Source organism: Poecile atricapillus, chromosome 1 (genome assembly GCF_030490865.1).
Source record: "Poecile atricapillus isolate bPoeAtr1 chromosome 1, bPoeAtr1.hap1, whole genome shotgun sequence".
Taxonomy (NCBI): Eukaryota; Metazoa; Chordata; class Aves; order Passeriformes; family Paridae; genus Poecile; species Poecile atricapillus.
In genome coordinates, this window is record NC_081249.1 from 115,379,385 (window position 1) to 115,494,665 (window position 115,281).

The 115,281-nt window shown below is 48.1% G+C and overlaps 3 protein-coding genes and 1 long non-coding RNA gene across 7 annotated transcripts; 1 reads left to right on the forward strand and 3 right to left on the reverse strand.

Annotated features, from left to right (window-relative positions):
- Positions 1 to 11,223: 11,223 nt before the first annotated feature.
- HUNK (hormonally up-regulated Neu-associated kinase) lies at positions 11,224 to 56,066 on the reverse strand. Of its 2 annotated transcripts, none has more exons than XM_058862868.1 (10): positions 55,684 to 56,066; positions 41,508 to 41,800; positions 33,890 to 33,945; positions 29,352 to 29,487; positions 28,998 to 29,125; positions 25,564 to 25,699; positions 22,031 to 22,199; positions 21,417 to 21,500; positions 16,441 to 16,621; positions 11,224 to 14,309 (listed from the first exon to the last, which is right to left on the reverse strand). In XM_058862868.1, exons 1-10 carry the CDS (start codon positions 55,930 to 55,932, stop codon positions 13,666 to 13,668), a joined length of 2,076 nt encoding a protein of 691 aa, XP_058718851.1. In that variant the 5' UTR covers positions 55,933 to 56,066; the 3' UTR covers positions 11,224 to 13,665. The 2 variants fall into 2 exon arrangements, with proteins under 2 accessions (XP_058718851.1, XP_058718860.1); XM_058862877.1 differs by having other exon boundaries at positions 16,441 to 16,504; positions 55,684 to 56,065.
- An 11,369-nt stretch (positions 56,067 to 67,435) lies between these two features.
- SCAF4 (SR-related CTD associated factor 4) lies at positions 67,436 to 106,002 on the forward strand. Of its 3 annotated transcripts, none has more exons than XM_058846595.1 (21): positions 67,436 to 67,492; positions 76,759 to 76,842; positions 77,422 to 77,466; positions 77,939 to 78,100; positions 80,263 to 80,398; positions 82,670 to 82,809; positions 83,314 to 83,490; positions 83,707 to 83,807; positions 90,658 to 90,705; positions 91,804 to 91,912; positions 92,248 to 92,415; positions 93,026 to 93,111; positions 93,851 to 94,035; positions 94,963 to 95,063; positions 96,000 to 96,113; positions 96,805 to 96,961; positions 97,768 to 97,922; positions 98,669 to 98,831; positions 98,937 to 99,017; positions 99,100 to 99,288; positions 104,834 to 106,002. In XM_058846595.1, exons 2-21 carry the CDS (start codon positions 76,771 to 76,773, stop codon positions 105,673 to 105,675), a joined length of 3,231 nt encoding a protein of 1,076 aa, XP_058702578.1. In that variant the 5' UTR covers positions 67,436 to 67,492; positions 76,759 to 76,770; the 3' UTR covers positions 105,676 to 106,002. The 3 variants fall into 3 exon arrangements, with proteins under 3 accessions (XP_058702578.1, XP_058701760.1, XP_058703394.1); XM_058845777.1 differs by lacking the exon at positions 67,436 to 67,492 and adding an exon at positions 68,241 to 68,415; XM_058847411.1 differs by lacking the exons at positions 67,436 to 67,492; positions 90,658 to 90,705 and adding an exon at positions 68,241 to 68,415.
- On the reverse strand, positions 70,761 to 91,923 carry LOC131584421 (uncharacterized). Its single transcript, XR_009278776.1, has 4 exons — positions 91,784 to 91,923; positions 79,443 to 79,626; positions 72,334 to 72,458; positions 70,761 to 71,989 (listed from the first exon to the last, which is right to left on the reverse strand). It is a non-coding gene; the product is annotated as an uncharacterized LOC131584421 (long non-coding RNA).
- A 2,015-nt stretch (positions 106,003 to 108,017) lies between the features above and the next one.
- SOD1 (superoxide dismutase 1) lies at positions 108,018 to 111,151 on the reverse strand. The gene is made up of 5 exons (XM_058848701.1): positions 111,026 to 111,151; positions 110,500 to 110,593; positions 110,034 to 110,103; positions 108,598 to 108,712; positions 108,018 to 108,295 (listed from the first exon to the last, which is right to left on the reverse strand). Exons 1-5 carry the CDS (start codon positions 111,098 to 111,100, stop codon positions 108,185 to 108,187), a joined length of 465 nt encoding a protein of 154 aa, XP_058704684.1. The 5' UTR covers positions 111,101 to 111,151; the 3' UTR covers positions 108,018 to 108,184.
- Positions 111,152 to 115,281: the final 4,130 nt, after the last annotated feature.

Genomic DNA, 115,281 nt, shown 5'->3' on the forward strand with positions numbered 1-115,281 from the left:
CCATGACAGGAAATACAATTTATGGGCTGCAGGTTCATTGCCAGTGAGACTTTGGAAATACATAAAGTCCACAGGCAGAATCTGCCCTGTGTGTAGTCTCTGGTAACACTGGGCACGTCTTGCCAGCAGCCCAGGGGGAATCAGGGGCAGTTCGTGGGGTCAGTGTGGTGGCTGTGGTAGCCAGGGAAAGGCATCCCAGCTCTCCTCATGGCAAGGTCTGCTCCCATTGAGAAGCTGGCTGTGCAGCCGAGTGTTTGAATGTGACTGTCACATCGCCCTGTCTTCCTGACAGGAGTAACTTGGCTTGAAGGCATTTTCAAAGCAGTAACCACAGAATATTTTTAACTGCCTTGTGCTTGCAGGAAAAATAGAGTCATTTTTATTTAAATACAACGTGAAATTACTCAGCCCACGTTGATAGGGCATGTCAAGTGGGATGTGTAATGCCAACATGTCCTACAAGCACCATGACATTCCTATATATAGTGGGGCATCCATTTCATATGAAAATCCCTGTGCTGAGCATGAAGCAAATGACTTTTCCACACCTGATGCTTACTTAGAGGGGGAACACCACAAAATCAGCTCTTAAAGTGGCTTCTGACCTTTTTCCTGTCACACCATGCTGTCCAAAATAATCTTTCACATGCAGCAGTTGAACATCTCCTTGTCTTGAAGGTGACAACTTGCACAACACAGAAATCCTTCCACAGGGAGGTTTTGGGAATGAAACCTCTGCCAGCATTAACAATTGGGCTGCCTCCAGCCAGGCCCTGGACATCTGAAAATATTAAAAACCCCCACCTTCATCTGTGATTAAAAGAACCCAAGAAATGAAATAAAACAAGCTGTTGGAATTGTCACCCTTCCTCTTCCAAGGCAAAACCTACCATTGTAAATAACAGAACGCCACCCAGAGCAATCCTGCATGCCCCTGTTAAGTGCAGAATCAGCAAAAGGTATCATTATGCCTGTATTACACCTATCAAACCCAGGAAAAGACGAGCAACTGAAGCAGAAATCACAGACAGGTTGGAGAAGTCAGCCAGAGGCACACAGAGACACAGTGTACCGCGGAGGGATTTTTCAGGCTTTGGTGACAGGAGATATTTGGATTCAGGAGCATTTGCTAGGGGCCATCACTTGCTGGGAAGGCTGAGACAGAAACAATTCTCCTTCAGGGCAGCTTGTCATGTGTGTGGCTGTGCAAGGCCTCAAGTTACTGAGAAAAATGTGGTTTATAATCCCTGAGATAGCTAAAATTATATTTAACTTCTAGCTTATTTTTTGTGTCTGTATTATTGCTGTGAGCTCTTTTCTACTCAGGTGGATCTTTGCCGCGGCGGCGGAAAGCCCGGAACACTGCGACTTTCTCCAGAAGCAGCCTTGAGAAAGGCTGGCCCGAAGCGCATGCGAGCAGCTTCGAGCAGTCGAGTGATTCTAGCTCAGCTCAGTAATAGTATAGTGATTTCAGCTCAGCTCAGCTCGGCAGCAGCGGCGGGCAGGCAACACAGGAAGCAGGGACGAGACAGCTGGTCCAGCGTTCCACCGAGGCACAAGCCTTTATTCAGGCAAAGCTTCGGCAAAGGGTGCCGGTAACAGCGAATCTCCCGAACAGAGGAAAACCCGGGATATTTATGGGGAAGGAGAGGGGCGGGGGGAAGCCCGAGATACCTGTATCGGGGTGGGACAGCAGGGGGGAACACCAATGAAACACAACAGTTTAACATATCTAACTCAAAGACCCCTGGGAGCGACATTGTGTCGCTCTTACAGAGAAGTATCTCCTCTCCAGGGGAGGGCCAGTATCTCGGGCCCAGCGGGCTCCTCCGTACCCACAGATCTTGACCTGACCAGGAGTGTTTTTAGTGTGTGAGTTTCTGCTTTTAATAAAGGAGTGATGGAGAAAAGTCATGAAGAGATGGGGAGGAAGAGATGTCTCAGCCTTTCACGTGCTGGGAAGGTTCGTGTGGAGGAGCTGTGGGTGCTGAGCCTCTGACAAATGGGCTTTGACAAGAGTGAGTGACAAAAGCAAGAGCTGGCGCCTGAATTTGAAGGGCTCTCCTCTTTTTTTTTCCGCCTTGCTTTCGGGAGGGCTGCTGTCACACAGCTGTTGGATGCAAACCAGACTGATCTATACCACAGGCCTTGTGGGGATCTGAGGGAGAGGAAGGAGGATCCAGTCACCCTCTGGCTGCCTGTCCTCATCCCACCACACGTGGGGTCAGCTCCCAACTCAGAGGGGCCACCAGGAGAGCCAACAAACAGGCCCCCTGCCTGGTCTCCCCGTGGAATTTGAAGGGAAATTCCCTCTAAGCATCTGTTAAACTAATTTAGACTTTTCCCCCTAACCCCCCGTGCAAATGCTCCTTTTTGCAGGGCCTGCAGGAAATAGACATCACTTCTGGAGGATTATCACACTGGCCAAAATTAACTCCCTGTTATCCTGCTCCTCTCCATCTGCTTGGTGCAGGGTGCAGGATCCACCTTGACCACAGCAGTACCTGGCATCAATTCCCTGCTGATCCTTGAGGAAGTCTTTCAGGCATTCCAGCCACTACATAAAAGCAACAAGTTCTCCCTTACAGGGCTTAGCTGGGACAGGGGTGCATTGACCATTCCTCTGAAATCCTGTTCTCTTTGTTTCCTTCCAAATACTGAAACAAACAATATTTGAATTTCAGGCTCTCTGTTTCCCACCCCTGGTGGGATCTTCCCAAAGGACGGTGCCAGGATTCCCAAACCTGATGATCCTGGGTAGCATCCGAAGGTCAGCCATCCATTGGTGCTGAGGTGAGGTTAGGACCAGGATCAGGATCAGGACCAGGATCAGGATTAGGATCAGGATCAGGATCAGGATCAGGATCAGGATCAGGATCAGGATCAGGACCAGGATCAGGATCAGGATCAGGACCAGGATTAGGATTAGGATCAGGATCAGGATCAGGATCAGGACCAGGATTAGGATCAGGATCAGGACCAGGATCAGGATCAGGATCAGGATCAGGATCAGGATCAGGATCAGGACCAGGATCAGGATCAGGATCAGGACCAGGATTAGGATCAGGATCAGGATCAGGATCAGGACCAGGATTAGGATCAGGATCAGGACCAGGATCAGGATCAGGATCAGGATCAGGATCAGGATCAGGACAAGGATCAGGATCAGGACCAGGATTAGGGTTTGGAGTGAGCCCAGGGCTGTTGGAGGGGGGCTTGGGAGGGACTGTCAGAGGGAAGAGTGGGCTGTGGAGAGAGCTTGGCTGTGAAATAGATTGATCTGGGATATATCCATGGGATCTCATCCGACAGCCTGCCCTCTACCAGGGCTGCAGCTGAAAGCCTCCTGCTGCTTCTGGGAAGGGGCCACCTCAGGAAAACCTTGGCTGCAAGTCAAAGAGCTCAGGTCCTCCCCTTCAGGTGCTCCTTCAACACTGTCCAGACCCCCCATCACCTTCACCCCAGCTGCAAGCCTGGAGCAAATCTGAACCACTTTGTGTCTATTTTTTTTATTATTTTTTGTCCCTATGAGAATAACAGAAAATGGTCGTTTAAGGTTATTTTTTCTGTTTAACCTCCTCCTGGTGTCTCTAAGTGTGCTGCACAAAGCCCTTATCAGGATTGCAGGGCAGGTTTGAAGACAAGCATTGTTTCTCTCAGTCACGATTTGAGAGTGAAGTGGTGGGAGTTTCATTATCAAAGGCTGGCCCAGCTGCCAAGTTTGAAACAATTCTGAGATCAGCTCATTCTGCCTCCCTCCTGCTGCTCCTTGTCCCTGCTTTGAAGTGACTTTTTGGAAGGAGTTAATCAAGTGCAGTTTCCAGCCTCTCCTGCAAGCCAGGCTCAAGCACAACCCAAAGTCTAAGACTGTGAGGGCCACGAGGGGTTTTCCTTGGTTCACTTTACCCTGCTCCACTGCTCTTACGATCCCTTCTTGCCCTGAGTGTGCATTTACCTAAAAAAGTGTCATTTCACTTTTTTTTTTCTTTATTTTGTTTTTCCCATGGTGAAGGAAACCAGCAGAGCACCTGCTAACATTAAATTCATGTCTACAACACACGTTCTTCAGGGTAGGAGCTAACACAGATTTTTTTCTTAGCCAGTCAGTGGCAGCCCTACATCAATTAGGAGGATGTGGCAGCCCAGTAGGATCTATTTGACAGATGTGCCCTGAGGTTTTAAAATTGTCTTGGTCTTTTACACAAATTGAACAAACCCCACAAAGCTGCTGTTTGCCTCCTGGGCTCCAGTTGTCCTCCTGCCCTGAGGTAAGTGAGGCTGAGGAAAACCTGCCAGCACTCTGGGAAGTAGAAAAAAAAGCAGGAGCAGAGTAATTCAAATGCTTAACAACTCCCGTGAATGCAATTTGCATTGTAGAAAGACTAGGTAATTTCTCACAGTGACAGTCAGATAGAGATGAGATGCTTCCCCATTTTACACATCAAAAAAAGGAAATCAAGGTTGTAAAAGCCCTGCATTCGTGCCTAGTCTCAGTGTTCCTCTCAGAGACAGGGGGAGCTGCTGGGTTTGTGTCTTTGGAAGCATCTTAGGAGGCACCTGGAGGGACACACATCCAGCACCTGGAGGGACACACATCCTGCACCGACCCCAGGGAAGGATGATCCATAAAACCTCTCTTGTAGGCATTCCCCGTGTTCCCACCCTGCTCCCCTTGCCAGACTGCAGCAGCTCATCAAGGAGAGCGGGCTGCTCCTCGTCATGGTGGGAACGCTGTTCTCCCAGCAGAAATCAAGCGGATATTCTCCTGCAAGTGCCAGAATTCAGGCTCGCCTGTGCTTCCCTCACGATCTCGAACAAAAAACGATGCCTGACTCATGCCTGCACTGATTCACCCCTGAGAACTCCCAGTGCTGGCAAGAGCCACGCAGAGAGTCAGGGAGAGACGTTTTTTTGAGGGGTTTAGAGGAGTTTGCATCTCTCCTCACTCAGCCTTTTGGCCTCTCATGGGCTGTGCTGGGGGTGAGCGTCTGAGGGGGGAAACCTCAAAGCTCTTCACTCCAAAGTCACAGCAGGGCTGTCCCTGAGGAGCCCCTTGGATTTGCCCTGGTCAGAGCACCTGGGAGAAATGATTGCTGTCTTCTTGTTCATGCAGCCCCAAAACATCTGAGCTTGGTCCAAGCAGTTGCTCTGCCCTCCAAAACCCCAGCTAAGCCACGCTCGAGGGCTAGGGGATCCTGTCATCTCAACAGGACAAGAATGACAAACAAGACAGGAGTACATCCCCTCAAGAGAGAGGGATGTGGGGGTGATGGATGAGGGGAAGGGAAAGGATTGATTGCAAAGAAAGGGTTTATGGCAATCCCCAGCCTAATAAAACTCAAATAGGGCAATTTCTTATTCCGAAATCCGTCAGTGACCTTTGGCAAACCAATTCATCTCTGTCTGTGCCTCTAGTAAATGGGAATAATATAGCCTTGCTGTCTGGAAAACCCTTGGTAATTCTCAGATGAAAGATGTTTTATTGGTACCAGTATCATCCTTCACTGTCATTAGCATGATAACAGATCCATCACCTAGCAACAGAGCAGCAACTCCTGCTCTGCTTGTCCACCGATTTCTCTTGGATTTTGGCTCTCCAGCAACCTGCTTTTCATTGCAAGAGGTTTTACAGCCTGTGACTGTTCTTCCCTCGATGTTGACTGATGCAGACAAGCACATCTGCCACGCCCCAAGTCCTCCTGCCCCCTTTCACTGCCCCCTTTTGCCTCTCACCATCACAGCAAACAAAATTTGCTTCTCATAGCTAAAGCATCCCAGCAGAAGTTTTGAACTTCAAAATATACATATAAACTCCGTGCAACCCTAGGAATATAACTATTTATCAGATGTGCACAGATCACAGGGGGAAAAGTAGCAATCAAGAAACTTGATTTAAAAAATGGCAAAAATTGTGGCAAAAGCCACGATTTTCCCAGACATTCCAGGCCTCACTATTAAGGATAAAGTTGCACATACATGACCGTCACCAACCACTGCAGATCAGGAGTCCTGCCAAGTCCTGTGATGCCTTTAGACTCGTGGCAGGAGCAGTGCTCCCACCCTCAAGTGGTGCACAGACCAACCTAAACCACTAAAACCAGCATCAGCAACTACTTGGAGAGGGGATCAAAGGGAAAGATAAGGATTGTGAAAGCATTGTCCTGTCTTATCCCAGACAAGCCATCCCTAATACATATTTTTTTGTCTAAGCCCTCTGCTCAAGCACGGCTGCTTTGGGAAGGCCCCTTGCTGGAAGAAATTTGGGGAAGTTGTGCACAAGGATTTTTAGATATTAAGGAGCAATAAGATTCATGTCTATTAAAATACATGAATTCATTACTGCAACCCTAGGTTTACATGACTAGTTATTTAAAAACACTGTACAGTCAGGAGCTGCTTCAATTTCCAAAGGCACAGCAGCCGCTCTAAGGCATCAATTACTTTTTCTTTCAAAGATGAAAACACCCCCACAGCCATCTCATGTTTCCAGGTCAGTACCTGAGCAGGGCTGTCACCATGGTGCTGCCTGGGACACGAGGCAGAGTGTGACACTGTGACACGGGTAATTGCCAGCAGTTTGCCTTTCTTGTCCCTCATCACCCCAGCACAAAGCACAAACCACAATGGGTGTCAGAAATTGACTTTCAAGGTTTTATTTAACATGCCTGAAAGGATTTGAGGATGGTCAGTGTAAAGGGCCTGTAAGAATTGTTTCTGAGATGTCAGGACCCCTTTGAACGGGTGGGGAAGAGGAAGAGTCTGATCTTCCCTAATTGCTGTGTAATCCCATCCTCAGCCTGGGAGGCACAGGTAAATAATCAGGTTCCCAGCCTGGCAGCGACACGGGATTTGGTGTCTTCATTCAAAGGGGATTGCAGGTAACTGAATAAATAATGATACTGTCCACGCAAGCCGCTCTCTTGGCAACCACAATTCAAGCAGGGGAAAATATTCTGAGAAAAGGGTGGGCTGGGAAGGGAAGGAATTGCTTGAGCACACAGCGTTAGGCTCTCCCAGCAAAGACAGAAATGTGGAAGGTGTTTCTTCCCTGTAACGTTTGGGCATCCCTAAATCAGTTTCACAGGATGCTGGCCCAGGTATCCCACAGCACAGGTTGTGAGGGGGCTCAGGTGGATGCCACATCCCTGTTTCCTGGAAGGATTGCTCAGCACAGGCATCAGGAAACACCACGAGGATTTTCATCCTCATCGCTGATGCTCTTGGATCAGGTGTGGCGGGCAGGGAAATCTCATCTTCCATGAAATCACTTGTCTGGGTGACAGGGGGAATTCTCCATCCCCCAGCCCCGTGCAGACACCTGAACACCTTGCAGAGAGCAGGAGAGGCTCAGGGAGACTCTGCTCAGCCAGATGTGTCTCTGCCTGGCTCATTCCTGCCTCTGTGTCCCCATTCCCCCTGTCAAGTCATGCTGCCCTGTCTAGAGGGATGCAATTATTCACTATGGAGACTGCTGCAGCCCCCCCAGCCGCGCTCAGGGCTCAGCTGAGCACTGAGCAACAGGTGCTGGCAGCTTTTTGGAAGGAGCTTTTCTCCACACTGAGTGTCTGAAGGCAAAGGGACGCTCTTCCCTCCCTGCTAACAGTGGGTGTGCAGGTGGAACTTCCTGAGGCAGAAAAGTCCCTGTGACATTGAGCCTGTCACTGGTGGAGTCGAGGTTTGTTTGTCAGACGAATGGTTGGATTTGGACTTTTGAAGGGTCTCCCCTCCTTCATGCTGATGAAGGGTTTTAACATCATGGAAAATCCTGCACTGTGTGTGAAGCTTTTGCTCAGGGGGTTCATCAAAGGCAGGGAAATCAGTGGGAACCACAGGTCTGCAGTCCTGCAGGTCAGGTCCCCACGTAAGGGCTCCCAGCCTGGCCCAGAGGCTCATAGCAGCCCAGACTATGGCCCCAGCACATCCTCCCCTCCCCTGAAGTGAAATGTGGCATCTGAACCCAGGAAAAACTGGGGCTGGGGGTGGGGAAGGCAGCATTTTGCTGACACTAAAGACACAGTAAGTGTTTTATGTGCTCTAGTGCCAGCTCCAGGCTGTCTGCCCGCCCAGCTCCTCACTCAGGATGGAGCACAAGCATCCCTCACGGCTACGGGCAGCACGGTCGGGTATCAGCTGCCACAAATATGTCTTGGAGCTGGGACTGAGGCACCAGGAAGGGACTCTGTGCCTTGGACATGAGTCCTTTCCTGGTGCCTCAGCACTGGCAAACTCTGGGACTGCCTTCAGCTGCAGCTTAGCTCTTCCCTCTGGAGAGCAGACCTGAGTCTGTCGTCTCTTCCATGTGGAAAAGAGAGCACAGCTCTGAGAAAAAGAAAACTCGGGACATCCATGGGGTTTTCCAGGTCAGAGCCTGGAAAAAAAGCCTGCTCTGAAGCACTGGCAGCTCCCTGCTGGACCCACTGCCCCGTCCCCATCCCTCAGCACAGCTGTGGGACACGGGATGTGGAGAAGGGGAATGACAGCTGTGGCTAACAACTGCAGGGATTTGTACATCCAACACCCGTGCATTCAGCAGCCCTGAAGGGGCTGGACCTGACAGGCACCCTGGGGAACAGCAGAATGCTCAAGTGCACCCAGAGGCACCCCAGGACAGCCAGCTGAGCATTCCCTACCCAGGAGCTGCCAGGGCAAAGCCACCAGTGCAGCTCCATGGGAAACTCCCAGCACAGCTGAAGGTTCACATCCCTACCCAGCCACCAGGAAAGGACAGAGGGGTCACAGCCAGCTGCATCTGTGGATAAAATATTGAACTGGAGCATTGCAAGAGGGGCCCCTGGGGCGTGGAGAGACATTGTCCTTGCAAGGCACCAGGCAATCTGCTCTGCTCCGGGGCTCTGCTGTGACATTCCTGCAGATGTACAGGAAAAGCAGCTGACACAGACCCCGGGTCATTGCCCATCCCCCATCTCCCAGTAATTTCTTGATAGAACAGACACACTGAAACACCTGTCCACGGTGCACTTTTGGCTATGAGCTGCACTGAATACCCCTCAAGGGAAAGCTCTCCTGCTTGCAGAGAGGCATCCAAGCCCTTAGGGACAACACCTGTGTACCTGTGATTTTAAGCAGCTCTGGGCCAGGCTTGGCCCCTCTCCTGACAGCTCTGCCTGGCAGGGAGCCTCCCTGGCAGCTCCCTTTCCATCCTTCAGATGTTGCACCAGCCCTGAAACTGCAGTGGAGCTGCTCCAGCCGAAGTGAACATCACACAGCAAGTGCTGTAGGGATGCTGGCTCAGCAGAGAAACCCCAAACACAGCTGCTGGAAGGGGTGAGGTGTGCTCACAAAAGCATCATTCCACTTGTTTAGGAAGGGGGAAGGTTAGCACAGAACCACTTCCAGTTTGGGGAAATGATGCATTCCCATTTTACCTACACCTGTGTTCTCAGACACTTTGTTTTCCCCAGCCTTTATATTCTGAGGCGCTTTCCCTGCACCAACATCCAGGTCTTGTCATCCAGGACTGCACACCCAGACATCCAGCCCAGCTGTCACTTCCAACAGAGCCTAGAGGCTCCAGAAATGTTAAACAGCAGATTCAAACCTCTCAGATTCGCTTGGGAGCGTTTCAGGCCAGGAGAGCTGGTGACCTGTGACAGTTTCGTCACCGCGCACTGACAGAGCGAGGCCCTGTCCCTGGCAACTGCAGTGACACCCTTGCAGAAGCCTGTTGTGTCCTCCTTCTCCCACGCAGGAGAAACTGAGAGAATCTCCTGTCTCTGGGGCCAGGAATGTGAGAGGTTGAGCAGATTTTGCTGTGAAGCTTGAGGCAGACCCATTGCGGATCAGTTCTTTCACCACTGAAATTTCCCTTCGTGCTTAAGCAAAGAAAAACTTGGATTTCTGTTTACGAGCTGTCAGAAAAGGTCATGCCTGGGAGCACCTGTCACAGAGCCCATTCCAGCATCCCTCAGCCTCCTGAAAAATGTCTCAGCCCTCCTGGCTGCTTCCTACCAAAGGGAGCCTGAAATCAGAAATTTTCCAGATTTTATGGGGATTGGTGACCAGGCAGAGGAACCTCCAGTCAGCTCATTGGGATGCACAAGAAACATGGTTCTGAGTCCACACACAAGCAAATTGTCTGAGAGCAGGCAGAGATGGGAGAGAAAAGCCTCATTTTATCTAATAGCCATCTGGAAAGAAATGGTGACCTTTCTTTGTTCTGGATTCTGTCCTTTCTGCTTGTAAGAGACATGAGGAATTGGGTTTTTCCCCCTTGTATAGGTAGAAGAGTGCTCTTCTTACAAACATTAATAAATATCATACATTTCTCTTAATTTTAAAACAAGCTTAGCTCCTCACCCTTACTCAATAACCATCTTGTTTCTTCTCTCCTGGCATCAGCAGGGAGACAGCAGAGATGCTCCTGCAAACTCCAAACCCACTCTAGGCTCTCTCTTTTTGTTTTTCTGATTGCCTGTGCCTCAGTAACACAAAGCATCCCATTTCAGGCTTCCTTGGAGAGCAAACATGGGAGAATTCCGTGGTGCTCCAAGGGAGCCATGTGGAGGGAGGATACACCAGGGAAAATTGACCATTTGTGGCCAGGGAGGATCAAAAAATCAGGGAAGAGACAGGCAAAATCCAAATTCCTGCACACAGCTGTAGTGCCCCTGAATTTTCTGCTCATTTCTGGGCAAGCATGGCCCGTGTGAGCTTGGGGTGCTACAAGCAGTGAAGTTTTTCAGTATTTAGCAGCCCATTTACAGAAGTACAAAGACCGACACCTTCAGCAACAGCTGCTGCTTTCTGCTCTTTCTCACTGAATAAATCCAACACCTGTTTTTCCAGGCAGAAGAGCCTGAACAAAACCACTTTTACCAGTCTGGATCCTGAAGTGCTGCCCAGCGATCAGCCAGTTTGCAAATCCCTCCCGTGAGTGTTTCACAGCTGCTCCATGGACTCCTCTGGGCTCTGCATGTGATCAGCAGCTCAGAAAGGCCCCACAGAGGTGTTTCCATCTTGCACCAAAGCTCAGAACTGCTCTTTTCACAACACCCAGCCTGAAGTGTAAGGTGTATTTTCAGCTGTCAAACACATTCATGACAGGTTTGGTGCCAAGACTGAGGCAAACACCAGAAAAAAGAACTCAAGCTTCCACTAGACCAGGTTGTTCCAAGCCCCATCCAACCTGGCCTTGTAGTTTTTGTCCTGAGATTATCTCTGCTGTACACAGTGACCTGGCAAACAAAGTCAGCAGTCTGTGGAAATCTTGTTCAAAAAGTACATGTGTTTAATAATGATACCAAATACAGCTTTTCCCCCCTGGAATTTCCACTATGATATTCAGTAGGTCCCTCCTGTGGTCACTGCAGCTGGACTGTACATAGCTACTGACTATGCTGAATAATACATGGTTATGTTTTAGCGGTGTAGTACTCATATATTCTCTATAAATATAATAAAAGATTTAACATTTGTTTTCATTCTGATTCTTACACATATTTCCTGTGCTTCCACAAAAAAACCCCAAAAAAACAACAAAAACAAAACTCAACCAAAACATGTCTTTTTTCTGCCTCCCCCAACCTTTTATTGGGTTCCAAATAAACCTGAGTTTGTAATTCAAGTCAGCATCTGCCATCTGCTCGGTTATGTGAGTCTGGTGCACACAAAGGAAGGGATTTCAGTGGTCCCTGATTCCAGTGATCCCTGATTTCAGTGGTCCCTGCCCACTGGCTTGCCAGCACAAACGTGTTCTTAGCATGAAGAGAATGAAAATGCTCTGATGTTTATAAATGAAGGAGTTAAAACGGCCCCCTGGGATGCACAGGTGCTCTCTACAAACAGAATGCAACACTTCTCCATGTGAAAATGGGTAAAATTATTCCAGGGCTGTCTTTTCTCATCAGATTGGGGACTTTCATGTGTATTATTTTACAGGCAGCACAGCTCCCTCAGAGCTGGGAGTCCTCACTCCACTGAAGAGTCCAAGATGCACACGGACTCTCCAGTGCCAATCTCCAGTGCTAAGGGAAGGTCCCACCTGCAGGGATGAGATGGGTGCTCTGGGCATCACTCTGCTGGTTTTGGCAGCACTGAGCAGCCCAGTTATCTGTCAGTATTTGGATTAATGCCCATTTTCTCCTGCAGATTTTGGTGTCAGGCCTATGCTATGCTGCAAAGCAGGAACAAAGGCTCAGCTATGGGCTCTGCTGGGAACCTTCTCCCCTGCCTCTGCTGCCCCTCCTGACCCAGGATCCTGCTCATGGAACTGTAAGGCAAACTTCCCAAACAGGGGTAAGGACGGACACCAACGAGGCAATGAAATTGTTCTTAAAAGTCTGGATGAAAACAGGGCCTGGATTCCTACCAGTGGCAAAATCCCAATGGCAAGAAGACGCCACCTCTGTTCCCTGGGTTTTGAAATGATGTTCAATGGTGGGAGCAGTGTGGGCCAGGGCTGCCCATGGGGAAACCAGGCTAGAACAAGCTTTACTGAGATGCTCTGAGGATACAAACACGTACACAGGGGTGGTACAGACGAGAGAAAAGAGCAGACTTTGTCTTTGGCTAAACCTTCTGATTTATAGGAAATGGTTTGAGGACAGAAACAGAACCAAAAAAATGTTGCCAACCTCTCAGATGTATCATTTACTTAGAAAAGCAAGACTGGTATACAGAACATGGTGTCTTTTAAGGAAGTTAATCTTCACTGCTCGTAACAATACCCAGTTTTTGGTAACCACATTACCAATCTTGGAGTATAAAACGGACTTGGTACAGGTTCATGTGTCCTTTATTAGTCTTTTTAATTCACTGCAGTCTCAAAGAAGCCTTCAGGTGTGTCCAATGCTGCCTTGATGTAGCAGGGGCTAATGCAGGTGCTGGCTGATTGTTTAAACACACAGCCTGCTGCAATCTGGATTCCTGTTTGAAGCAGCTGCTTGCAGACCCCTCATATGAAAGGAGCTGGCCTCTAATGCAGTGGATTTCCACGTGATGCCACTTGTTTTTAAATAACCATGTTTCTTGTGACATGATTAAATCATAGTTTTCCTTATGAAAAAAATGACTGTGTTATTACCTACTTTATGTAATTAACAGTAAAATCTGCCTTGAATTCCAATATTCCCACTTCCTCTGAATCAGACCGCTCGTGTCTTTATTCAAGCTTCTACCACCTCCATCTTCTCGGCAGGGCTTGTCAGCAAGCTCACTTTGGACAGAGTACCTGGGGTTTTCCCCCTTGCCTGCCCCAGGAGCAATGCCTGCAGCAGCACCACGTGCTGTGTGGCACAGGCAGGTGGAGCAGGGACAGTCTCACCACAGATCCTGGCCCGGCATCCGTGGCACCACTGCTTTCCTGGAGGAACCAAACCCTTGGTGCTCACGGTTCTTCCAACCAACCTCGCTGCCATGCCAGGTGAGAGCAGTGAAAATACAGATTCACGCAGCTCTTGCAGGATGTTTTACTGTACAGTCAGATGCCAAATGTGAGTATTTCTTAACAGCACAAGCAGAGCCCTTTCCTTTCAACTTTAATATGTAGGACAATGCCTTCCTTGCAAGCAAACCTTCGATTTCCTATGCTGCACCACCGCAGGGTATCATGTAGTGACAGCAACACGCCTCTGGCTTTCCCTTCTTGCTTAAAGGAGAAAAAGGTTGGATCCCAGAGAAGAGCAGTGCAAATCCCAGGATGTCAGACTAACACTGGCCGCTGACAGCCTCTGTGTTGAAGGAGATCTGTGTGGGGCTCATCTGCTGCAGCTGAGGCATCCTGGCTTCCAGGGGCTTTTCGCTCGCCGACTGCATGGTCTGGTTCCTCTTCCGCAGCATCTGTCCGATCCCCATCATGGGGAACCTGCCCCTGCTTTTCACACAGTTTGGGCTGCCCAGGGGGTTGCTGGGGGCCAGCTGAGTAGGGGACACTGCTTCTTCCTTGGCTGGATATGCTTTCTCCTCATATGTGAAAGAGACCTGGGTGGGGTGGACGGGGGACGTGCTCCCTGGGGGAAAGAGCGGGGACAGTGTCCTTTCACTTGAGCTTTTGTAAGGGAAATTCATTGGAGAGCCTAAAATTCTGTACTGGTGAGAGGGGGAAACCTGGTCTATTTGGTCCTCTCTGTCAACTGACTCAAAGGAGTGCACAATATTCAGGATGAGAGGGGAGTCCCTTGGCCGGCCCCCGATCCGGGACGGCTCTGGCTGGGGAGACTCCTGCCTCTTGAGGAGCCGGGGGGTCCTGGGGGGCGGCTGCTGGACCTCCAGGTATTCCAGGGAGCTGGAGGTGACACAGCCCGTCTTGGCTGCCAGGGGCTCGTGGAAAGGGCTGACACCGCCGCTGGAGTCTGCAAAGCAATGGGAGAAGGAAGCAGAAGAGCATTTTGCAGTTACCAGCACTGCCTGGCCCACAGCACCTCACACACAGGAACTGACCAATGCACCAGCTACAGCTCTGGGACACACTCAGAGCCCAGTTCCCTCACCCTCACCTCATTCTAACGCCGTTGTTCCCGGGTAATTTATCTGCCCTTTCCCTCACAGGCAGGAAAAGTGTTTAACTGAGACAGGCACTTGAAAAGGAAAACCACAGATGTCTTCAAGCTGTTTGTATTAATCACATCCTCTAACGCCACGCCTGAGAAATCTCACATTTCTCCTTTCTTAGCACAACTTTGTGTGGCTCTTGCTGGGCCTGTGTTCACTGACACACCTAGAGACACAGGGGAGCCCAGTGAGTTAATCCCTGATGGCTCTCCCTGCATTTTGGAACAGAATCTGTTCCTGGTTTCACACATGTAAATCTGGAGTAGCAGCACCGGCCAGATTCAGGCTGTTACAGTTGGAATAGATTTGCTGCATCAGCTTCAGTGAGAACCTTCCTCCAGCAAGGGCCGAAAATAAATGGAACAATCCTTGCAGGATTTGGCCCAGTCAAACAAAACAGCTCGTGGAGAAGATCTGCTCAGCTCCTACAGAACGCTGGCACTGCCTTATGCCAAGCTAATCACAAGCAAGCACGTTTTGCTGCCTTGATGGAAAGCTGTCCAAGGAACCTGACTGCCAGGTCCCCCTAATTGAATTAACTGGTAGCTATTCCATCAGTTCCCTCGGTCTCAAATCATCTAAAAAGGATCTGAAATTATTTAGCTCTGCCAGCACTCAGGTCACAGCCACAATCTCACATGTATTTCTTGTGGAGGGATGGTCTTGTCAGGGCTTGAGATTTGAATGGATGAACAGGATGAAATCTCACACTTGTTTAGTAAAAGCAGAAGTTCAATCTGACCAGTTTCTTTCTAAAACTGGCCAAAATTATTTACGATGTATCAAAGCATAGTCTCCACAAGCAGAGAAATGCTTTAGCTGAGATCTGCATGATTTTCAGGTTTCAGAACAAAAAAGCAGGGAGAAACATAAAGACAGAAGAAAAAGAACTACATTTTCTTCCCCCTCTGCCTTCCTCGCAAAGGGGACAGGAAATCTGAGTGAAATGGGCATTTTAGCACTTTTTTTAACATTTTTTCACAGGAAATATGTGCCATTCCTGAGCAGCTCTCTTGACTCCTGCCACCTTGCAACAGAGGTTCCCCAGACAGACACTGTTTGGACAATTTTTTTTCATGTTGAGCACAACAAATAATAAATTATCAAGTCACGACAGCAAGCATGAAAGCATCACAAGCCACCACTCTGAATAAGCCTCTGACACCACGGTAAATGTTTCACATCACTGTATTTTCTGCAGTGACCTCTCCTCCCTCAGTTCCCTATTTAACAGTGGGCTACATCACCTTCCTGCTCCTCAGTGCCTCCCACCCAAGTGTCCACTGCCCACACCCCTTTTTCCCTGCTGATTCCCCTTTTCCTCCACTCCATTCTCCACCTTCCTTTTGCCAGCTGGCTGGCACATCTTTTCCTCTCCTTGCTCACGACTTCTCCCCTCCTTTCACCCGTGGGCAATTGCTGAGGTCGGCAGTCCCACCTGCCTTCCCTTGAGGCTGCCTCTTTCCCACTGCTCCACCACCAGCCCCTCCAAGGGACCCCTCGAGGTCAGGGGCTCTCCCATGCCGCTCCTTTTCCTGCCAGGAAAGCACAGTGGCTGCTAGGAAGAAGCTTGGCTACCAGCTCTGGCTCCTCAGCGATCCACGGTGGGTGGTGATGCTTTCAAAACACCAGCGTGAGCGTGGATGGCTTTGTGCGAGGAGGTGCGAACGGGGAAAGGAACTGCCTTTTTAAAGCCCTGCAGGAATTCTGTCAAACACGGAGAGTGAGGACTCCTGAGTGCTGAGCACCACCATGGTTTCCTCAGGGCCTTTCACCCCGCTGTGCATTATCCAGGCCTCTTTCCCGCACGCCCAGAGCGACAGGGAGCGCAAAGCCGGAGTCTTTCCTCAGGAGCGCGCGCCACACAGGACGGGACGGGCTCAAAACCACCACACCACACACAGACACAGCACTGTCCTGCTTCCCACTGACCTTTCTCCGGACCCCCGGCCTTGGCGACTTTCCGGTCCTTCAGCAGAGCCTTGGTGTTCTGGATCTGTGAGATAAGACAGGAAGAAGGCTGTCTATATGAAACTGGACTTTTCTCAGTTTTCTTTGGGAGCTGACGGTGAAGAATCTCCCCTTTCTTTTCTTGCTCTTTGAGTTTTTTGTCCTTTAGGTTGCAAAACAAACAAGAACGATTTGGTTTACTCAAGGGAAGTTTCAGTGACCCCCAGACCTACAAGGTGGATTAAATACTATGTATTTTACAAGGAACTTATTCTGACTACTCAGAGGAACTAAATCCTCCACATCTCATTTTCCTCTGATCAGCTTGCTGTGATTTCATGGCTCCCATCTGCTCTGACATTCAGGCAGTGTGAAAGCTGGTTTTGGAAAATTAAAGGAAAAGGGAAAGCTCTTGGAGAAAGCAGATAAAAGTTTGTGCTCCTCCATACCTGAATTACTCTACTTAAGCACTGAAAAAGTATGACTTCTCTTCACTACCTCTGAGATTTACGAAGGTGAGCTGCAAAGTTTTAAAGAAGTTTAAAGCCTTTGAGTCATTTATCTTCTGTCCAGACAAGATCTGGAGGAATACAGCCCTTGCTTTTACAGCATCTCTGCAACTGCACAGGATATGGAGGGGGAGAAAGTTATCCCTTCCCTGAGCCCTGACTCCTGGTCGTAATGGGGAAGGCAGCTGAAGGTGGGATTGCAAGAAGAAGGTAGGGTTGATCTCCAGTGATGACAGAGGAAAACCAGAACCTGGCAGCAGGACTCTGAAGAGGAAGGCCTTTTTCAAAGCACTGTTTAACAGGGAAAATTCATTGCATCTTCTTTCAGATTCAGCAAACTGCTTAACACCCTTTACCTCTCACTGATTTCCAGGGGAGCCCAAAGCCGTATTTCACATTTAAAATAAAGTTTTGGTTGGTTTGGGGTTGTTTTTGTGGTCACAGCTCTCATTTAAGAAACATGTTTTGCTGCATCTGATTAAAAGGTTGCTGTAAGTACAAGTCTTCTTTAAAAAGTGAAGGAAAGTTCCTCCCCCCAGTTACGTGCCTGTGTTCTGTCTGGTAATTATGCACTGCCACTCCTGATTTTCTTTTGCAAGCTCACTGACGTGGAGCCTATGAAAACCCTCAAAGTGAAGCGCATAAAAACATGTGAGAGAGGAAAAGAAAGATGCAGAAGACAACTTGGATTCTCCTGGGCCACTAAACACCTTGGAAGCAAGACAGACACTGAAGAGGCAAAAATCTGGACTCATTATGAACATTCCCAGCTCAGATGGAGCCTGGCTCATTGCACAGACAATGTCTGGGCACTGCTGGACTCCGCAACCTTTCAGGAGTTACAGAGCTGGAAAGAACCTTCAGTGACTCATAAACAGACATTTTTAGTTTTAACACCGACATGGTTAGGTGGGTGACTTGGGAGAAGAAGAACCGGAGATCCTCTGTGAGCTCCTCACTGGCTTCACCTCAGCCTCCCTTCGTGCACGTGGGTTTTGCCCCCGTCCATCCCTTATCCCCCCCAACTCCTTTCCCTCTGTCTAGCTGCAGCTGGCTGACCCTTCCACAGCCACAAAGGAGCCCCTCCTGGAGCTGTACACCTTTGGAGGTGGCGGTGCTTGGAGTAACACCACCGTGCTTGGAGTAACAGTGTGGATCAGGCACAGTTCCTCCTGGTGAGGGTGAAGCGGCAACAACAACAAAAACAGCAGCAGCAATAATGCTGCCCATACTGCTGGGGGAACACCACCCTGCCACAGCAGGCAGGGGAAGGTGTGCAGCTAATTCTAAGCCCACCACACTGTTTTTCCTCCCACGGCTCTGAAACTCTGCTGTTGAGAGAGCCTTCAGCAGAGACCAGGCTCTCCCGAGGATCTTTTTATAAAGGCACTTGTGAGGATGAGACCAAGTGGTGACTATATTAAGCTCACAGGAGCCAATCCAGATTGTTAGGAGCTATCTGCAGCTTTGGCTAGGTGAGGAGGGATCTGCGTGCTGGTTGCTGCAGCCTCTGTCGGGGTGCAGGACGTGCCAGGGCTGCGGTATTTTTAGCCTGATGGTGCACGAGCCAAGCTACAGCTCCTCACCTGCCAAGTGCTCCTGCCTTTGCCCTCACCCTACTGGTACATTCCCTCAGCCACAGCAACACAGCCACTCCACACAATTAAAGCACCCCTGGCAAAGGAAATTCACATATCCGGTGCTGGCAATTAATTACTTCACGCTGGATGAACACTGCCAACAGTCTCAGAAGTATTTCTAAAACTGCTAACGCTGCTCTTTAATGACCCATGGCTGTCAGAGGCTCAGGACCAAAGTCCTGAACTCCCAAGGTGCCATGGACTTATATTTGAAAAGGGAAGGAAGATTTCATTTCGGGGAGTTATAAAAGTTCCCTCCGCGCTGCAGTGTCTCACTGTCCCATAATGTCGGAGCTGTACCGGTATGTTATACTTGAATAGGTTGGGAATTACCTCATCCTCTGCTATTTCCTGTCCTGACCTTGACCCTCAAACCTACTCTTAGTCCCAGCAATGGGTTTGAAAGGCAGATAAAAGGTGTTTGCCTTGGCCATGTTTGACACGGTGATAGGATAAGGACACCAAGGGTTTAAAAATTGCAAATTGCACGTCTGAGCCCACTCGCTCCCCTGGATTCGCTGGAGGGACAGCCATTCATCCTGAAACCCCTTCCCCAAATAAAGAGATGGAGAGAGCCACACAGACTCCTCCCTCTCCCTGCACCACAGGGACACCAGCCTGGAAACAGCCTGGGTACCTCACACCCACAGCATCCCGGGCCCCTCTCCACGCTGCAGCAGGAGACCTGCTGGAGAAGAGGGGCAGGACATGACCTCTGCCCACCTGCCTGCCCCAGCTGCTGGCAGCCCCTCCTGAAGCCAAATCCTTACTTCCCATGGCTGGAGAGAGGTGGGAGAAATCCTATGTGTGCTGAAGCTAGAACTGACCATCCCTCTCCCTCCTTATTCCCATGGCAACCTGCAGCTCGGCTCCCTAGGGACCAGTGGCTCCCAATTCCTGCTCTGGAAATGGTGGGGAGGGGTAAGGGGATTCCATCTCCAGCTCATGAACCTTCCTGAGCTTACCAAACCCCTTCCCCCGAGTCTCCATTTTCCTCCACTTCCAGGGGGGGAAAGAATTGGCACAATATTTGGCACAATATTGCCAGAGTAATTGGCACAGTATTAAATCCCAGGGCTGGACACTGCCAGGGCTGTGTTCCACCCACAGGGAGGCATTTTAGGAGAGATGTCTGCCTGAGTTACAAAGGGCAGCAGTGTCCCAGGGTGTGCATTCACCCCTGTGTGCTGCTTCACCTGTCCTGCCACGGTAAAAGTCGCACAATCCCCCTGTGTAAGAACAGCTAAAGTGACAGAAAACATTGTGGAACCAGAGAATGGGTTAGAAGGGATCCTCACCCCCTGCCATGGGCAGGGACACCCTCCCCACACCCAGCCTGGCCTGCACTTCCCTGCTCTGTGCCCATGCAGCAGGGGAACAGGCTGCTATCATTACTGCTATTATTGCAGTGTCTGCATAGTGAGTGCATCCTGGTATTTCAGGAAAGACATGACACCCCCTCATCCTCTAAATAGCTACCCTGGGACTAACTCTGAGTGCAGGAGGGGCTTTGGAAAGAGCTTCTATCCCCGAGCAAGCCTACAAACCAAACTGGGGCCACACACCAGCACAGGCACTGCTGTTACTTTCCAGTTTTCCTCAGGGAAATAAACTTTCCAGGCAGGCCTTGCTCAGCCTCCCCTGCATGGGAGCAGGAGCTGTGAGCTGACCCCTGGAGAATCCCAGAGCACAGTGGCTCTGTCACTGCTGGGGGAAGTGACACCAGCAGCTGGTCCAGAGAGAACCAAGATGCTCCACGCAGGATCTGAAGCGTTCAACTCCCAGTACCTGCCCCTGTTTCCAGGGAATGCTGCCCTGCAACAGCTTGAGCAAGTTGTGAGAGCTTTGTGAAATATCATATTCATTGAGTCTACCCACTGCTGATCCATTCCAAGTAAGATGGTTTTGATTTATTCAAGAAATAAGTACTTTGCCCTGATATTTCCATCTGGCTTGCAGTTCAGCTTGTCTTGCAAGCAGCCTTTGTAATAAACAAAACCAGCCACGACACAAATCTGCCCCTGCAATTAGATCATCAATCCAGTGCTGAGGAGCAGCTTTTGAGACAGGCAGACTCCTCAAGAATGCTGCTCTTTGTGTTGGCAGGGAAGACTTGCACAGCTCATATTACTCCTGTAATTTTAGTGCTTGGCAAAGAATCAGCCAGGGAAGAAAAATCCAGCCATGATTTAATACAAAATACCTTCTCTGCTTGCAGGCAAGAAGACTGGAGACCAACAGAGCAGAAGGTTAAATCTTTTGCCTGCCCAAGGGAATTCCTTCATGATGCAGTGGGCTGGTCCCGCATCACTTCTGCTAAGGAGCAGAGAAAATTGACTTTGAAGAGTGTTGTGCTAATACAGCCTCAGTGCTCCTGGCAGCCAAGCCAGGGTTGGCCCAGGACACCAGGAGAATCACCCTGGCTGTCACTCAGCTCTCTGCCCTACAGCACCAAGCTCTCCAGGCTCAGAGCCTCAAGAACACCGCGTTTTCATCTTTTTATAACACCAGCAACTTGCACCCCAGAATGAAGCTATGAAGCTGTGTTTGTATCATTTTGCTAAACTGAGATTTAAAAACATTTAATTTCTTTAAAAATCCCGAAAGTCACCTTTCTATTTCTTCTCTACTGGGTTACTATTTGTTTCTTTGAAAAGAAATCAAGGCAGTTATTTGTCCTGCACAGGCAAGACCACAGGGCTTTCTTTTTTCCACAGGTCCATAAACCCATCACTTTAATCACAATCACCAAGGATGCTCAAATTCAATCTGCTTTCAAAGCACTTCAACAAGCTTTGGTGAGCTTTACCTCATAGGAGTCTTTATTTGCCTTGTATTTTTCTATCTGATACAGCTGGTTCTTGTGGCAAATACTGTCCTGGCCTTCAGCCTTCTGTGGAGAGAAAAGCACAGAAAAGTAAAATACATAAGATAATTGGAGAAAACTAATGTTTAATTACCGCTTAGTGGACTGCACCCACTCTTGGAGTTCAGCAGAGGAGCATCAGCTTACAGAGATGATGGATTTGGTCCATTACATTTTAAATATCATTGGTGGCACCATCCCTAATGTGAAAAGGACCAAGGAAAGAAAAATCTAAGGTGCTATTGTCAAACTGGAAAGTCTGAGCCATGCTCAGGGGCCAGGGAGATTACATCTTTTTAAACTTAAAAGATTAAAACTTTCAGCTGAGTTTTCACTTGAAAGCTAAATAAGTTTAAGAGCTCTTAAGCTTCTTCTTGATGTCCTGACTCAATAAATTGTGCTCATTCCAAGGAACAGAACTATTTCAACACAGGGACCTCACGATGGATGATGTTTTGGATACTCTGCAATTCTGTGGGATCAAATGCGAGCAAGCCAGGCCACTTCCAGCCTTTTTCTGCCCTGCTCCCCCAGCAGTGGCAGGAGGCAGTGCTCACCCTGAGGCTGGCCAGGTAGCGCTCCAGCTTCTTGTTGAGCAGGAAGTAGATGGCCAGGGTGTGGCTGGCCCTGTTGGAGAGCACAGTGTTGATGACATCGCTGTTCTTGTAGCCCAGCTTCTCAGTCATGTGCAGCAGCACGCTCTGGCTGAGGTCCTCCAGGTGAATCCTGCACAGGAAGAGGCAGAGAAGGATTTTTGGACTGTCCTCTCAGTGACAGAACCCCCGGGGGACGAGGCAGAACACCAAGAGGAGGCCCTGAGGGCTCAGTATCTTGGGGGTGATTAGTTCCCTTCTCCCATGAGCAGGCAAGGGAAGGACAGATGTCAGGGAACACAGGAACTGCAGAAAGCTGGATGAACAAGACTCTAGCCTCTGTGTTCACCCCTGATGGGAAATGGCACTGTGATGCTCAGGCCATTTGTTACCCTACACCTGACCACTGAAGATCATTAAGATGAGCTGGTTTTGAAGGAAAGGGGGTAAAATCCAAGCCAGATCTGGCTCTCTGAAAAGCCCCTTTTCTCGTAATCAAGCAGCACTGCTCTGAGCTTCACCCCCTTACCTGCTGCACCCATGCACTAATCAGCCAGGGAATTTCCTGCTGGAGGAAAGGGGATGTTCAGGGTTACTCCTACAGCTCAGAATGGCAACGCTGCTGTTACCCCTCCTGTCACAAGTCCAAGCCATGTTCATGTCTCTCTCTTCTATAAATCTGGAACAGTCTCAGCCAAGGTGAGAAAAGCAGTACAGGGGTCTTGTGGAAATGCCAAAGCATTGGCTCAGTCTGAGTTAAAAGCAGATTTTTCCAAAGAACTCTACTCCTATTTAGACCTCTAAACGGGCTGGCCAGATTCCCAGAGGTACCCGTCAGCTCCCATCCATCTCCAGAGAAATGCTGGGTTCCAGTTGTTTCTAGAGGATATTCCTCACTCCTAATACCAAGCCTAGTATCAGAGGGAACTTATTTTGCAAGATTCCCCCTTCCAAGGGATGCCTCCCCACCTTTCCCACTCCTGGCTCCCAGCTCTGATGGACAGGACTCAGAAAAAAATCTCAAAGAACTCATTCCTTTTGTTCCCTGTGCTCATGAACACTTGTTCTGCCCCTAAGGAATGCTTGGGGTTGTTTTTTTTTTTCCCACAAGTTCAAAAGCAAAACTTATCTTGGCCACTGCACGTTGAGACATCTGGGCAGCAAAAGAAATTCAAGCAATTTCCACTTGAAGTGCTCAGCAAAATGGGAAATTTTTGCTTGCCTTCAGGGAATTTCTTTAACAAAAGCAAGCCTATAAAAAGCCTGGGAAAACATTCTCCTGAAAACGCAGCTTCTGCTGTTCTCCAACCTTATCTCCATGCTCTTCCCTTCATACCACCCTCCTGTCTTGGGAACAATGGGTGTTACCCCCAGAGCAGTGGAAGGGCACTGCAAGAACACTACACAACTCCTTCTGGATCAATTAAGAGAGGAATTGATTCTTTGCAAAAATCAGCAGTGGGTTTTTCAGGCACAATTTCACCACACCTTACCCATATCTGCACACTAAGGAAAAATTGGAGACGTTCCATGGAAGCTGGCTCTAGTGGTACTTTCTGAGACAAGCTCAAAAGAAGCCAGGCCACATCTTTAAATATTTAAAACTTTGCAGATTATTTTCCCTAAAAAGCTCCAGTATGACAAAGTCTAGGTGGGTCAAGCCTGGGACATCAACTAATGAAACAAAAGTAATATTATTTCTAAAAAATGAAAGAAAGGATATCTTTGAAGGCTTTTATCCCTTACAGCTTCACATGTCCCCTAAATTTGGAGGAGTGATATTGAGAGAATGGCTCTGCCTGTTCTCATCCCTTGGGATACAATTAATCACAGGAACCACCTTTATATCTTGGGGATTACAGGCAGCTGGCCCCACATTTGCCCTCTTCATTTCAGGAGATGGATCCAGTGATATCCCCAGGCATCTGAGCTGCTTGACATCCATCCATCCGTCCATCCATCCATCACCCATCCATCCATCATCCATCCATCCATCCATCCATCCATCCATCCATCCATCCATCCACCCATCCATCATCCATCCATCCATCATCCACCATCCATCCATCCACCATCCATCCATCCATCCATCCATCCATCCATCCATCCATCCATCCATCCATCATCCACCATCCATCCATCCATCATCCATCCATCCATCCATCCATCCATCCATCCATCCATCCATCCATCATCCATCCATCCATTCATCATCCATCCATCATCCATCCATCCATCCATCCATCCATCCATCCATCCATCCATCCATCCATCCATCCATCCATCATCCATCCATAATCCATCCATCATCCATCCATCCATCATCCATCCATCCATCCATCCATCCATCCATCCATCCATCCATCCATCCATCATCCATCCATCCATCCGTCTTTTGGGAGCTGGAGACCTGCTCTTCTCCTCAGGTCAAGGAATGGCGCAGTCACTCAAAAGTGCCACCTCTGGAAGGAAGGGAAATGTCTGCTGCTAAATCAGGGCTCCTGCACCCCCTGCCAAGGCACCACATCTGGTTCCTGGCAACTGAAGGAGGGGAGGTTATGATCTTCACTCAGGGACTCTCCCCTTAACCAAGTTAGGACAGAAATTCTGCAGCACTATCAAGTTTTAAGCGCCAAAATTGGGCTTTAGGTTGCTGTCTTTGCCTCAGTGCTGCTTGGCCTTCGAGGCAGTGAATCCTGCAGGTCCTGGGTGGGGTATGAGACACAGCTGGAGGCCTTTGATACAGGAAGGAGGTTTTATCTGATCAAATTGAGACATGTAATTCCAAGTGAATTGCCTGAGGCTTCATTTACAGTCACTGGAGAGGAACTCGTGTCTCCAGGGCACAAAGTCATCCTAAGGCAGAATCAGAGAGAAGTCAGATGAATCATTATGTAAAAAGTGCCCTTATTTCTCTCCACTGACTGCAACTCTACACTGCAGATGTTTTAAGTCCAGCAAGATTATTTATAACCAAACTGGACCACAAGTATCTTCCCTTCTTCCTTTTTCCCTGCATGGATGTTTGGCTGATGCTGAGATGCATTCTCTGCCTGCTTTTGGTCACGTATTCAGCAGGGTGCAGGTATTCAACACCAACAACCAAGGAAGCAAGACCATTAAACTCTGACCTTTCTCACCATGGTTTGCATATTCCCTTAACCCACAGCAGCTCACAAACATGCAGAGGCTCTCCTGGAGAAGCAGCTTGGCTTTTACTGACCAGCAAGAAGGAGATCAGAAGCACCTCTCACACCTCCCCATTCCCAGGCCTGCAGCAAATTAATTTTTTTAAAGACCTGCCTACCCCATCCCACCCTGCAAACAATGCACTGTACTTGCAGCTTCAAATTTAAGGCATTGCTCCTGACCATTTTGAGCCACACAGGGCCAATGTGAATACTCTTTACGATGGATTGACAAGAACAATCCCTAGGATCTGTGACAGGAGTGGAGCAGCCAGCCTGGCAGGTTTTCTCCTCCCCTCCCCGCTGTACCTGTTTGGATAGGTGACATTGGGCGGCGCTCTCCCGGGGTAGTTCTCGTTGAGCCATCGGTTTGCCAGGGCCTGTTGGATGTTTGGTCTCTTTGCAGGGTCTGGCTCCAGCAGGGAGCGCAGGAAGGTGATGGCCGCTGTGGAGAGACCGAGGGAAAACCCCAAACAAGAGCTCTGTCAGCGCCTTTAGGACTCGCCCAGGAGATGAGTTACTGCAGGTGTGCGGCCCGAGCAAGAGCATGCTAAAAAGGAACATTCTCCTTACTGCATGCTCCAATGTCCTTGAGGAAATGGAAGAACTGATAAGGGATTAGTAACTAAAACAAACAGTGATTTACGGTCACAATGATTTATAGAGTTATAAAGGAGAGGGGGAAAGGCGCTTTTTGTCTCAGAGCTCATCTGAGGTTTTGGAGCAGGTGAGCCAACATTTAATTCCCACATGAGGGCAAGAGGCTGGAGCCAGGCCAGAGACAAATCACTGTGCTCAAAGCAGGAGATGGACCAGGGGTGAGTGACGGGAGGGAAGGGATGCAGACCTGGGAAGGAAGTCACAGCAAATTAGGCTCCTTTTGACATTATAAGGATAAATTCTCTGGCTTCCATCCAATCTACAATCGGGTGCAGAATGTTTTAGCCAAATTAAAAGAGCATAGCAAAATTAACAGGCTTTGCTTTGTTCTCCTGAACCTTCAACTTTCAGTGACACTCAACTACTCCTCCTGAGGTTCTTGCAAAAATGTTCAGTTTTTAAGCCATGTGCTTCTTACATGATTAGAAGCAATGAAATCAAATAATCTGCCTAAAATCTCACAAGAAGTGTCCCCCTGAGCTGAAAATAAACTCTGTTTCAACTAGGTCTGGTCTTTATCCCTTGAATTATCAAGGCTAGATTTCACTGCTCCCACATGCAATTTAAAGAGGATAAAACACCTTTTGGTGACACCACAGTGGATGGGACAGGATGGGCTGGTGCACCAGGGGAGGGTGGATGATGAGGAAGGGAGGGTTTCTCTTGAAATAAATCAGGGTTAGACCCAACAGGTGCCAATTCCCAACAATCTGAGCAACCTCAATGTACAATACCCTGCAAAAATCACCTTTCAGCTGGAGAGAGGATCCTCTGTGTCAAGAACCTTATATGTGCAAGAGAGACTTATTACTCTGTATTTACCAGTTCAGCTGGGTTTTTGCTAATCTCTCTTCACAAACTGCTGACTTATGTGAGATGCTTTACTTAAACATTCTCCAGTATTTTTTGTTATTATCCTACAGCAGCCATGTTGTGGGAGCAGCAGGAAGAGCCTACATCCGAGCTCCCAAACTTGCTGGAAGCTGCTCTGTGCGTGGTGTGCCCTTTCTTCACCCCCATTATAGCAAACAACAAACCCTTGTTCTCCCATTTAATCCCCTCTCGCTCCAGTGCTTCCCCCGTGTCTGTGGTAGCAACCTCACACATCCCATTGGCTCAGAGCCAGGGAAATAAATCCCTCTCCCCAAACCCACACACTCACTCCTGCACCACCACCATGCCTGGTCTCCAAATCACTCAAGGTCTCCTTAAAACTCCTACTGCTCCACCCCCACCCTTGCCAAAAGGCAAACTGATTGAATAAGGCTTGTGAAGTGCCACAGGTCAAGAGATTCAGGCTGGGAGAAACTAATTCTGGAGTGAAGATTCCCCCCTGGAAGCTCCCAGACCTGGGTCACAGAGAGGAGCAACAGCACCTTGGCTGATTTGAGCTGGGATGGCACAAGGAGCTGTTCCAGCTAAGCCACACAGCTGTGGACAGCAAAATGATTTCCCCAGGGAGCAAACATGAAGGAAAAGGAATACATGCAAGGTGAACACCAACTTCCTGAGCATCTGACCTCTGCTCATCTAAAATCAATAACCAGATAGCTGTTGTTCAAGAGGCTTCATGAGAAATAGGTTCCTAAGTGGGAAAATCAAACACCAAGTCCAAAATTTCGCTGTTTTGCTGCACAGGTTGTTTTGGGTGCTCACAGTCACCCATAGGTCACACAAATGAAGTGTTTTCCTGCTCAGTGATAAGACTGGCTACCTCTGCATGATGGGGCTGTGTGTTCAGGAAACAGGAAATTAAATATTGAAAGACAACGTACTGGGCACACAAAACAGACTCCTGTAAAAATTCTCTCCTCTATAGATGAATTGATGGAAATTAAGAACTGACTGAAACAAAGAGTCCATAAACCCAAGAAGTTAACAAGCCCCACAATTCCCAGAGCAGAGGAGCAGAGTTTCTGCCCAGTGACCCACAGCCTAAGGGTGGCAGGAACAAATGTCACCCTAAATCACACTGTGCCATGTCACTGAGCTCACAAGGCCCTGGGGTCAGGGACAGATGGGTACCTTTGTCCACCATGGGCAAAGGTTAACATCTTTAAATGCAGTCCATTAATTTGCCATCATCTCTGCAAGTCCAGGCTGCTGGAGCTCTCACAGGATAAACAAAATCCTGCCTTCCCTGGAGACCACAGTGTCAAGTGAGCCACAGATGCTAGAGAGAGAAAATCTGATCTCCACTGTTAAGTGGCAGGATGGATGAAACAGCAAAACTAAGCCATTGTCAAAAGCAATGTTTTCTTTTCTGCTGCTCAGGGTCTGGCTTTCTACAGGGTGGAACCCAAAATCTGTACTTGGAGAATTCACCTTGTGACTCAACTCCCAAGGCTTTTCTTTTACACCCTCTAACAAGGATTTCCACTCCCTTTTTGTATTTGCAATCTTTTAGCTTTATCAAAAGCCCCTTGCAAACAGGCTGCCAGGGAAGGAGACAGAAGCTCTCCATGGACAACAAATTTGGCAGAGAAAAATAAAGCCTAGCTACCAGACAGAGCTTGTTCCAAATGCTGACAGTGGCCTTGCTGCAAGCTGAAAAGTGATTCTGTTGCCTAGTGACACGGCTCTGTAGCAGGAATTAATATTTCTGATACTAATACATCAACTATTTTGCATTTTGTGAACACACAAAGGTTATCCCAGGTAACTGTCCCAAAATAACTTTCTGAGTGCATGTCATTATTCCATAATAAATGTGAGGTCATTTGAGGCAGTTTATCACTCCACCCCAGTCATGATAAAGCCCAAGAATCTGTTATTCCAAAATAATCTGTTCATCCATCCTTACCCTATGCTAGAATCTTCTGGATGTGCAAAAGCAATTCCACAGAATTTCACAGATTTGTTCCTTCTCTCACACTCAGCACAACTTGGTGCTTCTCCAGAAATCAAAGCAAATAGGAATTCTGTAGGAATTCTGCTACATCAACTCCTGCAGGTCTTGCAGAGGCCAAAAAGAGAAAAAGGAGCTTTTCCCAATTAGCACAATGTTGGCAGCCTGACTCATGATTCCACACTCTGACCCGTTCACCGGATCTGAACGTTTCCCAGCAACCCCCCTGGATTACCTGAGGAGAGCTGGGTGGGAAAGGGGTTCATTTCTTTGTCCACCATTTTTTGGTATAAGGCTCTCAAGCTGAATGGCTCCACAGTAAAGGGTAATGTTCCAGTCAGCATGGCATACATGTTCACCCCACTGAAAGAAAACATGCAGAAAAAGAAACCAAAGTGATCAGGAGCAAGGAAAAATGTGAGTTTTAGAGACTGTACTTCACCTTTAATGTCTGACAGTTATTACAGGGTTGATGGCCCATCTCTGAAAACATTTCAGGTCAGGTTGAATGGGGCTCTGAGCCACCTGATCCAGTTGGAGACGTCCCTGCTCTTTGCAATAACAATTATAAACTCGAGAAGTAACTCACATGGACCAAACGTCTATTTTGGGCCCGTATTTCTTCCTTGCCAGAAGTTCAGGGGCTGCATATGCTGGGCTCCCACACTGGGTGCTGAAGGGATCAGAATAACCCAAGATTCCTGCACAGTTGCTCAATCCAAAGTCTGTGAAAGGCACAGAGACACAGTTATGAAAGAGAGACACAGTCAAACTGCGCTAGAGCACAAGCTAAAAAGAAAGAACATTTTTTCCAAAAGCTAAGCAATGAACTCCCTAAAGAGAAAAAAACCCCAACTCATCCACATGCAGAAATTTCATGTAATCTGCTTGTACGAGGTGCTAAATAACCAGAGGTTTCCACTAAACAATAAAAAGAGCCTTAGAACATATTCAATTACCACTTCATATGCAAAGCAACTACATTTCACTAGCAACTGGATGGCAACAAGCAGAGCTGAGCTTGTCCCAGGTCCTGAGCCACCCCAGGCTGCTGTGCCTTCCACACTGCTGCAGGATTTTATACAGGGGACAAGGCTGAGTGGGATTTCATTGACATTCCCTCTAAATCCAAGTGTAAATGAACCATCGGATGGAAAACGGGGCATCGCTGTCTGGGGCTGCACAAACACTGAGGGTTCAGCTCTGGAACAACACATGGAGGTCCTGGAGCAAGAAGGGGAAATGAAGTGTCTTGACTTGGCTGCTCTCTCCCTGACTTCTGCCTTGAATTCTTGTATTCCTGGCCCTTGGGTGTACCTGGCATGCTTTTGTGGCAATAATAATGAGGGACTGGCTAAGGCTGGCACTGGAGACAGGAGGGAGCCCCTCAGCAGGAGGGACTGCCCTTTCCCAAGTGCTCTCAGGCAGCCCAAGGGTGCTCCCAAAATTTCCCTCCTGTCTGCTCCAGCACTGGAGTGGCTGCAGGCTTTGATGGGTTTAGGGAACAACAAATCCCGTTTATTAAGAGTTGGACTCGTTGATCCTTGCGGGTTCTCTCCAACTCAGAATATTCCATGAATCTCTGAAAACCACCACTATTGACACATTGACACCTGATTAATTCCTCAGTATCCTCTCTCAGTCATTAATTTGTGGCTCTTCTCCTTAACTACACACTTATTTGCACTGGACTTGCAGTGCTGGCCTGTCCTTAAGCTTTCACCCTGCTGAAAATCAAATTTAGCTGAAATGTGAGGAGCTCCTCAAGGTATTGGAAGTAACCTGACAGGGCAGACACAAAAGCCTCATTCCCTCACTAAACTGGGCAAAGATATAAAAATGCTTACCAAAAAAATGTGATTATCACAGTGACTGGAAGAGCCTGAGTGCCTAAACAGTGGCAACAGGGCTTTCCACTCGACTGGCTGCACCTCTGAGGGGCAGGCAGGCACAGGGGGGACAGGAATCACCACCTTTCACAGCTAAAGAGGCTCACTGGGGCTTTCCTGGAGAACACTGACAAAACTGAAGGGAGAATTGTGGTGATTTCCTTGCCTCTGATGGAAAACAATAATCTCTGGACTCTGCTTAATCATCCCTGCTAGAGATGTACCATCCCTGAGGCTTTTGCAAATACTGCAGAGGATCCATTAACTTCATTCATGTGCTCATTAGCTGTGGCCTGAGATGAGTTCTGTCAACTGCAGAATACTTTTAAAAACCCCTGGAAATAATCTCTCCACACAGTATTATTCCTGGTCCTTACCCCGCTGTGTCATGCCAGCTCCAAATCCCTTGACTGTACCGTAATGTTCTACAGTCACAGGATACAAGGGCTGTATTCTGTGATGGTGTCAATCAGCAGCCCTTCATCAGTATCAATGGGGGGATATTCTATCAGAGGTTTTCATTCTCTCATTTGCTTCAGCTGTCAAGCCCTTATTCACTTTCTTCAGCTCATTCATTTCAGTTGCTATGCCTTTTTTTCCCCTGTTGAAATGCAGAATGTGTGCAAACAGATGCACGCTGGGGACAGGGATCTCATAGCCATGGAAATGAGAATATTGCTATTAACACAGTGTCAGCACATCGTGATCACAGTAGGATTTTTATTATTTTTATTATTTTTAAGGATGCCGTGCTGATTTTGATGAGGACAGTGCGACCACCAGCGCTGATAACCTCGCTGCCACTGCCTGCCTCTCCCTTTCAAACAGCCCAGCAAATTACAGAATTCAGATCAAAGGCCACACTTGATTTCCCAAAGTAAATATTTTCACATGGGAGTTCCACCACCCCCACAGCTCGTGCTATGGAAGCATCATCGCATCACTCCGCTCCTCCTCGACGCCTCCAGGGAATCCACATCCAGCTAGGGATGCACGGCTATCCCTGGAGCCCTGCCAGTCAGCACAGGGAAACAGCTGTTAAACACAAGCTCCTGGACAAGCTGGACCAGCAGAGCTCCACAGAGCTCAGCAGAGCTGGGTGTCCCAGCAGGATGCCAAGAGCTCTGTGTGCGGCTTTTTCGAGGCGTCTTTATCAGACTCCAACCACATGGGCTGGTAGATAACAAGGAGTGAATTACTTCCAACAGACCCAATCCTGATGTTCTTCAATTTGATTAAGAGAGTGCTAAGAATAAGTCCTCACAAAGGGACTTTTTCCAAGAAGAATATCTAAGAGCAGGCTCTAAACCACCTTGTCACGCAGCCAAAAGGAGGAACAAATCCAAGGTGCCCTTGAGCAGCTGAAGGCTCAAGGCATCCAGGCCTCACTGAAATGCATCAACAAGCAGTGGCTTCAAAATCACATTTTCAATCTTCCTTTCACCTTTTGCTCTCCCTTTCACAGCTATTACAAGAACAATGTTTTTATTTTTATTTTTATTTGCTACTCCTGGGTTTACTGCTGTACAAATCATGGAGACCAAGCTCTCAACCCACAGCAGGTAACGTGAGCCAGTTTTGTAGCTCAAAGCCTCTTCTCCCAGTCATGAAAAGCAGCACTTTAATTCCTCAAAACATGTTCCTGAGTCCTGAAGAACCTTCCTGGGAAGGACTATGTGATGACACAACTGCTCATTCCTAGTAGGGCAGGCTACACAAAATTTTGCAACCTTTCTTTTGCTACAACACCCCCAGCTGGGTGGTGGGATTTAATGGCTTTGTTTTAGCATACACACTGCCTGCAATCTGCTCTGCTTAAACATCAGGCTGCAGACCTGAGGACAATTTACTGAGGCTGTGGAAGATCAAACTTGTCTCTCTTCTCTGTTCTTTCCACACCACCCACTGCGAGGAGACCTTTCCATGCAGCCCAAGCAAACAGAACTGCAGGAACAGGCCTGGAGTAGTTTTTTTTGGCACGTGAGTTTTAACTGTGCATGGATCATCTGGGAAGCTCTTGGTTGGGATGTCAAGTTCACGTGGTGCTGTGTAATCAAACCCCCAAGAACAGGGAAGATCTGTGAGTTCTTTAAATCCATCAGAAGTTCGCAGAGCGCCGTGCAGGCCATCTGGTCCCGCTTATCTGCTCAATCAGGACATGGGTGGCATCCATCAGTACTGAGGGATGATTCATGGTCACTTATCAGTACCCTCCTGACCCTCAGCCGAGGTAAGGCAGAGTTCTCTTGGCTATTATTTTCCCAGCTGCTTGATTTGCTACAGAGTAATCACTGCAAGTCGGGGTAGCATTTCCCAAACTGAATTCCCCGAGCCAAACCTGGCTATTTCAGAGCTCATGAATCATTCCCCTTGTTTGCTTGGAGATGTACGGACTTCATACGTCACAGTGAGTGCCCATCTGACCTGGATGTTTGAATGTTAAGTGCTTTTCACCACTTCTCAGCCCGTGAAACTTTCTGAAGAGAATCAGTTGAGCTTTTAAGTCTGCAGCCACAGACACTGCTGTTGGCAAAAGTGTAGGCGTGGAAAGAAATATAAACAGATGTTTGGCATTTATTTTATGAAAGGAATATTTTCTTTTCAATGCCCACATTAACATTAATGGGAGTTATGCAAGGCAGTGAGAGACTGTCCTCACCAATGATTAATCCAAATGCCTGCACAGCTTGAATGAATCAAGCACCACGTACAACTGATACCTAAATACAATCAAGGCTCTACCGTTGATCTTTTTTATTCTTTAACAGCCCTCTAAACCAATTTTGTCCCGGGTGCTGGAAGCAAATTTAACAAATATAAATATAGGACCACATTTTGCCAGCTGCTAAAAATGTGTGCAACTCCCACTGACTTCAGTGGAGGCATATGTTCACGGGGGCAGAATCCAGCCCCTAGCAAATAAGAAATGATCATGATAATGAAATAAACCACCGCTTCTGTGGTGTCAATTCTTAAATTCTTTACCAAGCTCCCGATTTGAATGTGAAAGATGTGGGTTTAAGATGTAGGATTATTCCCATACCCAGTTAAATCTGAATTATTTGGATCGTTTTTTTCACAAAATGCTTTCAGGAACAGCTTGATTGCTATCTATACTCTCTCAGCTCCTCTCTGCAGAAACATTAGCAGTTGTCACATGGAGGATTATGAAGCCTCAAAAACTCGCTTTATAAAACTAACAATTTCAATTACTGGAATTGCCAAACTGGTTTCTTACCAATAAGCTTGATATTGTTGTCTTCATCTAGCAGCAGATTTTCTATCTTCAAGTCTCTGAAAGAAAGAAAATATTTTGAGTGAGTCTCCAAAATAATGAAGCAGCTTTGCTTCAGTCTCATCAGTGCCTGTACAAGACTTGTATATAATCAAATGTATAATGAAAGCAGCACACCCAGTTCCAGAGTGAAAGCAGAAAGCCCCATGCATCCTGCCCAGAATTAACAGTGCTTTCACACTCTGCTTCCCACCTATTCTTCAGGCACAAAATGATATTACAAGCACTTGTCAGTACATCCTGTAATTAACCAGGCTCTTTAAGTTTCTTCAGTACTGCAAGTTTACAGAAAACTTACAAACTAGAAACATTATAAGTTGGACAATGCCACCCAGAAAATCACCCCCAAACCCCAAGCTGTGCCCACTGGACATTAAGTACAGTGTGAAAAAACCCTATTTTGCTCACTACACGACTCATCCATGACTCCTAGCAGTTGGCTAAGTCTTCACCACATGGATTTTTTCCCCCCATCCAGACAGGGAATATTTGTAACAATCAGCATGCTGGGATATTCACGGCTCGGAGGGGCAGCAGTGCCTCACCCAGCACGCTTTGGAAAGAATAAATAATAAATGATGGATAATAAAGCCATCAGCTCTAATTGTGGGAATTCAGTGACATCCACGGTATTTTGCCTCTGTAAGGCAAAGGCAGTGATGAAAAACACCTCCATTACAGATGAAGATATCAGGCTTAATAAAATAAGACAGGTAACCTGACCAAGCCAAGAATTTCCACAAGGAGGGTGCTGTGAGAGAAAGACTCCAAGCCTTTTTCAAACTGCTCCTCTTCATTTCACTTTATGTCCCAGCAAATCTGAGACAGAAGGCAGGATGACCCTCACTTCATCAGTAAGACCACAAAGACCTACCTAGGAGGGATTTTCTGCATCAAGAGCAGCATGGGGAGGTGAAGGGAGGATTCTGCCCCCACCTGCAGAGCTGCCTCCAGCCCTGGGGCCAACAGCAGGATGTGGAGCTGCTGGAGCCAGTCCAGAGGGGGAATGGCTTCAAAGTGATGAGATAATGGGTTTAGATGGGATATGGGGAAGGAATTCCTGGCTGTGAGGGAAGTGAGGCCCTGGCACAGGGTGCCCAGAGCAGCTGTGGCTGCCCCAGGATCCCTGGAAATGCCCAAGGCCAGGCTGGACAGGGCTTGGAGCAGCCTGGGACAGTGAGAGGTGTCTCTGCCATGGCAGGAGGGGCGCTGGATGGGATTTAAGGTCCCTTCCCACCCAAAGCCCTCTGTGACTCTATGATTACATTCCCTCCTCTGGCAGTATCCCAGGCGTTCCTGCACATCCTCCAAAAGGCATTTCCCTCGTAGGGCAACCAGCGCAGCTGAGAAAGGGCTTGATCCAGGGACAACCTGCCCTGCCAGATGGATAGGGATCAACCCACTCCTGCTTCCCTCTGCTGCCAAAAAGGGGCTCAGTGCTTCACGTCTGGCATCTTTATTGTTTGCAGGTGGAGGTTTTCACAGGCTGTGTGATTGGTCTCCAGGAAAACATCAGGGCTGGGAACTTAATAGGGGAGACTTAAAAAAAAAACCCCCAACTTTAAAAAAAAAAAAAAAAAAAGCAACTTAAAAACCCCAACAGTCTGGGAAAGACAGAAAAATACAAAACAAGCCCCCCAGTAACACCTCCAAAACCCCCAATTAAACTGAAATCAACAGAAGCACCGCAATGCTTAGTACAGCACCTCAGAGCAAAGAAAAAGACCATTTGGAAGCTGTGAGTATAAAGAAATATTAGCTAAGAAGAGGCAAGACTTTAAAGGCAAGGAAAGGGAAAAAAATACAAGCTGTAAGTTAAGGAGAAAAGACATCCAGGCAATCAGAGTAACAAATGAGTGACAGAGGGGCTAACCATGAACACCAGAAAATATATTTTAAAGGATTCAAAGTAAAAAAAAAAAACAAAAAAACCCAAAAGGTAAATATTACAGGGCATCTTAAAGCCATCAGAGGAAAAAGACAGAAATGTAAATATTGCCTCAGTATAGAGTGCAGTCAAAGCTGGTAAAAGCTGTTTACCCATCTGTCTGTTCTCAGCAGATTTGCCACTGAGTGGTAACTGATCTAATGGTCCATATGCACCACAGTTTTTGTCCACCCCGACAGGAAAACACTGATTTTTGGAGCAATACCAGGAGCCAGGACAACAGGCTTTCCCACATTTCTCTTTGTGGTGGAACAACCCAGTTGCACACCTGCTTTAGGACCCATTGCCATGAGCATCCTAAATGCTTCATTAAGTCAGCTGTGTCCAAGACAAACATCAAGTATCTTTCACAAAAAGAGGTTTATCTGAGCTGCTCCTAAGACTTGACCAACTCTCACTGAGTGCCTTACTCATCTTTAATGTTCCAAAGCCTTTATCACACAGTGTATGAAATGCAGGCCTCCAAACACTTCTGGGGACAATGGTGTGTCTTTTTCCACTGCAACAAAGCTCTGGACACTTTTAGTTTCCCTCCCTGAAGTAAATCTGATCTTGTGCCTTTACCGTCACGGCTCCTCAAAAACAACCACGAATAAAGGATTATTGATGGGTTTTCCCCCATAAGCAAATTCTCAGCATTCATTGCTGAAAAACTTAAAGATACTCCCAGGCATTAGGAACAAGAAGTGCAACCTTTGCCTAAGGGATCAGTTCCCTGATGCTGAGAGTGTCTAACTACAGGGCAAGGCAGTCAGATCTGGGAATAATGAAGGCACACAAGGAAGGCCAAGCTGCATTCCCACAGCGTGGAGAACCAGCAGATATTTCTGTCTTCTCAGCTCGTGAAGCTGGCAGGACACAGTTGGCATTCCCTGGATCTGAAAATACACCAACTTTATGGGCTAAGTTTCTCTGAGAGTTTGTTCTGCTGTCAGTGGGGCTGATTTCTCTCTTTGGACCACTCTGGAAACCCCAGGTCAGCCAGTGCCTCCAGGGAGGAACACAATGAATCCCTGGAGCAAGTGACCCCATCAGCTGCTCCCATAGCAGTTTGTTCCATGCCATGGCAGGCAGCAGGCTGCAAAAGGGAAGTTTTGCATTTCACACTTTATTTCTTGTCTGGGGGAGGAAGGATGAGAAAGAAGGTTTTACCAGCAAGCAGCTGCACAGCAGCAGTGGTTGGCTGCTCTCTCCTGAATCTTATTTTTAATCTGAACAGCACCACAGAAAAACACTCCTTAACTGTCAACCCTCAAGGCTACTTTTGAGCCTTGTGCAAGAGCTGGAAAGGTTGCAGAGATTTGGGTTCATCGCCACATTTATGTAGCAATATACATTTCAAAGGCTTTGATATCAAAATGTTATTGAGCCCAATTCTTCTGTCAGTAACAACGTCACTGGATTCCACATGGCTGCCTCTGCAAAAGAGGAATCTGGTCCATTGTCTTCACTAAAATGATGTTTAGTTTGTTTACACCAGAGCACTCCAAGAGAGAATGCCCAGGGGTAATTCTGAAATCTGAAATAAAACAGAGAGATGAACCAGCTCCGCACTCCAAAAGGAGAGTTTGTTCTGTAGAGCAGGATCTGTGATAAATATTGCATCAGCAGCCAGACTACTGGCACTTAAAATTAATAGGCTGGAAGTTATCAAAGCCAACATGTGCAACAGAGGTACCAAATGAGGAATCCTGTGGCACTCTGGATTGTGTGGCACCACCAGCTCTGCCCAGAACACCGGGGTTTTCCACCTCTTTGAAACTGCTGACCTGCTTCCAATCACCAAATGGCAGTGGAAGGTAGGAATCTGCTGCCATGAGGGTAGAAAGAGGGGAATACAGCAAGCCATCTTTGCTACCAATACACTATTCAATTCTTTTCTTTGACGACCTGACAGTAATTGCATTGAATGGGATTGAATTTTGTTAAAATGACTTAAAAAGGGTTGTTGAGAATTTCCTGTGGGATGCAGTGGCAAGCACCAAGGCTTTCACTTCATTTTCCCTGCTGTCCTTGTGCTCCCAGAGGGTTTATTGCTCATTCTGCTTTTTGACAGCATGAGGACCTGTGTAAACACCAAGAGAAAGCTTCACCAGATCCTGCCATTTGGTTCTGCTTTCCTCTGTCAGAGGAAAAGATAAATATTCCTACCTGATTCACAGCTGAGCTTGTTGGAAGTATATTTTTAGCAGCAACCAACCAGCTCCCCTGATAGAGGGAAAGAAACCCAAATGATAACATGAAATTATATATACAATAGTGGCATTTTGCTTTCAGCGAGCAGCCAAGGAGCTCTGAACCCTGGGCACCCCTCACCAAAGATGCAGCAGCTTCTACACTCTGGAACTTGCAGACTTCATCTCAGCAGATGACATATTTAGAATTTTTAAATACATCTACACGGTCCAACGTGAGTTTGGGGGTATTTTTACACCTCTAAATAAAAATGAGGTTTCTTGAAGTTGTTTTATTTTAGGCTGTTCACACATCAGCGCCTCTTAACAAAAGCATTTCCACTGAGTTCTGGGTCCCTGCTCTTGTCCAAAGACCAGTGATGTGAGTACTTTTCTGCCATGCCAAGTCTGGATTGTAAGCCATGCAGCAGCTTTCTGAGTAATACCAAATAACATAAGCAACTTTCACACAACTTATTCCACCTGGGGTTTTTCATCCCAAGCAGAACGGGGGTAAGCCATCTACATTATTCCCCAAATAACGCAGCCAAAAGCTGTGATTTTTTTTTTTGTTTGTTTGTTTGTTTGCAATAAAACAGCCAACAAAAAGCTTTTCAGGGCCCTGCCCCATTCCATGGGAAGCATTTGGAGATACAAACAGCAGCCCCTTTTCTGGCTGGGGATGCTGCAGTTTGTTCCACACGTGGCAAACTCCAACACCCCCGGATCACCATGCACATGAAAGTGCTGGTATTTTTACCTGCTTCAAAAATAACAACAACAACAGAACATTGCCATTGCAGCCAGGCAGAGAATGAATCAGACTCCTGCACTATTTTCTCCCTCCCTCAGCAGCTGATTGAATAGCCTGTTTTTAGAGCTGCCACAGTCAGAGGCCCGAGATGCTGAAGGACAACTCCTGAGGTAATTGTTAATTTTTCTCCCTTGCTCAGATTGAGGCAGGAGAATAAATCCAGATCATACCACCAGGGCTTCTCCTGCATCTCCACGCTGCTCTATGCTCTTTGCTTGCAGGAGAAGGCAAGGCATCCAATGGGTTAAGGCAGAGAAAATACTTGCAGATATGCTGCCCGTGATTCTGTCAAGTTTTATCAGTTCAGGCAGAATCAGACCTGCTCATTCACTGTGTGGAAGCCTCCCAAGAAGCAGCTCAGCGCTGCACAGTGATGTGAGAAGCAGGGTGGATGGAGGAGGCTGCCTGTGGGGTGGGGATTAATTCTGCACCACAGGGCTGGACAGACAGAACTCAGCTGCCAGAGGCAGCCCAGCACTGGCACACTGCTCCCAGGGCTGCTGCCTCCTCCCACAGCCTCTGCAGCTGTGCTAGGGTCACAGAGGCAGCAGAGAGGGGAGGGGGGAGAGCCAGACCTGCAGCATCCACATGGGAACTCAGCATCCACACAGAAACTCAGCATCGATACAGAAACAGCATCCACACAGAAACTCAGCATCCATGCAGAAACTCCTCAGCATCCACACAGAAACTCCTCAGCATCCACACAAAAACTCCTCAGCATCCACACAGAAACTCAGCATCCAAAAGAAACAGCATCCACACAGAAACTCCTCAGCATCCACACAGAAACTCAGGCTCACCCTGGGCCCCAAGCCTTGCCTCCTTCTCACCACAACAGCCTGTTGATTCCAGCTGGTGCTTAGGGAACGAGCTATTTTGGTAAAAAATGTGGGTTTGAGTCCTCTCCGAAAAAAGATGGAATTGAAGCCAAGCCTGGCAGCCCCCTGTAAGTGCCTTGGCCACTGTGCAGAAGGTAAATTTTTGGGGGAGAGGAATTGCTGCTGCTGATCCAATCCTGCTGTTAAAAGCTAAACATGTCCATCTGTTCCTGCCTTGTTTTCCTCTGCCCATCTCAGAAACTTGATTTATTTCCTTTATCTCTCCCTCTCTCTAAACACTGGGTATCAACTGATGCCTGAAAGCAGTAAACTCCTTCCTTGTCCCTGCCTCAAGCTGTGGGGTTAAAAATTTAAAGAGATCAGCAGTTTTGAGGCTGATAGGGAACCGTGGTACCTGAAATGTAGCTGGGGGTGAGACCAGAGGTGGCCTGTGCACATAGCAGTTATCCCCCATGGACCACAGGGAACACAGAGAGACCCAAGACAAAAGTGGCTGCACCCGCACTGCACAGCTCAGCACACAGCTGGGCACAGCTGTCTGTGGGCAGCTCCCCACCTCCTGCACGCTCAGTGGAGCTGAGGAGATGCAGAGTCAGATCCTGCAAAGCCTTGGGATGTCTGGCTCCCTCAGTGTGCCCACAGAACCCAGGAGGACCAGGCCTACACAACTCGCTCGGCATCACACGGGAACTGCGTGGGAGCCCAGACTTCACACCAGCTGGCCCAGATTTAGAAAGCAGAGCCTCCTTCTTAGCACAACGCCCTATAAATACACCTAGGAACAGGAGAGGAGAGATGCTGGCTCCAAAGGTCCAGCTAGCCCACCATCCTCCTGTCTCCATAGCAGCCGAGAGCACAGGAGTGGAGAAAGGTACAGGGACAGGCAGTCACGTGTGACATCACCACCTGCACTCTCCCACTTGCTGCCCAGGGGCTTCAGGCAGAGGCAGCTACTCTTTATTCAGCAGTCTCCTCTCTGCTGAGCTTGTCCTGTTTCCCCTGGAGCCCAGGTGAACTCCTAACGCCACAGGATCCTCTTGCCAGGAGAGGCGTATCCCGCTCGCACACAGAGCTCAAGGAGTGGCTGGAAAATGCTCCCAGGCACAGAGTCGGATTTTTGGGGCGTCCTGCGCAGAACCAGGAGTTGGGCTGGATGGTCCCTGTGGGTGCCTGTGAGTCTGTGGATGAAAGTCCTGGAGAAATGAGGTGATGCACTGCAGCAGCTCTGGCTCTCTCCGTGCCGTGAGGCCCCGCCGAGGTGATGCGACAAACGCAAGGAGCAGGGAAGCAGAAGGCAGGGATTTCAGTGGTCCCACTGAGGCTTTGCCCCAGCCCTGGCGCTGTCAGGCTTTGGGCACATCAGCTCATCCCCCCACGCTGCTGTACTTCCACCGGAGAAACAACAGGCACAGCCTCCTTCTCAAAGGAACAGCAAAATGATTCACTGGCTCACCTTGGGGCAGAGCAGTGCTTGCAGTGAAAGGGCCCTACTTTTGGACTCTACCTTATCTTTACTGTCACAGAACCACAGAACATCCTGAGCTGGAGGAGATCCACAAGGTTCATGGAGCCCAGCTCCTGGCTGTGGAGTCAGCACAGCTCCTGTGTGCTCACCTGAAGCTGCTTAAGTGCTTTCTGCAGGTACAGCTCAAGACAGGAGCAACACCACAGCAAGGAGCCAGAAAGCTCTCAGGAACACAGTATCACAAGGAAATCTCCTTACAATACAAACAAACCCCACTTAGAGGAGCTGACACAAACTTTACAAACAACACAAAATTACCTGTGCACGACTCCCGCCCGGTGAAGGTGCTCCACTGCCAGGATGAGCTGCCGGATGTATTTGCGGGCTTCATGCTCCTCCAGCCTCTTCTTCTCGTAGATTTTGTGCATCAGGTTGCCACCAGGGCACAGCTCCATGACCAGGTAGTAGCTGTTCTCAGTTTCCAGTATATCCAGCAGCTGGGCAATATTGGGGTGGCGGATCATTTGCTGGATCTGCCCTTCCCGCCGCAGGTTCTTGGTGACGTAGGTGTCCTTTTTGGCTCTTTTCTTGTCAATCACTTTCACTGCCACCTAAGGAGAGAACAGGAGAGGGAGTTGCTAGCTGTCACATGGATGATTTTGTTGCTCTAAATGTTGTATAAACAGCCACTAAGAAAACCAGAAGTCACAAGGATGTCCCTCTCAGCTGGCACACCGTGGCTTCAGGTCAGAGAAAGAGCTGCTCTTCCAACCCCACTGACTCATCCATCCTTCACTTCCTTCTACAATGCCAGTCAAAAATTACTGCAAGGAAATCAGTAACAAAGGAGAGGAGACAATCCCACTAACCACCCACAAACACTTGACATGTTTAACGCTGGGCATTTATTGCTGTTGTTTACTCAGAAAGCCTCCAGGCTGGTGTTTACAACTTTTAAGTGTCATTTTTGGCTTTTCCTGGCTTTGAATACACAACTGGAGATGATATCCTTTCATTACAATTTTCTTAAACTATAGTCAAGTGTTGGCTTTGCATGATTTGCATATAAAACATACTATGAAAAACAAAACCATTCTGGTACCGCTCTCCCGGCACATTTCCTGCTTTTTCTCTCTTGTGGGAGCTGGAGAGGGACTTGGGAAAAGGGCTTGGAGGAACAGGGCAAGGGGAATGGCTTCCCACTGCTGGAGGGCAGGGTTAGATGGGATATTGGGAAGGAATTCCTGGCTGTGAGGATGCTGAGGCTCTGGCACAGGGTGCTCAGAACAGATGTGACTGCCCCTGGATCCCTGGAAATGTTCAGGCTTCCCAGTTATCCTCCCCTTTGACATGAATGCCTTGGAATTGAAGGATAAAACTGCAGGAACTGGGGCTTCCTGGTGTGTGTTGAGAGCCAGGTGCCAATATTGCTGAGTGTGTTATTGGCTGATTGTGTTCCTGCAGTGGAAAGATCATTGTGATGGCACAGCCCTGATAAAGAGCTGAGACACCAGAGCTGGCTGGGTGAACTCGGAACAGCATCAGGACCTGGGAGCTGCACCCCTGACTACTCTCATTAAAGACACATCATTTAGTCATCAGATAAAACAACAGGTAAATCAGAGCTTAATTTCACCATTTCTGAAAGCCTCAGGTGGTTCACCAAGGAAACGGACTTAAATTAGTTCATTCTTTCATCTAATGAGGTGGAACTGAGCACAGAGGCTTGTACGGAGTATTTAGACAGCAAACCACAGGAGTTACTCTGGTGAGGACAAGCAAATTCACAGGTTACAGAAACATGAGATACCATACTGTACATTGGCAGCACAACACAGTCTCTGCCAAAGTTTAAAACATAAAATAAAATGAAAAGCTGGCATTTACCACAGCTGCAAGGTACAAAACACGGCGTGGTAACAGCATGAAGCAGCAATCTATTATGTATCTTGGTAAGTCACCCCTAACTCACTGACAGTAAAAAGCACATTGTACACGTCCACATGTGCTGCCCAGCCTGAGCTCAGCTGTGGAGGTGGAGCAGCCCCCTGACCCCAGAGGACAGAGCCAACCATGTGAGTACTGGAGGACTTTTCCACTATCACCAAAAATTAGCCTTCTATGCCTTAAGGACCAACTTTCCCCTCCATTTTGACAGGAGCCTCGTCAGGCACCCCATCAATCCCAGCAGACAAGCAAAGCAGCTCTGGGATTCAGCCCAGCTCTGAGCCCAGCTCTTCAAGAGCCCTTTGAGAGATCCCCTTGCACAGCTGACAGAGCTGACCAAGGTGGAAACAGCAGATTTGTTCCAGTAACACCCTGTTCTAGGGATCAAACTCTGCATGCAGCTACCCCAGGGCTGACTTAGCTCAATATCTCCGATTCTGAGTTCATCCAGAGGTAGACAAGGCAAGTGAAGACCAAATGTGCCCAGACACACTTAACCCACAGAGCCTCCTGTGCAGCGTAGATGTGCGTGCATGCACCTGGAAATTTCATTCATGCAGAAGGAAAAAGCATTCGGTGGAGAAAATACTGCAGACGTTGGGTAATCATCAAACAAACACACTGGAGCTTTCACAGCCTACTCAAGACATGCCAATTACTCAGCTTTGCTCTCTCCCAAGCTTCAAGTAGGGGCTCTTTGTTTCTGCATCATGCCTATCTCCTGACTTGAGTTCCTGGCCAATGCTGGCACAGAAGTAAAAAAATAAAATAAACGATAAAGCAAGCAATTACTCTCAATATGTAGCAACAGTGGCTCTTGACATTCTGCTTTTGGCTAAACCTCTGCTGTGTAAACAGATAAATGGTTCAGGTTATTCTGTGTTATGAGATATAAAGATGAGTAATAGCCCATATTTTTGGTTCCTGAGTCCTAGAATTACACCGTTGGAATGAATTACTTTCCTGAAGGTTATGCTGTGACACATCAGATGAGCAATCGCTGCTCCCCTCCATCACTGCACTAATGCAAGTTGGGCTAGAGCAGCGCAGGTGAGGGCAGGGCCAGCACCTCTCTGCCTCTCGCAGTGAGGAGAGGCTGCAGCAGGCAGCAGCAGAATGCCCAGCACGGGCACGTGTCCTCACCCAAACAGCGGCACGTGTCCCACACACACGGGCACTGGGGACCGCTGCCAGCTCCTGCTCCGCGAGGGCTCGTGAATCTCAGGGAGAGAGAGGCGGGGGAGGCTGAAGCTGACTGGCACCAAACTGCACAAAAACAGTCACAGAAAGGCCCCCAGGAAAAAAATAAACCTGAGAAGAAGCAGTTTAAAGGGCCAAGCGTTGCCTGGAGAAATCTGGGAGCCGGAGCTGCTGCCATGTTTTGCATCCCCTTTGTAAGCAGTCTGGAAGTGCCACAAGGCAGGGAAGGGGGTCCCGCTCATCCTAGGAATGCCCCCATCCCTGTGTCCATGCAGGAGGCACCAGCTCCCGATGGGCAGCTTCCCAGACCTGCCAACATCCCAACGAGGTTCTGCTGCTCTGGGCAGGAGGAACCTCCAGGCGCTCAGCGAGCACAAGTCTAAGTGTCCTGGGGTGACTTGGGTCATCCTCATCCCTCCTGCCACCTATTTACAACCCTGCCAGGGACGCTTGGAAAAAGCCCAGCTCAGGAAGTCGTGCTTCTGCAGGCATTTGCTTGCCCAGAGGTCAGTTTAGCTGGCGGCCTGGTTGCTCTGCAGCAGCACTGCTTCACTCGAGTCTTCGAGGAGCCAAAGTCAAGAGGTCCTGAAGGATGCCCAGCTCGGCTGCCTGCAGTAACAGCTCCAGGAACACTTGCACTGCAGTGGCCTCAGCTCGGCAAATAATGTTCTAACATGTTTAACTTTGCAGAGAACAGGGGATGGCATGTGACCTTGCAAAATCGGGGTGTGACATTTTGAGGGCTTTTTAAAGAGCTTTCCCCACTTACCCGACTGCTTAGATTGTTTCCTTCTGCAAATTCCCAGCCTAAGAGGGAGGCAGTTCCTGCTGGCTGCTGCCAAAGGGAGCTTCGGCTGAATTGAGAGGAAACTGGTTTGAAAAGGAATCCAGCAAGAACTCTGTGGGATTTGGCCAGAAGACCAAGAGAGCACAAGAAAAGCAACTCCAACTATCTGCAGGACTATTTCACTGTTGGAGGGACAACCCCCTGCCTTTCTCCTCTTTTTTCCTCTTCTTCTTTCTTTGTTTTCCCCAGAGTCTACTCCTGGCAGACCTGCCTGCCATGGTGCCAAGCCAGGCAGCAGCACTCACACCCAGCACCATCCTGGAGCATCCTGACCATGCCAGTGTAGCTCAGAGCTGCAGCTTGGGGCACAGGCAAAGAGAAGGCATGAGACTTGGACTTCTGCACCCAAATCAAAAACCTTCACTGTGCAGTTTCAGCTTAGCCAGGAGAACGAGACAAAGAGCCAGACCATGGTGATGTTTTGCAGCCATCGGTACTGCAAGTCCATCTCCAGCTTTTTTCTTTCTGCTGTGCCCAAGGCAGCAATAAATTGAGTTCCTTTCCTCCCTTATTTCCAGCGATAGCTGTCTGGCTTCACTTGCAGCTTGCTTTGTATTTACCACTGTTCTCACCACAAAAATCTGAGCTCTGTTTTCAAAACCAGCTGGTGATTTTGGGTGGCCAACTCAAATCACATTAAACAGACCTAACTCTGAAGCCTGCACAATTGTCAGCGCAGTCCCAAAATCAACCCCTTTGAGGGCATCTCATTTTGGGCAATCACCCAGACAGGCACAGAACAAGTTGTTCATCACAACCAAATCCAAGGATCAGAAAATGCCAATTTAATTCTCTGGGTAGAGTTTATTTTTTTATCTGACTGTTACAGCTTAGCAAATTTGACAGTGCAGTAAAGGAAGGTGGGTTTTTATAGGGCAAGTTCCAGTATCCTAAGAAATAAAGCACTAAAGGAAAGGGTATTTTGGCATTTGCTCTAATTATAGTAAAATCAGCAATCAAAAAAGGTAGAGAGGAGCCACTGCTGCAAAGGTATTTTATTTTCTTCTGAGTCTGCCAGCATAAGCCAAGAGTTTGGGGTGCAGCAATACACAAACCCAGCTGCTGCAGAGGAGCCCAGGATAAATGTCCCAGCAGGCAGGAGGCCACTGGCTCTGCTGGCAGCCAGACACAGCCAGGAAGGCTTGAAATTAGCCCCTGAAGAAACATCAACTCTTCCAGACAAGCTCTGAGTACCTTCACTCATGCACTTTGGATTCCTGCTAGCCTGAAGGGAAAGAATCCAATGGCCAGGGGATAAAAACAATGTCCTACCGATTCCCTACAGCCCAAACAAGACAGCAGCCAGCAGCGTAGAAAGGTATTCAGGAGGACTTTAGATAAGCAAATGATCCTAAGGCCTCTTGATGCCACAGCCAACTTAAACATAATCCCTAAAAGCATGAGCAGGATGTATTTGGTAAAGTAAGAAAAGGCACTAATTACACCTGTGCGAGGCACTGGGGACTATTATTGGAGTGCTGTATCCAGTTCTGGTGCCAGTAATTAAAAAATTACTTTGAAGTTTTGGAAGGAGCTCTGAAAAGAGCTTCAGAACAGTCTGAGGTCCAAGAACTGTTTGTTGTAGTAACTGACTGAAGCTCAAAATATTTAATTAAGAGAATGCTAAGCACTGACTCAATGATTTTCCTGCAAGCACCTACAAGAGAAAAAGATTTCTGATAAGAGGAAGTTCTTTAATAAAATTAAAATTAACATCCCAAAAGGTAAATGGGGGAAACTCAGGCTATTCCTCTTCAACATGTCTGTTACCTCACATCATATTTATGGAGATGCCATGTTCCATAGGCAGCTGTGATTATCCTTCCCTGGGCCTCTGCTCTGCTGTTTCCATAGAGCCAGCTGCCCCTTCCCTCCCATCTTCTGCGTCACTCCCTGTTCAAACAGGGACAGACAGACATATCCTGACCTGGCAGCATCCCTGGCACCTGGAACAGCCAGACTTTCACAGCTCAGGGACCAGCAGGAGATGGTTTGGAGGCAAAGTGGGGTGACACACTGCCCCTACCCAGCCACTCAGAACAGAAACCCCCATAAAATGTGTTTTTCCTTTGTTCTACGTGTCCCAAGCAGCAGCATCTGTACCAGGCACTGATGCCACAGGGTCAGAGACTGCCTGGGCAGCAGGAACACAGAACAGCCTCACCCATGGGAAGGAACTTGGTTTATGGCTCATTTTGAGTGGGTCATGGTGGGGATCTGTCTTGCCTTTGGCAGAAAGAAATCAAATCCAGCAGCCTCTCAGTGCTCTCTTGGTCAGCTAATTAATGGGGCAGTTGTAAGGGAGAGCAGCACATTTTTACCTCCCTGGCCTCCAAGGATATCTCCACAAGTCAAGAGAGATTATGCAGACACTGATGAAAGTAGTGGTGGCAGAAAGCCAGGCACAGACATACACGAGGATGCACTAAAAGGTTCCAAAGGAAATCCTTACAGAGCTCGTCAAAAGCAGCCTCCAGGCCGGAGACGTTTCCTGCAAGGAGCAACCTTGTCTCTTGAGTGCCTGGGACAGATGGGTTTGCCTTGCCACTGACAAAAATGCAAAATATCCACCAAGCTTTCCAAAATCTCCCTGTTTTGCAGAAAAAGGCTCTGTGACCCCCGTTCCTAAGGTAAGACCAACATGCCAAAACACCAGAGGCAAACTCTGAACTCAAGGGTACAAGCAGCTATGGAGAAAATAAAGTCATGGCTCGCCCTCCCAAGGCTGCTGAGAGCTTCTCCTGTGGCAGGAGATGGATGAAGGGCTCAGGTTTCGAGCAGGGAAGCAGAAGCAGAGCAGGGACACCATGGACATTCCTCCAGCACCGATCCCTGCCGGAGAAACGCTGCAGCCACCGCTGCTTCCCCTCTCCCTGCTTGTTTGGGATACGTTTCCCATTAAATACAGCCCCTGTTCCACATTTTAGCAACCTCATGCAGAACTGGAGCTCTGGAAGGCTAAGTGCCCCTGATTTAATACCAATACAGCTCTCTGGATTTAAGGAAGAGAAAAACCAACAACCCAACCCCAGTGAGCCACGGCTTTTGAGGCCCAGGTAATACCCTCCTTTGCAGTGATTTAAAGCACAGCAGATAAAACATTTACAACTGTCAGGAGCCAGGAAAAAGGTGTCTCCAATAAAGATTTTATATATAAATAATACGCTCTCTCCCTCAGCTCTGTGGACATTATTCACAGAAAACGAATTTATTCTCTGAAAAAAAAAATGTTTCCATGACAATCTTCCACAACAGACAGAGAGCAAAGGAACTTTATTTTATATAACTTGGCTTTTTTTAGTTCTCTTTGTTGCAATGGTTTTCCTCAGTGTGCCTCTGATCTCACATGGCAAATGAGAAGCACCATGGGTATAGCACCAAAGGTGTTGAACCCAGAGCTCAGGGCCAGAGCAGAGCAAACACTGAAAGGAGACTTTGGTCGGTGCAGCAGGAGCTTTTGTTAATTTTTCGCAGGTGGTTTCCCTGGGGGACCGTGGTGACTCCTTCCAGACCCTTTCCATGCAGATGAGGTTTGACCCTGCTCTCTGCCAGCCCTGACAGAGCACAGATCAGCACTCAGGTGTGGCAGGGTTCCACTGAGCTGACAAAGGGGTGCCTCTGTCCCAGTTGGGGCCCAGAGCACCTTCTCTCCTCCTGCAGTAAAGCCAGCCCAGTTCTCTTCTTCAGTACAACCTCCAGCCCACCCAGAGCACTCTCAACACTGACTTCATCCCCTGCAGGAGATCAGCCACCAGACAACCCCTCAGGGAAACACAGCATAAGCCTCTGCACTGGGCTATGGAAGAGGGAGGTTTGGGTTTTCTGCTCTTTGATTCGTCTGAAAATAACAGCGCAGCCAAGGTGGAGCTGGAGGAGCCCAAGTGGGGCAGGCATGGCCGGAGTCCATGCTCTGGTGCACTTGTACCCCACTCTGCCAGGTGAGCACCAACCCTGCAATCCCCCTAATTCATCTCCTGGCTGATACCTCCCCAGTGATTGGCTTTGGACAGATTTGGTGCCTCTCCATAACCTTGAAGAACAGCACAGTCAGCTGTAAACCCTCATCTCATTCCCGCGCCGCCGCTCAGACAGCACAACAGCTTGGGGTTCAGGCAGACTGCCACAACTCAGTCACCACAAGGTTTGTCACCACTGCTTTCCTGCCAGGGCTACATCCTTGTGAAGAGGATGCTGCTCATCGATAGCCTCCCTTTTCCCAGCTCCCGAGGGCAGAGGGGCAGAGACGCCGCACCTGCTGAAATGCAGGAAGCTGCTGCAGCATCCTGCAGGTCGCTGCTGTCAGAGGAGACATTGCACAATGCAGGAAGCAAGATGTGCTCTGATTGCCCAGACATTTATAGGTAACTCATGCCTTTGGGAATGGGCACACGGCTCTGAATATCGTCAAACAAGTTAAAACTACAAAACTCGCAGGAACAAATACTCGGATCCAGATGTGAGCGTCACCTGGTGTCAGCTCAAGCCAAAACGCTCAGCTTCCCTCCGTCCCACATCTGCCACTGAAAGGATAACTGTCTGTAGGAAAAGTCTGTAGGAAAAGCAGCACATTGCTGACATGAGGCATCCTTAAAACTGCTGAATGCAAACTTGAAAGCAGATTATCTCAAGAGGATAAGGAACTGCCACACACGCATCAATTCAGCTCACTGCAGGACAAGTTGCAAGCTCCAGCTGAAAAACATCAAGTCAATCTTTTTGGAAGATTAATGAACGGGCTCCTGGCCTATCCGAGCTTGTTCCTGCTCACACCCACTGTGCAACACAGGAAAGGGAGAGAGGGAAGAGCGTGGCTTCACAGCCAGTTTTCACCTGGTTATTTTCCAGGTGGGAGCACATCAGCAGCCTGCCTTCTGCTGAAAGCACTGCGAGCTCCATCACACCTCTGAGGGAACACCACGCTGACACAGCAGCCTGCTCCTGCTCCCAGCCAGGTCCTCAGTGCTGCCACTGCAAGCACACTGCTGCTCTCCAAAACATTTCCTGGAGCCTTGCACATTAACAGAAGCTTCAGCACAAATTCTGGATCTGCACACACGGGCACAAACCCCTGTGAAAAGAAAAGCTGCGAAAGCAAACACCTAGAAGCAAGGAAAATGTCAAAATCCAGGCTGCAGAAACAGCCTCGTTTTGCTTCCTCAGTGCATGGAAGAGTGGCACATCTTCCAGGTGCAACAGTTGGCAGCTGTTTAATAAAGGGGAACAGCATCCAGGGAAAAAGCCACCCTGTGCTTTTCAAAATAAGCTTCTTCAAAATAATTTTTGGATAGAGATAAAGCTTGAAAGTATGTTGAGAAACAGGTAAAGATGGAAATTACTAACTAAACATAAGTGAGAGAACAAACGCACCCAGGAGACTGATATACAAGTATCACAGGAGGAAGGAAAAAGGAAAAACCAACCAAAAAAACCCAGATCAAATTTGAAATTAAAATCCTGCAGCTTTACCCTCTTGATGCCCTGAAAACAATAAAGGTCTCACAGTTTTATCTGCAACCCTCACAATACCTGGGAGGGAGGAAAAAGGAAGAGGTTGAACTGAAAGACCTGCAAACACCTCAGAAACTCAACTTTTGCCTGCAGCCAAGCAACATGCTAACCCATTTGGTTGGTATGAAAGTGACACCACACAACCCCTCAAGGCCCCTAAAACTCAGAAAGGGTGAAGCCAGAGGTGAAGATCTTGCAGCTGTATGTGGGTATTTCCCAATTTCCGATTTCCCAGGTTTTAAGCCAGCGCTGCTACTTGGGAAATTCTGGGTTTGAAATCCAGACGAGGATGACAGTCCCCACCAGTGCTGAATTTCCCAAAGAAGAGCAGTGATGGCACCAGATCCACACCTGCCAACACCCCCAAAAGCCCCCAAGTCTCCATCTCCTGAAACCTGTGGTGAAACACGCAGGGAAAGGGTGAATTTACTTGTGGCAAAATTAACTCTGTGACACAAAGAGGCATTTCCAGGTCTCTGCAGGGAGGCTCTGCCCACCCACTCCTGCACCTCTGGGGGGAAGATTCAAATACGCCTTTTGATTTTTTTCTCTACCTCTTTAATAAAGAAATGTGTCCTGAACATGAACTCTTCTGTGAAAAGGCCACTTTTAATACTAATTGCTTTGCCTCCATAGAATAACTGGTAAATTGTATTTTTAGCCACTGCTTCCCACTGATGCAGAATGCCTCTTGACTAAGTGTAACTAAAAACGTACCTTGTTCCATCTCAACAATAGCACTGAAGAAAATGATAAACAAAGTTTTCTGTGGATGAGAAACCAAATGAGTCAATTTGTCTCCGTGATTTTTTAATTTTTTTTTGGTAGTGCCAAAGATTACAGCGAAAAGCAGTAAAATAGAATCTTGGATCAGGTTTGTTTACAGGAACTTTGGCTCAATATATTGTCAATGTGTGAGTTATTGCGACATTGCACTGGGGTCTGTAGCAGATATCAGAATAGATAACACAGAGTGTGATAACAGAGCCTCAAATCACCCCACCACAGTAATGGCAGCATAGTCTCAGCTCCTCAAGAATGCAAAATATAAGTGTATTTTTATAAAAATATACCTCTTTTTATAAAAACATCTCTCTTCATAAAGGAGAGATATCTCTTTTGCCTGATCCCCATCACCCAGCGAATGACTTGGAACAATCCAAGCTGTGCACAGGCTCCCAAAGCCACCCAAATACAGCTCACTCAGCAGGGCTTCAGAACCACAATCTAAAGCTAAATTGGCTTGCTCCTCATAGAGGAGCTACATTTCCTTAGGATTAGCAATAAAGACTGCCTGAGTGGAGCTGACAAATCAGCCCTTTACCCCAAAATGTCAGATTACAGGCTGCGATATTTCATTCAAAAGCCATGGAGAGAATAATCTGTTCAACGTTCAGCTAAAATGCACTTAATTGCATCAGGCCCCACCAAGGGCTTTTCAAGCCCAGAAAATAATAACATGCCTGGCACTACGGCAGCACAAACCACAAGCAGCACTGCCAGAGACGTGGGTTAAGGTCCATGGATAAAATCCTGGGTGGGGAAGGTTTAAAAACCTCACCTCAGCTCACCCTGCCGAGCTCACAGGCGCTGCCATCCCACACAGGTCACTCTGAGTGCACCTTCCATCAGCTGCCCTCCTGAAGGAGCTCTTGTCTGGCCTGCAGGATGTGCCATCCCATCCTCTGGAAGACCTTTCCAGCTCCCAGTAATGTCAGCGTGAGGTAATGGCAGATTTTTGGCACCTTTTTGGTACCCTTGGCTGGCTGGGGGCTCGTTAATCCCCGGATTTCATGCCCAAACACACCAATTCCTGAGACAGCAACACGCATTAACTCCTCCTGGGCTGCTAAAGTCTGCTGCAGATCAAAACCTGTTTGGGTCCCCCGCTGAAATCTGACATTTCGGTGACCGTAAGGGCTCCCACACTGCACGGGGAACACTCTGCTGTACACTTAGGGCAATCTGATTGAATTTAGGCAATGCCCTGCCTCAACAGACAAAAATCTGCCTCAGGCCACAGAAGTGGGGCCACCTTATGGAGAGACCTTCCATTCCAGCCTAGGGAGGAGCCAGATGGGAATGGGATTGGGAACAGAAGTGCCTGGCAGCCGGGGAGCAGGGATGCTCTGCTGGCAGCACATCACGGAGGATGCTCTGCTGGAGCGCTCAAGGAATGGCTGATCTCCACAGCCAGGTGCAGTGGTGTCTCCCCACAGAGGCACGCGTGGGGTGGAAAGCATTCACCCCTCAGGCGAGAGGGAGGAACATCGCTCATAGAGGACCTCACTCGAAACCAATCGTTAATAACTCAATAACTCTTATCTGCCACCCCTTGACTCAAACTGCTTATCCACAAATAGCTGGAATTAAAGAGGCGGGTTTCTGGGAATGTGGACGTTTGGTCAGTCAAGTTTGGAAATACGTGATCCTTCAGCCCTGCACAGGGCCAGGTCACACAGAGCTCAGAGATCACCCTCAGAGATGGTGACCACCTCACCTCTGCCCCCAGAGATGGTGACCACCTCATCTGTGCCCTCAGAGATGGTGAGCACCTCATCTCTTCCCCCAGAGATGGTGACCACCTCATCGGTGCCCTCAGAGATGGTGACCACCTCACCTCTGCCCCCAGAGATGGACACAGTGGCTCAGCAGGAAGGAAGAGTGACTCGCTGAGTTTCTCCTTGTCACTTTGTCACAGTGCGTGCTATTCAAGACACCGAGGGAGAAAAAAACCCGAATCAAGCAACAGACCTGGGAGCTGAGACAGAGGGGTGTGTGGTGATCTTTTTTATTTTTTTCCCCTCTTAACAGACTGAGATAAATGTAGCAAACCCAAAATGTGGAGGTGGGGAGGACGTGTGTGTGCATGTGCCTTTTATCAACTGCAGGATCATTGGATGTTTCTGTTACCAAGGAGAAGCACACGCTTGGTAACAGAGGAGAGCAACATTTATTTATTTTATTTTGCATTCCTGTATGATAATATTCACAAACCTTCTCATTTTTCTCATGATGAGGTTCTCAGAGCCCTATATTAAATCTCGCCCCGTGACAAATTGATTGGAATGAAGAAATAACTACCCGAGAGTGCAAGAATGCAATCATCAACAGCGGCACGTTTGCGGTGCCGCTGGAGCTGGAGGGAATTACACCGCACACAGCCCCACTGCTCCGGGGAGGCTTCAGCAACAGCCCAGCACCCTGCCGGGGAGGGAACCCTCTGGAAGAACCTGATACAGGAGAGGCACGAGTCCGACAGCTCACGGAATCCCAGGGCCATTCAGGCTGGAAAAGAACTCGGAGATCACCGAGTCCCAGTTGCGTCCGATGCCCACCCTGTGTCCAGCCCAGGACACCGAGTGTCACCTCCACTCCTTCCCTGGACACCTCCAGGGACGGGCACTCAAAACCTCTCTGCCATTGTGTAAAACCCCTTTCCATGAGGAAATTCCTGCTGATATCCAACCTGAGCCTCCCCTAGCCCAGCCTGAGGCCGTTCCCTCTCCTCCTGGTCCCTGTTCCCCCCCGGCTGTCCCCTCCTGTCAGGGAGTTGTGCAGAGACAGAAGGTCCCCCCCCGATCCTCCTTTTATCCAGGATAAACAACCCCAGCTCCTTCAGCTGCTGCTCACAGCATTTAGAAGTTGTGTGGATGAGCAGGAGCAGCGCAACTCTTTGCCGGGGGCTCCGGTGGGCTCGTCCTTGCTCGGTTTAGTGCCCAGCCAAGCCCCTGCTGCTCTCGGTAATGCCGTGACCTGTCCGAACTGATGGGTAAGAGCCTCCGCCCAAGGGGTCTGCATAAAAACCAAAAATCAGAGACCTGCACGGACTTTACCAACCAACCAACCTGGGGGAAGAACCATCCGGAGCGCATCTCCACCAGCAAAGACATTTGCCGGGTGTTGTACCAACAACTTGAGACGGCCGGACTGTGCCCCCTCCCGCAGCATCTCCAGCTGCGCGACAAGTACCTGTGTGGAGCCACTCGTGATATGTCGCGACTGGACTGCGCACAGGGACGGCTCCCCAGCAACACGAATCACGCCAAAACCCCGCTTTTCTCACCAGAAAAAGTGAGCAAACAAACGGAGCGGGGGGGAGGGAAGATGAAAAAAATATTTAAAATTAAAGTAAAAAAAAAAGACAGGTCAAGGCAGCTGAAGTAGTGCAAGAGGAAGGTGGAAAGCTCGGCGGGCGCGGGGGGAGCGCCCGGCGGAGCCGAGGGAAGTTGGGGATGGCCCCGAGGGGGCTCCTCCATCCTCCGGGAGGCTCCTTCATCCTCCCGGGGGGCTCCTCCATCCTCCCGGGGGCCTCCTTCATCCTCCCGGGGGCCTCCTCCATCCTCCCGGGGGGCTCCTCCATCCTCCGGGGGGCTGCTCCACATCGGGAGGGGCTTCTCCATCCCCCCGGGAGGCTCACCCTCCCGGCCGGAGGAGCTCCTCCATCCTCCGGGGGACTCCTCCATCCTCCCGGGGGCCTCCTTCATCCTCCCGGGGGCCTCCTCCATCCTCCCGGGGGGCTCCTCCATCCTCCGGGGGGCTGCTCCACATCGGGAGGGGCTTCTCCATCCCCCCGGGAGGCTCACCCTCCCGGCCGGAGGAGCTCCTCCATCCTCCGGGGGACTCCTCCATCCTCCCGGGGGGCTCCTCCATCCTCCAGAGGGACTTCTCCATCCTCCTGGGGGGCTCCTCCATCCTGCCGGAGGAGCTCCTCCATCCTCCGGGGGGCCGCTCCACATCGGGAGGGGCTTCTCCATCCCCCCGGGGGGCTCATCCTCCCAGCCGGAGGAGCTCCTCCATCCTCAGAAGGGGCTCCTCCATCCTCCCGGGGGCTCCTCCAATGGGGTGGGGGGGGTTTCCTCCATCTTCACGGGGGCTCCTCCATCCTGCCGGGGGGCTCATCCTCCCGGCCGGCAGGGACTCAGCACACCCGCTCACCAGCCAGCCTCCCGTTTTCCCCCCGTTTTGCCCCGGGGGTGGGGGGCTCGGTACCTTCTCTCCGGTGAGCACATGCAGCCCCTCGCGGACCTTGGCGAAGGAGCCCTCTCCCAGCTTCCTGCCGATCAGGTAGTTGCCGACCCTCTTGGTGTGCTGGAAGTCGCGGAGCCGCTCCCGGGGCGCGGCGGCGCTGAGCCAGGCGGCCAGGAAGGATCCGCCGTCCGCCGCCGCCCGCCGCGCCTCCCCGCCCGCCGCCACGGCCGCCGGCTCGCCCAGGAGCCCATCTCCCGCTGCCGCCGGCATGCCCGACTCTGCTGCGCTCTGCCCTGCCCTGCCCTGCCCGGCTCTGCTGTGCCCGGCTCTGCCCCCGGGCCGCTCGGGGAAGTTGCTGCGGGCAGCGCTGCAGCGGCGGGGCGGAGCGGGGCGGGCGGGGGCCGGCGCTGGGGCGAGCCGAAGTGCCCCGGGCTGCCGCCCCTCCTCGGAGCCGGCGCCTCCCCCCTGTCCCTCCTCCCCGCTCCAGCCTCACGGGGCGGGGGGAGCGGGCTCGTTCGGTTCCAATTTGCGGTAATTCGATCCGCTCGCACGCGGCGGGAGCGGCTGCCGTGCAGACCCGGCGGCCCGGGGCTTTGTCCCCCCCCGGCATCCCAGCGCATCCCTCTCCGGGGAATCGAGCCGCTCCCCTCGGTCTGCGTGTGGCTCCGCTTCGCTGCCGCCCGGGAGCAGCTTTTGTGTCGCTTTTCCCCAGCCGCCCTGGCGAGCGCGTCCGTGTCGGAAAGGCGCGATGGCCACCGCCGCTCCGGCGGCTCCGTCCCGCTCCCTCCCCGCTTCTTTCACCGCCGCTGCTCCATCTTATCCCTGCCGCAGCTCGGGGTCCCGGCCGAGCTGCCCCCGTCCCCCGCCGGGAGCGACGGGCCCCCATCGGCTGCAGGCCGGGCCCTTGGTACCGCCGCTTTCCCTCCGAGCCTCCGCAGCCGGTGGGGACGGAGAAGGCGTGAGTGAGTGAGTGAGTACACTGCCATTGTCACCGTGCAGCCCCTCCCGGCCCGCCGGGAAACGGGAGCGGAGGAGGGCAGCGGTGCAAGAGGAGACACAGCCGGCAGAGCCTCCCCGCTCTGAGTTTGCGATGGTCGGCGATGCCCTGCCCTGCTCTTTGTGTCTGTGGTGCTGGCCACCTTCCACTCGTGCTGAGGGAGACCTGATGGAGCAGTTAATTCGTTGAAATGCCTCACAGGGGTCTTAACCTCCAACCCATCTGTAGTTGTACTAGCCAGAAAGTCAGGAAGAGCCCCTATTTGTCTTCAAGCATAATGCACATTTTTAAGTTTTGCCTGCATGCTTGTGTTATGGAGTACTTTGAAAGGAACCACGTGCACCCTAACAGATGTGAGTTGTGTCAGCAAAACCTCCTGTTGAGGGGCAGCTGTACGTGGCACCAGCCGACCTAGAGCTCCCATCCCATCCCATCCCATCCCATCCCATCCCATCCCATCCCATCCCATCCCATCCCATCCCATCCCATCCCATCCCATCCCATCCCATCCCATCCCATCCCATCCCATCCCATCCCAAACGTAAATCTGATTTTGCTTCACACTGCTGTCCATTTAACTTGGATTTTTGTCTTGACTGGCCACATTCCACCATCTGAATCTCTCCAAAACGCGTTCCCAGTGGCTAAATACATTCTCGGTGCCGGGAACCCTGGAACTGGCTCCACACCACCATGCTCCATTGAAATACATGTTTTCAGATGAAATTTCAAACAAAACAGAAATCCAGTGCTGTCCCAGGAGGCAGAAACTGGAGAAGTGAAAGCTTCATAGCCCATAAATAATAGTTTGGATTGAAAATCTCCTCTCATTACATGCACTGGGTACATTTACAAGCGTTGCAGCACACAGCCACCTAAAACAAGAATCTGCACGTCCTCTGTCCCCATGCTGTCCTGGGGGTGGTTTGGTGCTTTGTGGGACGCTGTGGGGACACAGGATCACACTCCAGTGCCTCAACTGATGGCAGCTGGGGTGCACTTTGGGAGGACACCTCCAGGAAAGAGCTTCACTGGTGTTTCCTCAGTCAAAGCCAGGGTGGGAAGGCGCCAGGATTGTCCCTGTGTTCGCAGGGAAGGTGACCTAGCTCTTGCACAGGTGAGGACAGTGGTAGGCTGGATGATTCCCAGGTCTGTGTCACAGTTTCTCTGGTCAGCATGACAAATGTGAGGGTTTTAACAACATTGCTGCATGGGAACATAGGAAAAAATGGGGAGGAAAAGCTGTACTGCAGACAGTTACATTGGGAGACTGAAAAGTACAGCTTGTTCCCAGTTGGGAAGAGGCTCCATCCTGTCTTATTTAAATACATGGCTGTGCTAAGAGGGTGTGGAGCCAGACTCTTTCCCTGCCTAAAGGAATATCCCTTCAGAGAGACAGGCAGGCAGAGCTGGGTGCCTTTGTTTGGGCTCCACTAACAGAAACATGGCTTGGCCACTTCGGGGATTAAACAGATGTTAATGGTGTGTTTTCCAGTCAAACACCTGAAAATAAGCGTCTTTTAAAAATAAAACTGGTGAGAAATGCCCATTGCAGCAAACAGAAGGAGAGTTCTGAAAGAACCCAGTGAATTTTTTTATTTTAATTGCCTCAACTCCAGGACTTAATGAGTTGACAGTATCCTTTTACCAGGCGAGACCGCTGCCTTCTCACGATTCCCATCCTGTCCAGCTGTGCCCATCAGGGTGCAGTCTGGATGAAAAGGGGATCAAAGGCTGCATTCATTTCTGTCCATGCTTTAATTTAAATCTAACTCCAGTGTGCTTTATTTTGAGCTGCAGACTTTCTAGGAAATGACATTTTCTGATTAACTGTTGAAATTACTAATGAATTAAAGGCACTAGTCTGTCTTCAGGTTGCAAGAGCTGTAATAACAAGCTACTAAAAATAATACAGAGCTTGATTTATACCCACCAAAGCAAAGAAATTCAGAGCTACCCTGACAGTATTGTCCTTTGCCATCCCCAGCCATACTGCAGTAAAAAGGATTATTAGGTTGTGGACTGGGAGTTTTACAGCCACGAGGGAGGCTGGGCTCAATCCCCAGCGAATCCTTACTGTGAACTCATAATTGTGCTGCAGGAGGGCACCAAGTACATTCTGTCCTGGTCAAATTAAAGGTGGTAATTCAACATTTCCCTGCCACATCAGCAGGCCTCTTGCAGCCAGTGTTTAACTGCTGACTTCAGTCAGGTCACAGGAGATACCCTGACCTAGTGCTGATAGGCTAAAAAAAAAGTCAGGCTGTTATTGCTTATGCTTTCCTGGGTATCTCCTGGGATTTCCTGGGATTTTTGCAGGGTTTGGGTTGAGCTGTTTAATTTTGTAATATTTGGGGTTCAGCTATTACGAATTAGAAGAGTTTAAATTAATTTAAAGGAGATTTTTTTGAAGTGAGAATATATTTGTTCTTAGATAATTTTTAAGGGGTTTATGGTGTTTGAACCCCCGAATGCAGGCAGAGAAGAGCCTGTGTTTGCTGGCACTGCCACAATAACAGGAAGGAGCCAAAACAGGGACAGCAGTGGAGAAAAGAACCCTCTCCATATGCCAGGGATGGTCAGGATCAGCTGAAGACGTTGTGACTTCTGTGCCTGGCTCCTGCAGATGCCACTCAGCTGACAGGGATAGGGGCTTTCCTAAATCCAGGATGGAGAATGAATGTATTTCACTTTTCCATGTTGCAGGATCCTGCACCTGAGCATTCTGCTTAAAACTTGTCTTTGGACATATGTTGTCCTCAAAAATATTCAGAATATAGTTATATATACATGAATGTATATGTATGCAAATTTACCTGAGTAAGCACTGAACTATTTGATGACTTTTACAGAAATGTGTTGGCAGTGAGGTGACGTGGCACTCCAAAAGTCCTGCTAGACCTGTGCTCCCAGAAAAATCTCCAGTTTGCTCTCTGCAGCTTCTGTCCTGCAGTTCTCCACCACATAAACTGAGGCATTTTGGAGGTATCAAAAAGCAAATGGAATTTAAGATCAAAGTGGCTAGCAGGGGGTCGCTGTTTTGGTGCTGTTATTCTTTTTCACATTCTATTAATTAAGCAGTTCAATTTCTGAATCTCAGTTAAACTGCTGTGAAGCATTGCTTGCCATGCACACTGTTGTGTAATTTAGGACCTTGGGTTTAAGTTTCATTTACGTGTAAGAGAACACAAGAGGCTTGTATGGGAAATGCTCTGTATTTTCAAAAAGCTTTTAGGAATCAGTGATGGATGAGATCTGAAGAACAAGGAGAGCGGACCGTTGTGAATCCCTGGATTTAGTGTATCCTGCAGGAAGAGGGGTGACGTGTGGGGAATGCTGACAGAGCCCCTGCAGTGGCCTCCTCGGGTCAGCCCTGGTGCTCCGAGGGCCATTTCAGTGCATGATGAAGATGGAGATGGGGTTGAAATAAAGCTTTACACCCCAGGAGGGACTGCTGCTGGTCCAAACCCTCCTGCCAGCGCCATACCACAGTGAATTCGGAACCAAGATGCCCTGAAAATGTTGTATCTCCTCACTCTCCTCTTTTTTCTTGGCAACAGGTCAGAAAATACCTCAGTACCTCAGAGCACAGTCCAGGACTGGCTGTGCGCTTGCATCTGTAGTAAGAGGTGTTTTTTGCAGTCAAAGAAAGGCAGATATTCAAATGCTTCCTTGCAAGAAATATTCCAAACACCTTGTTAAAATGTGACCAGAGCAGCGACTCCCTCCTGAGCAAAGACCTCTGTGTTTTGTTTAAGCATGAGAGAATTTTGGATGGCTGAATGAACTGCTGGAAAGCAGCAAAAAAAAAAACCAACAAAACCAACAGATTAAAAAAATATTGAAATTAATGCAGTCTTGTACCAAGTTATGAAAATTCATCTCAGTGCTTTGCAGCCGAAAACATTCATTTTCCAAGCGTTTTCCTTTGTGTCCAGGACAGACTTACTGCGTGATGATTGCAAGGCTCATTTACAAACCACAGTTACCTTGCTGCACTCAGGTCTCTGGATGCACCTTCCTGAGCTATGGAAACCACATCAAAGACTCAGGGCTGGCAAACCCAGTTATGGAGTGTGCAATTATTTACAGGTGAATACTCTGGTGTATGTTCAGGACCTGAAACATTTCTGAAGTGATACAAGCTTAAAATAAATAGATTCAATTTTAAATTAGGAATCCCTGGGAGTGTGCGGAGGGCCAGGCACAGCGTGCCCAGAGAAGCTGTGGATGCCCAATCTCTGGAAGTGTCCAAGGCCAGGTTGGATGGGGTTTTGGAGCAGTGTAGGGTAGTGGAAGGTGTCCCTGCCCTTGGCACTTTTCCATAGATATTCTAATCAACAGGTATTTCAGCTCAAGGCCAGGCTTCCAGGTTTATCCTTGGCACGCTTAAAAGAATGACTAACTGGGCTGAATCCAAAGAAAGAAATGTGTTTCTTTGTTACATTGCAATCCTTTCTGTCACCTGCACCGGTTCCATGTAAAAATTCAGTGATGGTTTATTCCTGAGCGTGTGACATGTGCCAGTCTGCTGTCAGAGAGGCACTTGGGATGCACTTCCTTTGCGGGATCAATGAAGGGGTGGCCTGGCAGAGATTACTTGCTCACTCAAGCATGAAGAACCACCAAAATCTGAGGGGTTTATTTAATAAAACAAACTTATTTGTTGCAAAATGCCCAGTGGGTGAAACGGTTTTGTTTAGTTTGTTGAACAGCCTGGACAGACAGCCGTGGTTTAAAAACCAGCTACATCCCAGGCCACTGTTCATCCCACACAGACTCCCATGGGATGAGTTATCCCTGCCAGAGGCCAGGCGAACATCTGAGCATGCAGATGGGCCCCGGGGTCAGTGGATGTGGCTGCAGGAGCCCACTGGGAGAAGAAAATTCCTGAGCTGAGGATGTTTCGAAGGGAAAGCAGAGCTTACACTCTCCAGATGTTCCTGTTCAGGGCGTGTCAGCAAAAGCTCTCTGGCTGCTCTCAGCTGTCAAGATAGTGCTCAGAGGAGGGGAAGAGCAAATTCCTGGGGCAGTATGGGGTCGAGCTGCCCTGTCTCGCTGCTCCAAAGCGGGGGGCCTTGGGTTCACAGCATCAGAGCCGACACGGGAGCCCAGCCCTGGAAACAAACACGGGATGCACTGGCTGTGCACTTCACGAGGAAACACCGCTGCTTTGCTTTTCCTTCCCAAAGCCTGGGGACACAGCCTCCGTCCCACAGCTCCTCTGCATCCCACCGTGTTCCAGCCCAGGAACACAGCCACACATCCCCCTCAAATCCCTGCTCCTGGCTCAGGTGCAGCTCCTCCAGAGGCTGCCCTCAATTCCCTCCCCCTGCCGCCCTGGGATCCCTGGCCCAAGCCAGCCTATCTCAACAATGCTTGCTGTATGATCAGAGGGAGCTTTGCTCCCATTTAGTTCTTATTTCTCCGCAGGTTATTTTGCCTTTCTTGCTTTTTTTTTCAGTCTCAGGAGAGTTATCCACAAGCTCAAGCCCCCTATCACATTGGTTCAAGGAACACAAAGCAGGAGGAGCTCTGGCACCATTTGTCCATGACTCCAACTTCCCCCTCCAATGGAAAAGTAAAAAAAATGTTGGTGAAATAATATTTCCCATGAGATTGGGTTGCTCTTTCTCCTACTGGTGCCCTGAGTACCGAGATGGGTTTTTTTGCCCCCAGCTTCCACCGTGGCTGCTGCTGCAGACACTTGGGCTCTGATCCCAGGGATTCCAGAGGGATAATTGCTTCAAACGCTCAGGGGGAGAGAGGCTCCAGTCAACTCATCCTTGTAAACCCTCCAGTGGAAAACTGGAATACAATTCCTGAATGATCCCCAAATAAAAATTTTGAATATTTTACTGGCAGACTTTCTAGAAAAAAAAAGAAAGAAAAAAAAACCAAAAAACCCCTACAGATAAAAATACAGTTCTGGGTTTGCATATTTACATGGTTACAGAATCACTCGCAGACGTGTTTGAAAATCAGGTTGATTATTACAAAACCCAGTGGGTTATTCATTCCTGCACCTGCTTCTGTAGCAAGCACATTCTCCCTTGAATCAGCACTGATCCACCTGGCTGATGAACACGAAGTACCGTGAAATATTTGGCAGGGAAGAGGAATTACTCATGAAAACTCTGGCTTTGACAGCACTTTCAGACCCTGCTACTCCCTGTCTGCTCCAAAGTGGCCGAAAGAGATAACGTGACTCAGGCACTGGGCGGGCCTTCCTGCCTATCCAAAATAACATCTTAGTCCATGGCTTAAGGGAAAGCAAGAAGAAAAAGGATTTTTCTTGTTTTCCCTTAAGAAAAGGAGAAGAAGAAAAAAGGCTGCTAAATGATCCAAGTATGCACTCCTGCAACCCCTGCTGGAAAACTGCACCTCCATGAGTCAAGGAGTTGGTAAACGGAAGAAAATTCAGAAAGGTGCTCTGAGAGTGAAAAAAGATTTAAATAATAAACTTTCCAATGGAGCAACTTGGTCCTTTTAAGCCTAACAAAGGGAGGGGGCTCCTGCTCCCAGTGTGTGTGCCTGAGTACGAACCCAGGCTTGCAGACAAGGCTATAATGAGATCCAGGGCTTGGGAGCTGAATCCAGACAAATTCAGGCTATAAAACAAGACACATATTTTTAACAGAGAGGGTAATTAACCAGCACAGCAACCCAGTGAGGCATTATGGCAAAGTCTCCTTCTTTGGAAATCTTTAAATCAAATTCAGATGTGTTTTCTGGGAGCTGCTGTACTCCAGGCAGGAAGGAGCCCGGTGCTGGGTGTCAGGCAGGAAGGTGGCCAGGAGGACCCAGCTGGCAGGACAAACCAGCAACTCCAGTTATTCCTCTGGAACCAAGCAGATCCCCCAGGGAGAATCAAAAGAAAGCTTTGCCTTCAGAACTGGGAGCTGCTGGAACAGGGAGAGTGGGAAGGTCCAGCAAAGCATACAGGGAGAGGCATTGACTTATTTTCTGTCAGCTGATAGAGTTTGGTCAGCCCTCATGAGCTCGTCCGGAGCTTTTCCCAGCTCTATCTGCTCATCTCAGAGTGTTTTATCTCCTGCCAAAGCCAGCTTCACTCGTCCTGCAAGGTGATTGAAGGAGCAGGCACAAGCTTGGCATTAGGAAATGCAAAGGGACAGAGAGGCAGACTCACAATGGAGAGGGAGCTGAAAACCATGGAAGGGTGAAGGGCAAACGGGACAAAGTTGATTTATGGGATGAATCCAGGGATGTATTTAAATACCTAGGGATTAGGCATTTATGTGACTGCAGGATTTTTGCTTCGCAGTTATGATACAAGCACTCCTTTAGTCTGTCCCCTAATATACATTAATGCAGGGTGAGATACAAGACAGGTGAGAAAAGTGAATATGAATCTTAAAACAAATAGAGCAAGAGGGTTTTAAGCAGAGTGAAGCCACACAAAAATAAAGCATGATATTTAAAAACAGTCCATTTTTGTAAAAGTTTATTTTTAGAAATAACCCTGGTAATATCACAGGATGATTTTTATATATGAGCATTACAACCGAAATATTTGGACAATCAATAGCCAAGGTTTCATCCAATCAAGTGACCAATAACAACATAGATAAATTAGTCATCCCCTTACCAGATTAAGGCCTTGTTTCCCCAAAACACAAAAACATGCACAAAAAGCATAATTATGTGAGCTTCATCTTCTGAATATTCTAAATGAAATGCTAACAGACCTCAGGGTCACTCAAAGCAGAAAACACATCTTCCCAGCCCATGCCAAATGTGCCTCATTGCCAGCTGGTTGCTTTCCAAATAGTGTAATATCAAAAATACAGAAAAGCTCTAAGAATCTTCCCAAAATGTTGGCAGTAATTACTTCTGAAGTATGTCCCAATCCCTACATTGAGTAAAATATCTAAATAAGAGATTGTATTTACAAGCATGTGTATTCAACATTAATATATTTCCAGATGTACTTGTATACTTACAGCAAGGTAATTTTCCTAGAATCCACTCTAGGCTTACCCATATTTTTCTAATACGTCCCATATTTGTGGATATAGAGGAATTACAGGAAAACAGAACACAGAAATGCATGTATTGGAGAAAAAAACACAAACCTTTGCAATGTATGTTTCTCATCACACAAAAATCCCCAGGCATGTGAAAAAATAATCCAACTGAAAACAAAAAATCCTTGTGCTGTGAAAGAGGCAGGTACTAAATTGCCACTGATAATCAGCCATGAGCCTTGCAGAGGAGCTGGAGAACCTGAAGAAACGCTGCTCTTTTTGTAATAGGAAATGGAACATTAAAATCTGGGAAAAGCCAAGTGGTTTCGCTGCTTCCAGGAGATGTGGCACTCAAGTCCTTCAAACAGCCCCCTTTTTGCAGTACTCCAGTGTTTTGGAGGAGCACACGAACCAACAAACCCACCCCACACCTTGTTTCCTTTCTTCAAGGAAGAGAAGATCCTCACACACACAGGAATGTTTATTTTGGCAGGGTTTGTTTTACTAATTATTTATGTTTGAAATTATGGGATTTCTACCTTGCAAAAACAAAACAAAACAAAACCAACCAAACAAACCCAAAAACCCAACCACAACCAAAATCCAACTGCTTTCCCTTCCCAGACTCCAGTGTTCAGACCTCACAATGCCCAGGAGCCCTTTGGATTGCTTAGGTACCTAACATTAGGGACATTCTTTCCAGGATCTGAAGGAAACCTGCAAGAGGGGTGGAGAGGGGCTGTGGACAAGGGCCTGGAGGGACAGGACAAGGGGAATGGCTTCCTATTGCCAGAGGGAAGGTTTAGGTTGGGTACTGGGAAGAAATCCTTCCCTGTGCACAGGTTGCCCAGCGAAGCTGTGGCTTCCCCTGGACCCCTGGAAGTGCCAAAGGCCAGGTTGGATGGGGCTTGGAACAGCCTGGGATGGTGGAAGGTGCCCCTGCCCGTGGCAGGAATGGGACTGGAGCTTTAAAGGTCCCTTCCCACCCAGGCCATTCTACGATTTGGCTGGAGTTTGATACGGTTTAATTCAGTCCTGAATCACAAAAATGATCATCCTCTGCAAGAATCCTTCTGCACACAAAGTAGAAAACAATCTGCTTAGTGGCCATGGTGCAGTCTGTGTGTGTGTGGGTGTGTTTATATATATATATATATATATATGTGTGTGTGTGTGTGTATAATGATGTTTTTACTAAGAAAATGAAACAGGTTTTTGTGTTCTCACACTTGGTTTTCTGGCTGAAAAGAACGCCGGCTGGGGAATTTTGGATGCAGGCAGGGCTGACTGCTTTTGTTGAGAGCAAAGCAAAAGGTCTGAAAGTGAATTCTGAAAATAAACCAGGGATAAAAACTGGTGTTGGAGAGATGGCTGTGCGCAGCGGCAGGTGAAAGGGACGGGAGGTCACAGGGGCAGTGACTGTGGGCACAATGCATTGACACCTCAGCAAACCCCTGATCAAAGGTTTATTCAAGGAGCAGCCCAGACAAAGCATTCAAGTTCCTTCCCTGATTTCCACGGGCCCTGTGATCTGCACAGGACGGCACTGACGGCCTGGGGGAACAGCCCAGGGAGCCGCTGCCACTTTCCATTCTCCTCCCACAGCCTCTCACATGTGACTTCAGAGCTCCATCCCTTCCCCTCCGGACGAGACGGGTTCAGGAGAATGGTCCTGATGTTCGGAGAAGTTTTACCAGGATAGAAAGGTTCTCATTGGGGTGGCTTGTCACAAGTGGGCTGTGCTGGAGAACAGAACAACACAGACTCCGTGAAGGATATAAACACCGTAACTTGGGGAGGAAGGGCAAGTAGAAGTAAAAAAAAAAAACCCAAAAACCCAGAGGTGATAAAGCCTTTTTCGGTGGAAAATAATCTTTGGACCAGACCTCAACACCTCAGAGCAAAGTGCTGGAAACTGCCTTTAGATGATTCTCGCTTTAAAAACAAACAACCCCCCCGCCAACACCCGGGAATTTTGTTTGATGACAGGGACACGTCAGATGCTTAGTACTGAGCATGGAAACAGAGTTCTTTTGTGAAGCAACAAGTTCCTGGACTTTGTTCTTGAATCTGCGCCCCTCATGCGCTACGAGATCAAAGTGATTTATCCTGTGAATTCGCACTGGCCCAAGATGTTTGCTGCCACTCCTCACACACAGTTTCAGGGAGAGCAAGTTGCGTTTCCCCACTTTCCCCCTCTTAGCGCGGACATCAGGGCCATCTCCTGGCCGCTGCAGGCACCGGCGGAGCAGCAGTAAATGAAAAAAAACCAGCTTTGAAATCTAAGGTGTGAAGTCCTGAATTCTGTCAGGAATTATTTGCTGCCCAATACCCGGGAAGATTAATGGAAGCCACAAGTTAGGATTTGATCAGTGCTTCTCCAGAGTACCAAGGAAAACTCTTATCCACTTTGACCTAAGGATTGTGTCTTGCACAGCATTTCTTTCTCCTGCCTCAAATACAATCCAACTAGATTTTTTTTAAACAAGCGTATTGCAAAACCAAAAATGCTTACAAGTTAATTAGTGACACATTCCTTGTCAGGTTTAACTACTTCGTGTTTACATCCCATAGAAAAGCACTGGTAGGACCCAGAAATTTACTGTACCCAGTGCCCCAATTTTATTGTACTCACCGAACTGCCCTAAACCCCTTCTTCTGAACCGAGTTCAGCCGAACCGAGCCGGGTTCAACCGAACCGAACCGAACCGAGCTCAGCCGAACTGAAATTCTGCCGAACTATTTCCCGATGTGTGAAGTGACAAAGACTCTGCTGAATTCCAGCACACGGGCAAGAACAGCAGCAAAAGCTCCACGTGAGGTTCATTTACCCCACGGACAGTAGGTAGGCAAAATTATTTATTGTTTTCTTCCACCGCTCCCTGGGGGCTTTCTTTTAAAAAAACATTACTGACACCCTGGACGTGTCCCACAGCATTCCCAAACTTCAAACCGCTGGGATCGAACAGTGATTCCAAAACATTGGGGTGGCAAGCGCTCCGTCCCGGGAGCTGCTCTGGGTGCTCTCGTGCCCATTAATTAGCGCGAGTGCTGTCACTGCCTAATGAACTCCTGCCCGACCCCGCTCTCCCGTTCGTGTCCGTGCGGTGGCCGGGCCGCCCGTGGGACGCGGCAGCAGGAAAACCCCGAGCTGGGCGCCTTTAATGTGAGGCGGCCCCGCTTTCCCGCGCGGCGCCTCGGCCCGGCCCGCGCCGCCCTCAGGGAGCCGAGCCGAGCTCCGGGGAGCGCAGAGGGCGGCTCCGAGTTCGGCCGAACCGAGCCGAGCCCGGCCGCACCACAACAGCTGCGGCCTGCTCTGAGGGGCCGAACCGCAGCGCCTGTGGGGCGTGCCCGGCCAGCGGTGCCCTCCCAAGGGTTAGGGCAGTGTCGGTGTCAGTGACAGCGGCAGAGGGCACTGACGTTACCGCTGCCGCCATTCTTTCCACTCCCCCGGCCGCGGGGGTGGTGCTAACATGGCGCTGGCGCGCGCGCCGAGCGGTCACGTGGTGTCGCCATCCCCGCTGCCCAACCTCTCGCGTGGGCCGGGAGGAGGCCCGGCTGATCCCGGCGTGCACCGCGCCCCCCCGCCCCCCCCGCCCGTCGCGCGGTCGGCCCGGGCCGCGCGCTGCCCGCGAGCCCCGCCATGGCCGCCGCCATCATGGCCGCGCCCTGAGGGCACCGACCGGCCCTGCCGCGCTGCCCGCCACCTTCCCGCCGCCTCCCGCCGCCAGCGCCGACATGGAGGCCGTGAACGCCTTCAACCAAGAGGTGGGAGCCGGGGGGCGGGCGGCGAAGCGCGGGCCGCGGCGCGGGGGGGGGACACACGGCGGCCGCCATCGCGTCCCCCGGCTCCCCGCGCTTCCGGCCGGGCCCGGCCCCGCCGCCTGCGGCCTGCGCGGGGAGCGCCGGCCCGGGCCTGCTGCCGGGCGGAGAGCGGTGCTCCGGGGGAAAATGGAGGCGAGCGCGGCCGGGCCGTTGAGCGGCCGCTCCGCGAGGCCCCGCGCGGGCCGGGCCGGGCCTGCCCGGGGGGAGGCGTTGAAGGGAGCTTTGGGCGTCCCCGCCAGCCTCTGACCTCTCGCTGATCCCCTCGGTTTCCTCCTGCAGCGCCCGAGAGCGGCGTCCCGGGATCCCGGGCCGGCTCCCTGTTGGCAGGGGCTCCCAGGCGGGCTCGCTGTCACGCGGCGCCCTGGCCGTGTGTGTTGTTCGGAGCCGGGGAAGCCGCGTTTCGGGACAGGCGTTTCCCGGTAGTTGCTCGGCGAGAGAGCTGCGGTGCGAGGCGGCGGCACAGGCAGAGGCTGCAGAGGGAGGGAGAGCTGGCAAGGGGCTCTCATCCCCGTACGGGAACGGCGCCTGGGATGGGACTCGGGGATCGGTCCCGGTTCAGGGGACAGGACAGGTTGGAAAGCGCTTACTCGCTTTTTGTACCGCACGGAAGGTCCCTTCCTGTCTTCTTCTGGTTTTTGGTTTGTGGTTTTTTTTTTATTTCTTAGCCAAGAGGAGTTGGAAGCAAAGCGGACCGTTGTTGTTTTTTGCATAATATATGGGAAATCGGTTTCTGCTGTATAAAGTTTTTGACACGTGACTACAGTGTGATTATTAATTACTGTTAGTTATACTTCCGCCTCAGCTGGACAGTGTGGCTTTGCAGACCCTCCATGGACAGAAAGTCCCTTAAGGCTGAGGCAGAGCCTGTTCCCAGATTCGTGTTGGAGGCTGGATGTCTGTGCCTGCCTGTTGAACAGAAACAGAAGAAATGGCAGCTGCTCCCGTGTGATGGACTCAGGCTGTGTAAGGCTCACTCTCTGCAAGGGCTTGTCTTACACACACCTGAAGATGCCCTCATCTGTACCAAAACAATGCCAGTGCAAAAGGAAAAGTGGATAGCATGTAGCTCCTGTTAATGGTTAGTTTATTTGCCAGTGTTTTGGGGGGTTTGTGCAGCTCTGAACCAGTGGGATGTCAGGCTGCAAAGCCACCTTCCCCAAAAAATTCAAACAGCACATGTATGCCATTTTCAGTGTTGATGGAAAGAGGGAGCAGCAATATTCTTAGTTACCTGCCTCAATATGCACAGTGGGCCTGGCAGAGCACTGCTGCCTGACAAACCTGAATGGGGCAGGCAGTGCCCAGTGCCTGTCAAACTAACCCCATTGCTTGTGCTGAATGGTGACTGCAGAGCAAAAGTGGTGTTTCTGGGGATCCTGTGACTAATCCGTGCCTTGGAAACGGGCATGTTTGGATCTGTACCTCTTCCTCTCCCATCTAGGAATGCTGGGATGCTTTGCTTCACTGCTGTAAGAAATACTGAGTGGGATCCTTATGTGTGGCTGCTGGAAGAGCAAAGCCCCGGGTTTCAGTTGGATCTCAGTTTTGGGGGAGAGAGCTGTAGTTGCTAAAATCCCTGTTCTGCAGTCTTTTGTACGCCTGACTGCTTCTGTAGAGCTACTGGTGTGTAAAGCAGCACATGAATAACTTCAGGGGCTGTGTGGTTCCTGCCCTGTTTCCTCTCAGGAGCTGTGTTTGTGGTGGTGTGCAGGGCATAAAGTCCAGTTCTCGGACTGATCCCTTCCCTTCTCTGCCTGGAGCTGTGCAAATGAAATGCGAGGAGGGTCAGATTTACAGGCAGGGATTGTTCACATCTGGGCTTTCTCAGGGAGAGAGCAGTTGTACCAAAGGCCTGGGTGCTGTTCCCAGAGTGATGGGGATACCCTGGGAGGGCTCGGTTGTGAGGCCTTCAGGGGTGCCACTCCCAGGTTACTGAAGAGTTAACTCTTTTCTTGGGAGGGAAACAACTTCAGCGGTGAGGATGGGGTGGCTACAGAATACCCTACAGGCCCAGAATTCCTGCACTTGCTGGCTGTACAGGGCCACTGGAACCAGGGAATTGTGGTTCTACCATGGCAACTCCAACTGCTTGGGGTTTGGTGCTGAACTTGCCGTGTGTGCTGGAGATGGTTCCCTGCTGGCTTTGCTTCCCTGGAGGTGGCACCTGCCAGCTTTTTGCCTCTGCCTGAAGGAGGAGATGGCACTTACTCCATCAGGTGGTCCTGTCATTTGGGTTTTTTGGGTGGGCTTGCTGTTTACAGCAATTTCTCGGATGGTCGAAGCCCAAGTTCAAAGCGTGGATGTAAATCTGCTGTCCTCTAAACTGTGGGGTTGGTGTCCCCTCTTGGGCCTGGGGAAGGAGAGAAGTGAGTTTGGCTCTGGCAAGGGGTGGGAACTCCTGGGTTGCATAATTCCATTGTGTTGGAATTGTGGTGCCATTCCCAGTCCTGTTCTTTGGACCTGTATTTTGAATGCAACTTTGCCAATAAATGTCCTCTTCCAAGTCCTCACGTTTCTGCAGGAGCAAGCAGGGGGTTTGTATTGGCTGCTTTTTTCTAATCCAGCTGTAGTTTGAGCAGGTGCTGTCAGCTGAGTAGGTGGGATTTGACAGGTCTGTAGTGGAGTGTGTTTTCTCTGAGGAGTTTACTTTCACGAGTTAGAAATGCTGTTAGGTGTATGTGTTATGTTACAGTAATGGTACTGGATAAATAAATCACAAAGGGTAACTGGATAATGGGACACAACTTTTTATGGTTTTAAGAAAACAAACAAACATTTTTCTTTAAAAAGAAAAAAAATTAAAAATCACACTCCCAAAACTCAAGCAAACAAAAACCTCCCACTGAACCCACACATCTGCAATATAAATCCTTGAGGTTTTTAATTTAGGGGATGTCTGTCCTTTTCTTTAATCTGGAAAACTTGAGGCATAGTTTACTGGTTATAATAGTTAGAAATAAAGATTTTTTTAATTTTTTTTCCACAGTCTTGCTGCTGAAAGTAAAATAAGGTCAACTTTCCTGTTTTGTAATCTGTCATTTGTGTTGAGTAATGCATATCACTCACTTAGTCCTGTGTCTCAGTAGTTAATGTGTACCCCTGAAACAATTGATACCCGACCTCAACGTGCCTAGAGACAAACAAATAAGAGGTCCTGGGGCTGTTTATTTAAAGCTGGAGCTGTGCATTCCTTCTTTGCTGTTTGCCCATCCTTAGGGCACTGGACAGCCGAAGTTTAGATGAAGTTTAGATCCCGTGTGGCTGTTTTCTGCCGATGGCAAGGCTTCATTTTGCCCGTGCTGTGGCAACCTTCCCCTCCATCCTGAGGAGCTATAAATAGAGGTTAGCAGGATATCCTTCCCAGTAGTTCTTCAGCAGTTACTGGAGCTCAGGATCCCCAGTGAGTCTCTATGTCCACAGAAAAGGAGAAGGACACAGCATCTGGCTCGAGTCTCTTGCCTCTGCCCTGAACTTGTTTCCAGGTATATTGGAAGCTGTGACATTCTGGTAGAGATTCCTGGTAAGAGAAGTAGAGAGACAAGTGGCTTTCCAGGAGATGTGCTGGACAAAAGAGCCCTGCACTGATCCTGAAAGCTGTGTTTCCAAAGCACATGAGTAGAAAACAAAACTCTATTCTGTGCACTTGCATGATGTCATTTTCATATGAGTATCTTTTGTGAAGATGTTTCTCCCTAGTGATTCTGGATTTGTGAATGGTCTTTCTAGGCCACAGAGGTAGCTTAGTTGATGAAGTGCTATTGAGCTTCATTGCATGGAGGTCATATCTGGTCAAATTCAAATCTCACTTTATTTTCCAAAGAATGCAGCCTGACAGCTCTGGATGTTATAGTGGTCTCTTACCTTCAGCAGCACCTAATACTTGCTGTGCTTCACAGCTGCTGGTCAAGCTTTTAAAACTTGCATTGATCCTCTGAGAGACAGCTTAGCAGCAGATCCTTCTCCGTCCCTTAAGGAAGAACAAGGACCTGAAGAGGAAAAGAAACAGTGACTTTTATAGGGGAAGGAAAATGTATAGAGCTGACAGAATTCCTTTTAGAGGTCTGGTCATGTATTACAGTAAAGGTGTTTTGTTAACAAAATAGTGCAATATCTGTGCTTGTTGGTCATGTCCTCCAGGATCCTTTTGTTTCTGTACAGGAACAAGCAACTGCAGTTATGTCTGTAAGTCACTGGTGGCTGGCTGGATCAGGTGGTTTCTGAATGCATGAGTGTGAAAAACAGAGTTCACTCTTCAGAATTTTTAAAAGTTTGGTAATGGACAGTGTCCAGCGCGGGGGTGTTTCTGGCCATCAGCCAAAGAACACACCGGTAGATCAAGACAGTGTTATCTATATACTGTTACATTACCGAGGTCTATACATATTTATGTGTTTCATACATTATTCAAACATTCTTGGGAGTTTTGGATGTTGCAGAAGCTCTTTTGTTTGGCCTTACATGCTGACTTATCTGCATGACATCCTGTAGATCAGGTCAATATATTTTATTCCTTCATCCTGTTGGTTCGCACTTCCCTGAAAACGAGGAGTTAACAAGTTCTTCTCCAACTCTGGTTTGTGTCACTGTTATCACTTGGAGAGGTCAGTCAGCAGATGCGGGGAAAAACAACCTAATTGCTTCACACCTCTCCCTTAGTTACATAGAAGCATTTTAACATTTGGTGTTTTGCTAAGGCTGGCAATACAATGCATTTATCACACCACTGTATAAGCTGTTTCTATATGTACGGTACATACATGGCTATAATACATTCATCACACGACTATTTCTGTGAGCTATAGGGTGCAAAGCTAATAGACAGTGTTACACTAATGAGCAGCTAAAAGGAGTCACAAATTGTACCAGATCCAAATCCTTCTGGTCAATAACAACATGTGAAGGCTAATACAGAAATACAAAAGGCAGTGTCGTGTTGTTATTTTTAACTATTAATAAAATGCATTCCAAAAGACAGTGAGTGGATGTAGGGTACTGCCTGTGCATGGAGCCTGGTTGGGGAAGGGTTGTTGGACACCTAAGGCGTGTTGGAATGGTTGAGGGCTGTTAGACTGCTCTGGAAATTGGAGAAGGGGAGGTTGAAGGAGGTGTCCTGACAATGACCTGGGTGCTTGATATCCACTAATCACTAACCACTGTCTGTTTCAGTAGTTCGTGCTCCTCTCTGTGCAGCTGCTGTGCTCTGGGGTTTGTTTAGTGAGTATATAGAATGGGCTTGTGGCTCTTTATTTGTAAATAAAGACACCTTTTTATGGCACAGACACTTGAGCAAGAGGGCAAAGCCAAGGAAGCCAGTTCAAGTCCTAAAAGGTGCTTTTACTGTGTTATCTCACACTTAAAACAGACTTCAGATTGTACATCAAGTTGGGTAAATTTTAAAATAGCAGTTGTCCCCGTTACTTCAAACCACCCTGGTTCTCAGGTTTCCACATAAACTAAACCATCAAAGGGTATTAATTATAGAATGAGAGAAATTAATAATTTGCTGCTCAAAAGACTGAGGAGTGAAGACCATCAACGCCTTGTGCCATTCCCTGCTCCTCTGCAGGGGCTCCTGGGCTGGAGCAGGGGCACAGTGGGAGCTGGAAGGCCTCTGTTCAGTCCTGCCCATGCTCTGTGTGGAGCTCCTGTACTTCACACTCAGTTTGCATTTGGGGACAGTCCCTCTGTGCTTGGTCTCCCTTTTGCTGTCCTGCCATGGTTTAATAGCAATTATTAACCTGAAATTGAGCAGGTGAGTTTCTGCCTTTTACATCCCTGGCTTTATAGATACTTTACTGTGTGCTTCCATCCTGCTGGGAGAAGCACCCAGAAATATTCTTAAATCCTTATTTTGTATTGTGGCTTGAGTTTTATACTCTTGAATACCTCTACTTCTTTTGTATCCACATCCTGTAAACATGCAGTTAGGGGCAGTAAAAGCAGAAAGTCATTTCTAGCAGGTCACAGCATTCCAGGCACAGGCTCCTGTTGTGAGGCAGGACTTTGGAAACCTCTCAAGCCGTAAAATTTTCTTTGCCTTTGTTACATACATCACTTTTTTTTTTTTTTTTTTGTAAATGGAGTGTGAGTTTTTCTGTCCAAGTTGTTCCTTGAGCTGATTATGTCATCCTTTGAGAAACTGGATTTATTATTGTGAAACAGCCCTCTAAAAATAGTGGTTGGGTGACTTTTTTATATACTGGGAAATGTGTGTGGAAGAAGATCCAGGTGTATTTGAATTAATGTAACAGGAAATACCTGGGTGTCTTCTGAGCAGCTCCCCTTTCCAACAGGGAGAAGCCACAAGGAACTGGGAAGGGAGGTTAGCTGTACCCATCTCTAAAACATGGCGTTGACACATGTAACTGATACTGAGAATTACATAAAAATTGGCTATAAATAGTTATTTGGTGTTCTATGATCTTAGGTAATTTTAGAAAAGGAGCAAAATTCTGAGGTAAAATACCAAGAGATGATTTGGGGGGATGAAAAGAGCAGGATGGATGGATGGATGGATAGATAGATAGATAGATAGATAGATAGATATGCACAATCATGTATATGTGCCTTTGTTCTCCCTGGCATTTTATTTGTCCTTGGGTTTGGTTTTTTTCCTGTGTTTCCCCCAGTTGCAATGCCCTGCTTGGGATACTTTTAAGACACTTCTTTTTATTTTTTTCACTGCACTCATTTCTTGTCACCTTGGGCCCTGCTCTGAGCTCTCCCAATTTTCTTGGGGTTTCTCTTCGTGTTCCTGAAATAAAAATGCCAAAGTGGTGCTTCCACACCAGCTCCTTTGTTCTTTTTCTGTGGGACTGGATCCTTTCCCAGAGAACCAGTTGCTTCTTCGTGGGTAAAGGAGGGGATATGGAGTGCCTGTTGTAATGCTGGCTCTTTTTCTTCCTCCTCCATTTCAGTTTTTGAGCCTTCTGGTGGTTTGTTTGTGGGTGTTGGGGTTTGGATTTTCTTTTCCCTCCTTTCATTATCTCTTAAAACAGATTTTCCTGAGTTTTAATAATAGCACTGGCTTTGTTCATCAAGAGTCTCTGCACTTACTCTAAAGCACTTAAGTCTAAATTGAAAACAAGATTTTTTAAAAAAAAAAAACACATCAGCTCACAGACCCTTCTCTCCTTCTGTCTTTTATCTGGCAGTTTTTATTTGTCCATACTGTGATTTCTCAGCAAGCAGTGATGTTTGCTGAAGTATCTCTTACAGCTGAAATGGCTTTAAAACCCCAATGTTCTGGCACAAGAACTTGCATTTTGTGGGGATGAATAATGAAAAGTCATGGTCTTGTGTTGGTGCTGGAAAAGGCATGTGGTGTGGCTACCACTGTCTGGAAGGACAGTTTTCCTATCTCCTGGAATAGAAATCAAATTAAGAAAGTAAATACCTTGTTTCCTAGTCTTGGTGTTTTCTAGGTCTAAGGCTTCTTTTAGTATAGCTGAACACGCTGTTAGAACTTCCCTTCTCTTTGAGTGTGTGGCCAATTTTTTCATCTCCTTCACTGATTTTTTTTTTTAACCCTTAACTGAGGCAGTGGATAAATATGTTTAAATTGATTATTTCACCAGTATCTTGGAGCTTTAAATTAATTAATAAAATAAGAGACAAAGTTTTAAATGACATGCTACTTTCCATTACATGGACAAATGAAGACACTTTGATTTTCTTACTTTGCTTTGTGGTGAATGATTGATGACATTTTTTACTCATATTCAAGGGCTCAATTTTTTCTTTGTGATAAAGAGAAAAATGAAATTATTTTGCACAAACCAATTTATTCTGTGATTTGTGAGGAAGATTTAAAGGTAAAAACAATTATGTGTCTATGCTCAGCTTTTTGTGCCCATCTCTATGTGCAGTTCTGGTATCCCTCAGTTTCTGAAACATGGAGCTAATGCTTATTTCTAGTTATGGCCAATGTCACCTATAAAGATGACACATAACTTCTGTATGCTCCATATAAACCTCTATAAACTTCATATAATATCTATAACTTCTGCAAATGTTCTCCTTGAGGAGTGAACCTTTCCCCTGGGAGCCATTTGGAGGGTGAGGCAGCCAGATCTGCAGAAGAGTTGGAGCAGTTCTTTCTAGCAATAACCTGGTAAATGCTGGTTTCTGTTGGGTTTGTAAAACAGCCAGTCCTCCCAGGGCCAGCCAGCAGCATGGCCATACTCAGTGTGGGATGGCAGTAATCAAGTCACCCACCTGAAATGTTGTTTTTGCTTAATTGCTGAACTTCAGAATACATTTTTAATGTTTGTTTTCTCTGTTTAGCTCTTCTCGCTGATGGAGATGAAACCTCCTATTTCCCGAGCCAAGATGATTCTCATCACAAAAGCTGCCATTAAAGCTATTAAGGTAAAGTGCAACAAAACAAAGGTGAAACCGTAACAGCAGCAATGTTTTATTATTTCACTTGTAAGTAAATACTCAGGATTTCCCAATCTCAGCTTCGGGGATGGTTTATTCTAGCTGCTGTTAAGGCTGTTGTCTAGAAACAAGTGGGTGGTGAATATCATCCCTTGGTTTTGAACTAGAAGCAAAATGCCAGCTTGGTTTTTTTTGAGTTGTTGTTTTTTCATGCTACACCCACTAGAGTGTTGTGATTTTTGTGTAATAAAACTAAATATTGCAGGATGCAACCACACCTTAACATGTGAAACCAGTGTGGATTACAGAGACAGTAAATCCAGAAAGCTTTCACTAATACTTGACAAGCAATGTGCCTTGTGTGCACACTGACACACTTCTGACTTGGGTCTGGGTTTTCCCCATGGAATATTTTCCTCAGTTGGGGAACATTCTGCTTTTTAGAATGTGACTGCAATGTTCTGTAGCCTTTCTGAAATGCTAATAAGCACAAAGAGTTAAAATGCTTCTAAAATGATGTGCCACTGCCAAGGAGATGATAAATTAATGGATGTATTTATTTTCCAGCTTTACAAGCATGTTGTCCAGATTGTGGAGAAGTTTATCAAAAAGGTAAAAAGTAAAAAAAAAATAATTTATTGATAAAGTTATCTGCATGCTTTGCTAGACATTGGTAACAATGCTAGTTAATAACCAGAAAGGCTTCTGTTACTTAGGGATTGAGGGAGGAAATCCTGGTTTGTTAGGATTTCACATTTTGGTATTACTTTGTCTGTATAAGCTCCACATTGTAGTTTTCCATAATACATTGAGGAGGGGAGGGAAGAAGTAAATTGTGAGATTTCCCATCTTCCCTACACAGCAGCTGGGGAGGAACCTGGAGGTGCTGAACTGCAAATTAATTGTCACTCAGACAGTACATATTTCCAGTGAATGCAGTGTTCCTGCTTGCCTGGGCATGAAGAGCAAGAGGCTGGGATGCAGGGCTGTGTTTGAGCCCCAGAGCAGGTTTGCTGTGAGGCTCTGAGGGGGATGTCACCTTGTGGAGTCCCTGCCTGACGCAGAATCTCTGTGCCGTTTGCAGTGCAAGCCAGAGTACAAAGTCCCGGGCTTGTACGTCATCGACTCCATCGTTCGGCAGTCTCGGCACCAGTTCGGAACAGACAAAGATGTTTTTGGGCCAAGGTTCTCTAAGAACATTACTGCCACATTCCAGTATTTATATCTGTGTCCATCTGAAGACAAGGTAGGACCAGCACTTGGAGTGTTGCTGTGCATTGGTGGGGTGCTGCCTTGGTGCTTGCACTCCTGTAGCAGGGATTTGGGGAGTCTCTCTGACCATGGTAGTGACTCTTGCTGAGAAGGATTATCAAAGGTGGCAGTTAAATGCAGAGTCAAGTTAAAAGATGTATTTTGCCTGACCTCATTGGTTTTGTTTTGCCTATGCAGACACTTCAGCAGTGTGTGTTAAATGTGCAAAAGTTCTTCTTGAGGCTCCATCAGAACTTCCTTTGGAGGGCGAGTCTGCCACAACGAGAAAGGGTTGCCAGGAGAAGCTCTGGTTTTGTGGGCAGCAACTGTTCTGCTCAGAAATGTTTTCTAAGAAAATCACCATGTTGATTTCTTCAGTCTTTTCCAATCCCATACTTGAGTTTTGTTGGTGCTCTCCACTGTCAGGGCTGGTCTGGAGCCTCATTTTTCTTAGTTCTGCTGTACTTTTTAGTAGAACAGAGGCTCAGAAAGTGAATTCCTGATGGTCCAGAGAAAATGGTTTTTGTGACCTCTGTCAGTACAGTTTTGAGGCTCCCAAGATCAGTGTGTTTTAGAAGTTGCCAGTTGGTGTCCAGAAAATCATCTACTCCCTTTCTCTTTGTAAGAGTTAAATACTCCTTTTCTACCTGACTTCCTCCCTAACTCTCTAAATAAGCTTTCGAAAGGCTTGGATGCTCTGTAGTTTTCTAATGTGCAACATTCAGACCTTCAGGCATTGAATCTGATATTTGGGAGCTCCTGGGTTGATAGCTTGTGAAACAGAGCAGTCCCTTCTCCTTTCTGTTTCTGCATTACCATTTTGTTCATCTGAATGAATGAGACTGTCCATCTCCTTCATGGAACTACTTGATATTGGGAATGTTATTGTTTAAAACACACTTCCTTTAATGGATTTCTTGTTCCTAAACAAATAAAAACCCAACCCCGATCTGTAGATACACAACAACTGGGGGTGATATCTGAAGAGGATAATGCTACCTTTATTTTTTTAAACAGCCTTTCTGTAAAATTAATATGTGACTGAAAATGAGAGTATTACATTTGCCCAATTTTTGGCCTTTGTATAATTTTCAAGTTTTCTGGAGAGATAGAATACCCGAAGTAAAAAAAGTGCTGCTGTTTTAAAGATAACTGTTTTTCAGACCAAAATGTTACTTAAAAATAGACATTTTAGGTTTCTCTGTAACTGACGTTATTTTAGCAAACATTTTGTAAAATTCTTTAATTGCCTAGTTAGAGGTGGGTTTACATGGGTGTATATAACTGAGTCAGAGTGAAAGAGCAGAATCAATTCATTTGAACTAAAAGGTACTTACAGCTTATATGTGTGCAAGTGAATGACTAAGTCTGCAGAAAGGACAGCAATGCAACGTGTGTTCTGCCTTCCACCTGCTTGCATCTTCCAGCTGAAGCAGCACAACTACTGAGACATTTTTGTTTGAATGCTGGGCTGAAGATGGAAGGGCCAATTTCCAGCTTGTTCCTGGAAGCTGCATTGTTCTTCATGTAAAAAAAAAAAAAAAAAAGAAATGAGCTTAAAATAACAGCTGACAATCAGAGATTCTAAATTAATCCTTCTGCAGTGATCAGTGAGGATGTTTCCTGCTTGCTTTCCTCATCTTTTGGATAATGATGGAGATGCAGTTTCTGGTCTCAACATAGAATTGGTTGGGTTAAGAATAATACCAAGCAAGGAGCCCTCAGTCTGACTGATTCTGAATCAAAGTGTTGTGGTAACATTTTCTGGTCTAACTGCCCCTCTCTTCACGAAGGCTTTCCAGCTCATCTTCCTTTTCTCTTTTTGGTCATGTGGGTTCGTTGTTTCATCCCTTTGTGACGACCTGTGTAAACGTGGGGCTGAAATGTATTGGTCCTGGATTGTACATCACACATGGATTTGTGATTGGCCAGAAGAGTTTGAGGGAAATGTCAGATGGCTTTGATAGTAAAATAAGTGGACAGTTTTTATCTTTGCCAGTTCAAAGGTGTTGCTGCCCTCTTGTCATGACACAGGGTTTGCTAAGTTGATGATGGTGATTATGTCACGTGCTGTTCAAACCTTCTCTGCATACAGAAGATAAAATGGTGACTTAAGAAAGCTGGATTCAGCATTGGTGCTTCCTTTTGTTTCAACAGAGTAAAATAGTTCGTGTCCTGAACCTCTGGCAGAAAAATGGAGTATTTAAAATTGAAATAATTCAGCCTCTCTTGGATATGGCAGCAGGAACCAGTGCCACTGCACCCATAGCAGAGAATGCTACTAACAATGAAGGTAGGAATGACATTTTAACTTCTGCTCTCAAAGGGCAAATGGCAACAGCTTGTTTGCTTTCAGCACGAAGTGCCTGCTCTTAGTTCAAGCAGTGACATGGCAATAAAGTCAGCTTTGTCACAATGAGCAGCCAAACTCATTATAAATAAGTGCTGATACTGTACTTCAGAAAATACTGTACTTCAGAAGTCATGTCAGTATCGACATGGGAGATATATTAAATGTTTATCATGTATGTATGCATGTGTACATACGCATGTGCACACTTAGAGGTGACTTCAGTGTGCCCTCTTAAACAGACACTATTTTTTCTTTTGCTTTGAAATATTTTAATGTGATTTCTCAATTTCATAATTCTGATGTAATTTTTTAATGCCAGTATCCAGGTGAGTGACTGGTATCTTAGGTGTTAAAGAGCTCCATCTTCCTTTGAGTCAGTTTAGTAGCTGAAAGCAGCAGCTGTCAGTGTCTCAGTGTGCAGCCCTGATAGTCTTGGACTGGTGTTTCACATCCAGGTTCTCAAAGAGAACATTTGTGCCAGGGATTTTGCATGGACTGCTGGCTTAGAAGCACCAACCTGCAGAGCACAGCAGTGCCAGCCTGCCCACAGTGCCTGCACTGACCTATTTAGTGCCACAGCAAAGCTGAGAGTGAGGTTACAGGGAATACGCATTCCACAATTCCTTCCTTCTCCGAAGAGCTGCTTTTTGGCTCTGCACTCCATGTTTCACACTGAGCTTTGGTAATCTCCTTATTCACTGTGCTCATGGAGTAGGACTGGGAAAATGGAACAGAGGGAGTGAGGTGTGGTGAGAGACAGCAAAGCAGCGAAATCATCTCCAGCTGTGTTCAGGGAAGTGTATCCCATTAAAGGTTTTATAAACCTGGCAGGGCCAGGGAATGAGTGCCTTGGCATCTGAGCTGGGGGGGCAGTGTGGTGGCTGTACAACTGAATTTTGGGACAGGTGAGGGGCACTGCCTGTCCAGCTCTATCTCTCCTCAGTAGTGGTGAACAGGTTGGCTGCCTTCTGCACAGATTTTCAGTGAGGTTATTCAGATGCATCACAGGGGGTAATTTGGCCCTGCAGTAAATATGTTAATGAATAATAATAAGTATATTAATGCATTATGTGAAGTAGAGTCTGTTTTGCCGATAAAGGCAGAGAGAAATGCAAATTTTCTCCCTTGAGCAAGCAAATATCCTTCTGAATATATACAGGAAATAATTTGGGAGTTACTTTATATTTAAAAACAACACACACCTTTTTGCTTTGTTTTTATGTTGCATTTCACTTCTGGGAAAGTATTATTCAACACATTTGCCTGTGCTTGCTGCCTGTCAACACTGGAGTTACTTGAAGTGCAAACAGAGGAATGGCTTTAAAAGAGTTGCTATTGCAAGGCAAACATGTTTGCTTAGTGTTTCAAACTAAATATTTCTGTCTGTGGAGTTTTTTTTTTAACTCACTCCTTGTACAGCTTTATTATGTCCATTAAAAAAGATCTGCTGAAGAATAGTTACTCACAGTATGTAGGAATTGATGGGATTATTGCTAATTTACTTGGTACTGGCAAGATGCTTACTAAAAAAGGTGTTGTAATGTAAGACAAAGAGAATGGGAACGCTAATAGCATGTCTTAAATTGTGATCTCAGTTTCAGCAAAGCTTAGTGGAAATGGAAGTCTTTTCCTGGAAAAAGGAGTAAATATAATTTTCCTGGTGGGAGGATTTATCCATCAGCTGCAGGTGTGGCTTGTGCATGTGCAAAAGGGACATATGAACAAACCTTGTCAAAGAAAACTGCCTGTGAAGTAATCCTTAAAAACCTTTAATTATTGCCAGACTTTTCTGCAAAAGTTCAGTTACTGAGAGAATCTCAGCTGTTCTTCCAGTGAGCCATGAGATGGTTGAATTAGATAATTTACCCAAAAGGATGAGCCCAGGTCTGTGGAAGCAGAACCACCACATTCAGGGTATTGAAGCACATTGCCTAATGCTGTTTGAGTGAGAGCTTTTCTAAACCTGCATAGCTACTAACATGGAGCTGGGAGATAAAATTTACATGTGGGACCAGCTTTTCTGTCTTAGTGCATCCCAAGTGCAGGTGTGAGCAGTGACCGGAGCAGCTCATGGCACAATGAACAGAATATGCAGCTGGATGGTGTAAATAGGCCCTTTTGGGTTAAACTGGGGGTTGTAGGCAAACACTTGTGTGGAGCAAGAGGAATGTGGAGTCACACAGCCCTGTTTGTGTTCCTGGAAACCCTCAGGTTCGCCGCCCCCTCCGGCCAAGGTTCCCTCGGAGGCCCCACAAGTGACCGCGAACTCAGTGCCCAGCGTGCCACAGCTGCCCAGTTCTGATGCCTTTGCAGCTGTAGCCCAGTTGTTCCAGACAACACAAGGACAACAGGTAACCTGCTCACTGATTTCCTTCAGTTTCTGTGTGAAACGAGAGGGAGAGTGGTGGAGTTGATAGCCAGAATTTGAAGCTTCCCAAAGGTCTTCAGGGGAAAACTTGCAGGAATTAGAGTATTTAAATTCTTCCATACAATAGTTGTGATATTTGATGATACTCAGTTTTATGTTCCTAAATAATTAGTTATGAATTGATGCAGTAACAGGGTTTCCAGAACAGGTGGAATATCTCAAAGAAAATGAGGAATTTTATCATTCAGACCACTTAAATGTTTGCTGTATTGAAGGGCCTGAGCACTGCAATGTTGGGATCTACTGAATTTTGACACCAGAGTATTTATAAAGGGACTCCTGGTCTTGCTGTAAATGCTCCACAATTCAGTCAGCTTGTTAGTGTCTACCAGAGTCTGTATTGACATGAAATTTATATCCTATAACTCTTCCAATATTTGGTGTTTATATGAGAACATACACTTAATACTGTCTTACATATCTGTAGCTCCAGCAAATCCTGCAGACCTTCCAACAGCCTCAGAAGCCCCAGTCACCGGTCATAGACAACACTGTGATGGCTCAGGTTCAAGCTATTACTGCTCAGCTGAAAACCACAGCAGCACAGCCCCCAGAGCAGAAAGCTGCTTTCACAGCACCCGAGCAGAAAACATCGTTTGACAAAGTAAGTCTTGGTTCGCATCTTCTGAAGCTGAAGAAAACTGGTTTTGGACAGTTTTTATTTTGTATTGGAATATACATTTCTGTTTTTCCTCAGTTATATCCTTGTTTTTAGTTTCAGAGCTTACGTAGGTTGTAAGAACGAGATAATAAAAGATATTTCGGCTGGCAGTTGGGTAAGATACAGAAAAAATAGTTGTCCTGATGTGATTTCTTTCAGAAGCTGCTAGATCGGTTTGACTATGATGATGAACCAGAAGCAGTGGAAGATTCAAAGAAAGAAGATTCAGCTCCTTCCCCTTCAGTGTCTCAGCCAGCTTTGTAAGTTCTGAGTCATAATAAAACTAAGGAATCTTTGTCCTAAAACATTTTTAGGTTAGAAAGTAGGTTAAAATTCCAAGTTAGTTCAGTGTTTAACTGCTACAGTCCAAATCTAAAACATTGCTAACAGGTTTTGGTGCGTAATTTTTGTGTCTCGTTACTTTGGTGATCTGGAGTAGGCCTGTGTTGCCTCATTGATTAAGGACTGTGTTCTGTAGAGAAAAGCTCAGTTTTGGTTGCAAGATTGAGTTCCATGTTTTTACAGTACAACTGTGGGTGTCAGGCCATCACTGGATCAGCTGGATTGCTTTACTGGTTGGGGAAAAGCTGCTATTCCAAATATTGTGATTGTTTTAAGTATTCAAGAAATGAAAATTAGCTTTACAGTTTTACGTTGGCAAACATTCCTTCCCCAGGCAAGTGAGCTCAGGCTCCCGTTTCCCTTTTGCTGTGTGTCTTGGGTTGCACTGCAAGATGTAACCACAAGTTTGTATTCTGTTACCAGCTGTTAAAACCAGGTGGGGCAGTGTTCTTTATCTCTCCCACCACCCATCCTCCCTCCAGGGGGAAATCTTCTGTTCATGGGCCATTGAGTCTCACTGCATGACTGATACAATTCCATCATCCCACTGGGACATGCTCCACCCAGGGGGAGGAGCCGAGCATTCCTACCTGGATATAATCTGAGATTTGGAACACCACAGTCAGCCTTTCTCCACTGGATTCCCAGAGGAAACCAGGACCCACCTACAGCAGCCCTGGAGCTTCAGAGGAAAACTGCAGCCTTTGTACAGGATCATTGCTTCAGCAGAAGCCCATCTGTCACTGCAGGAGGACTGCAGGCACCATTTAGTGAGAGTGCTAGCAAGACGTGCCCAACAGGGTGTCAGGTTGTATCCTGACTCTGTCAGTGGTTTTTGTACTACTGCATTGTATTTTAATGTTCCTAGGAAAGAACTGTTATTCCTACTCCCATATCTTTGCCTGAGAGCCTCTTGATTTCAAATTTATAATAGTTTGTAGGGAGGGGGTTTACATTTTCCATGTCAAGAGAGGCTTCTGCCTTCCTTAGCAGACCAAACCTGGTTGTCTTTCAAACCAGGACAGATTTTGGTGCCCTGTGTGGAACATGAGGACATTGAGAGAAAAAGAGTGTTAAAAGGAATAACAGTTCTTTAGTAACCTTGTGTGCTGGATCTAGAAACCTCATTAGGTGGCACCATGTGGTCTCGCTTATCCTGGTTTGGGTGGCATGTGGTCGTGGCTTTATTTCTTCTTTTTGCAGGCCCTTATCTAAACATGGGTCCTATACCTAAGGCTACTATGGCTATTATCCAGTTTGCTTGATAGCTTAATAAGGTGAGGAATTCATGGATTTTTTTCCTCTGGAAGGCGGGCACATGGATTCAGAGCTATCATGCACTAACTGTATGTTTTTGGGGTTACTTTAATAATGGTACCTACTGTGAGGAAATGTTACCAGGGGAAATTTTCCCCCATCCCTCCATCCAGCTCTTTGGGTCTACCCCACCTGTTTTCAAAGGTTTCAAATCTTCTCTAAATGCTAATGATATCATACAGTGGCTGGTGTTGCTGATACACCTGTTCTGTTTAGCATGCAGAAATAAGGGGAGATTGACTTGGATAGCCACCCTGACAGCTACCCCAGAGAACAGGGATGCTGCCCCAGAGCCTGACCCCGCCCCACAGCCCACCTCAGAAATGAACCACCTGGATTGGGTGGGGGATTCTGGTGAAGAAGATGGGCCAGATGCTAGAGGAGTGCATTTCCTCAGCTGCTGGGAAATCCTCCCTGTGCCTCAAAGAGGGAGAGTCTGGTGGTGCAGCAGTGGAACCCACAGATGTTACAACCATCCAGGTTCCAGCTGAACCACAAGGGCAGTCACAGCAGCAGCAGTTGCCCCTGTGGAAACAAAGTCTAAGATGAAATCAGGGGCTAAGAAAAGGGGCTAACCTGCAGGGGAGCCAGAGGCTGAGATCAGCACCGAGCCCCTGACATATGAGCGTCTCCATAATCAGCAAAAAGACATTGCGAGGCGGGGGCATGAGGCTTATACAACCTGGTTACTTTGGGTCTGGGACCTTATGGGTACAGGCGTGCAGCTGGATGGTGGTGAGGCAAGGAATGTGGGACCCTTGACCCAGGACTCAGGTGGGAATCAGGTATTCATCAGGGAGCCAGGGCCCCTTTCCCTCTGGGAGCGGCTTTTGATGAGTGTAAGAGAGAGGTTTGTCCACAGAGAGGGAATGGAAGAGCACTATCATAGAAGGGACTGGAAAACCATTGAGGAAGGGATCCAACAGCTGAGAGAAGTGGCGGTACTAGAGGTCCTTTTTGGGAGGGGTGGACAGCATGATAATGACCCCGACAAAGTCAGGTGCACTGGGCAGATGTTGTGGAGTCTGGCAAATCTAGGGCCACGTGAATACACCACATTCATTGCAATGATTAATGCCGATAACAACCGAGAGACAGTGGGTTCTGTCACCACCAGGCTTAGAAATTTCGAAAGTATGGTCCATGGCCTGCAGCAGGCTTGGATTTCTGCTGTGATTAAGGAACTCAAAGAGGAGATAAGGGAAATGAGGGAAGAGATGAGGAAAAGCAGTTCCCATATGGCATCAGTGCGAGTCACAAGCCCCAAAGTCCGAGCCCAACGTCCCCCAGCTAGAGAGAGGGGTACACCCCACGAGTTGAGCTGTAGTTCTTTCTACGTGACCATGGGGAAGACATGGGAAAGTGGGATGGGAAACCCACTTCTGCCCTGGCGGCATGAGTGCGTCAGCTCAAGAAGGGAAACACTAACCAAAGGAGTTCCACTAGAGCGAAGGTAGCCTCAGCCTCCCATCACCAAGCTGCTAGGTATTATAGAAGGGAGGAAGATCTGTCAAATACCCTTAAAGGAACCTTTAGTATATATGCCCAGGAAAGAAATAATAACCAGTGCTGGAGGGGCCCCGCCTCTAGCTAGGAAGAGGTACAGGAAAACCATGTCTTTTGGACAGTGTAGATCCAATGGCCTGGCACATCAGAGCCACAAAAATAGGAAGCTTTAGTTGATACTGGTGCACAGTGTACCCTAATGCCATCAGGACATGTGGGGGCAGAACCTGTTTCCATTGCTGGGGTGACGGGGGGATCGCAGCAGTTGACTCTGTTGGAAGCTGAGGTGAGCCTGACTGGGAAGGAGTGGCAGAAACATCCCATTGTGACTGGCCCAGAGGCCCCGTGTATTCTGGGCATAGACTTCCTTCGGAATGGCTATTTCAAAGACCCAAAGGGACTCAGGTGAGCTTTTGGAACAGCTGCTGTGGAGGCAGAGGACATTCAACAATTGAACACCTTGCCTGGACTATCAGAGAACCCATCTGCAGTAGGGCTCCTAAAAGTGGAAGAACAGCGAGTACCAATTGCCACCTCGATGGTGCACCACCGGCAGTATAGGACAAATCAGGATGCTGTGATCCCCATCCACAAGATGATCCGAGAACTAGAGAGTCAAGGGGTGGTCAGCAAAACCCACTCACCCTTCAACAGCCCCATCTGGCCTGTGTGCAAGTCTGACAGAGAATGGAGATTGACTGTGGTTTTGATGAAGTGACTCCATCTCTGAGCGCTGCTGTGCCGGACATGCTGGAGCTCCAGTACGAGCTGGAGTCCAAGGCAGTGAAGTGGTATGCCACTATTGACATTGCCAATGCATTTTTCTCCATTCCCTTGGCAGCAGAATGCAGGCCTCAGTTTGCCTTCACGTAGAGGGGAGTGCAGTACACCTGGAACCGACTGCCCCAGGGGTGGAAGCACAGCCCCACCATCTGCCATGGACTGATCCAGGCTGCCCTGGAAAAGGGTGAGGCTCCAGAACATCTGCAGTACATCGATGACATCATTGTGTGGGGGAAAACAGCAGTGGAAGTGTTTGAGAAAGGGAAGAAGATCATCCAGATTCTGCTGGAAGCCAGCTTCACCATAAAAAAGAGCAAAGTCAAAGGATCTGTGCAAGAGATCCAGTTCCTGGGGGTGAAGTTGCAAGAAGGATGGCATCAGATTTCCACTGGGGTCATCAGCAAGATCACTGTGATGTCTCCACCAGCCAGCAAGAAGGAAACACAGGTTTTCCTAGGTGCCATAGGTTTTTGGAGAATGCATATTCCTGAATGCAGCCAGATTGTGAGCCCTCTCTACCTGATCACCCACAGGAAGAATGATTTCCACTGAAGCCCTGAACAACAACAAGCCTTTGCTCAGATCAAACAGGAGATGGCTCATGCAGTAGCCCTTGGCCCAGTCAGAACAGGACCAGACGTGAAGAACGTGCTCTACTCTGCAGCTGGGAACAATGGTTTGTCCTGGAGCCTTTGGCAGAAAGTGCCTGGGGAGACTCGAGGCCGACCACTGGGATTCTGGAGCCGAAGCTACAGAGGGTCCGAAGCCAATTACACTCCCACAGAGAAGGAAATCTTAGCTGCCTATGAAGGAGTTCAAGCTGCATCAGAGGTGATTGGCACAGAAGCACAACTCCTCCTGGCACCCCGACTGCCAGTGCTGGGGTGGATGTTTAAAGGAAAGGTTCCTGCTACCCACCACGCCACCGATGCTACATGGAGCAAGTAGATCGCCCTCATCACGCAGCGCGCCCGTATTGGAAACCTGAATCGCCCTGGGATTTTAGAGATAATTACAAACTGGCCTGAAGGTGAAAACTTTGGTCTCACTGATGAAGAGGAGCAGGAACAAGTGACACGGGCTGAAGAAGCTCCACCGTACAACCAACTGCCAGCAGAAGAAACACGCTACGCTCTGTTCACTGATAATTCCTGTCGCATCGTAGGGATGAACCGGAAGTGGAAAGCAGCCGTATGGAGCCCCACACGACAGGTCGCAGAGGCCATTGAAGAAGGTGGATCAAGCCAACTTGCTGAACTCAAAGCTGTTCAACTGGCCCTGGACATTGCTGAAAGAGAGAAGTGGCCAAAGCTCTACCTCTACACTGATTCATGGATGGTAGCCAATGCTCTGTGGGGATGGCTGGAGAATGGAAAAAGGCCAATTGGCAGTGTAAGGGAAAACCAATCTGGGCTGCTGATGCGTGGAAAGATATTGCCACTAGGGTAGAGAAGCTACCTGTCAAACTCCACCATGTAGATGCCCATGTCCCCAAGAGTTGGGCTCATGAGGAGCACGGAAACAATGAGCAGGTGGATCAAGCTGGTAAGATAGAGGTGTCAAAGATAGATTGGCAACATACGGGTGAGCTGTTCCTAGCTTGATGGGCCCATGATGCCTCAGGTCATTCATATCCATGATTGTGAGACGTGTGCCACGATCAAGCAGGCCAAGCAGGTGAATGGTGGGCGTTGGTCCAAATACAAGTATGGGGAGGCCTGGCAGATTGACTAAATCACACTGCCCCAAACCCACCAAGGCAAGCACTATGTGCTGACCATGCTGGAAGCCACCACTGGATGGTTTGAAACCTACCCTGTGCCTCATGCTACTACCTGGAAAAGCAAGTCTTGTGGAGACATAGCACCCCTGAGAGAATCAAGTCAGACAATAGGACTCATTTCAAGAATAGTCTTATTTTGGGGAAAAGAAGGCAGTATTGAATGGATATATCATATCCCTTATCATGCACCAGCTGCCAGGAAAGCTGAACGATGCAAGGGACTGCTTAAGACTACCCTGAAGGCACTTGGCAGAGGGACCTTCAAAATTTGGGAAATGAACATAGCAAAGGCCACCTCGATGGTTAACACCAGAGTCCATCAATTGAGCTAGTCCTGCCCAGTCTGAACCCTTGCACACTGGATGGAGATAAAGACCCTGTGATACATGAAAGGTACTTTAGGAAAGACTATTTGGATTGGTCCCATCTCAGGCAAAGGCAAACCTGTCCGTGGGATTGTTCTTGCTCAAGGACCTGATTACACTTGGTGGGTAATGCAGAAAGATGGAGAAATCCGTTGTGTACCATAGGGAAACCTCATCTTAAGCAAGAACTGTGTGTAGGGTTTCATTGTATATATATATAGAGAGAGAGAGAGAGAGAACGAGAGTTTAAAGAAGATATTGATTTGGGTATGATGCAGATGGTAATAAAATAAGGGGTGAATAATGTCTTGGGTTGCACTGCAAGATGTAACCACAAGTTTGTATTCTGTTACCAGCTGTTAAAACCAGGTGGGGCAGTGTTCTTTATCTCTCCCACCACCCATCCTCCCTCCAGGGGGAAATCTTCTGTTCATGGGCCATTGAGTCTCACTGCATGACTGATACAATTCCATCATCCCACTGGGACATGCTCCACCCAGGGGGAGGAGCCGAGCATTCCTACCTGGATATAATCTGAGATTTGGAACACCACAGTCAGCCTTTCTCCACTGGATTCCCAGAGGAAACCAGGACCCACCTACAGCAGCCCTGGAGCTTCAGAGGAAAACTGCAGCCTTTGTACAGGATCATTGCTTCAGCAGAAGCCCATCTGTCACTGCAGGAGGACTGCAGGCACCATTTAGTGAGAGTGCTAGCAAGACGTGCCCAACAGGGTGTCAGGTTGTATCCTGACTCTGTCAGTGGTTTTTGTACTACTGCATTGTATTTTAATGTTCCTAGGAAAGAACTGTTATTCCTACTCCCATATCTTTGCCTGAGAGCCTCTTGATTTCAAATTTATAATAGTTTGTAGGGAGGGGGTTTACATTTTCCATGTCAAGAGAGGCTTCTGCCTTCCTTAGCAGACCAAACCTGGTTGTCTTTCAAACCAGGACAACTGTGCATTATGATAAAGTCTGGAATTACATGACCACATCCCAGTTTTTTCCACAGGACCTCTCTCTCATTCAGTGCACAGTCTGGATGGTGCTCAATGCCGGGGTTAGTCCATATTTCTTTTTTCCCTGCTTCAGTATGTGGCCCCCTGTCTTTCTCTCTGTATCTGCATCTAAACCCTGCTTTCAAAACCAGAACCACTAACTCTGTCATCAGCTTTCTGACTGTGTCTCTCACCTTGAGCACATCATGTCCAGGAGTAGTAGTTCATTTGAGTGCCTCTGAAGGAAATAGCTAGATTTAGAATGCAGATGGAACTCTGGAGTTCAGAAAGATGAGGTAGGTCAAACATAGGCACTGCTTGTGTCTGCCCAGCTGGAGGCTTGTGGGCATGTTTATGTTCTGTTGGTAGTGCTTTATGCCCTCTGTCCTTAGTGTCTCACAAGTGTGCAAGGCATCCCTGAGGGTGGCATTCCAGTGTTCCCAGTCTGGGCACACAAGCTCAGTAATTCTGTCTATGAAATACTCATCTGTCCAGAATCTTCTCAGAATTGTCTTCAGACATTGCAAAGTTACATTTCCCATCACCATCTAATTTCTTTATCCCCCTGAAATCCTGCTGAGTTTCTTGCACAGGCTGCATCCTGCAAGCAGGTCCTGCACAGAGCTCCAGAATTCCTTGAGCACTGTCCATTCTGTGTGTTGAATCAGGAAGTGATGGGCATCACTGTAATACTCGTGTGATTACACACCCTCTTCTCTGCCCTATTGCCTCCCAAACCAAAATGTTTTCGTATAGCAAAAGTACAGACAGTTTATTTTCCCTGTGGAGAAAAGCACTGCTTCTTTTGTTCCCAAAAGAGGAACTGCAAAGGAAGAGAACTAGCCTAAGGCAGAAAATCTTCCTGGAATATTTCTGTAGGCTGAGATCTTTAGCAAGTTTGCATAAGTAGAGGGGCAAAAGAGGCTCTAACCTTTGTGTAGCATCTCTTTAAATGTGAAAGGACTACCCTTAGAGTGGAGAAAAGTTCCAGAGGCCACTCTTTATTCCTTTTCTTTTTTTGTTGGAAACAGGACCATAGTAAAGATAACTGTTCTGTCTGAAATAACAGCAAGAATGTGTAAATGTGCATAGAAATCTGTAAAATAAAGACAAATCTGTGCATTTATTGACTTGTCTCACCAAAACATTTCTGGTTTTAGTGGTTTTCCAGGAGAAGGCATGCAGCAGCCAGTATTTCCTCAGCTCCCAAATATGGATCCTTTTCAGCAGCGGATGATGGGAATGCAGCAGGATCCGATGCGGCACCAGGTAACCCCAGGCTTTTCCCTTGTCCCCCTCTTGTGTTTTCCATCCTTTGCTGTTTTCTTCGGTGCAGAAGGAAATAAGTGATTTTCCTGTTGGTGAAGAGTGAATGTGGCTTAGCCGTCCATCTTCCCAAAGAAACATACTATTTTTGGTGTCTGTCCTAGTCAGGCTTTGAAGGACAAGATTGTTACTTCTACACCCAAATGCTTGGCTTGCTTCATCTTTCCCCAATCTTTTGTTGTGGGTTTTGAGCAGACATAAAACTTCACTTGAGCCTGCTGGGAAGCAAATGTAATTCCTTCTCCTAGCTGGAATTCTGTGTTTTTTCCTCTCCCAAGGTGCCACTTCCTCCGAATGGGCAGATGCCGGGCTTTGGTCTCCTGCCTACCCCCCAGTTCCCACCCATGGCTCAGCCGGTGATGCCTCCAGCAGCACCAGTGCAGCCAACTTTCCAGTCTCCCTTCCCAGTCCAGGCTGAACCACACCTGCAGAAACCCCACCAGCAGGTGAGCAACCCTTGAGTGAAGAGAGCAACTTAAATGCTCTCATACATGTCTTTCCAAATGTGTGTGGATTGTCTTGGAGCAGAAATGTCAGGATGACCAGGACACAGCTGGCTATGAGGCTAGCTCTGCTGGGAGACAGTTGGGGAGCTCCAGGACTTACCCCTTTTCTGTCCTCAACATACTTCAGGCTTAAAGTAGTTTCTTATAACATCTTGGAGAAAAGTTGCATCAGTTCTCACTTTGCCTGGGACTTTGATGATGGAGCAGGAGGATCCACTGACTGATCTTAAGGAATAAAATCATATTCTGTGGGGATGAATGTGGTGCTGAAATGGGGTAAAATGTGGAAAACCAATAATTTGCAAATTGAAAATGGGAATTGTGTAAATTATTTCTATGGTGTCTTTTCAGTGGCTGTATTAAGTACCTGCAGTACTGGACCCTCTCTCTGCTAGTGACCACAGAATGAAGCCTTTGAGTCATATTACTCTTTAATTTCACACATTTGAATATTCAGTGTATTTTCAGTGCTGTTAATTTAGTCTGAGCATAAAAAGAAATAAAATGCTTGTGCTGTTCACCCATAACAGCTGTCAACTTCACTTTTTAGGATATGGAAGTGGAACAGCCACCCATTCAGGAGGGAAAAAGGCATGTTTCCGACAGTAGGAAATCAAGATCTAGATCTGCATCAAGGTAAACGACTGAAAGTTCTTTTAGTGCACGAATAAAAAGCAGATAGCAACTCTTAAGATACATGAACCTCTAAAGTCATCTCCCTTCTAGAGAAAATATGGTATCTATGCAATTCTCTCTCACTGGGAGAGAGCAACTTCCATGCCTGTCAGTCCAGAATAAATTTTAGGTAGGCAGAATGTGATAGTTTAATTTTGTCTGTGCTCTACAAACACTTTTTGTATGAAAACATTTGTGATCTATGTCTGTGTGTCACCGAGTGTGTGTGTCACATCCCAGCTGACCGAGCAGATCTGGCTCCACTCTCCCTTTAGTTGCCAGTCGTCTTGTTCACCAAGTTCCACATGATTTCTCTGAAGGTCTTCCACAGCTTGAGTGGTTTAGAACTTGAACATGATGTAAAATACATTTTCAGTGGCAGATTCTATTTATAGTCTTTTTGAGCCATTTCTTTGTAAAAGAATAAACATTTGCCTCATTGATGCAGCATAACTTTCCAGTGTTGAAGTGGACACAGTTTTGATGGTCAACTTCAAGACAAAATTAGTAGATGATGAGATAGTGGGAAGTAATCAGCTGTTCATATCAGCTACCGCAGTAATTCATGAATGCCTGTGAGTGAGCTTGGATTGATGGATTGCCGTATTGACGGAATTCTTTGGGCATTTAAGCCCTTAACCGTGTGTCAGTGTCGGGGTGGCAAGCGCTGACCACGCTCTGGTGGCTCTGGTTCCCACAGGTCCCCCAAGAGGAGACGCTCGCGGTCGGGCTCGCGCTCGCGGCGCTCGCGGCACCGGCGCTCGCGCTCGCGGGACCGGCGACGCCACTCGCCCAAGTCCCGCTCCCAGGAGCGGCGCGAGCACGAGCGGGAGAGGGAGCGCCGCTCCAAGGGCCTGCCCCAGATCAAGTCAGAGACTGTCAGTGGTGAGTCTGCTCTCTTGGTGGCTGCTTGTGGGACTCTGCACCTTCCAGTAATGCCATTGTCTGGGTGATACTTCCAAAGTCTTTGTGCTCCTACTTGTGGTTTCCGAGGCTTATCCAAACAGAACAAAAGTTAACTGCCTTGTGATTCCTGGTAGGAATTTCACCACACTTCGTAGTAGACTGTTTAGCATTTCTGGAGTATCTCCAAGTTAGAAATATTTTGGCTGTAAAATGAGAAAAGGAAAAGCTGGAACCCCATGTTTTTCTTTTCCTTCCTTTGAGACATATAAGGTAAAGCAGACTGAACAAAAAGAATTAGAGTTAATTGTAAATTATTACAATTTTTCAATTTTTCAAGTATTCAGTCTTGTGTACCTCTCCAACTTGAAGGGGACTTTGACCTAGAAAACACATAGGCTAATGTTTGGATTTTTGATAGAACCTTGGCTTTGCCAGTGTTTATAGACCAAACATAGTAGTCATCTTCTGAATATTCCTTGGGAGTGTGGAATCTTCTCCAGGGTCATCAAGTAAAATAAAAACATTCTTTCTTACATAAGAGAGACAAAGACCTTAGGTGTTGCAAGAGCCAAAACCTGAGCAGTGACAGTCCCAGGGGTGTAAAGGCCTGCAGAGCCCTGGTGGCTGTTCAGTGGGAGCTCCCTGGCAGTGTTGTGAGATGTGCTGCTGCCAACACCTTTCCCAGGCTCTGTCACGTTGGCTGTCAAAGTTTGCAGTTCTGTATCTCTGGTGGGAAACCTGGATGAGCATTCAGTGTTACTGCAGTAATCTGCAGCCTGGGGGATACCTTGAGCTCCTCTCCTGGTTGTCACCCTGGGTTCAGATGGGATAAATGTTGCTTATATGTCCTCTAAGGAGCTTGTGTCAGCAGTGGCTCTGAGCACCTGTGCTAACTCTTGGTTGTAGTTTGCAGTACCACGCTCTGGGTAGGACAGCTTGACAAAAGGACAACTCAGCAGGATGTGGGAAGTCTCTTGGAGGAGTTTGGCCCCATTGAGTCTATCAATGTGAGTAGAAGGGGTGCAGCGTGAGCCGCTTTGATATGCTTGGGTGCAGAACTTCTCTCCAGGCTGCTCTGAGGCAGAGTTATTTCTGATATATTCCAAAGAGCTGGCCTCTCATTTCCTATGTGTTGTGCTTTCAATTCATGTGGCTGATGGAGGGAGCTGCTTTGGTTTCCTGCAGTATAAAAATGCTTGTGGGGTAATACAGAGTATTATCCCTTTTTCATAAAAATCCTGCTGTGGCTGCAGAATTACATCCCATGCTTCTGAGTTCCTTGGCTGCTTCATTTTATTTGATTATGTGGACTCTCAAGCTGGTGTTCTTGTTGCTCTTCTTTAATTTTAACCATAAACACGGAGAACTATTGTTTTATTTTGCTGTATTTAAGGATATTTTATATAGAAATTATAGCTGTTCCAGTAACTTCAAAAATTTCATTCATTCAAACAAACAAAAATAAATGACTAATTTTCTTGCTATTCCCAAATTTTGTAAAAGATCATAGGAGTTTTTTCCTCAAATTCATTACAAATAGAAATTCTTCTGAATCTGCAGCTAGAAGTGAATGTGGAGGTGCAGCTGGCAGAGCAAAGGGGGATACTGTTGTGCATTCCAACAAAGTAACTAATTGCCAGACGTTGGAATTTGCATGAACGCTATTGTTTAACAATTTGAAAGGATTAAATATGCAAAAGTCAGCTGTATTTTAGAGTTTTGGAAGTTTTGAGAGGTTGTGGAAGTTTTAGTTCACTAGAAATGAGAATTTCCATAAGATACTGGCTTTCTTAGCCTCTTAAACTAGCATTTCCTTCCATACTTCCATATTCCCTTTTGGAACAGCCCCTGGTGTCCCTCCCAGCTTGCTGTAACTGAGCATTTGTGTGTTGTTCACTGTTTGTGACCCACAAGATGAACTTTTTCCCTTGAACCCTGCACAGATGATACCGCCCAGAGGATGTGCCTACATTGTCATGGTGCACAGACAAGATGCCAACAGAGCCCTCCAGAAACTGAGCCGAGGCAACTTCAAAGTCAACCAGAAATCCATCAAGGTAATGCTTGGAAAATGTCAGGCCTTCCAAAGCTGCTGTAATTATTGTCATCCTGTCTGGTCTGTGCTGGGGGAATTCCTTGGGGGTATTTCAGACTTATATGTGTTCTGGAGATGATATTCTGTAAAATTCTGAAGAAATGCATGAGTGAATGGTTTTTGAGAATTATTATTTCTGGTCTGTAGTGGGATTAGTGGAACCTTGTATCAGTTTCCTTGAGAGATATCTGTTTAATCAACAGAAATGGTGTCCTTTTGCTCATTACAGGGGACTGGCTCTGTGTGTTTATCATTGCCAGTTATTTGTCTCCTAACAGAGTTTCATTACATATGATAATCCTACAAAGAGTACTAATAAATGAGGAAATGTGCATTAATTAATGAAGTTCTTCCTTCTGTAGAACGTCAAATTAGTGTGACACTGTCCTCCAAAGGGAAATGGAATTAATCTTAGGGGCTGAGGATCATCAGAAGCAGCTGGCTTTATACATTTTTACAAATGGTGTGCAAGAGTCAAGCCAAGGAATAGGACCTAAGTCTGCTTTAAAAGCAACTTACTTCAGGAGTTTGTAGCTGTTTCACTTTCACCTTTTACTTTTCACCCCCAAGTGCTGTTTTGTGAGAATGAAATCTTAAATCCATTAAAGTGGAAATATTTTGCTGACCACTTGTATTTCCCCCTCCCCCCCAAGATTGCCTGGGCTCTGAATAAAGGAATAAAGCCAGACTACAAGCAGTATTGGGATGTAGAATTGGGTGTGACATACATACCATGGGACAAAGTCAAACCTGAAGATCTTGAAAGTTTCTGTGAAGGAGGAATGCTGGACAACGAGACCCTTAGTCCAGGTACAGTGTTACTGCATGTTTTGTTGTTGAACCTTTATTTCAGGGTTGGACCATTCTGTCCAGTTTGCCTGCTTAGCTGTCAATTATTCTATATATGCTCTATCTGTAGCATCTCTTTATGCTGAACACCCAAAAATCAGTTGTGTGTTTTAAACAAAAATGTAATGAATCATGAACATAATATCAGTGTGTTCCAGTCCTCTCAGTGCTTTTCTCTCTCCCAAAGTGCCCCCTTGTTGATCCCTCTTTTTGTGCTCTTCCCAGGAAGTTCTGATAGGTAATAGGAGCTTCCATATTTCTTCCATAAATTAAGTTTAAAGCTGTATTTGACATTTCTCTTATTTTGCTGTAATTCTTTATAGTTTTATTCTCCTTTTCCTTGTTTGAGACTCGAAGATGTTGGGTATTTTAGAAATTAGTTCTCAAATTAGTGCCAAAGCTGCTGCCTTCTTGCCCGAGAGCGATAGAATGAACCTGTTGAAAGCTTCTCCTAAAAAGCCTTACAATTTTTGTCACAGATAATGTAACAGAATCCTGGGTGTGTATAAATACTGTCAGTGCAAAGGATTGTTAAATGACTACATAAAGGAACAAGTTTATTTGCTGCTTCAGTGCTTGCTGTGTTTAAATGTGTTTGGAATTTTTATTGTCAGAAATATTTTATTGTCAGAAATCAGTGCTTCTTCGCTCTGTGCTGGTTATTACCTGAGTGTTTTCAATTAGGTTATTTTTGGAAACATGGCAAAGTATGTTTCATGTGCCACTGCTTGTCTGATCCGTGTCTGTTGGGATTTTGTTTTGGACAGAGTGGAAGGGAATTCCCAAGAAGTCTGAAAATGAAGTGGCTCAGAATGGAGGCGCAGAAGCTGCACACAATGAACCAGTGTCACCTATTCCCAAAGCTTTACCTGTCCCAATTCCTGTTCCCATGCCTGCACCAATAACAGTACCTCCTCCACAGGTGAGAGGTGTTCCACAGAAATAAACAAAAACTCACTTTAAATAATAATTCAGGGAGGGAGGGAATGCCATGAATGGTAACTCTCTTCTCTCAGTCACAGAGAAATCACTGTAGTAGAATCTTGGTTATAGAAGGGATGAATTGCATCTTCAGGTTTTGTGATTGGCTGCTTTTTGTTACTTGTTTTATTAATTAATGCTCCTCTAAAAGCTTTTCTTATTGGCAGATACTCCACTCCTTTTGTATCAGTAGTTTCTTGTCAGTGTTAAAATAGGAGAATCCCATAAATCAGACCTAATTTACATTCAGAGCTTGCTATAAATCAGAAATAAAGCAAAATGAAACTCTAATATGCAAACTCGGGTAGTGAGAAAGAGACAAGCAGAGGTTTTTACTTGCTCTGAAGTTGTGAGCATTCAGTGGATCCTGTCTGGAAATCCATCATGCTGGGTGGAAACGAATCCCAGGCACTGTGGGAGGGGTATGTGGAGGTGAGTTACTCACATACCTTAGTAGCCATTTAACACAGAGGGAAATTTTTCTCTAATTTCAAAGGCAGACAGAACTAGTGTTGGTGTTTTCAGTGATGGGAGTTCCTGGAGTGCTCCTGCATCTTTTGTGCAAGTCCCCCCGTGATTTTGAGCTCGCTGAGGTGTCCTGGTGGAGCTGGACAAAGATCCCCAGTGGGACAGAGAATCATTGGGGCACTCTTGGGGTAACCCATCTTTCCCTTTCCTTTTTCCTAGGTTCCCCCCCATCCATCAGGGCCTCCCATGGTTGGTGCACTCCAGCCCCCTGCTTTCACAGCACCTTTAGGAATCCCCCCTCCTGGATTTGCCCCCGGGGTGCCGCCGCCACCGCCGCCTCCATTCCTCCGGCCCGGCTTCAACCCGCTGCATTTACCTCCAGGTTTGTGGAGTGTGCCTGCCTGAGCCCTGCTGGGCCCAGAGCTGCACTGGCTGCATGGGGAGATGTGCCAGGGGGGCACTCAGGGCTCTCCTCTGCTTCTTGTAGGGTTCCTTCCTCCCGGGCCACCACCTCCCATAACTCCTCCGGTCTCTGTCCCGCACACTCCGGCAGTGAACATCCCAAACTGTAAGTGTTGGGCCCTGTGGAAGGCAGGGATCCTGCAGGAATTGCTGGCTGGTGTTGAATGTGTCCTTGCCTTGTTCCTCAGCTACAGCAACTGGTGGGAATGAGGATGCTACAAAGGAGTCGTCCGTAGGAAATCCCATCCCAACAGTAGTTTCTGGAGGCAGAGGGAATGCTGAAAGTACTGACACTTCCAAAATCTATGGCACTATTCCACCTCCTGTAGCACCTACCAGCGTCCCTGCTCCCGTCACCCAGGCCGTTCCACTCCTTGGTAAGTTCCTCCTCCGTAAGTTCTGCACTTCATTGTTCCCTACATTTCAAATAGCATTTTGATTTGGCTACTGACTTACAGTCCAGGGGAAAGGGAAGCACATTTTTGGAATTTCTGTCCTACTGTTAGTTTTGAAATCAATTTTAGAGACTTAGTTTTGCACAGAAGAAACAGTCAATATTTTTTACTGTTGAAGATCTGTTTTCTGAAGAAACAAAGCCATGATGTGTAAGTTACAAATTCAAATGCTGTCCACTTTCAGCAAGTGAAGGTTTATACAGTGTAGAAAAGGAACATACAGCAACACATGTGTGTGACATAGGAACCAGATTTTAGACTCAACTATATATAAAATTAACGTGCAGAGAAACTGTTTTTAGTGTATTTTTGAAATCTCTGAGGATGGGATACATTCTTTTAATAGAACAGAAAACCAAAAGCTTTTATTCAGCCCTGCTGTAGGACAGGTTTTGAAACCTTTGTAAGAAGATATTTAAATATTACTAAATTTTTTTTGACTTAGCAAACCCAGAGTAATGGGAGTACGTTGCATTAATTACTTTTTCTAATATGATACAAACTTGGTCAGATTTTGAAAGGGAGTGTGAACTGTTACAGAGCTCTGCTAAATGCTTATTTTATGATGGCCTTCGATGGGCCAGTGTCAAGAATTTACTCAAGAGACTTGTTCCCTACAAACTTTAGTGAGATTACTGCATTTATGGGATTTTAGGCCTCTACATGAGAGCCTAAGGAATGAATGAATGAATGAATGAATGAATGAATGAATGAATGAATGAATGAATGAATGAATGAAAAAGCTAATTTTGTGTTGGTGAGTTTCTGCCCAGAATTTTCAGTGAACATTGAAGAAAATCAGATTTGTCTCCCTGAGAGCTCACTGCTCTATTGAATGTGAGGGCTAAATTTTCCGTCTAATTTAGGTGACTAATTTAAATCAGTCATTTCCATGACTAATGATTTATGGATCCTTCATGTTGAAAGCTTGACAGAAGACCCTTTCAGAACAGAGAAAAGCTTAAGAACCTCTGGTGACACCATGGAGTCAGGGAATTTTGTTAGGAATTTTAGAAATTCACACCTTCCTGCTGAATGACACTTTCTGTAAAGGTAGCACAGAGTTTTGGAGTTTCACTGTCTTGGACAGCATAACCTGCACTTAATATTCCAGGCCTTTGGAATGTGTGAGGCTCCTCTGCACTTTGCTGTATCTCTGCACACATAACGAAAAGGTTATATAAAATAAAGACTAAACTAAGTCAGACACTCAGATCAGCTAGCTCCTTGGACAGCAGCTGCTTTTTATTCTTAAAAATCCAAGGAAGCTGAATTTGAGAAACCTGGAAATCAGTAACTTGCCTTTGCTTTGATTAACTCGTTTCCTGAGTGGTTGAGGCAGATCAAGTTCCCTGTGTGGTCAGAGTGAGTTCTGTCAGTGAGGGGAGGGTTTAGAGCTCACAGAGCAGTCCTGGAGTAATGGCTGAGATCTGTGTGTTTGCTGAAGCTGTAGCACTTGATGTTGGGGAGTGTCTAATTTCACTAAGTTATTTATAATTAAAGAGTTATGTAAAACCCATCCTGGAGTTGCAGGGCACTGTTCAGTCTGAAAACAGAGACAGAAAAACCAGAAGAAATATAATATAAAATAAAATAATGAAAACCAGATAATATTTTATGTGATTAAAAATAAAAGGTTAATATCAGTTGTCCTGGCTTTTTAAAACCTCTCAGCACAAATTACACTCTCCTTAAAAGCACTTGGAGTCACTCTTGCATTGAGAGTAGCCCTGCATGTGGGAGGCTAGAGAGTGTCCTGGGAAAGGAAGAGGAAATGTTCTCCAGGTACTTGGGCAGGATGGGAGAGCTCCTGCAGCAGGCTGGACTCAAGGGATGAAGATTGCTGGGAAGAGGCTGTGGGAGAGATCCAAACTTTTGGTTTGGGAGCACTTCTGTAATCCCTACGAAACACAGGAGCTCTTGGATTCAGTTTTTCTGTGGAAGACATGTTACAAAGTAATTCTAAAGGGATTATTGTAACTTTTCATACCCTTTCATAAATTCTCTCTCAACTCCACCGATTTCCTTTGTGCCTCCACTGTAATTCCTTCTTCCTTTCCAACCAGGACGTGGTTGTGCTTCAGAGGAGTGATGTCTCTTGGACTTTGGGTCTGGAGTTTTGTGCTTTTGTCTAAAGCCCACCCTCAGGTTATTGGGATTCAGTTGTGCCCTTGACCTCAGTCTCTGCTGTTACACCTTGTTGTTCATGGGAACAGGATGTGTGATGGCTCAGTGAGCGTGTGCTCAGGGAATTTGAAATGATCTGCAGAGAGGGGATTTGTAGGCTCCTGTGACCTGTGTCTGCTGCAGGAAATGACAGCCTTTAAATCCCCTAGGATTGGTCCACATGTTCCCAGCATTGAGCAAATGCTGCAGCTTGGGCCAGTAATAGACTGCAGATGCTGTGTTTGGAATACTCAGATTCTGTGATCTCTTACCCTGATGAAATACACCCTATTGCAGTTGTAGGTCCTGATCTAGTGCTCTTTTTACCCAAATTCTTAAAAGGATCATAACATGTAATCAAAGCTAAGTTATTCTGGAGATCCCATCGCTTTGCTGATGGTTTGTTCTGAAGTGATTTTTGTAATCTGCATTAAATCATAAAACACAAATACATCATTCTCTGAGCCCCTCATAGTGTGACTGTCTCAAAATGTTGGGATTTTTGGCAAGATTTTTCAGCTGTGACTCCATATTTAGGTCCTTTAGTTCAGGCTTTCTTTACAGTCTTGACTTGCTCTGCAAGATTCCATATCAAACCCCAGCAAAAACCTACCAGCCTTACTACGTGGTCCCTCTCTCAAGAATTCCCTGGCAGTATTTAATGTTCTAGGCTGTAAGATGCCACATTCCCCACTGGAGAACATGCAGAGTGTTGGAGAACAGCAGCTTCAAAGTGGAGTGAAAACCTGCTGCTGTTGTGCTGCATCTGTGAGTTTTTGGCTTGTTCCATGTGTTTCCATGAGGTTTGTGTGCTGGGACAGACAGAAACCACACAGCTCCATGTGCTGGGAAGTGATTTAAGGGCTTGAGAGTTACCAGAACCACTTAGTGAGCAGAGTTTGTGTAAGAGTAAATCAGGTGTGTCAGCACTGGTTACATGGGAATTATCCCAAGGGAACATAGGCTTTGTCCAGCTGGGAGAGATGATCAGATCTGGGTCACAGGGACATGGAAATCTGGCTTCATACCTAATTTATCAAAGCAACAAGGATGGCTCCTGTGCCCTCTCTGGTCAGAAGATACTTCAGGCCAGCCTGAACACTCCTGCTTGTTGTAGGAGTCAAATGACGAAACTTGGGTCAGTTTGGTGCGTGATGGTTGCTCCTCCAAAACCAATAAAGTGTGTTGGGAAGGCGAGGTGTGGTTTTGCACATTGGGACAGAGGAGCAGGTGTCAGGTGTGAGGGAACTGGCTCCAGTAGGACAAGCTGGGTCAGGAAATCGCCTCAGGGTTTCTCTCGGAGCTCAGGGAGTTCATACCCAGTTCAAGAAACTGCTTGAATGTCAGGTACTTCCTAAACCAGAAGAGGACTTTAACTTGCCCCAGACATGGTGTGTGTGTCTGTACCATGAATTTTCCTGAGCATTTTCAGTAAAGTGGAATGTGTTTCTGGACAGATCTTTAGGTTTTTAGTCTGTGCCTGATTTGTCAGCAGAGTGAGGAAATTCCAGTAGTTCTACAGTTGCTTTAGCCTCAGCATTGAAGGCAGTTGATATTTAAAACAAATTGAAAATCAAAAGTGTGCAGCTCTCTAGCTGATGCAGTTCAGAATGGAGTTCCAGGTACCATTATGTTGCTTCAGTGCTGCCGTTTGAGTAGAAATAAGGTTGAGAAATTAAATGTGAAACTTCCCTCCCTCACCTCATGTTCATGCTCTTGTAACTCACATCTGCTCTGCTGCTTCTAAGCAGAAGCATAGGCTGAACTTCAGCTCTTTAGTTCTGTTATTCTATTCTGCCTTGTTTTAGTCTTCTGAGGAAGATTGAAAGATGTTTTTACCAATGAGAGTATCTCCAAACCTCAGAATTTCTGAGAGACATCATTACCTATGAGTCTGTCTTGTCAGATCTGCAGTTCTGTCACAGGAGCAGTTTAAACTTGGGTGATTCAGACCTGGTTATTGACCAGGAGGGGGGAGGGCTCTGCATTTTAGAGAAAGGGAAAAACGCAGAAAAAAAATGCTATTGGTACTGGACCATTTCTCTCCAAGAGTGTGACCTGTGGAGCAGTGTCTGCTTGGAGAGGAAGGGGAGAGGGTATCATGGACTTCAAGATATCACAAGAGTCCTCGCACTGGCAAAATACAGCTTCCTTCCAATATGAACTTAAAAGAGCACTGAGGTGAAAAGGTGAAAAGGTTCCTATCAGAGATGTCCCTCAAAGGCAGTGGTGTGGTGAGAGGACAGCTCAGAAGGCTCAGGTCTGCCTGGGGCCAGGTGCCACAGCCGGGGAAGGGAGCACTGAACACGCAGCTGAAGGTGGGGAGCTGCACCCACGTGCACCTGTCACTGCTGACACTAATTCCAACATCACTTTCCACAGTGCTCCATTCTGCCTCTGCCCAGGTGGGGGCTGGGTTTCTAGGGCAGCAGGAGCAGATGGAGCAGTGTGAGGGCTCTGGGAGCAGAGGACAGTGCTCCTGCTTCAGACTGAGGAGGCACCTGCCCTGGGGTGGGAAGGCCCCAGCTGCAGCTCAGGGTTCCTCCTTTCTTCTGGCTCGTTGTGTTGTTGCCTGGGAGCTTTGGGCTGAGCTTTATCTGACAGTACGTTTGGAGAGGGAGTTTTTTTCCTCCTTTGAAGAGCTTAGGAATAAAACTGGAAAACAGTTGGTGCTGAATTTGTGCTGTAAAGGATGAAACACTATTACAGAAAAAATCAGGAATGACCTGTTGCATTTCCTTTTAGTTTACATTGCAAGGTTTATTCTACTGAAATGAATCTTTGGTGTGTGTCCCTTTTCCCTGGAATGGCAAACAGTGCTGTGCTCCAGCTGTATTCCAACCTCATCTCTGCTGCCTGTGTGCTTGAGCCTCTTGCTGATGCTGTGCAGCTCTGGGGTGTTCAGCTGCTGTTGGTAGCAGGGGGAAATGTTTGAATCCGACTGAGGGGGGTGAGGTATCTTTACCTGGAAGCACAACACCAGGAAGGCGCTTTGGCTGCAGTCAGACGAGGAAGCGGGGGGCTGAGCCCTGACCTGCACAAGGGCAGAGGCTCGTCCCTAAGGAATCCTCTGGGAAGAGGGATTAGTCGCTGCCCTGGGCACAGTTATCGCTGCCAGCAGCACACAGCGCGGCGTTGGCAGCCGCTGCTGCCCGGGCAGTGCGTGGAGAGCCCAGGGAGCTCCGCTCCGCGTTCTGGGGTGCTCTTTTCCCGGGATAACCGCAGGTTGGGTTTGAAGTCACGGAAACGCTCCGTGTCCCCTCCTGCCCGGCTCTGACTGTCCCTTGTGTGTTCCTTGCAGGCACCCAGGGCGTGGCCCCGCCGCCGCCCGCGCCCGTGGTGGGGCTGCAGACTCCGTCCACGGGGCTGCTGGGCGCCCGGCCCGGGCTGATCCCGCTGCAGCGCCCGCCGGGAATGCCGCCGCCTCCGCCGCTGCCGCGCTTCCCCATGATGCCCCCGCGCCACATGCCCCCGCACATGATGCACAGAGGGCCCCCGCCGGGCCCCGGCGGCTTCGGGATGCCTCCCCCGCACGGAATGAAAACGCCCTTCCCTCCGCCCGGCCACTTCGTGCGGCCCGGGGGCGGCCCGGGCGGCGGCGGGCCGGGCGGCGGGCCCGAGGAGAGCAGGGACGGGCGGCAGTTCAGGAACGACAGGCAGTTCACGCCCAGCAGAGACCAGGAGCGGTTCGGGAGGAGATCCTTCGGGAACCGGGTTGAGAACGACCGGGAGCGCTACGGCGGCCGCGACGACCGGGAGCACGAGCGGCCGGGCGGCCGCGACAGGCGAGACTGGGGACGCCGCAGCCCCGAGCGCGACAGGCACAGGGACTCGGAGGACAGGAACAGGCGCTCCAGCGGCCACCGAGACAGGGAGAGGGATTCCAGGGATCGGGAGTCTCGCAGAGACAAGGAAGAAACCCGTGGCAAGGAGAAGCCGGAGGTGACAGACAGGGCGGAAGGCGACAAAAACCACGAGCCCCACGGCAGCAAAACGGAGGGCGCGGAACTTGTTTCAGAACTCGCTGCGGGAGACGCTGAACCCGCGGGCGCGAAACCCGCGCCGGAGTCGGCATCCGAGGCTACCTCATCCCTGGAACAGGCGGACAAGGACACGGGCTCCGCGGCCGAGGCGCCGCGCTAGGGCCGCAGCCCGGCTTGGAGTGTCGAGCTTTAGTTGTACAGTGCTGTAAATCCGCTTCCGCCCCTGCGCCCCCGACGCGGGGCACTGTGAGCAATTTGACTGCTTCCCTTCTATTTAAAATAGCCACAACATAACATAAAATACTGAAGAGATGATTAAAATATTACCCATTTTTGCTGTAACTTTTTTAAAGTTTTGACTTTAAAAAGTTTACGAATCAGAAGTAGAAGTGCTTTCTATTTTTTTTTTAATTTAAGAAAAGGTAACGGTGAAAGCTCCTCAAAACAATAGGGATGTGTTTTTAATAAACTCTATTTTCGTAACAAACTTTTAACGTGTGCTATTCTTCCTACGCTGCACTGAAGTGGAAATGGAGTGTTCAGCAGCCTAAAGTTGGAACTGTTGATGCTGTACCGGAGTCTAAATTAGACTGGTTTGGTTCTGTTTGTTAAAGGAAATCCATCTGTTTGTGTAGCGATTCACAGAAGCAAATTTTTATTTGTAACAGTCCTCTGGAATTTTAGATTGCTGCATTTTAATGAGCTACTTGACCACCCCAGGTAAAAGTTAGTTTTAAGATGTTAATTGCAGAGTTAACTGTTTTAGTGTTTGCAATGCAATCCATTCTTTGCTTTATTTTTTTTTCCCTCCCCACTCCCAACTGGTTCTGTGGTTCCTGCTGCCCTTAATTCGCCTTTTTTTTGAGAAGTGACACCTTCAGGCACCGTCGGGGCCGCTCCGATGTTACAAAGCGTGTGCTGGGCTGCACGGCACCCGCTCCCCAGCCTGTCGGGAGGTACCAAAATTCCAGCCTGGCTCTGGAGGCGGGGCTGGGACGAGCACTTGGCCCCTCCTCGGCGGAGATGGGGCTGCTCCTGCGGGAACGCCAGGCCCTCCTCAGCCTGCCAGAGGTAGGTTGTGCCCCCCTGGGCTGGGGACAGAGGGCAGCTCCTGGTGTTCTGGGTGCTGTGCCACCTCCTCTCCAGAGCACTTCCACGTTCTGTCAGCTGTGCCGAGGGCAGCTGCAGTTTCTCCATGGCCAATCCCTGGGCAGGGACACTTTGGGAAGTTCTGCCCACCCCCCGTGGGTCAGCTGTGGCTCAGAGCTCCCATAACCCAGCAGCGCCGGGGCAAACCTGTATGAATCCTGTGCATAGTCAATGGGTTTTTTCTCCTTGCTATAGGTGTGTTCTACTTTAAAAGTTGGGGATTTTGCCCCAAGGAACGGGCAGCTGCTTCCTTACATCAGACCTTTTTCACAGCTGCCCTGCGGCAGAGGGAATTGTCTCTGTGGGAGGGAGAGGGTGGGAGAGCCACTGTGGAGCTCTGGACTGGGGAAAGGACATCTATTTTTATGTTCTTGCAATAGCAGAATAAAGAGAGAAAGAACCTGTTTACAGATTGTAGTGACCTCAACTTCCATGTGTTAAAACTCGTGTCCTCAGTGGTTGTTTCCTGCCAGGCCCCTGGGCCATTCCTGTGTCCCACACATCGAGGATTGAGCCTTGGAAAAAGCTGCCCTAGCTCTGTAAGGAGGGAGGGTTTGTTTCATTGAGAACACCTCCTTAAGGAGCAGGAGACAAGAACGAGACACAAGGCTGCCCTTGTTCACGCAAATCCCACCCCTATTCTCTGCCTCAGTAGGGACTTGAAAGCAGAGCCTGGAAAACTGGAGCAACTCTTTATGCCCTTCTGCAGCAGCAGCCCTCTGGACAAGGCACAGGGAGCTGAAGACTCACACAGTGCTCTGGCAGCAACAGGGAATGTAAGTTCGAATTTTTACAGTATTCCTACTCTACTACCCAGTTCCCTTAGTAATGTGCCTCAGTGGAATGGGGTTACCCACCAACTGCAGCCTGATACTTCCATGAATATCCTGAAGTACAGAAGGAAGGAACACTGATACAAGTCCTCATTAAAATGACTCTTTTTCTCTGTTAAGAGAGACCCTGAAATGTGTCTCACAAGGACACACCAGAACAGGATGGAGGCTGGCACAGGCACACAGTGGTCCCTCCTGCAACCTCTTGCCGATGGAATTTAACCACGCACATGCTGAAGCTCAGGTCCCCCTTGCCAACAGGGGCAGGTGTGGGGTGGTCCCCTGTTCACAGACAGCCAGACCCAGGTGTATCTGCCCAGAACATTTATTACACGAGTTTGAAGCCTACAAATGCTGCTCCTGCCCCAGGAGGAAGCCCTGACACACCTGGGGGCTGCTGGTCTGCCAGAGCACACGGGGCTCGTCCGGGGTCTGGGATGGGAGCACTACTCACATCTTCCCTCACAGCAGGGATGTGACATGGAATGGTGACAGCAGGGGCGTGAGCAGAGACCACAGAGCCGTTCCATCAGGGGCACTTTAATTCAATGTACATCATACAAAACTCAGTCAGTCTCCAGCGTGAGTGCTGTGCGGGATGCAGAGGAGCAGGAGATTAATGACAAATCTTGAGCTTGCACAAGGAAGGACAAGAGCAGCAATGGAAGAGCACTGCAGGTGCCACACTTAGCTCTTGGCAATGCCAATCACTCCGCAGGCCAGGCGGGGGCCTGCGTTTCCAGTCACTGTGCTCTCGTTATCTCCCCCTCTGCCCAGGTCATCCCGCTTCTCATGCACCTGGAAGAGAAGTGAAGGCACCTTAATTGATCCCACTGTGGATCCTGGCAGCAGCAGCACCAGACTAATTACACGATGCCAAACCGGCATCCGTGCTAAGAACTTGTGACTGGAGCTGCCTCCAGCTCCAGAGGGGTTCAGGGTACCCGCAGCAGGAAGGGGCAGAGTCAGAGAGGGACATCTCTGGAAGGCTGGCAGGGAATTTGGGTTCATGGCAGTCAAGTGCCACGCTGAGACACGCAGGGATGGCTGTAAATCCCCTCTCCCTCTTCGGGAGCTCCTCAAGGCCCCTGGCCACTCACCACCATGGTGCGGCCAATGATGCAGTGTGGTCCAGAGAGGGAAATGACGGAATCCTGGATCTCCACCTCGGCCACGCCTCCTTTGGCAGTCACATTGCCCAGGTCTCCCACGTGCCTGCACAAAACCACAGCAAACTCACAAAGTGGCCTGGACTGAGAGCTCTTCCACGGGAAGCCTAGGAGTTTATGTCACAGCATAACAAAGGCTCCCAAATCCAGTGGAACAACCTTTCCTTTCCTTTGGTGCAACACTGCCACTGTTCTCAGAGCTTTTGCTGTCCATGACAGCTCAGCTATTGCACAGGCAGCTACAGGCTTTTGGTTTAAGGAGGATTAGGAAAAGCAGTTTGTCAGACAGCAGGTCAAAGGCAATGCAGGAACTGCTCAGTTCCAGCCAGTGCCAGGATGATTATTCCAGTCTGGCATTGCCCCATCGCTTGGCATACAGCTCTCCCACACAGCTTCTATCAGCGCTGCATCTCTGCTAAGGCTTCCCTGGAAAACACAGCCTCCAGCAGTGCAGTTTTCACAGGACTCCTGGTGTGCTGTGCCCTGCACACCTGCCCCAAGCACAGCATCCACTCAAAATGCAGCTGATCCTGTTCTATCAGGCTCCTCTGTCCAGATTCAGAACCTGGAATACTGACACATCCCTGCCTAGTGACCGGCTCAGCAGGCCCAGGGCTGACCACCAGCTTTCTACACAAATTCCTTATTTTTAACCGAGTCATATAAAACTATATTAATGGCAGCTCTCCCCTGAGGAATTTGATTGATTTAAGCTTCCAGGAAGCTTCAGTCCAATTGTTTCTGTGCTGATAAAAGCACATTCCACTTCTTGCACCCCTCCTAAGGGACTCCCCTGCCCACAGCCACACCAGGAGCAAGATCTGCCAAGGCTCCAGAAGCCACAATGTCCGTGCAATCCCAACCTTTAGCCCCGAGCAGCGGCTGCCAGGGCCCCGACACACGTTTCATGCTGTGTCATGCAGGAGCTGGCCTGCATCCAGCATCCAGCTCTGCCCGGCCTGAGGCTCAGGTGGGATTTACCAGCCACACGAGGAGCGCTCACAGACACCAACGTGAGCTGAGCATTCCCAGGCCGGTCCCTGTGCAAGGCCAGGCTGCCTGAGCCCTGCTCCCGGCTCCTCTCCCACACCCCACTCCTCTGGCACCGAGGGAACCGGGCTGGGAGAGCTGCTCCCCGGGAAGAGCCAGGCCCCACATCCCACTCAGGTACAGATACCCAGTGCGAGCATCAGGCCCTTGCTGTCCCCTCCTCCCAAGCCATGACAAGACCAGAAAACGCCCCCGGGAGAGTATTTCACACCACACTCAGCAAAAACCGCTGGAGTTAGCAAAGTACGGCTAAGTGACCCCGGGAACCCTGCAGGAATTAGCAGGGTTTTTCTGGCATGTCCGTGCCCTGGACTCACCTCTCGGCATCACTGGGGGCCCCATGTTTCTTCTGCTCTGGGTTGAAGTGGGGGCCAGCACTGGTGCACCCTGGAACACAGCAGAGTGTCAGAGCAGGATCCCAGGATAAACCTGCTGCTCCCAGCACAGCAAACAGCTCCTCTCGTGTGCCATGCCCTGCTAATCCCCTGCAGATAAATCACCTGCTACACACAAGTCCCAGGCTCAGCCCCAAGCTTTCTTATTTCATAACGCTGGGTTATTCAAGCGTTCAGGTGAGGGCTTGGTATGTCAGGTCTTGACCACCAGCCTCAACATGCTCAGAGTATTATCCAGGAAGCAATTCCTCAGGAAGCATCACCATTTCCTCACACAGATTTGCAGCCGTGAGAGCCAAGCTGCTGCTGCTGCCCCACCACGAGCAGCTCTTCAGAGCTGAGCAGGCACTTTCCAGCCGTGACCCAAAGGCCCGGAGGGACATCTTACCATTGGTGTTGTCACCGAACTCATGGACGTGGAAGCCGTGCTCTCCATCGGCCAATCCAGTGATTTTCCCAGTGACTTTCACCGGTCCAGTACCCTTCAAAGGAGAGGATTTATTACCGCAAGGACTTTAGCATTACGCGGCTCCGTGTCACACCAAGGTGACAGAAAGCACTGGAGGCCCTGCTACGAGCCCACGACAACACTGCCCAGAATGTCTGTGTTCCTTTAACGCTCTCGAACACATTCCTTCCCCTGTTCTTTCACTAAACGCAGAAGTACCCGTTACCTGATGGGGCCTTCCAGAAAAGCCCCGTACTTTCACAGGGGAGCGCGGGTGATCCCGCGGCCGCGGCTCCTCGGCCGACCACCAGGGACGGCGCAGCTCCCGAGGGCCGCGGCCATTTGGAACCGCAGAGCCCTCGAGCTGGGCCCGCCCCGCTGCCCACGGGGAGGGGGCTGGAGAGGGGGACCCGCGGCACTTCGTACCCGCCGAGGAGGGGTCTCAGCGGCCCGGCCGTGCCCTCACCTGCTGCTCGAAGTGGATGACGCCCTGCACAGCCCCCTCGCCTCGCATCACGCACACGGCCCGCGCCACCGCCATCTTGTTCCCGCCCCGCCCGCAGCGCCCGCGGACTGCGGGCACGCCCCGCTCTCGTTCTTATATATACTGCGGGCGCCGGCGCCGCGGCCAATGGCACTGCGCGGCGCGCGCGGCTCAGCCAATCGCAGCGCGGGGAGGCGGGAGGGGCGGGGCCGAGAGCGGAGCGCGCGGTGCGGTGGAGGCGCCCCCTGGCGGCGGGAGACGCATAACGGGCACCGGGCACCGGGACCGGGAGGGATCCAGAGGGAGCGGGCAGGGCGGTGCTGCTCACGGCATCGCTCCCGGCTGTGTCCTCGGCCGTGCCGCGGAGACGAGCGGCAGCGCTGTTCCCCTGCCCCGCGCTCACCCTCGCACCGCTCCCGCGGCAGCGCAGCGCTGGGGCGGGTGCTCCGCTCCCATCCGAAACCGGAATGCGGCTGTGAGGCTGCCCCTCTGCCCTGAGGGTGTTTGGAACTTAAATCACAATCACAGAAAGGTTTCAGAGTACCTGGAGCTTTGTGTAAACACGGAAAGGTTTGGGTTGGGAGGGACTTAAACGCATCCAGATTTACCCACTCCATGGGCAGGGACACCTTCCACCATCCCAGGCTGCTCCAAGCCTCGTCCAGCCTGGCCTTGGGCACTGCCAGGGATCCAGGGGCAGCCACAGCTGCTCTGGGCACCCTGTGCCAGGGCCTGCCCACCCTCCTAGGGAGGAATTCCTTCCCAATATCCATTCTAAACCCACTCTGTCACTTTGAAGCCGCTCCTCCTCTGGACTCTCTGCAGCAGCTCCAGCTCCTTGTGCTGCTGGCCCCAGGGCTGGGACAGCTCTGCAGGTGGGCTCTCAGCTCAGGGGCAGAGGGGCACAATCCCCCCTTCTCTGCTGCCCATGGGGTTTTTTATTAATCTCTGTCTATGACTGAGGTATAAACGACTTAAAGCCCAGGCAGTTTGAAGTGGCTTTTTTGGGCCCTCATTAGGCCGGGGAAGGATGCAGAGGGGTTGTGCTTGTTCCACACACCAGACTCACACAAAAGAGCTGAGTCATGGCTCAGGTGACGTTACTGAAGCAGAGATTTGTTTGCGTGAGAACACCAAATCAGGTGAAAAAACCTTGATGCACAGAAATACATGGAGACTGTTTGCCTGAGAGACACACTGGGATTCATAGTTTAACCCTGGAAAGATGCTGGGAAGAGAGCCAGCCGGAGCTTCCCATCTAGGAGGCGCCTTGGCAGCGTGAGATAAACTCCTTGGAGTGTCAGTCCTGATGTGCCTGGAGAGGAGACTCAGTAACTTGTGAGGAAACAGGTCCGTGCTTGTGGCACAGCAGCAGCACCCTGAGCCTTGCTCCAGCGGGAGGAGAGGTTCCAGTGCCTTCGAGGTGGCCCTTGTTCCATTCACAGAGGTTTGTAACCTTGATATAGATGGTACTGTCTCATTTTACTTCCCTTATCACTCTTCTCACCCTTCGGGGCCCTTTTTTGCAGGGCTTTCTCTTCTTTGAGTCTGACCTCCAAACCTGCCCTGATGTTTCCATCAGGTTTATTGTTTCCTCCCTGGAAGTGAGTTCCAAGATCTGCCCTTCTTCATGTCTCTACACAAATGTGGCACAAACAGAGCGGTCAGGTTTCTTCATAGGTGAGGTGAAAGAACCCGAATTTCAGAGACTGATGGGGTAAGTATTGGGTGTGAGGACTCCTGGGGTGCCCTGGCTGGGCAGAACTCTGCTGAGAAAGCTGACCTGCTCTGGGACACCCCGGAGAGGTGGGGATTTCAAGGACTAACACAAGAATTCCTGCAGAAAGAGGTGAGTAATCCTACAAAAGTCACAGCCTTGAGAGTGTTCCATATGAGCCTTTTCTTTCACAAGTGCAATAGAAATATCAAAATATCAGTTACTGCTGTGCTCATTCACATCCAGAAGCCAGAGAAGCGTTTTTGCAATGTTTTCTCCCCCATACTTCTTTTTAACAGCTTCATTTTATTAAATCTCACCAGGAGGTGAGAAAATCCACCCACCCACCCCCCAGTGCAGCTGAACGGAGTGTTTGACAGCACAAAAATCATCATTTGACCCTGTCACATCAAATGGTGACGTGTTTGTTATTTCGAGTAGAGAGGACAGAAGAGAAAGAGCAGCTTGAATCTCTCCTAATCCTGAACCAATTTAAAGAGCGATTAAAAAACTGCTGTGAGATGGAGGTTACCAGCAATCTAAAAGACATGGAGAAAAGTTAATTAACTTCTTAGCAAAATGTGACAAAGTAACAAAAAATCCCAACCCTTAGGTGCTGCAAAATGGGGGCCTAGAGCAAGGATAAAGCCCTTGAGGGTGCAATTTCTCTGGGGTTTTATACAAGTTTAAAACTAAGAGGGAATTTTGCGAGCTGTGTTTACCACGGCAAGTGTACATCTGGTGCAAATATATCGTTCCTCCTGCTTGGGATGGTTCTTTGGGAATATCATGGAGCTGAACTAATCCTGGAATGCCCATTTCACTGGGGGTTGCTGGAGTCGGTGTCCTGAGCAAACTCTCTGGGTGTCATTAACACTTCCCCTTGGATTGCACGTGGGGAATTCGCTGAGTTTATGTGTGTGTGGCACTTCCAAGGTGAAAGTGTGCTGTGGAAATTATTCTTTCACTACAAATTGGCAGCTCTCTAGGGGAAAGGCTGCTGCTGGGACAAGGGGAAGCGCTGCTGCTAACCAGAGTGTCCACAGAATTGACGCGGAACAGGCGAGATTAAAACCAACATTCACTCGTGGCTGGGCTGAGCAAATCTTTGTGCTGCCAGTGAAATATGAACCGCAGAGGAGAGGTTGTGTAAATGTTGCATAAGAACTTTGTACCCGCTGTGGTACAAAGCTTCAACCTGCCAGGGCATCGGTGCTGCCCAAGGTCTGCCCACTGCTGTCATTGTTTGTAATATTCCTGCTATTCCTGCCAGTTCCCTTTCACCGAGTGCTTTAATTATTCCACACAGTACCAAGGCCTGGACGTGTTTCCCCGTGGAAACAGCCTGACAGGCTGAAACTGGGACCACAAAGCCAGGAAAGCCAGGATGGGTGAAAACAGAGATTCTGAGGATTGCCCTGCCTTTGCAGAACAGTCTGCTGAGGGCTTTGTGGGAGCTGCTGCTACTGCTGTGGCACACAGGGATGAGTGCAACCAAACAGAAACTTAGCTGGAGTTTTAAATGGTTTTTAAGCTGTTAACTAGAGCATGGGAACATCCCTTCTGAAACTGGCCAAGGACAGAATATTGTCCAGAAAGCACAATCTGAAAAATGTTGTTAATTTTTTTTTTTTTTAAAAAGAGAGTATCTCAAAATATTTATGCACTCAGGAATGCTATTTTGGCCACTGAAAGGCACCTAAAGAAACGCAACCAAAGCACTGTGTGTCTGTGTATAAATATAGAAATATATTTATGGGATGCAGATTTCAAAATATCAACATGGATAAAAATCAACAAAGTCCAGAGAAACCCTGTACCTTGTCATGCTTTGTATAACATGTCTGGATAAGGATTTCATTCACAGTTATGAGAAAGAAAAGCTTGGTCTTAGATTTTATTGCCAGGCTTTTATTTGTGAAAGTTCTTACAGTGGTAACTAAACTAAACAAAAAACTCTGTAAATCACAGCCCACGTGAGCAGGTGCCACAGGTAAGATCCAGGGGGCTTCAGCTGGATTTATTTCAGGCACAAACTGCCCTGCACTCTCATTTTTGCCACATGCACAGTTTAGTGCTACAGCAGGTGTCAGGACACCCGAGGGTGAAGTGGCTTGGATTTAACTCAGTTGTGTTGGGTAATCCTCGAGATGCAAAGTACAAAACCACAGGGAAAATGCTAATTAATAACACAGTTAGAAAATAAATGCTACAACAGGGTAAACTACCCTGTTTCTGCAGGAAAGCAGGAAAGACAAATAGAATGTAGCAGGCGGGTGTCCAGAATAACAAAGATGTGGTTTATTTGGGGTTTTAAACACGTGGTTTCTTCTCTGGGAGCTGTGGATAGTTGGGAGTGGGTGAGTTCCTTCACAAACACCACTTTGGGTTTGTAGAGCAGTCAGTAAAACGAGGCTTTGGGGTGCTGCTGGTTTAATTCCAGACATTAATAGGCGGGAACACGGCTGGAAAATGCACCAGCCAGGTATTTTCATACAGTTTCCGCAGCACTGTGGAGGGT

Excerpts from the sequence above, each read along its gene's own strand:
- SOD1 (XM_058848701.1), bottom strand. The coding sequence starts at position 111,100 with ATGGCGGTGGCGCGGGCCGTGTGCGTGATGCGAGGCGAGGGGGCTGTG. Across the intron at positions 110,104-110,499 it reads GTTCGGTGACAACACCAATG|GGTGCACCAGTGCTGGCCCC; the intron begins GTAAGATGTCCC and ends GCTGTGTTCCAG. Across the intron at positions 108,713-110,033 it reads GCCCCCAGTGATGCCGAGAG|GCACGTGGGAGACCTGGGCA; the intron begins GTGAGTCCAGGG and ends GGTTTTGTGCAG.
- HUNK (XM_058862868.1), bottom strand. The coding sequence starts at position 55,932 with ATGCCGGCGGCAGCGGGAGATGGGCTCCTGGGCGAGCCGGCGGCCGTG. Across the intron at positions 33,946-41,507 it reads CGGGCGGGAGTCGTGCACAG|AGACTTGAAGATAGAAAATC; the intron begins GTAATTTTGTGT and ends TCTTTCTTTCAG. Across the intron at positions 22,200-25,563 it reads AATGTCACCTATCCAAACAG|GATTCACCTGGAGGACCTCA; the intron begins GTACAGCGGGGA and ends CTTCCTGTGCAG.
- SCAF4 (XM_058845777.1), top strand. The coding sequence starts at position 68,386 with ATGGAGGCCGTGAACGCCTTCAACCAAGAG. Across the intron at positions 97,923-98,668 it reads TAACAGTACCTCCTCCACAG|GTTCCCCCCCATCCATCAGG; the intron begins GTGAGAGGTGTT and ends CCTTTTTCCTAG. Across the intron at positions 98,832-98,936 it reads CCCGCTGCATTTACCTCCAG|GGTTCCTTCCTCCCGGGCCA; the intron begins GTTTGTGGAGTG and ends TGCTTCTTGTAG.